Source organism: Myotis yumanensis, unplaced genomic scaffold (genome assembly GCF_028538775.1).
Source record: "Myotis yumanensis isolate MYYU_CA2020_CCGP unplaced genomic scaffold, mMyoYum1.0.hap1 SCAF_10, whole genome shotgun sequence".
In the NCBI taxonomy this organism is placed as follows: domain Eukaryota; kingdom Metazoa; phylum Chordata; class Mammalia; order Chiroptera; family Vespertilionidae; genus Myotis; species Myotis yumanensis.
The window spans coordinates 38,867,052-39,011,230 of NW_027223761.1; the positions used below are offsets into that span (position 1 = coordinate 38,867,052).

The 144,179-nt window shown below is 39.8% G+C and overlaps 8 protein-coding genes across 8 annotated transcripts; 2 read left to right on the forward strand and 6 right to left on the reverse strand.

The window, feature by feature from the left end:
- Positions 1-5,465: 5,465 nt before the first annotated feature.
- On the reverse strand, positions 5,466-6,698 carry RBMXL2 (RBMX like 2). The gene has a single exon (XM_070426692.1). It carries the CDS (start codon positions 6,690-6,692, stop codon positions 5,466-5,468), a length of 1,227 nt encoding a protein of 408 aa, XP_070282793.1. The 5' UTR covers positions 6,693-6,698.
- A 4,269-nt stretch (positions 6,699-10,967) lies between these two features.
- NLRP14 (NLR family pyrin domain containing 14) lies at positions 10,968-39,661 on the reverse strand. The gene is made up of 11 exons (XM_070426693.1): positions 39,370-39,661; positions 38,505-38,576; positions 33,289-34,879; positions 30,411-30,566; positions 27,630-27,797; positions 23,672-23,842; positions 22,697-22,867; positions 21,074-21,244; positions 18,591-18,761; positions 11,774-11,944; positions 10,968-11,103 (listed from the first exon to the last, which is right to left on the reverse strand). Exons 1-11 carry the CDS (start codon positions 39,659-39,661, stop codon positions 10,968-10,970), a joined length of 3,270 nt encoding a protein of 1,089 aa, XP_070282794.1.
- A 521-nt stretch (positions 39,662-40,182) lies between these two features.
- ZNF214 (zinc finger protein 214) lies at positions 40,183-80,761 on the forward strand. Its single transcript, XM_070426998.1, has 6 exons — positions 40,183-40,264; positions 42,104-42,174; positions 49,770-49,821; positions 50,420-50,512; positions 53,520-54,212; positions 80,055-80,761. Exons 1-6 carry the CDS (start codon positions 40,183-40,185, stop codon positions 80,759-80,761), a joined length of 1,698 nt encoding a protein of 565 aa, XP_070283099.1.
- Positions 64,374-73,266, reverse strand: ZNF215 (zinc finger protein 215). Its single transcript, XM_070426694.1, is given in 6 exon segments — positions 64,374-65,145; positions 65,148-65,291; positions 69,648-69,743; positions 70,308-70,440; positions 72,350-72,438; positions 72,876-73,266. Coding segments are annotated over 6 exon segments (1,587 nt in total). The 3' UTR covers positions 64,374-64,411.
- A 3,639-nt stretch (positions 80,762-84,400) lies between the features above and the next one.
- OR2D3 (olfactory receptor family 2 subfamily D member 3) lies at positions 84,401-85,369 on the reverse strand. The gene has a single exon (XM_070426695.1). The coding sequence runs from the start codon at positions 85,343-85,345 to the stop codon at positions 84,401-84,403; it is 945 nt and encodes a 314-aa protein (XP_070282796.1). The 5' UTR covers positions 85,346-85,369.
- An 18,073-nt stretch (positions 85,370-103,442) lies between these two features.
- OR2D2 (olfactory receptor family 2 subfamily D member 2) lies at positions 103,443-104,396 on the forward strand. The gene has a single exon (XM_070426999.1). The coding sequence runs from the start codon at positions 103,443-103,445 to the stop codon at positions 104,394-104,396; it is 954 nt and encodes a 317-aa protein (XP_070283100.1).
- Positions 104,397-108,504: 4,108 nt separating this feature from the next.
- On the reverse strand, positions 108,505-109,452 carry OR10A4 (olfactory receptor family 10 subfamily A member 4). The gene has a single exon (XM_070426696.1). The coding sequence runs from the start codon at positions 109,450-109,452 to the stop codon at positions 108,505-108,507; it is 948 nt and encodes a 315-aa protein (XP_070282797.1).
- A 10,435-nt stretch (positions 109,453-119,887) lies between these two features.
- Positions 119,888-120,841, reverse strand: LOC139018058 (olfactory receptor 10A5). Its single transcript, XM_070426697.1, has one exon. The coding sequence runs from the start codon at positions 120,839-120,841 to the stop codon at positions 119,888-119,890; it is 954 nt and encodes a 317-aa protein (XP_070282798.1).
- Positions 120,842-144,179: the final 23,338 nt, after the last annotated feature.

Genomic DNA, 144,179 nt, shown 5'->3' on the forward strand with positions numbered 1-144,179 from the left:
GGAATGCAGGCAGAGAAGTCTCCCCATATTACCTGGCCTGATGCAAAGGAAAAGGGGGAGTTAGAAAGGGGGAAAGAAGTCTACCTCCAGCTCTCAAGAGAGCGTAGGACCCACAGTAGGATTCATGTTGCAGTCAGAGATGGAAGATACTCAGGCCTCACCTGGTGAGAAAATATTCAGTAATGCTGTCAGTTGCTCCATGGACAGTTTGGATGCTCCTGGAACCGTGTTGGACAGAAGGAATGTGAAGATGGGGATCTCAGGCGTAAGTTGAGTAGGCAAGCTCAAGATAGAGAACATAAAGGTTTTGGTTATGAGATGTACATTTCTTAAATTATATTCAGTGGATAAATCCTGGAAACCACCTGACTTGTTCCCCACCCCTCTTGCTCATCGTTATGAAAGCAATTATAAACAAGAGTTCCCAATTGACTAAATCATATTTTCCTATAAAGATAGTTTTAATACATTAATATTCAGTAAAGAAATACTGGGATATATATGTATGTGTGTGTGTGTATACACACACACACACACACACACACACACACACATATATATGAAACAGCCTTTTATGCCATGATCTTTTGAACTCATCTAAGCTCTGGGCAAGTCTTTATTTCCAAATGTTTACACTTCAGTTAAGAAAATTAAGAATTTCACATCTACACAATGGAATACTATGCTACTGTAAAAAGGAAGGAACTCCTACCATTTGCAACAGCATGGATGGAGCTGGAGAGCATTATGCTAAGCAAAATAAGGCAGTCAAAGAAAGATAAATATCACATGATCTCACTCATTTGTGGATTATAATGAACAACATAAACTGATGAACAAAAACAGATCCAAAGACAGAGAAGCTTTGATCAGATGCTCAAACCCCAGAGGGAAGGTAGGGGGTGGGGGTAAGGGGGAGAGATCAACCAAAGGATTTGTATGCATGCATATAAGCCTAGCCAATGGACATACAGACACCAGAGGGGTGAGGGCATGAGTGTGGGGGGGGGGGGGGGGGCAATGGGGGAATGAGGACACACATGTAATACCTTAATCAATAAAGAAAAAAAAAACTAAGAGTTTCAATATTTAGGAGATTACTCTCCAGAAATAACTATTCTATTAAATGGAAAAAGTTTTTTGTCACTATTATGCTTCAAAAAGAATGTCAAAGAGAAAAAGTACATTTTTCTAAGATTTGTTTTTCAGATTTGCAATTTCTACCCTCGAAGTTATGCTGAGCTAGCTATGAGAACAGTCTGGGATAGAAAGGTTCTCTTTACTGAGTCAAATAGAATACAGCATCACCCATATTGATAAAAGAATAAAGCTGGGAGAATCACTGTCAAGAACAGATTTGCAACTGAGTCAATTTCTGAATAACATTTTTTAAGTAGTCATTATATGTTGGTGGTGTGTTAAGCTTTTTTTTATATTAAAACCTGTGTTATGAAGTATTTTAAAATTATAGAGTTAACAGTGAGATACCAATGTATACACCACAGATATTTAAGGTGGTATATTGTCATTTTTGCTAAAAATTAATCCCTTTAAAAAAAAGTATCTTTATTGTTGAGTGTATTATAGATGTCCTCCTTTTCCCCCCTTTTATCCCTCCATCTGGCTCTTACCCCACTCCAGGCCTTTGCCACACTATTTTCTGTGTCCAGGGGTGATACATTTATGCATACAAGTTATTTGGCTAACCTCTTCCCACCCACCCGCTTCCCTCTGAGATCTGTGAGTCTATTCCATGCTTCCATGTCTCTGGACTTATTTTGTTCATCAGTTTATTTTATTCATTAGATTCCACATATAAGTGAGATCATGTAATATTTATCTTTCTCTGACTGGTTTATTCTGCTTAGCATAATCCATGCTGTCTCAAAAGATAAGGTATCTTTTTTACAGCTGCATAGTATTCCATTGTGTAAATTGTACTCCAGCCTTTTTATCCATTCATATACCATCAATAAATCAACAAACAAATGCTGGTGAGGATGTGGAGGAAAGGGAACCCTAGTACACTGCTGGTAGGAATGCAGACTGGTACAGCCATTGTGGAACACAGTATGGAGATTTCTCGAAAAATTAAAATGGGCTGAAACCAGTTTGGCTCAGTGGATAGAGCATCGGCCTGCGGACTGGAGGGTCCCAGGTTCGATTCCGGTCAAGGGCATGTGCCTTGGTTGCGGGCGCATCCCCAGTGGGAGATGTGCAGGAGGCAGCTGATCGATGTTTCTCTCTCATCGATGTTTCTGACTCTCTGTCTCTCTCCCTTCCTCTCTGTAAAAAATCAATAAAATATATTTAAAAAAACAAACAAATAAATAAATAAATAAATAAATTAAAATGGAACTGCCATTTGACCCAGTGATCCCCCTTCTGGGAATATAAACTAAGATTCCCAAAGCACCAATCAGAAAGAATATATGCACCCCTATGTTCATAACAGCATTATTTACAAAGGCTAAGGTCTAAAAAAGCACCCCTTTTTAAGACATAAGGCATTATAGGATTCAGTTGAAACCAACTATTCATCCCATCTTCCTTTCCTTCTCAACATAATATCCTGACTTTTTGTGTATCACCCCAAACATATTTATGTTCTTTTATTAACTATACCTGTATTTATGCAACTTACCTTTCCCCCCAAATATTTTTTATACTTACCTGTGTTGATGCATGTAGGTGAAGTTGATTCACATGAGCTTCTACATTGAACTTCATTATAATAAACCTCAGTCGATCCTCTCCAGGTAGGCTGTTTCTACTTTTTAAACATTCAAAGAATGCTGTAAGACCCACTCTTGTGTATAGCTCCTTGTGTACATGTGAAAATCTCTCTAGATCCTCTCCTTGAAGTGAAATTTCTGGAACATAGGGTATGCACCCTCCAACATTACTAGGCATTGCCAAAATATTTTTTCTTGCTTTTTTTCTTAAATCATTTCTAAGCATTCCTTTAGAAGTTATTTCAATGCAAATAAATTCTTTCAATATATGGTTTTATATTTCTTTAACCATGTTTTTATCATAAAAATACCTTAATAATGTGGAAAATCACGCCAACATTTTTCTTCTAAGTTTGTGCTTTTTGTCTTAAAAAGGAATTCTCTAACCCAGTGTCACACATTTCTTCATTTTCTTCTAAGTATTTAAAAAATTTCCTCTTCACATTTACATCTTCAAACCATCTAGGATATATTTTTGTGTATGCTGTAAGTTGGGAAATCTCAATTTATCTTTTTGCAAAGAAATAAGCATAAAAAAATCCATCCTTTCTTTTAATGCTATCTCTGTCATGTTTTTATATACAAGTGGGCCTGTTTCTAGGCTATTTTGGTTCACTGGTTTATCTTTGTTGATAACACATGCTTAAATTACCAAAACTGTAATAAGTCATAGGGTATGCACACTCCAACATTACTAGGCATTGCTAAAATTATCTTTCCATTGTTTTTTTATTAAATTGATTTCTAATCATTTTTTGGAAGAATGAATAAGTAGAGTGAGTCCTTTCTAATTGTTTTTCAGTATTGCTTTGGCTCTTCTTGCTCCTTATTTCACCATAAAAGTTTTAGGATTACCTAAATTTCCCATAAGTGTCATTTTTTAAAAACCTGTTTCTTAATAATTTTTTGATAGTGAAATTAAGCTATTAATTTTTTTTCAGTTTTGTGTTTGGTTGGCCAAATCTTTTACTTAGTATTCCATCGTTGATCAATACAAATAAACTGGTATTATCAGGAAAGAGGGGAGGGGAGCTGTGTGGAAAAAAAATCATGTTGTAATTTCATTTGAAGTTGTATTGATTTTCCAATTTAATTTGGTGAGGCTGAGATAGTGTTACTGACCATTTCATGATATGACTCCATTTATTTAGTCTTCTGCTATGTCCTTTAATAAAGATTAATAATTTTTCCATAAAGGTCTTACCCATTTTTACTAGATTAATTCCTGGATTTTTTTATATTATTCTTTTTTAGCTATTTCTTACATTTGGTCTTCTGGGCCACTAACACAGCTTTTCCTGAAATTCATCTACTTTATTATTTTGTCAAAAAATCCTGTTTTTAAGAGTTGTATATGTCAATGTGTTGCATTCAGATCTCTTAAGTACTTTGTTGTTCAGGTGTTGGTCTGTTTCCTCCAGTAATTATTACGTTGAATATGATCCTAATATTTTAACCTAATCCTTTCTCGCTAGAATCCCTTGACTGTACAATTACTTTCTCTCAGATAAATAGGGAAATTCCACAGGTGTTGAGTGGAAAAGGTGTTTCTTGCCCTGAGTTTGAGGTAAAAAAGGAGACTGGGATGTCCCTCCTGAGTCACCTTGGAGGAAGCCTCTCTGAACTTTGCTGCATGGCCCCCCTTCCCCACCTTAAGATATGGTGCACTCACCCCATCCCCTCGCCTTTACCGACAGGAAGACCCACATCTCTTACACCAGGTTGAGATCCTCAGATGTTGAATTGCCAAGCTCACTCAGGGATTCTGAGTTTCTGATGCTGCTCACATGTAATTCCTCCACCCTTAGGGGCATAAACCCAGTTCTTTCCACAGGAGCCAAAGGCAAGTAGCTTGGAGATAGGAATGGAAGCCATTAAGATCCCCAAATCCACCACTGGTATATTTTCTACCTGTTTCTTAATAATTTGGTGGTAGTGAAAATGTTATTAACTGAAGTTTTCTGGTTTTAGTTTTGCAGCTTTATGGTTGGTTGGCCAAATCTTTAATTTAGCATTCCATCCTTGCCCAACACATATGAATGGTATTTTGGGGAGCAAGGGGACAAGAGATTCCGTAGATGCCCAAAGAAAAGGCAAAGAGCAAAATATGGCCAGCATTATCCACTTGCTTTTTCTGATTTATGAACAGAACTTGCTTTACATTAGCATCTGATTTAAGTGGTTTTTGTTGTTGCTGTTCGTTTGCTTTTCAATACTGGGAAGACTGAGATTCAGTTTCAAAGACCCCCTGAAATCTTAAGAGTGGCATACACCAAACCCTCCCCTCTCCCCCCAAAAACATCTAGTTGATATGGACCGAACGATCCATTTTTTTTCCATTTTAAGTGGGCAGATGTTTGTAAAATTAAAAAAAAAAAAAATCGTATGCCTCATTTACCAGGAAAAAAAAATGAGAAGGGAGCAAGCCTTTGACTGAATTTCTACTTGGAAATATATAAGAAGACCAGTACGCAGATTCAAGTCATGCTTTAAAACTGAGCTTGTTGCAAGAAACGTTAACAATTCCAAAACGAAATTAAACGAGTTTTAACTTTTTCCTCTCAAAAGAACCAAAATTACGGGCGAGGAAGTTAACAGGGGAATTCTCAAAAGGTGAACACAACTCTTGCTTGTACGAGTCCTCGGTAGTGACCAGAGAACAGCAGCATCTTCTCTTCGCTGGCTCCTTGGAAGGCGGACTTCGGGTTCTGGCCCCGAGTCTGTTCCAACTCAGTATCTGCTCCGGCCTCCCCCTCTCTCCGAGCGGCCTCCTGGGCGGCCTCCCCCTCGGGGAGCGCGGCGGCCCGACCGGCTGTAAGAATCGCGCGGCGGAGGGCACCCTCTTTCCAGGGACGCGGGAAGCCCGCGGTCGGCGCGGTCGACCCGGTCGCGGCCTCGGGAGTAGCGGTCGCTCCGGCCGCCGCCTCCGCCGCCTCCGCCGCCGCCGCCGTAACTGTCGCGGCCGCTGTAGGCGTCGGGCGAGCAGCCTCGATACTCGTCGTAGCGGCCCCGGCCGCCGTACGAGGGCGGGGGCCCCCGCGCGGGGTTGCCGCTGCGCGGGTCCCCGTAGCTCTCGAAGGGATCTCGGTAGGAGCCTCCGCTCGGGTGATCGGCGTAATCGCGGCTGCGGCCCCCGTAGCCGTCGCGGTCGCCGTAGCCTCTGGACGGGAAGTCGTCCCGGGCACTGGAGTGGCCGTAGTCGCGGTAGGTGTACTCGCGGGGCGACGGGGCGAAATCCCGGGAGTCGCGGGCGCTCGCGTAGTCTCGGCTCGAGTAGCTGTCACGGGGCGAGTAGCCCTCCTCCCAGGGGCCCAGGTAGGGATCCCGGCGCGGGGGCGGCTCTCGGCGCGGCGGCCCCGCGTAGCCATCTCGCCCGCGCGCGGCGGGGGCCCGCCCGCGCATCCCGCCACCGCCGCCGCCGCCGCCGCCGCCACTGCGGGGCAGGCCCGACGGCGCGGGCCTCTTTGGGGGCGGCCCGGCCCTGCGCGGCGGCGGCGGCGGGCCGCGCTTCATGGGCATCGGGGCCCTGGAAGAGCGCAGGTCGAAATCCCCCGAGTAGCCGCCGTCGTCGGCGGACCCGCCCCGGGACGGGGAGCGCCGCGGCCCGACACCGCCCCCGCGGGCCCCGCGCAGGCCCCTCGGGCGCCCGCGGCTGCGGGACGGCGGCAGCGGGCCCCGACGGCCGCTCTCGAACGCCGGCTTGGTGGCCTGGGCCACTTTGATGGCCTTACCATCCAGGGACTTGCCGTTCATGTCGCGGACGGCGGCCTTGGCGTCGGCGGGGCTTTCGAAGGTGACGAACGCGAAGCCCCGGGACTTGCTGGTTTCGCGGTCCTTCATCAGGAGCACCTCGATGACGCGGCCATACTTGCCGAACTCGGCCTCGAGGGTTTTCTCGTCGATGTCGGGGCTGAGCCCGCCGATGAAGAGCTTCCCGGGGCGGTCCGCTTCCACCATGGCTGCGGGGCGAGGAGCCGGGGACGGCGGGCGGCGAAGGGGCGGCAGCCCTCGGGGCCTCAGAGCCGGCTGGCGAGGGCGGCTCCTACCGGTCGGACGGCGCGTCGCGGGAAGCCCCGAACTGAGCCGACTCCCCCGCTGCGCAGGCCGAACGTGCGCCCGGATTGTGCCGCCGGCGCAGGTTCCGCAGCCTGTCAGGCGTCGGCCGCGCTGATTGGCTGGCTGGTTATCCGGGGCCCAGCCCAGGTCCCGCCTTCGGGGAAGCTTGGCAGTTCGGCCATTTTCTTTCCGCCATCACGCTGCTCCCCTCTATTAACCTGGCCCCGGTTTAAGATTTTAAGGTCTTCCCGTGAAGTTCCGCTGTGAAATTAAAACTATTCGATTAAAAATAATGTTTCCCTCATTATTCTTAATGAGAACTGTAATGCATTACAATCAAAGTTACCGAAACCATTTTTTTGAACAGAAATAAGTTCATTGAAAAACGAAATAATAGCACTTTAAAAGTTTAAGGATGTAGTTTATACGCAGAAGGTATGTGATTTTTTGCGAAAGGGGACGAGATGACTTGGTCGGTTGTTGGGACAGGAAGGAGAGGGCATCGCTCTTTGGGCGCAGTTTTCTTCGTTTTTCCACCTCCGAAGGGCTCGGATATGTAGCCTTGACGCTGCCCTTCCACACGCAGGGTATTGGACAGAAAGTCACATTCGGACAAAATAAAGGCGAAACAGGAGAACACGGCCACGCGTCCGAGTAGCCGTTGAGCGAACATAACAACTGAAGGTTTCACCTCTCCGTCCTCAGTGAGGAACTCCTCAGAAAAAAAAAATTATTTTGGGTTTACTCAAATAAGTTACACAATTCAAATTTATTCCTTACAGTGTTTTCCAAAGTGAATAGTAACTTGGTAGATGTATCTTTGAGGCTTTAACATTTAAAAAAACACTTTCAAAACTATATTCAGTTTTCTCGGGGCTGTTTTAAAACGTAGTGTAAGTTTTTCCAAGGTTGCTTTGGTGAAAAGTTAATAGCCGTGAGAAGTCTTTGTGTGTATGTGTGTACGTGTTACGTTCGTTTATTGCAGTAGCCATCCAGTGATGAGAGATAGGGAAAGTGGGCATTTTGGTGAGGTTTTTACTTCAGTGGGGATGATTTTAAGGTTTCAATGTTTTTTATCACGCATGAACGGCAATTAAAGCTAAGTGCGTCACATCAGTTCATGTGATGAATGGCAGTAACAGATTTTTATTATGAAATCATTGTATTTCTAGGCTATTTGCGATGTTATTGATTTTTAAATATGATTATTTTTGTTTGCTCATACTTAGAAATTTTACATTTCTGAGCATATAGCATATTGACCTATGTAGGATTTTCTCCCTCATATTGAGCTGGGGAGATTTTTGCCTAAATTTCTTTTAGTTTTAAGTCTTCCAGTCTTTAAAATTTTCTCCTTGGATTTGATTTTTGTAGGATATACTTTTCTAAGAGTTATCTATTTTTAATTTGAAATTTTATTTTAATAGCTGTTTTGCTTTTCTCTCTTTTTTATGATCATCTTGTCAGAAGTTTATTTTTTCAAAGAACCAGCTTTATTATTTGCTGATCCTCTGTTTTGACTTTATTTGCTGCTGTTGCCTTCCTTCTTTTTTTTTTTTTTTTTAATATATTTTATTGATTTTTTACAGAGAGGGAGGGAGAGAGACAGAGAATTAGAAACATCGATGAGAGAGAAACATCGATCCGCTGCCTCCTGCACATCTCCTACTGGGGATGTGCCCGCAACCCAGGTACATGCCCTTAACCAGAATTGAACCCGGGACCCTTCAGTCCACAGGCCGACGCTCTATCCACTGAGCCAAACCGGTTTTGGCTGCCTTCCTTCTTTCTACATCCTTTGGATGAACAATTTGTATATTTTGTTCTAAATTTTTAGGTAAGACACAGTGCAGAGTTTTTTTAAAGGTTTTTTTTCTAATTTTTGTATCTAAGTTTAAAATTTATTCTATATGGACTAGTTAACAGCATGGCCTGAGGTGGCAAACATAGGTTTTTATTTTCTTCAGTTTTAACTTTAACTTTATTTAGTAAATAGACAAGGCTTTATTTTGAATTGGTTCCATTTTAAATCACAGTTTAGCTATACACAAATCCAGAAACTAATATGTAGCTTAGAAGAGAAGCAACTTAGTGTGTTCTATTCTAATTTTTTTAAAATTAATATCTCAGTTTAAATTCCTAGTTGTAACAAGACTTTTCTTCAGTCCACCTAGTTCCAGGTGTACAGCACAGGGGTTAGACTTTTATATAATTTATGAAGTGATGCTCCTGATAAGTCTAGTACCCACCTGGCACCATACATCATTATAAAAATATTGTAAGCTAGGTTCCCTATGCTGTACTTTACATCCCCCTATTTTGTAACTGCCAATTTGTACTTCTAAATCCCTTCACCTTTTTCACCCACCTGCAACCCTCCGTCCCTCTAGCAACCATCAGTCTGTTCCCTGTATGGATAAGTCTATATCTGCTTTGTCTATATTATTCTTTAGAGTCCACATATAAGCGAATTCATAAGGTATTTGTCTTTCCCTAATTTATTTCACTTAGTATAATACCCTGTAGGCCCATCTACGCTGTTGCAAATGGTAAGATTTCATTCTTTTTTATGGCCAAGTAATATTCCATCGTGTACATGTACCACAGCTTTTTTATTTAATCATCTACTGATGGGCACTTGGGTTGCTTCCATATCTTGGCTATTATAAATAACACCGCAATGAACATAGGGGTGCATATATCTTTTTAAATTAGTGTTTTGGATTTCTTTGGATAAATACTCAAAAGTGAAATTGTGGGTCATAAGGCAGTACCATCCTCCCCAAGACACTAAACATGTGACTAAGGCAGTGATGGCGAACCTATGACACGCATGTCAGAGATGACACACGAACTCATTTTTTTGGTTGATTTTTCTTTGTTAAATGGCATTTAAATATATAAAATAAATATCAAAAATATAAATCTTTGTTTTACTATGGTTGAAAATATCAAAAAATTTCTATATGTGACACAGCACCAGAGTTAAGTTAGGGTTTTTCAAAATGCTGACACGCCGAGCTCAAAAGGTTTGCCATCACTGGACTAAGGTCATCTTGGGGCTTCCAGGGCAACCTGGCTGTCAGGTGAATATCACCAAGGGATGTTCATGCAGAGCATGAGAAATGCTTAGCTGAACCCTTTCTGAATTCTAGTCCATTAACTCATGACATAATGAAGCGGTTGCCATTGGAAGCCATTAAGTTTTCTGGTTGTTTGTTACACATAGCAATAAATTACCCAAACATTCTTTTACAGAAAATTTCACTGTGCTTCCTTTCTAGCAAATGGAGGAACCTGTTTTTCACTCTAACCCCAATATATTTTTGTCTCCTTTTATCTTCACAACAGGCTACAGACAATGTTCACTGCAGAGGTGGACACCCATTTCTATTGACTCTAGTAGCTTCTCAAATATTAACGTCCCAAAGATTTTCCTGGGAAATATTTCAAAGGCCAGTTCCTAGGACCCTCACCCAGATACTCTGATTCAGTAAACATAGTATGGGACTCAGGAATCTAAATTTTAAGAAACACCCAATTGATTCTGACACCAGTGGTCCCAAGAACATACACAGGAAAACATTCAATAAATCACACCAAAAACGGCGAGGCTTTGAACTGAGCCACTGCAGTGGGCACGGAGAGAAAGGAAGCCAAGGTGCTCTTCCCTGGCGCCACCCTCCAAGCTCATTTCTAGGCTTCTCACATCTGGATTCTTAGGTTCTGCATCCAATTAAAAACAGCATGGTGCCTGGCCAGCGTGGCTCAGTGGTTGAGCATCAACCTATGAACCCGGAGTTCGCGGTTCGATTCCCAGTCAGGGCACATGCCTGGGTTGCAGGCTTCATCTCCAGGAGGCAGCCGATCAATGATTCTTTCTTATCACTGATGTTTCTCTCTCTCCCTCTCTAAAAATCAATAAAAAGATATTTCTTTTAAAAAAAACCATCATGGTACACTTTTCACAGAGCATTTTATGTTTTTTCTTTTTATTTTAGCCTCTCAAACTCCTATGTGAAGTAGAACAACATTTGACAGAGAAGTGATTTAACTACATGTAACAAACATCGAATGCACTATGTCTGGGCATAGAGTACCTAAAGCTCGGAGCCCAAGGCTGTGTCACTCTGAGGTCTTTCTTTTACTTTTTCAAAGAATGTCAAGTTCTTCACATCAGAAACACTTCCACCAGGAACCATCTTCTTCGTTCTGATCACTGCAATCCTGCTTAATGACTAGGTTTGGATTGCTAACTTCCACAGCTTCCAGCAGCTCCTGGGCTTCCTCATCAAATGCCTCTGTGCACAACCTGAGAAAACAAGGGAACATCTCTTCTTGCACTCGATTTTCCCACAGCCCTTTACTTCCTCATGAAATTTTATTTCAATGGGATGGGGGACCATTAAAGTAGAGAGAGAATATTAACATGGCTGGGGAATAGAAAAAGAAACTGAGGGACATGCTGAAGGAGATATTGCAGCTGAAGGAAAATGGAATATAGGAGAGAATAGATGAAAATTTAAAAGAATCCTCCAAGAGCCCCCCTTTTTTTGTCGAGCAAAATAGTAATACTAATGATGATGATGAAAACAGCTAATATGTACATTGTTTATTGCATGTTAGGTACTGTTTTAAAGACCACCTATATTGACTCAGGTGAATAAGCCTATGTGTAGATATTATCATTTCATATTATCATCTTACAGATAAGGTAACTGAAACACAGAGAGACTGGGGACTAGCACAAGTTCAAATATCTATTAAGTGGCAATAAACTCAGGTAGTCTGGCTCTAGAGTTCGTGATTCTAACCACTATGTACATTGTCTCAAAACTCAGTGTTCTATGGGAGAACAATAAGGGCCTAGAAAATGCCCAGGGGTCCACAATCAGGTTGATCTCAGGGCCTGCAGTAATGAGTGGCTCCCCCAGTCCCTCATTCCAGAAAGCTTTCTTCCTAAGAAGCCAATGAAGACTTACCCTAGAACTTGTAGTTTACATTCAGGAGACCTCAAGACTTCACATAACTTCTTAATTCCTTCACAACCTAAGGTATTCTGTACCAGGTTCATTTTTATCAGTCTTTGGTTGCTGCTAAGAGTAGAGGAGAGATCCTGACAACAGAGAGAAGTCAAACCACAGTATTCCAGCCTGCAGGGAAGAGAGACTACAGATAAAATGAACTTTATCCCATGAAAGTCAGCAAGCACGAGAGATCTGGGAATGTAGGATAACTCTCAAAGCATAAAAAAATGAGTATGATTAGGGGAAATGCAAAGACTGTAAGTACTTATTCATTATTCTAAAGATTTGTGGGCTGAATATATCCCTTTCAATATCATGAATTGGAAATTCACAATTGTAATCCAGGGCATAAATAAAATATGGAAGCACACTAAGGAAAACTATAATGCAGTTGAATCCTTGAATGGCATTAAAACTATAACAACATAAGTAGGTTTTAGAAATAAGGTATTGTTTAAAAAGCAAGGTGTCTCTAGCACCATGCCATTTATGCAAATACAAATGCATGCACTGAAAAACAATATCATCTTTTACAAGGATACACACAATTCTATGGCAAATTTCAAACACATTAGGTCAGGTGCCTACAGGTGGAAAGGACAGTGCTTAGTGGAGATAAATTAACCAACTAACCAATCAATGACCAATGGGTCCTTGCACAAACCACTGATAATACAATACCATGAACTAAGGAAATATGTTAAACTCAATACCTGATGATTCCCCCCAACCAACTAATTTATATTTAATGTTCACTTTAATGTTTACTTACTCATTCAACAATTGAGTGCCTATATAGATACTGAGTATACAAAATGTTTTCTTAAGTTGATGCCCACATGGAACACACATTAGCATAGTGGAGCAATAGTCACACCACTAAATATGACACAAAGTACACAAATATCACACAAAATAAACCTTATGGTAAAAGGCATTATAAACATAAAAGATTATCAAGAATTCATCAGGCAACAATCATTCTAAATTTGTAGTCACTAATAACAGTCAAAAAAGCTGTGGTACATTACCCAGTGGAATACTATGCAGCCATAAAAAAGGAAATCTTATTTTTGCGACAGCATGAATGTAGCTGGAGATTATTATGCTAAGCAAAATAAGCCAGCCATGGAAAGACAAATACCATATGATCTCACTTATATGTGGAATCTAATGAACAAAATAAACTAATGAACAAAATAGAAATAGAGGCTTGGATACATGAAACACAGATTGACAGCTGTCAGAGGGGAAGGGGGTTGGAGGACTGGATGAAAGAAGATGAAGGGATTAGCCAAAAAATATAAATGCATACCACACAGACAACAATATGGTGATGGCCAGAGGGAAAGTGGGTGAGGCGCAGGTGGGCAAAGGCTGGGGGGAATGGGGACAGAAAGAGACTTTGCTTGGCAATGGGTGCACAATGCAGCGTGCAGATGACGTTTTGTTGAGTTGTACACTGGAAATCTGTATGGTTTTGAGAACCAATGTCACCCCAATAAATCCAATAAAAAATGCAGAAAACAAAACTAACAACTACAAAAATGAAAAACATGTCTATAATTATAAAGAAGATTTTTAACATTTTCATAGTAATTGAATTATTATGAAAAATCACTAAAAAAACATAGATTTGAACAACAGGATTAACGATCTTAACTGATATGAAATATTTCACCTAATCAACAACTCTTCATATTCTTTTCAAGTGCGCTATGGAGCACATATAAAAACTGATTATACACTAGTCCATGAAGCAAATGGCATCAAATTTCAAAGAACTGAAACCATGTATGTTCTCAGACTGCAATGCTAGAGAGTAAATATAAAAAAGATAACAAAAAAATTCTCCTATGTTTGAAAATCAAGGAATACACTTCAAAATAATTTGTGGGTTGAAGAAAAAAATCATAAGGGCATTTAAATATTTTAGACTACAAAATAGCAACACTTGTAGGATGAAATTAATGCAGTGATTTAAAGGAAAATCATAACTTTGAGTCTGGGGTGGAAAAGAAGAAACATTCATAAGCTAAGCATACAACTCAAGAATTTAGAAAAAGGAATGGTAAAATAAACTCAACCAAAGTAGAAGAAAAGAAATAATATAGAAACAATTAATGAAACATCATTAGATATCTAAATCACTAGCGATGACTCAGAAATTAAGCAAATAATAATATTAGACACTTGCCAGTAAGTTTTAAAATTTAGATGAACAGGTAAAAGCATAAGAATATTATTATCAAGATTATTTGATAAGAAAACCCTATATAAATGTATATATTTTAAATATTAGATAAGAATTTAAAGTCACACAGAGGAGGCTTCACATCATAAAGCTTCACCAGAAATTTCTACAAAGCTCAAAAAATAAATAATTCCAGTCTTGCACAACCATATGCCAAAATGCACACCTGACTGGCTAAAATTTTAAAGAATAAGTCTGACAAAAATGGCAAGAATAGAGAGCAATAGGAACTCTTCTTACAGACTGGAAATGGTAGAATAAATTGGTACAATCCTTTTGATAATGTTTGATAAATCTGAAGACATATATTCCCCCATGATATAACAAGTCCACTCCTAAATATTTACCCTAGATAAATACTTATACATGTGCCTCAGAATTTATGTATTAAAATATTTATAGCATCACTAAGTCATAAAAGAAAAGAAATACAAATAACCCCACCTACAATAGAATGGTTATTACAGTTTTTGGTGTGGTCATTCATTGAAATCTTTTACAGCAATAAAAATGAATTAACTACAGCTACATGAAGCAACTGAATGACTCTTACAATCATAACATTAAGCAAAAAAATTCATCGACGCCAAAGATTATGATTCCATGTATATAAAGTACAAAATCAGGCATAATTCAACCATATTAATGGTTTAAAATTACATATACTCATGGTTCACTTACAGGAAAACAAATAAATGACTGCCATAAAGTCAGGACAATGGCTGCTTACTGGGGAGAAGGGAAGAAGTTGTGATTTCAAAGGGAAGATTGAGGAGAATTTAGTTTGCTGGAGAAACTCAATTTCCTGACTTGGGTGTGGTTACATTTATTATTAATAATACATTTATTATTTTTTTAATATTAGTTTTATTCACTTTTCTGTATTTATCTTATATTTCATCATGAAAATGTTTAAAATATGATTTGGCAAAGCTTAAACATAACAGAAAATAAAAATAAAAATTATAAAATGAAAGTCACATTAGAAGTGGACAAGTGTATTTTCACAATTGCTGAATGACTTGAATGACTGCTTGGCTGTGTTCATAGTATTTTTGTCATCATTCGTCTGAGAGTTTCCAGAGAGTCCACTGCCTGCTGGCATTGAAACTAGTTGCAGAGAAGTCTGAAACCAGTGGATTCTTCATCTTCTGTTTCCTTATTTGTTAAAGATGCTTTGTCTTTAGACCTGTATGCCAATAACTTGTCCTGTGCGGACTTGTCTTTACTAGTATTTTTCTGGGGAAATGGTGTGCCTGTTTAATCTATAGACTGTGCTCCTTTGGGGGGTAAGGTTTCCTATCTTTAATTTTTTTATCTATTTGTCAAAAAATGTTTTTCAGGATCACTAATATGTTGGATTTCTTCTGTTGGTTTTCCTTATCTATAATTTTCCTTAATCTTTTGAAACTTATGCTAAAAATCATTTTTAACAAATAAGGACACTGAAGGGGAAGAATCTGCTGGTTTTACTAGTAGACTTTTCTACAACTAGTTTCAATGCTAGCAGGCAGTGGACTCTCTGGAAAACTCGCAGAGGAAGGATGATCAAAATACTATGAACACAGCCAACCAGTCAACCAAGCTCACAGAAATCGAAGACATTTTCAGATATGCAGACAAGGAGAATAGCACCCATGTCCTCTATTTCAAGGAAACAATGGGTCAATAGTCAAGGTATTCAATGAGCATTCCATAGTCTCTGTTGGCCACAAGCATCTGGTATTGCTGAGCTCTGGAATGGCCTCACAAAATTAAATAACAAGATTTTTTATTCTACCTCTCTTGCCAACCCCAGGGCAGTTTGATCACTAAATGCAGCTATCTCCTAAAATGGTTCACCTCTATTTGGCCCCTCCTGTGTAATGATTAGGTTGCAAGTGATACACTTGCATCCTAGGTTATCCAGAACAACTGTGGAATTTCAGGATTGCATCCTGACCATTCCTGGGCATGGTGCTTTTCTTTCCCTGACAGTAACTCCAGGCTAGCCTGGTTCGTACATCCTCCGGGTGGCAGGCCAGCAAGAAGGGACCTGTGATGTTCAAACTTATTCAGTTCAGACAGCTGGATTCTCATTTGGATTGACTAGGCCCCAGGTCATGAGGATAATGATCCTTTGGTTGAGTACAGTGCTAGACAAGAGCCAAGGTGTGGGGTAGAATGGCTTTCAGTAAATACTATAAAACTGCTTTTGTCCTTCCACCTGATCCCTCTGGACTGAAGGTACAAATGGGGGAATAGTGAAGGGATACACTGACTTCATTGCTGGGGGGAAGAGTAGCAACACCAATACCTGGGAAGGAACACCTTAGAACAGTGGTTCTCAACCTTCTGGCCCTTTAAATACAGTTCCTCATGTTGTGACCCAACCATAAAATTATTTTCGTTGCTACTTCATAACTGTAATGTTGCTACTATTATGAATCGTCATGTAAATATCTGATATGCAGGATGGTCTTAGGCGACCCCTGTGAAAGGGTCGTTCGATCGCCAAAGGGGTCACGACCCACAGGTTGAGAACCGCTGCCTTATAACTTGAGAGGTACAGGGACTGGGGAGAACAATGAAGACTCTCTTTTTCCAACAATGGAACCAACAATGACACCTGGCAAAATAGTTACATGGTCTGCTTTAGTCAAGCAACAACTGTGGCTGGCAAACTGACCCGTGACCCAGTTGTCATACTGGCCACACATGCTATGAGAAGAGAAAATCTCATGTAGACATGGCAGGACTTAACTATTCTGCTGTGCCTGAGACCATCAATGGCAGCCCCTGAATGTGGACCCCTCTCATATGTTTACAAATACAACCACAGGTAAACCTCTTTTCAGTCTGACTGATACAAATTCACAAACTTCCTGATGCCAGAAAAGCCTGGGTTAGGCCATATATGGCAAATGAAGGAACTGTAACTATTCAGTGACACTGCCCATATGACAAACCAAATCAATAAATGATGACCCAAGTCAAATACAACACAAATACCACACTGCAGTGGCTGGTGCTATATGTTATATGTTTGCAACTGGGCAAGTGTGGCCCAATGAATGTCTCTTTATTGGGGATGGGAATGCTGTGACCCATCTTTTTTCCCATTTATTTATTGCCAATGACACTAAGATTGGCAGGTCATTCTCAACTCCCTTTTATGAATTGTAATGGATAATAAGACCTATTGTTCCTCCCTGGGTCTAACTCAATTAGCTGAGTCCAGGACCCTAGGCACATAGTTGAAGTTGATACTGAAATTTGGCCTCTTCCTGTGCTTGGATACCTGTTGATAGTGGTGTTAATGAAGTGGTGTATAAGACAAATTGAACAAATTTGGTCCCAGCCTCTGTTGGTCAGATTAATTAGAATGCCCAATGGAGTGGCAATTCCTTGTGAAAATACACCAGAAGCCAAGGCTGTACTGTGTAGAAAAAAGAGTAGATATTGTTGGGAGACATTCTTCTATGTGTCTTTTGTCCTCCAACATTTTTGCTGATAACTCTTTACCCAGGTCATTTCCTAGGATGCATGTGTAATGAGCAACCTTGTTGGATGAGGTAATAATGTGTCGCTCTTCAGGACAAAGAGCAGGCTTACTCCCTGCATGTTATAAAATGGTTGAGTCCCCAAACTCAATGTCCCTCTCTTGGGATGTAACCTAATGCATGTGCAGGCATCCACTGGGCTCCTCCACAACAATCCTAGGGGACTTATGGCTCAAGGAAAACTGACACAAACATTCCTAATGCTTGTGTGGTTATGCATAAAGTCCTCTGTCTCTGGTAGGATTCTATGTCTCCTGTCAGCATCCATGAGACAGCAGTAGGCTATCTTATTAGGTAATAAAATTAAATTTCAGACCCAACAGTTACAACATCATCATTGCTGTGATAAAAACATATACACAGTCCATAGAATATGAAAAAGCAACACTGTCTTGTAAGATTCAGAGAGATATATCATAGTGCCTGGGCTTCCCACATAGAAAGCAAAATTTTTGTCCCAGAAGTCAATAATTCATGCTGCATGAGTGAAAATGTACTCTCCAATCTTAGTTCAAAATATTAAAAAGAAAATAAAAACCTAAACAATATCTAAACATAAGTATTCAGAACACAGGATAAGATTGTTAGGTTGCAAGGTCCTTGAGAGCATCAATAGCATTTTTCTAGATAGATGATGATTAGTAAAATCTACAACTTAAAAAAAAATAATTAATACAAGGCCAGATGGGATATCTGAAGGATGACAGAATGTGGAAGACCTAAATTAAATCCCATTTACTTAATGCATACTCTGTCCAAGGTGCTGAGAAGGATGTAAAGAAATGTGAAATATAGCTTCTATACTAATAACATACAATACACATTGACCCATCTATTTGAAATTCAGATTCTCACTTCTGAGAGTAACTTACCTTGTAACCCCATCCATTTTCCATCCTCTCTCCATATGCTAGTTTTCTCCTAGCTATACCAGCCACAAATAGCTTTCATTCTCCTAATGGAAAATTGAACTCACCCGAGCCTCTGAATATTACAGTTTGGATGTTTCAAAGCTTCACACAGAATTTTGACTCCATCATCCTGCAAGTCATTGTTCCCAAGGTCCAGGCTCCGCAGGTTTGGGTTGTTCAGAATAGCAGAAGCCAGGTCCAGACAACAGGCACTAGTGAGAACACAACCCATCAGCCTGTAAGAAATACAAAAGAAAAGGGAGACCTTTAGCTGTGAGACTTAATTAGTTTACTCCTGGAAGAGATTCCCAGATATTTGCACCTTTTTTTATCCTTTTCTATCTATAATCCAGGATGCACACAAGAAGGTCTAACATTACCAGTACAAACAGATGGATTTCTTACTATGCAGAAAATAAAACTGCTTTCTCCTACAAACAGGTCATCATCTATCAAGCTTGCCAAATAAAGGTGTAAACACTTATTCCTATCAATACTAAAAAAGATAAGCTTTCCCAAGAACCCACTGATGTCTATACTTTCTGTTTCTAATATCTTTTTTATATAAATGCTTTCTAGGAATCTATCTCAGAGTGTTATCTCCAAAGAAGCAAGAAGCTACGTATAAAAAGATATTTTCTGTCTTTGCAGGATATACAAGAGCATTTAAAATATGGCCTCAAATGTTCTCTTTCCCTCTTTGGTGCCCATCCTATTCCCCAACCATACAATCTATTGTTTTCCAAATATACCACATCTGTCCTCATTCCCTTTCTTGTCTCTCTTCTTTCCTTCTGCCTGGAATATCAACACATAACAAAATCCTCTTCATCTTTCAAGCCTAAAGTGACTCATGTCTCCTCTGTCCCATTCCTTGCTCCTTGGAAACTTCTGTCATATCTTTATAATAAAACATGAAATAGATTAGAGTCGGCATGAACTTTCTCTACGATCAGCATTTTGTGAGTTACTTGGGCATAAGAGCATCACCTTAATAATAACCTTTAGTCCCCTCATCATCTAGCTCATATCTGTTGTAAATATTGGTTAAGAGAACTGGCATGATCTACAGAGACTATAAAGGCAGCTGAGAAAACACCAGCAATGCAAAGGAGAGAAACTGGGCTAAGCAAATATCTTGTGGGTTTAGGTCACTTAGCAATTATATCTCCATAGCTGAAATGAAGGCATTGGGTTTAATGATAATTTCCATTGTGTAAAATTTTATTTTCCAATTGAATAATAATCGAGGAAATTTCAGAGAATCACATTGTAACCCATATCATATTGTATTTTCCTAAAGGAAGTACAGGCACTTATTAGACCCAAGAGTTCAGTCATTTTAGTGTTTACAGATGTGACGACCAACTTTTAAACTCATTTGGAAATTTGGTGGTCATGAGTCAGTCCAGTCAAGACAAACACCTCTGGGCATACCAACAATCTTGAATTTATAGTTCTAAAAAAACATTGTCTCATCCAGGCTATGGGTCAGTCCCATGGGAGTCCCTAGTGGGAAAGTGAGCTGAGACTGCTAAGTGACATCTATATCTTGCTTCACTCTAGCTACAACATTTATATAATGCAATGTTAAATATTGTGCAGTCATCAAAAAATCAGTAAGATAATCCTATATACTAAAAGGCTAATATGCAAATCGACCAAACAGCAGAATGACCGGTCGGTATGACGTGCACTGACCACCAGGGGGTAGATGCTCAAGACAGGAGCTGCCCCCTGGTGGTCAGTGTGCTCCCTCAGGGGGAGCACCACTCAGCCAGAAGCCTTGAGCCAGGCTCACGACTGGCAAGTGCAACAGCAGCGGCGGGAGCCTCTCCTACCTCTGAGGCAGCACTAAGGATGTCCAACTGACTGCTTAGACCCGCTCCCTGAGGGCTCCTGGACTATGAGAGGGCACAGGCCAGGCTGAGGGATGCCCCCCTCTGAGTGTGCAAATGTCATGCATCGGGCCTCTAGTTGTATATAAGTATTTTAAATGTGTTTATGAAATACTCTTGTGTGAAAAAGAAACTCAAAGTCACATCTATACAGTTATCACAATTACACATACATGTATCATGCAAAGATATGTATGCCTCTTCACAAAGTAAGAGAGAACATAAGAATAAACACAATTATTGTTAAAGAATGATCGGATTATTGGATAGTTTTAAAAATTCCTTCCCAGTTTCTTTAAAAGTGTTCCCAATTATAAGAAAGAAAAACCGGTAGAGCAAAATTTCAGCTTCATGGATTTAAGGTGAAGGACACAATAGAGTCACTGGGGCACAACCAAGGGAAAAATAAAGTGACTAACTACTGTTCAGCCTTATGGCCCTGGTCCTCCTTACCAGAGGAAAGTTGACTGTAATTACTGTATTAATTGGTTTAAAAAAAAAAAAGGCCAATGAACAGACTTTCTCAGGAAAAAAGAGAAAGAGGGAAATATTCTTTCCTCCAACAGATGCTCAGCTCTGTCTTTCTTTCCATACCTCCCCTGTGCTCACAGTAGTTAAAGCTACACAAAACCAATGTCAAAGAAACCTACTCCAGGTCCTGAAGATTGCAGCCTGGATGCCGAAAGACATCACACAGAAGCTTTACTCCATCGTCTTGTAGCTGGTTTGATGCCAGATCCAGATGTGTCAGACTCTTGTTGCTTCGGAGAGAAGATGACAGGTGCTCACAGCTACCTGAAGTGAAATGGCAACGTCGCAGCCTATGGAAGGACAATGTGAGGAAAATGGAATCATTGCTCCAGAGCCAGAGATTTTATCCTTGAAAAGATTTCATGTTACGATCTCTATCTACGTCTCATCAAACAGCCTCTTCCCTCATTCCCTCTTTGGCTGTCTCACTTGGGAAATATAGGTTTGCACCAAATTGGGCTACAAACTGGATTCATGTTCTTCAGAATTTTTATTATTATAAATAAAACTGGATAGAAATATAGTATCCTGTTGCAGAAATAGCTACATGGAGCCAAGAAGCAGTCCTATGGAGTAGAATGGGATTAATCACAATAAAATAAGTACTTTTTGTACATAATAAAGTGGCATTTCCAATCAGTAGGGAAAAGATATATTACACCATAAATCATTTCAGGACAACAGACCTGACATGGGGGAAAATAAGTTTAAGCCTTATAACAAATTTAATTTGGAGTACTTTAACATTTAAATGTTAAAAATTAATTCATAAAGAGTATGAAAAAGATGACATATGTGGATTTTTCTAAAGAAAGGTATTTCCCACTATGAAAAACCTTCTGGAAGTCATGAGGGGGAAGAAAACTAGACTTCAGAAAAAATTTTAAGCTTCTATATTCTAAAAATGACCAGGAAGAAAACTAGAAATACAGCAACATGATAGCTAAATTATTTGTAATACATAAAATATAATAGTAATAGAGTATTTTTTATATTAGTAAACATAATATATAACATAGATACAGAAAACGCCCAGAAGAAAACTGAGCCTATGAAGAGAGAATCCCTAGAATATTAAGGGCCAAAAAACATTAGAAAAGATGCTCAACATCAAACCCTTTTTAACATTATTTTCAATGAAGTAATTAACATTGATAAAAAAGATTGTAGATCCTCAGTGAGGATATCAAAATATAGGCCCCTAGACTGCTGAGGGAATAGAAACAATCTATATGGAGCCAATTTAACCATATCGTACAAAATTAAAATTTTGGCTCATCAATTCCATGTCTAGGAAATTACCTAATAACAGAATAAAGTGTGATCCAGCCACGCCAAAGAATGCTGTATTTCTGTTTAATGGCATTCCTACATATTTACCTATTCTGAGCCCAGACTATGGAACTGAACAAGTGGACTTTAGTCCTGAATCCATTTTGTTGTAAGCATTAGGCAAGTTGCATAATCTTTCTAAGCCTCAGATTCCTCATCTGTACAATGAGGCACTTAGAACAATTGGACACAAACAGGAACTTCTGTGCAGGTTAAAATTTAGCACAAAGGCCAGCACACAGTAAGGACACAATAAATGGCAATTATTAATATCATCATCTTCATCATCGTCACTAAGGCCAATAGTAGGGAGAAAGCAAGGGACAGAATGTGTTCATATTATTTTCTCATTTTAAACATATTTCAAAATGTTTATTATATTGGAAGGCTAAAAGCTAGCAGACACTTACACAAGGCTCTGTAGAGTGCACTGTGGATGCTTTAAGACATCACTCATAAGCTTTACTCCACCATCTCCCAAGAAGTTGTCTGCCAAGCACAAATGTGTCAGCCCTTTGTTGCTGATGAGAGCCAAAGAGAGATCCTCGCAACCAGCTACTGTGAGGCCACAGCTTTCTAAGCTGAAGGAGAACACAAATGGGAAGGGATCGGTCAAAGCCCAAAGTTCGTGCTTCTCTTCTTCACAGGGAAGTTAGCTGGTACTTACAACCCCTACACCTCAACTATAGACTCAACTTCATCAAAGCTACTTAAATTATGGGTTCCATTTCAGCTATGCACAGGGAGAATTGAAACAAAAAATAGGAGAGAAGAGGAGAAGCCTGGAAAAATGAAAAATAACAAGTCAAATCATGAAGAAAAGTGTGTAAAAGTAAAAGAGGAAGGGCAATTATCCTAAGTGAAATAAGCCAGTCAATGAAAGAAAAATACCACATGATCTCACTCATTTATGGATAATAAAGACCATTATAAACTGATGAACAAAAATAGATACAGAGGCAGAGCAGCATCGAAAAGACTGTCAAACTACAGCGGGAAGCCCGGGGAGGTATGGAGGTGGGGGTGGAGTTAAGAGATCAACTGAAGGACTTGTATGCATGCATATAAGCATAACCAATGGACACAAGCCACTGGGGGGTAGGGGAGGTTGAGGGAATGTCAAGGGGGGAAAAAAGGAGACATATGTAATACTCTTTGTAATACTTTAAGCAGTAAAACAAAATTTAATAAATAAATAAAATGCAGGATAGTAAAGAAAAAAAAAAAGAGGAAGGGCAGTAGAGGAGGGAAAGGAGGAGCTCATCCACAATTAACAAGTGAACCAACTGGTGTCAAGACCCAGGCAGATTGCCTGTTCAGTTCATAACTAATCTATCCAAGGCTGAACAAAATGACTCTACAGAAAACAAAGCAAAAAGACTCACGACAGTCTCTCTAGGTGACAGTTTGGATGTCTTAAGGCCTCACACAACAGCTCCACTCCGTCATCCAATATATTATTGGTTGACAGATTCAGAAATATCAGGCTGTGGCTTCTGATGAGAATCTTGGAGATATTCAGACAACAAAGTGTAGTTAGGCTGCAGGATTCCAGGCTGGAAAAAAAAATACAGAAACATTGAAATGACCCCTCCTCGGAGAAGAATTATAACCAACGCTCACCCAGCCAGAGCATTTGGTCACTGGACCTATCTGGGTCTTTGGGACCTTTTCTGAAAACCCAGCTTAACTCTAGAGTAAGAGTGATTTAATTCCATCAAAAGGCTCTGATAGAGAGTTAGAAGGGGAGGGTCTTTTCCATCTCCACAGCCCCAATTCCCTATGAAAATATGCTATGAAAACATTAAAAATATTTTTAAAAATATATTTTTATTGATTTCAGAGAGGAAGGGAGAGGGAGAGAGAGATAGAAACATCAGTGATGTGAGAGAATCATCGATCAGCTGCCTCCTGCATGCCCTTATCGAGCTGCAACCCTGGCATGTATCCTGACGGGGAATCAAACCGTGACCTCCTGGTTCATAGGTCAACACTCAACCACTGAGCTACAACAGTAGGGCTAAAAATATTTTTAAATGATCACATTTTAATCTGAGAGGAATGTCCTCTAACTACATGGATGGAGGTGGACTGGAGAAGAGCTGCATCCTTTCACTCCGATTTATGAAACAGATGGACAGGAAGTCAGGAGCAAAAGCTGCCACTCCTACTACTGCCTGCCAAGAGCTTACTTACAATTGGGAGTCAACCTACGCTTTCTGAGGAACCTAGTCCTTACCAGTGAAAACAAGAAGTAAATCAGAAGTAAAATGTTTCTAAAAATAAAGTTTGAAAAGGGCAGCAGCAGAAGAAAAGAAGTGTATGTAGAGCCCCTATTTTTAGACTCATATTTAGAGACCACCTGTGCTTTGGGCGTGGCTGGGCCTGATACCAGCAGCTATTTATAAAGAGAGTCCAGCGGCAGCAATGTTTTTGGAATGTGGAGTTGTTTTGATTATTTCTTTTAATCAAGGACTTATTAACTTGAGTCCCCAAGAATTGATTCTCTTCATCAAAATCAGGACATACAGAGGTAGGAACAGGATTGGACCCAATAGATGACCCAGAACATGGCCTAAGGTTGAAAACTCAACTTGCCCTGAAAAGGTGTTATGGACTGAATAGTGCTCCCCCAATTCATATGTTAAAGCCCTAATTCCCAATGTGACTGCATCTGGAAACAGGGCTTTTAAAGAGGTAATTAAATCAAATGAGGTCACAAGAGTGAACCCCTAACCCCGTGGTCAGCAAACTGCGGCTCTCGAGCCACATGCTGCTCTTTGGCCCCTTGAGTGTGGCTCTTCCTAAGCTTAGGAGTACCCTAATTAAGTTAATAACAATGTACCTACCTATATAGTTTACGTTTAAAAAATTTGGCTCTCAAAAGAAATTTCAATCATTGTACTGTTGATATTTGGCACTGTTGACTAATGAGTTTGCTGACCACTGCAACCCAATAGGACTGGACAAGATACCAGCAATGTACAAACACAAAAAAGGCCATGTGAGGGCACCATGAGAAGGCAGCTGTCTGCAAGCCAGGGGTCCTCAAACTTTTTAAACAGGGGGCCAGTTCACTGTCCCTCAGACCGTTGGAGGGCCGGACTATAGTTTTAAAAAAAACACCACTATGAACAAATTCCTATGCACACTGCACATATCTTATTTTGAAGTAAAAAAAACAAAAAACGGGAACAAATACAATATTTGTATTTGCATGTGGCCCGCAGGATGTAGTTTGAGGAGCCCTGCTGCAAGCCAAGGAAAGAAGCCTCATCAGAAACCAACCCTGCCAGCCCCCAGATTTAGAACTTCCAGCCTCCACAACTGAGAAATAAATCTCTGTTGTTTAAGCTACCTAGTCTGTGGTATTTTGTTATGGCAGCAGGAGTAGATTAATACTAAAGGGCATTATATCAGCAGCCAAGCAGGCAGTTAGGGAAATGAAGGAAATCTCATACATTATATTTGGAGAGAGGTCTTCTAGACAGAAAAAGAGTAGTATGGATTGATTCTTAAAGATTTAACAGAAAGAAAACATCTAAAGGGACAGGAAATAAGCACATGTATAACAGGGCCAGCCAACTGGCCATAGCTCTTATAACAGGAGGTCTAAAACAATAAGACTAGAAACTTTCCCACATGAAATGACAATAGGAGATCTACAGGACTCTTGATTACTCCTCAGTGGCCACCCACAATGGGACAACATCCAACCCGACATAATGTAGTATTTTATTATTACAAAGCTCTCATGACTTCTGCCACGAAACACTCCATTCACTGGTGTAAGGAGCCCTACTAGTTGACCCAGTGAAATGGTTCCCTGTCTAAAAGCCTAGTAACCAGGCCTACATCAAGGCTTGTCAAACCTCAACTGATGAAAGAGATCCAATCAAGTCCTGCTGCTCTGTTAGGTGCCAAGGCATTTTGTCTTGGATCCACAGCTCCCACCATAAGAAAATATCTTTCCCTCCACTTAACAGCTTTTTGCCACTAACATGTTTTACTTTTAGAAAGAGACTCCAATGACCTACTTCTCATTTGAGTTCCAGAACCAGAGGCTACAGGTTATATAAAATTCTTCAAAATGTACTAGAACTACTTCCTAGATGGTAAAACCAATACCCTAACCCCGTGGTCGGCAAACTGCGGCTCGCGAGCCACATGCGGCTCTTTGGCCCCTTGAGTGTGGCTCTTCCACAAAATACCACGTGCACGCACGCATGTACAGTTCGATTGAAACTTCGTGGCCCATGCGCAGACATCAGTATTTTGTGGAAGAGCCACACTCAAGGGGCCAAAGAGCCGCATGTGGCTCGCGAGCCGCAGTTTGCCGACCACTGCACCTGTCCTGCTGACAACTGAACTCAACACGTTCAATAATTATGCAACAACTTTTCAGACATGCTATGAGAGAATTTCATCCTGTAAAACCTTAGTGAAACCTAAAAATAAATTCCCAATGGTAACAGAATTCATATGCCTGTTGTCAAAAAGAAGGTCTTGTGGCAGATTTTACTTGTTTTCTACACACAAGTTATCATTTTTTCCCCACAAATACAGACCTACCTTGGCCTTTCATGTAACAAGGTTCATTCTTACCCCCCAACCCCAAATGAATCCAGGGATTACAAAAACCTCTAAGGTAAAACTTAATACAATGATTTTTTTATTTTGCTTCTGTTTGTTTTTTGTTTTGTCTTGTTTTGTTTGCCATAAACTGAATTAAATATCTTTCAGTGGAAAATGAGATCTTTCTTGAAACCTGCCACACAATGTGCAGACCAAGTATGACTGCTAGACCCCTCACTTTCATGGAGAAAGAAAATCGGGCCCACCACTAGGATCAATAGTGTGCGACAGTGAGAGAGCAGTTGCTACACTATTCTTCCTCAGTTTTCTATATTGATCACTGAGTTGCAATTATAAGGTGAGGGCAATTCACTATAAAAAATTAAGTAAAACTGAGCCTGCCCCAGCACTGTCCCCAGCTACCACTAGTGCATTTTTTTCTGAGCATTCGAAAATACAAGGAATAAACACATGCTTTCATTTAAATATGAAAAAAAAATTGAATCTTATATATTCTGGATCTGCTTTTTTTCCCCTTATTTTTTAGATTAAGGTGACTGAACAATGAGGGGTCTTCAGTAGAGGGTTGGGAGGAGTTAAAAGTCCTACCTGGAGGAAATCAGCCTACATCTACTGATTTCCCCCTTTCCATATTATGAAAGTAGATGTAACCTAGTCCCTAGTCCCTAGTTCCAGCAATTCCAGGCTGGAAGGCCCTATCTGGATGGGTAAAATTCTCAATTGTAATACCAAAAAATCACAACTTACCTCAGGTTCTGCAGTTTGCAGTCTGGGTGTCTCAAGGCTTCACATAATGACTTCACTCCACTGTCCCCTATATCGCTTCCTTTCAGGTCGAGATGCAGCAGATTCTGGTTGTGAATCAAAGAACTGGCGAAATTCTGACAACCATCAGCGAAAGTAAAAAATCTCAACCTTCCAAAGGAAAATATGCAGGAGGGATTACAAAATCGCCTCTTTTGTCTTTTCAAGCCCAAATCTTGAATATTATCTAAATATTCCTGCCACCTCTTATCCTACTCTGGGTTTCTCATGTTCCAGGTCAAGTCATAAATTCAAGTTTCAGTTGCAGCTTAGAAAAACAATTGGGTTACAACTTAGATGTCCATGATATCCTGACAACTGATACTCTCAACTTTGTTTGACCTTGAAGGAAAGGAAGGCAATATCAGGAAGAAGAAAGAGGAGTTTTTGAACACTTAACCCCAGGAATGGCTATCAAAAATTATTGGGACTATTCCAAATACTGCCATTACAGTATTGATTTATAATATTTAATCCTTTAAATAACCTGAGGTGAGTTCACTGTCAATATCAACTTTTTAATGTGTATCATTAGCAAAACATCATTCCAAAATATGCCCTACCATCTCATGGACAGCCCAAAGCAAAATATGAAGGAAGCTAAATCGCCTATTTTTCTTCCGATTTCCAATCTCCTAACTCAGTCACTGTAGCGGAATCTAATTCTTCGGTAGTGCCTCTGCGGGCCCCACATGCCCAGCAGGTTCACACTGCTGACTGTTCAGAACCTCTCTTCCTAATACCACCTGCCCTCCCTTCTGCCCTCTACTTACCCGTTACTTTCACATCCCTTCTAGCCAAGCACAAGAAAATAAAGCTCTTACCCATCTGGAGCACAACCATCATCACCTAATGAAAGTGCCTCATGCACTCACTAAACATAAATTGGAAAGTACAGCCTCACTTGTCAGGGAAATGGGACTTAAGCCACACCAGGGTGGGAAAGACTAAGAGCTGCCTTCATGGTGTCACTCCCCTCCACCCTCCACCCCAGGGACCTTAGAATTGTAAAAGAGGAAGCTATCTAACCCAAAAGATGGTATTAACAATTGTCATGATTTAGGTTAGTGACAGTCAGTGAAGGGACAAACTGGGAAGATATTTGGGGGTGAGGAAAAAGGACTTCTAAGAACCCCTTTATCATAACATATATGCAGTTTCCTGCCACATCTATATGCAAGTCCAGACCTAATCTAGTTATTTGAAATCTAAGGTCAGATCTCACTAAAACCCACCAAGGTTCTAAGGAAAATATTGAAGGGGAAGCCTGTCTCTCACCCCTCCCCCCACAAAATAATAATCATCGGTGCTAATGGAAACAAAATCTATCATTTCAACATACAGTACATATTACTGAGCACAAATTAGGCCTTGAGTGCACTGATGGGCACTGAACACAGAAGACAACAGGATCAGTTCCAGCTCCTAGAAGAGCCCATGGACAAGAGGGAGACATTAAACAAGCAAACATTAAAAAAAAAAAATGACTCTAGCTGGTTGGCTCAGTGGATAGAGCGTCGGCCTGCAGACTGAAGGGTCCCAGGTTCAATTCCAGTCAAGGGCACATGCCTGGGTCGCGAGCTCGATCCCCAGTGTAGGGTGTGCAGGAGGCAGCAATCAGTGATTCTCTCTCATCATTGATGTTTCTATCTCTCTCTCCCTCTCCCTTCCTCTCTGCAATCAATAAAATATATTTTAAAAAAATTATAGGGTATCTAGAATCAAATTATGAGATAAACTAAAAACTGAAATAGCAAATGTTGGCAAGGATGAGGAGCAGCTGAGACTTTCACATGTTGCTGGTGGGACTGTGAAATGGTACAATGACTCTGAAGAACTGGCTGGCAATTTCTTAAAAAGCCAAACATCCTCCAATGAACTAGCAATTCCATTCCTGGGTATCAGCCCAAGAGGTAAAAATATATGTCACAAAAATAAAAGGTGTACAAAGATATTCATAGCAGCAGCCTTATTCATAATGGCCAAAAAATTGGAAACAACCTCAAGTTCTATTCACAAAAGAATAAGCAAGTTGTATTCTACCATACAATGGAATGCTAATCATCGATAAAAAGAAACTACTGAAACATGCAACAACATGGAAACACATTTTGTTGAGCAAAAGACAAACACAAAACATATATACTCTGTAAATCTTCCTAAATGATTTCCAAGAACAGAAAAGCTAATCTATAATGATAGAGATTAGAAAGTGGGACTGAACGGGATGAGGAGACTGATAGAAAGTGGTACAAGAAATGTTTCTGAAGTGAGGGAATAATTTTATCTTGTTTTTGGTATTGGTTGCATAGGTGTATGCAATTATCCAAACTCAATGCACTGAATGGACACTTAATATATGCACACTATATTGAATGTAAATTATTCCTCAATAAAAAAAATTAAAAAGAAAAAATAGTATGTTCCAGAACATACTATTATCTTGGAAAATGCGTTGGTGACCTGCCTGGAATGCCTTACCTTTGTGTTCTTCCTCATCTAGAAAATCCTAATCAAATCCCCAAAACCCACGTCAACAGTTACCATGCTCTGTGCAATCGTTCCTAGAACAGGTTAGTTATGCCTCCATGTTCCCAGAGGTTTCCACTGTTGACGTTTTAAGAGTATTTTATACTGTTGGTCTCCCCTGATAAGTAGGAGTGGGAGGTGGGGCACAGAAAGAAACTAGAACAACTCTATTAAGTTTTCTCATGTCAGACTTACAATAGCTTTTGTAGTTTACATTGTGGGTGCCTTAGTTCTTTATAAAAAATCTTCTTTGCCAGTTCATTAAGGTTGCTATGACATAGCTCCAATTCTCTCAAGTGTTCATTTGTATGAAGCACAGAACAAAGATCTTGCCAGCAGTAATAGGTATCCCTATTAACAAGAGAAAAGCATGCAAATTTTATTTGCATAAAAGATACACAGGGGAGAAATTTAATTATAGGTAAGTCAAAGGGGCGGCTAGAATTTGGGGTCTACATACCTATGTTAGTAGGGGAAAGGCAAACGGAGAAAGGGTACTTATGGAAAAACAAATGACTTTTTGGAAAGATAAGTGGGCCCTTAGGACACTACATGGAGACATGATAGTTTATGACAAGTTATGTCTAGTTGTAGGGCCAACTTCTGTCTCCAGGAAGAGATAAATGTTGCTCCTGGGGGGAGTTTATGACACTTAAGTCCGTTTGGGAAGCTCTGCTTTTTGGCAGATAAGGGATTTCAGGGACTCAAACACCTTCAGCTCAAAACATTCTTATGCAAAAACTGCACCTGTTGCAGTGGCACCTCCTGATCCCCTTCACTGTTCAATAAACATTGGTTCCCCCAATACCTTAAACTGGAATGAGTGACACTGCAGAGTGGTGGCCTCTACCTCACCTGAAGTCTTAAATCTGCAAAAACTAGGCAATAAATTCATTCAAACATTCATGTGCTTACTATGTACAAATATTATGAATAAAATGGTGAGCAAGATAGGAATCCTGTTCTTAAGTTTACAATGTAGTTAGGTTGCAGCAGAGACTGAAGTCACCCATAATGTCCCTTTTAAAACACTGGGTTCTCAGACTCCTTTTTTATTTTAGTAACAATGCCAACTCTAGAATTCCATCACACTACAGCAGAAGGGAGGGGAGAGGAGTGGAGCAAGAAGACTGGCTATATAGTGCCAGAATGCCTTCCTAATATTTATTACTTGAGGCCCAGAGCACAAAATTCATGCATTATTGGGGAGGGGTGTTCCTCAGCCTGGCCTGTGCCCTCTCGCAGTCCAGGAGCCCTCAGGGGATGTCCAAGTGGGCCTAAGCCGTCAGTCAGACATCCTTAGTGCTGCTGCGGAGGTAGGAGAGGCTCCTGCCACCATCGCTGTGTTCGCCAGTCATGAGCCCAGTGCAGGGCTTCTGGCTGAGTGGTGCTCCCCTTGTGGGAGCACACTGACCACCAGGGGCAGCTCCTGCATTGAGCATCTGTCCCCTGATGGTCAGTGCATGTCATAGCAACCAGTTGTTCAGCTGTTCGGTCAATTTGCATATTAGCCTTTATTATATAGGATTAGGCCTAATATACATATTCTAATGCCCAATCATGTCTTTTGTAAATAGAACTATGAAATCAGAATCAAGAAAACTGACTGAAGGAGATTTACAACTTCCCAAGGAGAGTAAAGTGAGGGTCATAGCATTCCAGCCTTCAATTCCTACTCCCACCGTTCAGAGAGAAACGAAATGTATTCTAATAAGAGGGATGCTGCAATTGTATGTAACAGCAATGAGAGAGCTTGGGTAAAATTGGAAAACCAAGGATTTATTATCAACCTCTTTCAAGTTATACACCCACTTGGTGTTTTTTTAAATACATTTTTTAATAAGTAAAAAGGAAATTGGATTTTTAGGAGATACATGAGTTGGGACTTAGAAGACTATCAGGTATGTGTGAAGCAAATGTTAGCTATTATTTGATGGTTAAATCAATGATTATATACTTTTTAGGTGAACTTCCCTGAATTTCAGTTTTATAATCTTAAAAAATAAATTGCAATGTGGTTTTGACCAGCCTTCAATCGGATATGTTCAAAATCCTGTACACTCTATATACCACATAGTAAACCCTCAATTAGTTTTAGTTAAATCTAAAACTAATCCCATAGTTCAACTCTTCCCTCAGACTTAGATGGGTAGAGTCAGAGAAGGCAACTTGAGGAAGGAGAGAGGGTATAATAATAATAAGCATAAAATGCTGAAGGTTCATTTAGTCTTTCAAAACACTCATTCAGCACCTACTATTTCTTAACCTGCATCTGACTCCATCCAGTTAGGTGTTAAAGAGCTTAGACCTTTCATACAAAGGCCCATCTGTATCTAGGCAATGAGGAAGGTGAGCTAGGTCAGTAGAGTACAGTGGAGGATAGCCCAGAGAGATGACCTACGTACACCCGGTCCAGGCAGAAATCCCTGGTCCCTATTCTTCTGGAGGGCATTGCTTTTACAAGTTAATAGAGGTAGGATAGTGGGTGTAAGTTTGTGCTGTGCCACATCCTTCCTTCAGGACTGAGGCACTCATTCCCTAGTTGTTGGGAGTGTTCACAGTTGACAGCTCTCAGCCAAGTCCCTCTCTTGGGATTACCCTCAAGCGAAGAGAGCCACTTCCGGCAAGTTTCTGCCTATTCTTTACCAAGAGCCGTGGCTGGTCAGCTGAAACCGGTTTGGCTCAGTGGATAGAGCGTTGGCCTGCGGACTGAAAGGTCCCGGGTTCGATTCCGGTCAAGGGCATGTACCTGGGTTGCGGGCACATCCCCAGTGGGAGATGTGCAGGAGGCAGCTGATCGATGTTTCTCTCTCATCGATGTTTCTAACTCTCTATCTCTCTCCCTTCCTCTCTGTAAAAAATCAATAAAATATATTTAAAAAAAAAAAAAAAGAGCCGTGGCTGGTCAATAGGGGCTTCGGTGCCTGGCCTCCATTTCTCAAGGTGGGACAACTCTGGACATTTATCCAGGCTCTGCGACCCCAGCTAAACAACTCCTCCCCTCCCCCTGACAAAATCTACTTCCTTCACTCCCCCACAGGGCACTTCTAGGGAACTGACCTAAGACACTTACCAAGTTTCAACTGGGAAGCTTGATTTTAACATCTTCTCAAATACCACAGTTACAGACAGTTTAATGGTCCGTAAGCACTGGCAATGCTTAAGGCAGAATGAAGACACAAGCAAATGGAATTTCTCGCAAATATTAATGACAACCTTTTGGAAATATCTCATTGCCTGGATTATAAATGCTTCATCTTGCGTCTCATACAGACAGTGAAACAACTCCAGACATCCCAGCTGGATGAAAGAGTCACTCTTTCCTAATATCTCCATCCCCTGAAGTATCTTCCCTTTTAAATCCAACGATAGGTTACAGTTAAGAGTTTCTTCCAGTTGTTTTGCTCGGTCTTCATTCAAAAGGCCAAACAGAAAGCATTTCATCTGCGTCAAATGGGGGTGTTCGCAATTGGTGCTTTCAAGTAACAGCTTCAAGTCTGCAAAAGACTGAGAGGCATGGTCCTCGAGTTTCGAGCTGTCTTCCAACATATAGAACATAGCGGCAAAAAACTCCTGAATGTGTAGGTGGGTGAACTCATAGCAGTTTTCATAATCTGTGTCCTGCTGAAGAATATTCATGTCGAGGAAACTAGAGATATCAGACTTCATTAACTCATACTTTCGGAAATTTGCCCTGTAAAACACGTGTGTCATAGTCCATACTCCTTTGGCAGCCAATTGGCACAGATTCCTCAGCTGGGCTTGTTCGGGCAAACTAGGACTTCTTCCATCGACCTGTGTGAACAAGCTGGAGACATAGCAGGTAAACAGAGCCGTGGTGGATTTGCAGGTCAATGTGATGTCACCACCCTTCTCCATTTGCTGCTCCAGACAATTACAAATGACCCAGCACACTAGGGGGACATTGCACATGCTAAAAAGCATCTCATTGTTTCTCAGTAAACTCAATACTAGCAAGGCCCACTTCTTGTCTTCGAAAAACCCATACACATATTCCTCTCTTGCATCTTCTGACATACCGAGTAGCTCTACGGAACGCTGATTCTTCAGCAAGAGCTTTAGCTTCTCACAAGTTGTGAGCCTTGTCGTCACCAATAAGAAAGACTCAGGGAGCATCACTTTCCTCAGCAAACTACTCATGAGAAAGGACACGGGGTGTACCTGGGTCCAGTCCTCGCACAGCACAAACTCGGGTTCCTCGAAGGCAAAGTTCAGCTCATCAAAACTGTCAATAATAAAGAGGAGACTACTTGGCTGGGACATAATCTTCTCAATGGGGCCTTCAGTGCCGGGCCAGTCCGTTGATATCATTTCAACAAAGCTTCTTTCTTTCCACTGGTTAATTTCTCTCGCATTGAGATAAAAAATATAGGTAAATTTCTCCTGATAGAGAGTGCCCTGAGCCCAATCTAACATGGCCTTTCTCACCAGGGTGGTTTTCCCGACTCCAGCAGCCCCTTGCAGCACCACTGTCTGTGGCTGCTCGCCAGTGTTGACATCCACATCAAACAAATGTTCTAGCAGTTCTCTACCTTCCTCAGCAATCTCATGACGGAAATCTCTAGGTTCTCCAAGCCAACACTTCTCATCCGGCTCGAGGGAAAACTTTTCCTGTATTTGAATTCTATATTTTGTTCCATCACCTGAGTCAGAATGGAGCAAGAACAAAACAAAGATATACATGATCAAAATAAATTCTGTGATCTGTAACGTTAAGAATACTGGACCTGGACTTTAGAACAGGAAGAGATACAGGCTGAAATAAAAAAAGCAGCTGGTTTAGCTAAGAAAAAAAATATAAACAAAACAAAGAATATTCCTATAGATTTAAAACATACATTAGAAACTGAAAAAATAGAACTGGCAATGCATAAAAATAAATTTGTGATGGAAAATAAAAATTAAATTTGTTCTAGAAATATTTTCTCTTTTTACTTTTTCTCCATAGAGGAAAAAAAGATGATATATGTGTAGAACAGAGTTATATCCGGATTAAAGAGGAACGCAGATGCCTTGGCAGGTGTGGTTCAGTTGGCTAGGCATTGTCCCATGGACAGAAAGGTTGCTGATTCAATTCCTCGTCAGGGTACATGCCCAGGTTGCAGGCTGGATCCCCAGTAGGGGGCATGCAGAAGGCAACCCATTGATGTTTCACTCTCATATCTCTCTCTCTCCCCTTCCTCTTTCTCTGAGAAGTCAATTTTTTTTTTTTAAAAAAAAAAAGGAAAATAGGCAACAATTAATAATAGCCAGAGAGGAACTGAAACTACAGATCCACTATTATCAAAATAATCCACTTTATACAGGTAAAACATTAATAGAAATGAACACTGAAACATACCCTAAAGAATATTTTTTATTTCATTTAATTAATTAATTAATTAATTTATTTATTATTGAATTTATTGGGGTGACACTGGTTAACAAAATTATACAGACAAAAGAAAAAAATTCCCAAGTGTCCAAGTAGAATGAAAATAGTTTCATCTTTACCTAGTTTAGCCTGATTCCATCTTTAGATCTCAATTAAATGTCACTCTCCATCTGTCACCCCATTGATCGCCAGGGTTGATTCAGCTGATCTGGCTGGCTAGGCAGGTGTCCCCCTCCTCCCTTACCGATCCATGTGTATCCCTCCCAAAGCTGTGTGCTCGGTTGAAGAGGATGACCTTCCCCCCAGAGGAAGGGACTGGTCTTCGGTCAAGGGTATACGAGTAGCTGCGCTCCCCTGCTAGAACCTCCAAACAAGCTCTCAATTAAATGTCACTCTCTCAGGAGGAAAGCCTGCTCGAACTCTAATACTAGGATAGTTCTCTTTCATACATTTTCAAAACATAGTATATTTTTCATTCATAGCACATATCATAAGCTGGAATTATTTAATTTTTTAAAGTAAATACAGTTGACCATTGAACAACAGAGGTTTGAACTGCATGGGTCCACTTATACATGGATTTTTTTCAACAAATACAGATTTGGCCCTCCAAATCCCTGGGTTTTGTATCCAGAGAGTCAACCAACCACAGATTGAAAATACTATTTTGATCTGTGGTTGGAAATCTGTGGATGAGGTGATTTGACTGTTCTATGCTATTTTATTTTTTATAATATATATTTTTATTGATTTTTTATAGAGAGGAAGGGGAAGGGATAGAGAGTTAGAAACATCAATGAGAGAGAAACATCGATTAGCTGCCTCCTGCACACGCCCCACTGGGGATGTGCCCACAACCAAGGTACGTGCCCTTGACCGGAATCGAACCTGGGACCTTTCAGTCCGCAGGCCGACGCACTATCTACTGAGCCAAACCGGTTAGGGCTATGCTATTTTATATAAGTGACTTGAGCATCCATGGATTTTGGTGCCCACAGGGGGTCCTGGAACCAATTCTTCTTGGATACAGGACTGTAATTCTTTTCTCTGTTCTACTAGGCCCGTGGTCGGCAAACCACAGCTCTCGAGCCACATGCGGCTCTTTGGCCCCTTGAGTATGGCTCTTCCACAAAATACCACGTGCGGGCGCACATGTATAGTGCGATTGAAACTTCGTGGCCCATGCGCAGAAGTCGGTATTTTGTGGAAGAGCCACACTCAAGGGGCCAAAGAGCCGCATGTGGCTCGAGAGCCGCGGTTTGCCAAGCCACAGTTTGCCGACCACTGTACTAGGGCATTCAGTACAAATATCTAACATACTTGCCCTAGCTGGTTTGGCTCAGTGGAAAGAGCGTCAGCCTGTGGACTGAAAGGTCCCAGGTTTGATTCTGGTCAAGAGCACATGCCTGGGTTGCAGGCTCAATCCCTAGCAGGGGGCATGCAGAATGACTCTGTCACCACTGATGTTTCTCTCTCTCTCCCTCTTCCTTCCTCTTTGAAATCAATAAAAAAACACACACAAAAAAAACCACAAATATCTAACATACTTAATATCACACTAAATTATGCTTAATTCTCCTCCAAGTTATGGTATTAGAATATAGGTACAGTGGGGCCTTGACTTACGAGTGTCCAGACTAACAGGTTTTTTTGAGATACTGAGCCGTCTCTCGGCTGATTTTTTGCTTTGAGTTGCAAGCTCAAAAAAATTCGCGTTACGAGCCAGCTTCAGATACCCCACTGCTAGCTGGCGCAGTGAATGTCACAGTGATTTGACATACAAGTAATTTGAGTTATGAGCTCCGTCATGGAACGAATTAAACTCGTAAGTCAAGGCCCCACTGTATTCTTTCTGGTATAATATCTAGTACAGTGCAGTACTTAAAAAGGAAATTGAGATTATAAGGATGATTTTTTAATTTATTTGTTTACTTTTATCTGTCTTCCAAATTTTCTGACAGTAAATTTCTATGGAAATAAAAACTTGGTTTCTTAAACTTATACCATAAAAACAGATGTCCTTATATTGAATCAGAAATTAAGGTCAAAGCAGGAAGTCATCTCCAAGATCATTTAATGAAATAAGCAATTTTTATTTATTAGTTCTTGAAATGAAGTACGTTCTCAATTATTTCTCTTTTTTTTTTTTTTTTTAGGGAGGCAGAGGAAGGGAGAGAGAGAAAGAGAAACATTGATTTGTTATTCCACTTACTCATGCTTTCATTGGTTGCATCTTGTATGTGTCCCGACCAGGGATTGAACCCACAGCCTTGGCATATTGGGATGACACTAACCACTTATATACCTGACCAGGGCCTCAATTACTTCTTGAATGGAAGAGTGTGGCCTCTTAGAAACCAGCATGGCTGAGTTATAAATAAAAAGCTTTCTCACCTGCTCCAGTTTTCTTTGTGCCGTAATTCCGTTTACATAAACTGGAATTCAATGAAACAGAATTCAAAACAAAGTAGGGAAAATGGAAATGGGATTGAACTAGAAATTACACTTTATGTGGACTAGTCAACAATACCGTGGGAACTCAATTACAGCATCGCTTCTAAAGGAAGGGAATAGACATGACAGGCTAAATAGTCCCTGCCAACTCAGAGACTCTTAGTCCATAACACACAAACATGAACATACCTTTGTTTATTAGACTTTCAGCTTGGATTGGGCATTCCCAAATACCATTCTCTTGAGGCCCTGAATCAACATGGCCCTGACTCTGACTTTGGCCAGAGAGCCAGTTTTGTTGACTCTTTGAATGATAATCAGTGAACAGGTAGGAATTAGAAGTTAGCAAGAGTTGAACAAAAGTGCCCTCGCAGATAGACCCCATCAATGCTTTAAAAGCTCAACCTCCTCCCAAATCTAACAAAAACCTATCTACTTACCCAGAATTGCCTCCTGCTCACCTTGCGCCTCTCCAGCCGTGGTGTCCTCTGGTTCCATGGTCTGGGATGTCCCTGCAACAGGTTCCAACATGATCACAAGATTACCAAAAACAAGGAGAGCTTTGGTAATGGCCAGAACAGGGGCCAGAATTTTCCTCAGAGTTCCAATTCTGTGACCATCTGTGTTTAAGAAACTAGAGCCAACAGAGCCCCAGACTGCACCAGTTTACGGGAGGGAAGAGGGATGTGATGGAACCAACACTGAAGTAGGAGACCTCTTGCCATGCCTGTTACGGGCAAGTGGTCTAGCCTAAGCCTAAGTGTCCTTGTCTGCACTGACCTCACACAGATATGGTGGGGCTCAGAGGAAATCTGAGTAAGGAATTTCAGATGTCTACAATATATCATACCTGGGAATGACTAAAAATACTGACTTGGCTTATGTCCCTTAATATTTTTTTCTTGCCCATTCCTCATATTTCAGCAAAGATTTTAAGCCATATTTGAGATTCCTCAAAATTTAGTCTAATATATGAGCTTATCTGTAGTTTAGGCAAAGGTATACTAGATGGGATAAGTCTCATCACTTAGTTGCTTTAATCATGCTAACTGCTACCAAATGGATTAATTACCCCTAATTAATGGGCCAGGCTGTAACAGTTCTCAAAACTTTCCTGCCTCTTTGTTGTTTCTCAAATGAGCCAACAAGCTCCCAATGTATGTGGCCTCCAAGGAGTTTGTGAACCACTGAATGGCTTAATCTGTAAAACCCTTTCAAAGAATCGTCCCAGTAGCTTCCAAGAAGCACTTACTTCTCCCTCCCTCCCTCTCCCCCACCCCCAGATATGTCCCTAGCATCACTCACAACTCATCTCAGCTTTTGCTCTCTCACACAGATCCTTCAGGTTCATCTTGCCAAAGATTTTCAGAGCCACATCCCAGGCTTGCTCTCCTGGATAATGCTTGCGCATCAAGTTAGCCAGATCCTCCCGATTGGCCTTCTTCACTTCAGTCCAGGGTAACAGGCAGTTCCCGGGTCCCGGGGTCTCATTCTTTAGGAATGACTTGAATTTACTTAATTCATTTTTGTTTAACTCCTCCAAGTACAGTAGCAGCCCAAAATCAGAAAAGAAGGAAAACGACGAAGAATCTGTCATCTTGTCTGTGGGTCAATATTCAGTAGGGAAAAATAATTGAAATAAATGGGACCTATGGAAGAGATTAGAAAATAAAATACCTAAAAAAATATATTAATTCAACAAAAATGTGTTGGATTTTCTATCATGAAAACATTCCTCTAATACAGATCATTAGATATTTCTTTCACCTTCCTAAGAGTTACTCCCAACCCCACCACGTGTAAGCAGTAAAAAATAAAGACAATTCATCTCTCTGAGCCTCGGTTAACGACTCTGCAAAGTGTTGATATCAGAGGCAACCTCAGAGGTATGTGGTATAAATTAAATCAGGTAGAGTGCATGTATCACCTGGCACAGAACAGGATCCTACTAAGTATTTGCAACTTTCCTCATCCCTTCTCTCCCCCATCAACACCCAACGTGTATCTCAGCCTATAAAGCATTGTTACTGTACCCCAACCAAAGACATCATTACTACTGAAGCACATGCAACTGGAATATGCCACCATCTACCTCTTCTTGTCCTATCAAATCTGGTCATGAACCGATATGCAGTCAGAGGGTCTGTGTTCCTAGCTCACAAGCTCCTTTCCCTTCCACGCCCCTTCGCAATTATTCTGGGTGAGTTCAAAGTTAAAGCCCATCCAAACATTAGTATTTCATATCCTTAACCTTAACTCCCATGACCTTATTTCACTCCAGCATTTCACTCTGAGGCTATCACTCCAGACTTTATCAGCAAAAATTACTCAAACTATTAAACTCCAAAGTCCCATAGCCCATTCTCTACTAATATCTTCCAGTTTACTGAGCAGTTTCATGCCCTCACTCCCACTCTGACAGTTCCTCTAACAAACACTATCAAATTTTAGTATTTTAAGCCCTGTGTTTTCCTCTTACTTATCAGCCGTCTTAAGAACCTTATTCAATTTTGTATTCAGCATGGGTACTCCAGTTAATCACTTAAACCATTATCTTCAAGTTCCTCATCTCCTTTTCAGTGATTGCCTAAAGAGAGAGCTAGTAAGTGGTTCCGCCAGAACGGCACATAGATCTTTCTCTAAACCGCCTCCCTTGCCAGTCTTGATAATACCTCCCTCTATGCTAGCCAATGAGATTGGAAGAGTTGGGTGGGGAAATAAAATATGTAGCAAAGGGAGGCTTTACTTCTTAAACAGAAGGTGAATTACCTCAAAAGTATATAGTAAGTTAGGATTATATCCTACAGTGATTGTTGAATTATCTATCAGCTGGGGTTTTTTTGGGGTGGTGGTGGTGGTAGTGATGGTTTGGTTTGGTTTTTGTTTTAACTTCACTACAGAAATATTCTGGATTACAGACTAGGATCTAATCAAACCAGGTTTCATAGTAATTTTTTACAAAGAAGCAAAAGAAATAAATATGAGCACACTTCAAAAGAACACTGAAATTTCTCCAAGACATACCGACTATGGTGAGGGAAAATGAGGCATAGAACACAACACCCTCAACTTCCTGCCTAGAAATTTACAGATATCACTGTGTGGGGGCCTTTTTTCTTCCTCTTTCCTATAACAAAGGAAGGGGGCTCCCTCCCCTCTTATATAGCTGATCCCTCCACCTGTGATCTGAATCTCATTAGGATCCAATTTTTAAGTGACTTAATCCATTAATGATCTCTCTTCTCTGTCTTCAACTTCTCCCTGTCCTGTAAATCCTCGTTAACATTTACATTTCCCCGGTCTACTTTAGTCTTTTACAAGTGTTCCATTTACTCCACATCCCCTTCATCTTCACAAACTTCTTCAGAGTTTTCTATACTTTACCAATTACACCTCCTCAATCCACTGCAATCTAACTTTCAGGACCAAATTTTCCCTGAGATAACTCATACGGATTACAACCCTGTTGCAAAACACAATAGGCATTCTTGGATTCAATTTTCATATCTGTAAGAAGGAAAAAAATCCTCTATAAGGATTAGAAGCTAATGCATGCACCTAATTTACAAGGTTCCATAATACTATTTTAGCCTGAATTCTTGATATTCTCTCTCTCCTTGACTCTCAAAATCCCCTTCTTTTTTTATTTGCCTCCTGCCTTTCAGAGTGTCTCTGAGCCAATATCTCTATATGGTTCTGTTGTGTTAATTCTACATGATATCTACAATTCTGATAGTACAATAGACTCTGGCCTCCTTCTCAAAAGGTATTATGTTGTACTTGAGAGACTTGGGGGTTGTACTTGAGAGAACTGATCTGCTGCTCCATGTCACTAGAAAGTATCTCAAAAACATCAGTGAAAGAAATCAAGCCCAAAAGGAAGATATACCGTTTATAAAAAGACCAAAACTGAAAATCAGAAAACTAAACTATTCTGTTTATAGATGCATGTACAGTTGTTAAACCCATATATTTTTTTAACTGAGCTAAGGGTAAGGCAGTAACTACTGTGAGCGATGGTTTAATGTTACCTCTGCAGGGACGGAGGCACTGGACGCTGGCAATGTTCTGTTCCTTAACCTGGTGATGGTTTACGTGGATGATCAGTTGGTAATAGCACCTAAGCTGCACATTGGTGTTCAATGCACTCTTCTATGTGAATCATAATCACACTAAAATATGGTTTTAAAGTTTAATATCTCCAGAAAGACATAACACAGAGATAAGGAAAGCACTAAAAGCAAATCCTTGCAAATAACCTATTCTAGAAAAAAAAAGGGTAACAAGTATTTCAGAAAAAGTTCAAACTTGAGTAGATATTAAAAACTAATAAAACCAGGCGATACCACTTCACAAGAATCAAAATGACAAAAATAAGCTTTAAAAAATAATTCCATATGAGGATGAGAATATTATCAGCAGATACTGTTAGTATGAGGGTTAACTGCTACACCTTCGGAAAGCTGCATGTCCTCTGCTATGGAGAGTTCTAACACTATGCATGACTTGCAACCAGTAACCTCTTCTTTGGTAAATTATCCAATGGAATGTAATACAGAAAAAATACAGAAAATACAGAAAAAAAAGTTTTGTGCATTGGGGTGTTTATTTAGAATAGTAATTGCCAATGAATTAAAATTCAATTATGATTAATGAAATATATGCATAAAAATATAGCACACTTGAATTTTTCGTCATTAAAATGACCCCTCCATGCAACAATATGCAACACGTGCAGGGAAGAGCACATGGTAGGACAATGAGGATTACAACCACGGAATTAAAACCACACTTCTCCATAAAAAAACCGGCACAAAAAATATTTCAAAATATTAACCATGGCTGTGTTTGGGGTTTAGAACAATTTGCGACAACTTTCTTTAATGGCAATACGTTCCTTAAATAAGTGGAACAATATAAAGGTGAAAGGACGGCACTATCAATTCAAATTTGTCAAATCCCAAAGCGACCTAGAAATAAATGCCAGCCAACTGCACTCGAATTTGGCGGGTGGGAGCTCATTGGTAATCTCTGCAGAGAAAACCGTTTTTAGGCCACTGCTAGGGGAGAGAGAGGCAGAGGGTGATAAAGCCTCACTATTACGAGTAAAGGGTGACTCCATTCAGGGAGCAAGCAAGAGCTATTCTTTCTACAACTTGGCTAGGAAGAAGGAGAGAAACTGGTGACGTGGAGCACAACGCTGTCAAGTTTTAGGCTGTTTTGTTTTCAATGAGAGGAGCTTGGGGGAGGCCCAGCGCGGAGGAATCACCGGGGAGCACAGGTGGAGGGAATATTCTCGGACAGAAGGACCAGCACCTGCTTTGGGGCCCAGTGAGGCGTTCCTGAGTTTATCAGGACCGGTGAAAGCGGGAATAATCATAACACTGAACTCAGGCCACACTAGGTCCCACCCGAAGTGGACTCCTTACACTCGTCCTCACCCCAGTCCCGGGCTCCCCGCCTCAACAGGTGACCTCGGCATCGATCGCAGCGGAAAGCGGCCTCCCCCTCCGGTCTCCGCCCGCGCCCACACCCGCAAGCCGCCGGCGTTCTCCACTCTGGGGGTCCTGGCAGCTCCTCTTGGGCCTTGGGCCCCGGGTCCGCATCCCCTTTCTTGTCCCCCACACATGATGCGCGCGCTCAAAGACTCTCCCGGAATCTAACTTTTTACCTGGGAGCCTGCAAAACACACCCGGAGAAGAGGAGAGTCATTCCATACCTGGGCGTCGGCGACGGAGGTTAAATCCCAGCACTGAGCGCCAGGAACCAAAAAGGGAAAGAAAAAAGTGAAAGGAACGGCTCAGCTGGCCCCTGCGGGTGATGCCAAAGGAGTAACTCGCTCTTTGGCCCTTTCCACCCGGTCTCCCTCCTGCGCCGCGCGCTGATTAAAGGCGCACAGAGCTGTGCGTGGGCCGCGGGTGCGGTGGTCCCTCCTGGGCCCAGAGAGGCTGTCTTCCCATTGGCTGGCCGAGCCGGGGGCTGCTCCAGGCCCATGTCCGGCCTGCGGGGCGGACTGATCTACCAAGCGCTGCTTCTGGAAGAAGATACATTGTTCAATATAGGACCCTAGGAGTGCAAACAGCTGGGGGCGCACAGCCTTCTTCATTTCCAACAACACGTGGGGAAGAGGGGGTCTAGGAGTTGGACCCTAGCTTCGGAGGGCCTTTCTCAGACCGGCTGATTCGCAAAAAGCAGCATTCCTTTATTCATTCATCCAATAATCCCTATAATTATTGAACACCTACTTCGTGCCTGGCAGTTTTCTGGGCCCCCTCTTGCAATGACCAAAACATCCAAAGTTTCGCTTTCCGCCTCCCCCATCCACCTCCCATGGAGCTTACATTGTATTGAATGACCTCAGGTAATGAACAATGAGCGGTAGTATACCAGATGATCATCTCTGCGCAGAAAAACAGAGTGGGCTATTGTGCGGGACTGGGGGCCAGGAAGTAGACCCTACTTCTCTTTGGGTGGAAAGGGAACACAATAAGGCTTAAAGCTCTCTATGAAAACTCCAGCTCAAGAAATGCTAACTTTATAAGTAATAAAATGGAAAATGCGAGTCTTTTAAATTTAGAGTTACTAGCAAAAAGGTATCAGAAAAAAATTTAAAGAGGTCTCTTCATGAAACTAAACTAATAGGGTACAAAGTTAGTAGGGGCAATTAAAATCACATTCATCAGATGAGGATTGGGACCATGCTCAACCAACTGAGCAACACCGGCCAGGGCCAGAATTGAATTTTTTATCAAGTTCTCAAATTTATACATTTTTGCTCTATGTATTTAGCAGGTTTTATGCTATTATGCTTCTTCATAAATTGTCTTTTATCGATTTATAGTCCATCTCTTTCTTGACTCTTAAATGAACTTCTAATTTGTTTTCTGCAATATTGAAACTTCTGCTGTTTTTGTTTGCCTGGTAGCTTTTAGATCAGCCTCACAGGTATTTCTTGTAAACAGCATACGGCTGAGTTTTATTTCTTGGCCCTGTCTCTGCCTTTAAATAAGAAAATTCACACTATTCACCTTTAGCACAATGACTGATAATTTCTTTCATTCTTTATATGTTACTTCGTTTCTTATTTATTTTACATCATGGATTCCTCTGTTTCCTTTTCCATGATTTTCCTCAGTTATTTCTGTTTTTAGTTTATTTGCTGTTTGTTTAGAGTCCTTTCTTGAATTGTTTCTTCAGATGGGGGAGACCTAAATGATGCACACTGAATTCTTGCAAATCCTCAAATATTTATTTGCCCAGGACAGGTGACTACATTTTGGCTGATGGTTTAAGCCTCTTTATTTTACTAGTCTGTAGCTGTTATTTAACTGTTTTCTAGCTTCCAACATTACAAATGAAAAGTCTAATGTTATTTATTTTTTTAGTTTTCTTGTCCTTTCTGCTTGTAAGTTTGAGTTTTCTCTTCATCCTTAATATGCCCACTGTCTTTACTCCTAATCTAGACTGAAATGTTATGAATTATTTAGATCTTTAGATTCAAGCCTTTTAAAAAAAATTTCAACATTACCCTGGCTAGTGTGACTCAGATGGTTGAGTGTTGTTCTGTGCACTGAAGGGTTACCTGTTTGCTGGCTCAGTTCCCAGTGGGGTGCATGTAGGGGGTAGTCCATCAATGTGCAGGAGACAGGAGGCAGCAGATAATGTTTCAATGTTTCTTTCTCTCTTTCTCCCTTCCTCTTTCTCTAAAAATCAGTTTTAAATCTTTAAAAAATGTTTTTAAAACTAGAGAAATTTCTATCATTTTGTTTTTCATTTATTTCTTCACTCCTTTCTTTTTTTTCCTTCTGGAACTTTGTGTTTGTATATTGTAGTCTTATAGATCCATCCTTTAAGTCTATTATCTTTTTTTCTTTGTGATTTCTATCTCCATCTTTTTCCTTCTGTGCTTTGGGGTATTTCTTTAAGCCATCTAGTTCTTGAGTCTCAAAAGTGACCATCTTCAATTCACTTGCTAAGCTGATTAAATAGAAGATACATATAGATGTAAATATAGATAACTTTAATTTTATTTTTAATATATCTTTAAATTCCAAAAAGTCTGTATGCTATCCTAGATTATCTTTTTTGTCATTAATACTATAATCCGCTGTTCTAGCAGTTACATTTCCCTAGATGCACATTCTGTTTGTTTTTACTCATTGTTTTCCATCTGGCAACTGAATCCCTTAGTTGTCTTGTTTTTGTCAGTTCATTGAGGTTTAGGTCTGCTTAATAAGATATTTTAAGTAGCAGCAGTCCCACAGTTAGAGGAAGACAAAGAGGCAAAGGGTCTTTGCCGCTGATTGCTATTGGATAGAAGCATGAAGTCTGCCATTTTCCAAATGAGGCACCTGGATAAAACCTGCTTGCTCCCTAGTCTCATAACATCTGTCTCAGCTCACATGTGCATCATCTTCTTGGTCTCTTGAGAGTCAAAGAACCCCAGTAAATTATACAGGTCTCCTAAGGGGTCCACAGAGCAGAGATCCAGGGTCTTTTTAAGAAGGTATTTCTTGAAGTGGCAACTTTCAAGTCTTCACATCAAGGTTCTGATGCTGTTCTCTGCGTTCTTATCTAGCCCAAAAGGATGGAAAGAGGTCCAACATCAGGTCTCTAGACCAGTGCTCTAAGCTCAAGTTTTCTCTCCATAAGCCCCAGTTGTCTGCTTAGGAAAAGCAGACAGAGCAGGAAATAGAAGAGAGGTACTGTCCTGTTCTGTGAATAACCTTAGGAAATGGTAGGTAGACCCATTTACTTTCTTTTACATGCAAAAGCCCCAATTTTCCCCAGTATATCCCAACCGTGGCATGAAGACATTATCAGTGTGTCTGGGGTGAAAGTCCTTAAGGATTAGTGTTCTTAATTAATTAATTAATTAGAAAATAATCAGTTATTTGAAACAAAACCCTGGGTTCCACACCATCTCAAAATAAGTTCACAAGAACTCAAAGTCAAGGAGACTCAGTTATACTTCTGAGATCCTCTGATACACAATAGTTCAGTCTCAAAGCACACTTTAAAAAACGAGACTAATAAAAATGAGGTAAATAATAACATCAACAGCTAAGATTTGATGTTTTTATTTTCCAGGAAACTATAAAAGCAAATATATGAATTATCTCACTTTCTCTTTAACAATCAGAACTGATATTCTACAGGTTGGAACCAGCATGGCAGAGCAGTTGACCTCCAGTTCTTGTTCTTACCGGTCAATGCCTGTGTTTACAGAATTTTCTCTACTGTAACTATTTAACTACATTAACATCTTCATCTTACAGATGAGAAAACTGAGGGGAAAAGATTAAATAGCTTACCCAACATCACTAAATGGATAACAATGACGGGTTTAACGTGAATTCTGTTTGACAGCAAAGCCCAAGCTCTTAAATGCTTTGCTATGCTGCCTTGGAATATTTAAGGCAGGGACCAGTGGTGCTCACACAGTGATTATCAAATAAAAGTCTTGGGACTCTTAAGAAATTTAGGGGCTCATCTTGTGGTGAGATGAGAGGTGTAGGCCCAGGACTACCGACTCCTGCTAAACACTGAAATGTAAATACATAGTTAACATTTATAGGGTACTTCCTATATGCCAGGGAGTAGGTTAGCATTTTGACTACATTAAGTTAATTCTATCAGCAAGCCTTTGAAATGGCTACTGTTGTTATTCCCCTTTTAAAGGTGGGGTCACTGACACCAAAAGGCTGTCATTCAGCCAAAGTCACATCACCAGTAAGTGGCGAAGTCACACTAGAATCCAAGGAGTCCCTTGCTTTTAAAGACTCCCCTAATAAAGGTTCCGTGCCTACTAAATCTTGAATAGAACGAATCCTGCCCAAGTTTGAGGGAAAGTGCTCAAGGATATGAAAACATTTTCCTAAGATAACACACTCAACTAGATAACAGACGAGAAGATGCTTGGATCTCTTTCTCCTGTTCTCAGTGAAAGGAGTTTTTAAGGGTAAAATAGGTTTTAGGAAATTTTAGGAATTAAGGGGTCCATAGAAAAAGCACGGGGCTACAGAGCAGCAGAAGGTACATTTCCATGGAATAAGGGAGCTGGGAGCTGCAGAAGATATACATTTACAGAATAAAGGGGAGGAAGCCCCTCATTAAGAGAGGGAAGAGGAAAGCCCAACGGGAATAGGAAAATAATAAGGGAGAAGAAGAGGAGAACCTCAGGTACCTCAGGTGAGGTATGAGCCCTGAAGTTGCTATAGTGACCAAATCAAAGGAAATAGTGACCAGAGGGGATATCAAGGCACAAAGAACGCAGCCTTTATAAACCATGGAAAAAAGGGACCCAGTAGGACTCTCTCCCCCTCCCCACGTGGGAGTCTGTGTTTGTTTCTCAATAAATTTCCACCTTTTGTCCATGATTTCATTCTTCGACTCCACGGGACAAGGACCTGGGAACCGTCCTGCCCAGAGGAACACCACCCGTTCTAATTCAATTTTCTCGTTTCATCAGGACATGGAGAAGGGGCTCCTTCAGAAGACTCCACTTCGCTCCACCTTGCCTTTCCTGTCTCTGCCTACAGTCCCCTGGGGAGCCCAGGAATTGGCAGGAAGAGGGGAGGGAGGAAAGCCCCGTCCACCCTGGAGCGAAGCGGGTGTCCGGCAACCTGAACTGGAACCTGAAAGGTCCCCTCATGGCTGCTTGACTCCAACCCCGAGTTTAGGGATGATGCCCTGGCCCTGTTCATTTTGTGGTTACCTCAATAGAGCATCGTTAATTAAATAAGCCATCAAATTTGATATTACCTATATCATGTTTATAATTCACCGAGGGCGCGAGTCAGCGGGAGCTAGCGCTCCTCGCCCCCAAATGCAACCTGACAACGAGGGTTCCCCCAGGTTCCTGATGGGATTCCGCACTCGCGGGACATGAGGGTCTCCCTTTTCCCAGAACTCCTGGCCCTGTCCCCCTTCCCAGGGGCCCGGAAAGCGCCTAAAATATCCCCATGTTTTTAGTATCTGGGATGTTTGGCCGCATCCTCCTCTCAAAGCGCCCAACTGCATCCCGATCTTTCTGGCCAATCAGGAGCCACGTCCTCCGCGCTCGCCTTTCCCGCCCGCCCCCTCCCGTCTCCATGGAAACGCCGGGAGTCCACGCCCAGGCCTGCGGCTTCGGTCCCCTATAGCGGGGCTGCGGCCAAAGTGTGTGCAGCGGGAGTGACTTGGGCAGTCGCCGTCCTCCTCGGAGGCTTCGTGAGTGACTCTCGGGAGCTCCGAGCCAGAGGGACGAGGGCGGGGTGGGAGACTGTGGCTGGAGAGCCCGCGGCAGAAAAGGGAGGGTCGGGGCCGAGGGGCGGGGCGGGCTTAGAAATCCTGGAGACACCAGGTAGTTGGGCTCTTCGCAGCCGCCCTCCCCAGGTTCAAACGGAATGAGGGGAAGGGGAGCGGAGGGCACAGGCAGCTCGGGCCCTGGGCCCGGGGTGCTGGGGGTCGGGGGTCTAGACGCGGATCGGAGACCGCGCCTGCCTTCGCTGCGGGAGCAGAGGCCGCGCAGGTGGTGGCCCCGAGACGGGCAGAGCCTGCTCCTCTAGAACCATTCGTACCTCCGAATCCAGACACTCCGGGAGCCCGAGGTGCGTTGGGGAGCCCAAACCTGTCCGGCTCTTGGGACACCCATGAGTCGTTTTTCTCACCAAAGAAAGAGGGCTCTTAACTGTTGATCTTTTTCCTCTGGGACCTGTGATCAGATCAGCAAGGCAGGACTCCTGGCGAAGGCTCATTCATGCCTCCATTTTTCAGGTGAGGAAAGTGAGCCCCAGGTGGCCTACAAGTTTGGTCCTTTCCAAAATTCCACAAAGTGGTGGGTGACAAGAGTTGAGATTGTGATCAGGAGCTGGGGTCCCTTTCTAAGACTCTGGGTGCTCTGCTAGTAAAGTTGGTATTTCTGATGTAACAAGTAGGGCAGAGCAATGGAATTATATATTTAACTGATGAACAAAATAAGAAAAATAAAGAATATCAGCTATTTAACTACGCTGTTGTTGTATCTATTATTTTTTATTGTTCTTGTTAATAATAAACTAAGAAAGCCTTGAAGCTCAAGAGGTTAAATTACATGGAGAGCATATGCCTCCCTGGAGGGACTAAGCTATGAGATAAAATTCTGTGTTTTCATGTTCAAACTAGAATTGTACCTTTGAAGTTTTTAGAGGGTCAGAAACAAGGTCTTGGGTGCTAGCCCTGGTAACTCTCCTGGACCTTGAAAAGGAACAGAAACATTCCTGGGTTCTTTCTGACCTCTTTGTAGGAGATTTGGGGATAATACCCCATTAGTATGTGGGATTGTCGTGGGTTTGGGAATTTCATGCCTAGTCTTTTCATTTCTCCCTCTCCTCAGCTCAGCCTTCTCAACACTCCATCCACCCTTACCCAAAACAGGAGCAGAAAGTAGGAAGGAATGTTCGCTCTTTTCCTCATTGTCTGACCCCAGGTGAGTAGGATTGTCTTTTCTCCTTTATAAAATGTCCCTGAACAGTGAGAGTAGTGGTGATGGGAATGGATGGATAGACAAAATAGAATGCTCTGTGTTGCTTGCTTGCCTGGGAAGCCTCCTATGCAGTAAGCCCCTGCCTCCTTCCCAGTACTTTTCCCAACATTTACTTAGTCATTAAAGTCTACTGCATAATTCATATTGTTCCCGTGCTCTGAGATAGTGTCTTTCCTTAACATTGGGGAAATAAGCCATATGAAGTTAGTATTTCTAAAGTTGTTGCACATTAAACGGTGCTAGAATGAGTGGCACTTAAGTCAAGACCAGCAACTCAGACTTGGATAATCATTATGTATAGGAAGATATCATTCCAAACAGGAAGATCATCATCTAATCTCAGGTAGAATTTGAAGGGACAAATATGGAAAATGGGCAGTAGAGGGTAAGTATGAATGGATAAGGTGAGGCCATTTTGTTCACAAGCTATTAATATTTAATTGGTTACTTATTCTTGTACACCACTCAGAGAGTCCCCTGCATATCAGCTAGAGGCAGCCATTATTGACTTATAGTCCTTTATCTAATACTTAATATACATTATACTCACTAATCTGTACAAACACTTATATGTATGTATGTGTATACATACATATATTTACAAAATATACACACATTGGTTTATCTAAGATATAGGTATATAGAGAAATTAATATATATATAAGTTTTTGAAATTAAAATATTTGCATAAAGTGAAATCTTATTTCTTTTTATTTATATAGATTTGCTTTGAAATCTCTTCTTCATCCCCAGATCTAATATATAATCACTTTCATTTTTTAAAATTTTTTTATAGTTTCAAATATTATAAAACTTTAACTCTCAAACTTAGCATTCTTTTTTCTTCCCATGTATTTTTCTCATAACATTTCCTTTCTCCACTGATTGTGGTGCTATCTTTTCATATCCAAATTACTAAATTCTTTACACACACACATAACACAGATCACTTTTAGGACTGTCCTATTACATGGACCTATTTCTCAATTCTTATACTTGTTTCAGAATGTATTTAATTGTATTCCTGTATATTAGTGCATTAAATGGGGACAGACAGACCTTGGGTTACATCGGACTCGACGTACATTGTTTTGTGGTTACATCACCATCTCCCATTTATTTATTAAAAAAAAAAGTTCCGTCATTTCGACGTATGTACATATGTGCTTTATGTTTTTATTATTTATTTACCACAAGTAAAGGTCAGGAATTGTTACCTTTCTTTAAAATTTTTTTTACTGTTTCACTTCATTACTGCTGTGTGTGTGCTCCATGTGAGTGACGTAGGTGCTTATGTAGGTGGGTTCCGACTTACGGCGAAAACGCTTTACATTGCAACGTAGGATCAGATCTCCGACGTAACCTGAGGACCTACTGTAATGAGTAATTTAGCTTTTGTTTTTCACTCAGTGAAGATAAGGAAAAGGAAAGAAGATAGCTTACACATTGGAAATATTTCACAGAATAACATTCTCATAATTTTTATTTTGGTAAAAGGGAAGTAAAAGTTAATAACTTTTAGATATTGAATATATTAACCTTTCAGTATTTTTTATTAATATACCATATTAGTCAAAAGACAGGTACTAGACTCATTACCTAAACTTGTTTCATGCCCCTACATAACTTGGTTTATGCAAACTAGATTCGGTTACTTAAAGAGATTCTCATCTTAAATGGAAAAACAGAACCTATTATATAGAGTTGTTAAGAAGGTTAAATGAGATCATACATGTAAAAACTTAGTACAGTGCTTGACGAATAGAACCAACAGTTGCTATGTTATTATTTAAAATATAATGCATATTTTATATAACTTTCTGGTCACTAAAACATCAGAATTGAGGCAGCCTAATTCTTAATTAAGCTAATTAAGAACTTAGCTTAATTTTTTTTGCCAAATGACTAGTCAGTTCATTTTGTGGTTACCTCAATAGAGCATCATTAATTAAATAAGCCATCAAATTTGATATTACCTATATCATGTTTATAATTCATTGCTGGATTTATAGGTATTTGTAATTGTTCTTATTTATTGGACTGCACTTAGAAAGCACAGATCTTCACATACTATAATTAATTTTGTGTGGTCCTAAATTTGTTCTCATTTCATACTATTTGTATAAGTTAGCTTTTGCCTGTATAACAAACTACCCCAAACTTACTGACTTAAAAAGAGTATTTTTTATTATTCTAATTGATTAGATGAACCTCCCATCATGGAGTGACTTGGTTAAGGATGGATGGTGTAAGTTTAGGTTAGATATCCTGATTCACATATCTGGCAGTAGGTCAGCATCAGTGGGGATAATGGAATGGGTGGAATATATCTCTCTCTTCAAGCAGGCTAGCCCAGGCTCCTTTACACGGTGGTAGTCACAGTATTTTCAAAACCAGCAAGAGAGAGGTAAGAGGCAATGCACAAGCACTTTTCAAGTCTCTGCTTATATCACTTTTGTTATTGTCCTAGTGACCAAAGAGCCAAGCCTAAAGTCAGTGTGTAAAGGGAACACAAAGCTGTAGATAAAGTAGAGAGTTAATGCAGCCATTTTTTAAAACCTAATCTGTGATACTATTCGAGAACAGAAAATTAGAAACAATATTTTTTTCTTAAAATAATGCCCCAAATAGAGTAATCTAATTAAATCTCATCTTGAAGACTACTTCTATGAAGCAGTCAGCCTTACTCTTTTATTTCTAAGAGTACCTGGTTAGTAGTAGATGCTCAAGATAGATTTGTGGAATGAATAAGTGAGTGAATGAATACATATGTGAATGAACAAACAAATTAATTTCAAATCCAAATATGGAGCAACCTAAGCCATAATCATTCTTTCCCACTCCCACCCACACATATGTTCCTATAATTCTGAAGGTCATTGATTGAGATACTTAGAAATTTTTAACACAGCCTTCATCTCACCACTGGATTATTTGTTTATTCTTCTAGGAAACTGGAAAGAGAGCTACAAACCCCAAAAAGAAAGATTCAGATTTTTAGAGCATGAAAATCTTTCCCGCCAGCAAGGTTGGAGGAATGCTAGCCCTCAGTCATACGAGAGCCGAAACTATGTGGAAACCATTCAAGGGATAGATTCCAAAGACCTAAAGCAGCAAGATCTTTCCGAGCATCAAGAATGGTTAATAGTCTCTACACAAGTACCAGGTTATGGGAACTGTGAACTGACTTTTGAAGGCAAAAGTCCCAGAAACTTAAAATATACAAAGTTTATACTTTGGCAATCCTTAGAAACAAAACACACTCAAGACAGTGGTAGGGAAATCTATATGAGAGATTCACATGGTTTTCAAGGAAGCAGATATCACAGTAGCAAATGCAGGAAAAATCTCTCCATTGAAAAAAAAAAAAAACCCCAGAAGCTCATAGCTCAGCATTCTTATGTCTCAATGGAGGAAATTCTTCCAAAGTACATTGAGGAGTTATGCCTAAATGACCTACTGAAAGATTCTATGGAAGAGAAATACTGTGGATGTAATAAATGTAAGGAAACTTATTATTGGAACTCACAGTATATTCTCCACAAGAGAAACCAACTTGGAGAAAAGTTTTATCAGTGCTCCCTCAACACAGCATGTTTCTTTGAAGGATCAGACCTATACAGACATCCAAGAATCCACATAGGTAAGAAGTTATACAGATGTGATGAAGTTGACAGTAACTTTAGTCAGAGCATAGGTGTTCACTTTTGTCAGAGTCCACACAGAAGAGAAACTATAAACTTGACTGTGGTAAGGACCTCGGTAGAAATTAATTACTTCACACTCACCAGACACTTCACATAGGAGAGAAGCCTTTTAAGTGTGGTCAGTGTGGCAAGAGTTTTAGTCGGAGTTCAGTACTTCATGTGCATCAGAGAGTCCACACAGGAGAGAAACCATATGAATGTGATGAATGTGGTAAGGCCTTCAGCCAGAGCTCTAATCTTCCAATTCATCAGTTAGTTCACACAAGAGAGAAGTCCTATAAATGTGATGACTGTGGTAAGGGCTTTATCCAGCGCTCAAATCTTCAAATTCATCAGAGAGTGCATATAGGAGAGAAGTCTTATAAATGTGACAACTGTGGGAAGGACTTTAGTCACAGCTCAGATCTTCGTATTCATCAAAGGGTCCATATAGGGGAGAAACCCTGTACTTGTCATGAATATAGGAAGGGCTTCAGCAAGAGTGCAAAGCTTCACACTCATCAAGAGTACATACTGGAGAGAAACCCTATAAATGTGAACAATGTGGAAAGGGATTTAGTCAGCATTCACATCTCATTCATCAGAGAGAGTCCATATAGGAGAAAAACCTATAAATGTGATGCTTGTGGAAAGAGCTTTAGTCACAGATCTCATCTTCACATTCATCAGAGAGTCCACACAGGAGAGAAGCCTTATAATGTGCTAAGTGTGGTAAGGGTTTCAGTCATAGCTCAGCTCTTGGAATTCATCAAAAAGTCCACACAAGAGAGAAACCCCATAAATGCCATGAGTATTATAGGGGATTCGATCAGAATTCACATCTTCACAATAATCACAGTAAAGAAAATGTATAATTCTGTTCATTTAGTTAACATCTTTAATCAAAGCTTAACCTTAAGCCAAATAAATGCTACTAGGAAAGCAAATTCTATAAATAACCCAAACCCGAGCAACATTTAGTTTCGTCTAACACTCATTAAGAATAATTTGCTTCAAGAGGAGATTCTTAGGAGGATTTCTATATATTTAAAGTGTATTTTCTTTTTCCATTATAAATACACATAACTATGATATATATAAAAGCTTTAAAGTGAAAACTTTCTTGTTTCAAGCTAGTCACTTTTTTCTGTGCATTTTCATGTGCATGAAATCATACTGTATGTTCAACTTTGTGTTTTCACTGACTTCAAAACATTTACTTATATTTTGGTTTGAACTGAAATTGGCTAGCTAGCTATGAAACAGCATATTGACTCTCCTGTAAAGTCCCTGGGAGAGACACACACACACACACACACACACACACACACACACACACACACACGAAAACACAAAACTTTAGCCGAAACCGGTTTGGCTCAGTGGATAGAGCGTTGGCCTGCGGACTGAAAGGTCCCAGGTTCGATTCCGGTCAAGGGCATGTACCTGGGTTGCTGGCACATCCCCAGTAGGAGATGTGCAGGAGGCAGCTGATCGATGTTTCTCCCTCATCGATGTTTCTAACTCTCTATCTCTCTCCCTTCCTCTCTGTAAAAAATCAATAAAATATATTAAAAAAAAAAAAAAAAGAAAAGAAAACACAAAACTTTAAACTCAAACTGGTAGCCAATTGCTCAAATGTGGAAAAATTAATACAGGGTAAGAAAAATTCAATTGCTTATGACAACAGATAAGAAAAGCACTCTAACCCTTTATCTAGATGGGATATCTTAGATATGTTATATCTGTCAACCAGAACACTCAGGAACCATCCTTTCGTTGCAGGGGTGCCACACTTTGAACTCTACCACAATGCATTCTCATCCTTTCCTCTCCCCAGTTGTCCACACTTAACAAGTCCAGACACCAAAAAATAAGAAATATGAGATTTCTCTAAGAAAGGTGTAAATGATATGGACAAACGTTGATAGAAGTGAATGTTAAAAACTGAAGATAACTCCCTTTGGTTCAGAGTTAGAGATCTAAGAAGTAGAATTTGATTTAATCGCAGTAAAATAGAGTGGTAATAGAAAAATAACTGCTAGAAACAAATTGGAACTCAGAACTATGTGCAAGTATGAACTCAAGCTAATTATGTAAGGAGAGAATTTGGCCATTATAAAAATGGAATAGACTCAATAGGAATATACAAGTCCTAATTGTTAACATATAAATGTTTGGATATCACATCCCCCCAAAATAAATTAAGTAGACATGTTTAGGGAAATGAGAGGAAACTGTAGTACCAAAGAAAGGAATATAATTGTAAAGACTTAGAATCTCACTGCCCTAAGAATGAGCAATTTTGATCTAAAGAAATTTTAAAAAAATATTGATGGCATGACTGAAAACCTGAAATCAATAAAACTAGAGTAGAAATCTTTAAGTACAGAAGAACCTCTAAGATAAAAAATATATATATAAAATTGAAGGACTATAGGGAAATTTAAAATACTATACCAAAGTAAAAGGCAATAAGGAGAATTGACACTGCAAAATATCAAAAACTGTAGTGAATAAACTTGAGATCTTAAATGTATAAATAAATGATAATGAAATGGAAACAATGAGAGAAAAGATAAGCACAGAGAATGAAGATTCCAATGTAAAAAAGGTGTTTCTAAGGAAGATAAAAGAACATTTGGAATAGAATCAATGATCAAAGAAATTGTTCCTGAGCTAAAAGTATATATATGCTCACTAGATTTTTAGGGAGTATAAAAACCATGCTTAGAAATGGCTTAGGGAAAAAAAGCAATGCAAAAAGAAAAATTCTGGTTATCTACAAAATCAAAAAGGAAGGACAGATAAAGACCTCAGCAATAGTAAATGTCAAAAAGACAATGGAACACCACCTTTGGAACTGTAAGATTAAAAAAAATCTGTTATTCTCTACAGTTTTTTTTTAAATCAACTACATTGTCTTAATGTACACATAGCAAATTAGACAAAACATACAGGTGCCTTTTTTAAAGATCTCATGAATGTGAAGTAATGGTATAAAAGGTCTTGTGATGAGCACTAAAATTAGTTAAATAGGCATTAAGTCTGAATAACTTAATTTGTTTACAAAACTTCAAAAACTTTAGTTATGCAAGAAAATATACAAATGCTAAGTATAAAAGATTACATATAAAATTTGGATGGGAGAATAGAATTGTCAGATAAAATGCTGTTGTTTAAATTTCAGGTATGCATGAATAATTTTTTAGTATAAGTATGTTCCAAATATTGGGTGGGAGATATACTAAGAAATTTTTGTTTATATGAAATTCAAATTTGCCTAGGCATCCTGTGTTTCTATTGGCTAAATCCAGCACCAGTGGGGAAAGGGCTGCAAAAGGAAGTGTGCTACATTTCTGATTTTTTTTTTCCAAACCTTACCCAAGGAGTGAGGGGGGGAGGGGGAATCAATTTTTTTCCTTTTTTTTTTTTTTTTTTAGAGAGAGAGTTGGAGAGAGTGGGGAGGGGGAAGGAGAGAGAAACATTGATGTGAGAGAGAGACATCAATTGGTTGCCTCCCGTATGTGCCCCCACCAGGGTGGGGATTGAACCTGCAACCCAGTTACTGCCCTTGACCAGGAATCCATCTGTTCACCTGATCAATATTGATTTATTAATATAAAAAAGTCTAAAGTTCAGTAGGCAAACATAAAGGAGTGTCTACAATATGTCTTTATAAATTAAAATGAACTATAAACCCAATTGGTGTGGGTAAAAATACGAAAATCAATAGTTTTTTAAACTCTTGCAATAATCAGATGGACAGATCACGAAGGATTTCCTATGCCAAGCAAAAAAAATTCTGTTGGTCATGGAGAAACATTAACGAAACTTAAATGAAGGAGCAACACTATTATTCTAAAAAAATGACTTTAACAACCCTGTGGAGACTGAATATGTTGGTGAGGGGAAGAGAATGAACAAGAATGGACATTACCAGACCATTGGAGTAGACAACTGTGATACCAATGAGTTTTGATAGTAGGAGGCAGTTTCCTTTTTCTAATTGTTTGTTTTATTTTCCCCTTTATTAGGGTGCTCACCAGAGTAAATTCGGTAAATATATTCACTGAACCCGAGGTTAAAGGTGGTATGAAAAGCCATTGGAGGGTTTTAAGTGACACGATCTAACTTTAAATTTTAAAAGGCTCGATCTGAATGCTATGTTAATAATTGACTGAAGGTAGAGGCTAGGAATAAAGTAGGGATTCTAATGAGGAGGTACTATAGTGATGCCTAAGAGGTGTTTTACATAGCATTAACAGTGGAGATGAGAAAAATCAAATTTTGAGTATAGTTTTTGTGTATGCTGACTATATAAGAAGGTAGTTTTAAAACTGGATTTTAGATAGTATTTGATTTTATTATTTTTAATCATCCAAGGACATGCTTATTGATCTAGAGCAGTGGTTCTCAACCTTCTGGCCCTTTAAATACAGTTCCTCATGTTGTGACCCAACCATAAAATTATTTTCATTGCTACTTCATAACTGTAATGTTGCTACTGTTATGAATCCTAATGTAAATATCTGATATGCAGGATGGTCTTAGGCGACCCCTGTGAAAGGGTTGTTTGACCGCCAAAGGGGTCGTGACCCACAGGTTGAGAACCGCTGATCTAGAGAGAAGGGAAGGGAGGGAAAGAGGGAGAGAGCGACATCTATAGGCTGCCTTCCTGCACATGCCTTAACTGACCCGGGACCGAACCTACAACCTAGGTATGTGCCCTGACTAGAAATTGAACCCACCACCTTTCAATGCACGGGATGACACTCCAACCAACTGAGCCACACTGGCCAAGGCTTAGATAGTATTTTATATATAAAAAGAGGGCCAAAACAGTTTACAGGCCAGAGAAATTGCTTATAGCTGACAAAAGGAAAAAATTGGTAGAGCACAGTGTTTTAGGGACAGTGAAATCAGTCTGTCCAGATTAATGATTTAATGTTGGTGTTCGAGCTACTCTACAAGGTCTAGGGTTTTTTCATCTGGATAACATAAAGCTGAGATTATGCCATGGGATGGATCAAGCCCAACTTTGAGGAGGAGTCAGGGGAGACTTTTCCATAGGGAGTAGATCTAATCTTAATGCAGAATAAATTGAAATAAGGGGTTTGGGGGTAGAGATGGGTAAAAGTGAACAAAATATGCAGTTTTAGGAATAACTACAGCTTAGTGGTTAAGAGCTAGGCTTCCAGAGCTCAGATCAGTTTTTATGAAGACAGTTTATTTCCACCTAATGTTAAACTTTTATAATCATTGGGTCAATAAAAACTCAGAGTAATGCAGTGTCAGCAGCAATCCTGGTAGGCCAAGAATCAACGTCAGGCAGATCCTATCAGATATGCCTACCAAAGTAACTGATTAAATCCTAGGATATGCAGAAGCTGAATAATTATACAATCCACTCCAAAAGGTAACACAAGCATGTGTTTTTGTTCATCTTCACAGGCCCTAGAAGTTAGAATACATACAGGCCACCATGAGTCATGTGTGCAGATGTCTTCCACCAAACATTAAAATTAATTGGCAATGAATCAGAACGTTAGTCTGAGCAAGTTTCCTGGTGAGCAGTGAAAGGCACAGTGGCTAAAGTAGTTTAAGAACTTGTTGGCCTTTTATCTTTTACTGATGGTATAGAATTAGGATAATTATTTGACCTCTCTTAGCTGTAAATTAAAGGGATTTAAATAATAGGAGTCCTAACTAAAGTCCCTCTCTCCTTTATCTCTAAAAACCTGCCTGCCACACTTAATTTATTAAGTATTAATTTTCACAGCATAATGATTCTGGGAAATCTCAAAAGTCCAATGTCATTCGAATTTCAAAATCACTCCATATCCAGAGAAATTCTGTCTCCAAGACACCAAGCTTAGAGACCCAGCAGGAAAATCTCACCATGTCTTCAGCACCAACTGGCAAGCGTTTTTCACGGTGCTGGAAACTAGAGGCCATTGTGCACTCCCAACATCAATCGAAGAGAAGCCCCAAAGCTACAACAGTTACCCAGGTTTATTGGGAGAAAGACTGTGCATCACCTGCTACCCAGCTGGCGGAACCCTACTGCGCTGGCAATGGAGGCTGTCTCAGCCCTGACCTCTCCACCTACACTCCACTTCCTACCCCTAGGCCAGCCCCACCCCGCCCACGTGGGAGGTGCTTTCCAGCTGGCCTGAGCTCCTGAGGTTACCTGGTGTAGCAGTTCCCAAAGGGTGGGCTCTGGTTTTGTTGGCGCAATGGCTGGCTTTTGAGCTTTCCAGCCTGCCCTGCCCTCAGACTGAAGGGGCTGCAGAGGGCGAGAGAGGATTAGACTTGACTTATTTTGGATAATAGGCTGAAGCTACGAATTGTAGACGCACATCCTGGAGGTATCCCAGGTGAGCTCTTCAGACTGTGAGAGGGACTTCCAATAGACTCTCTTCCTCTCCAGCTTTCTCACCCATCTGCCCTTACCTGGGAGAGGAGCATGGAAAAGGAGTCTCGTGGACAGGGAGCCCCTCACAGCCAGGGCTTAGGTTAGTAGGCGGCTTTGCTCCATTCCCAAATGCAGATTCTTAATCATCTTGGGTATCTTGCCCAGATGCTGGAGGCTTAAAGTTTGCCAAATCTGGTCTCTGGAATCCTGTGCCTCCACATCATTTGTCTAGTACAGTGGTTCTCAACCTTGGCTGCACCAGGTGATTCTAATGTGCAGCCAAGGTTGAGAACCACTGGTCTAGTATCTGTCACCTTGTGTAATGTTTTCTGATAGATATTAGTTCCTTAAGTGTCTCCAGCTTCTAGCGCAGTGTTGACATACTATAAATGTTTAAGGGATGGATGTTGAAAAGACAGTATCACCATAACTTCACACATCTTCAAATGATTCCAAATACATTGAGAATATTTTTTTTTTTTTTTTTTTTTTAGAATTTTGGAGTTTACAGCAAAGAATCCATTAAAATGTTTACAGACGTCCCATTGAGAAATATATACAGTTGCTTTTATATGAAAACTGATTCATAGGAGAGAAACCGGACTGAAAAATTCCCTTCCTCTTTAAACTATAGAACTCCATTTTAATAATTACTATGTTCATAATGAATCTAATAAGAAATAAAACTTGAAAACAGCATCAAGCAAGTCATGTACATTCTGTAGGTAGTCCTCATGTCAGCTTATGTATTATCCACTAAATAGGGAGCATTATTTTGGAATCCAAAGAAATAGTAGCTGATGCAAACTATTTAAATTTCCATTGATTCCAAAAAGCTATATATTTTCACTCAGAAGTCAAACCACTGAGATGTTACCATTTTCCACCCATGATGTAAAGAAAATTCTTATGCTTGGAAGCTTAATATTCTGATAGCCTCTTCCCTCAACCATTCTATCTCCTTTCCTTTTCTTATTACATGGTTTCTTCCATGATGTGCTTATATTAGTATCAGAGACCAGATATCTTTGGTTTTTCCTTCCAGAGCGCAAAAGCTCCCTTTTGCTTTCCTGTTGTCTCCCAGTAAGGCACATACCAACCAGTACTCACTTTAGACTGTCAGGAAACTAGTGAATATACCTGTAGTTTTTGCTAGGTTGTGTTGTTTATGAAATAATTGGTTTGGTCAGGTTAGTATCTGCTATACTTAGTAAGATTGCATTCATATGCAAAAACACAGACACTCATACAGATCCAGATTTTTCAGAGTATTTACCACCACAGGATTTTTGAATAAAAATATCCATAGTTTGTATTTATCTTTGAATAGGTCTACAAGAGTTGTTACTTTTCTTTTCTAGTTAAAGGGTTGGAAAAGTAGAGATAAAACTCCCTTTGAAAAAAAATTTCAAGCAATTTCACAATTGAAAATATATTAACCTAAGTGGTGGGGGTAGGATGGAATCTATTCCCGTTTAAAAGTGTTTGCTATATTTATGATGAATTCTGGTGCTGAGATTTCTTTCACAGAATCATGTTTGACTCTTAGAAAACCTACTGAGTATGCACTGTTGGGGAATCCTTCATCCTTAAAACTATAATTTATTTCATTTGATGTTTTGGAAGGTTGTTAGTTGCTTAGCCAGCCTACTGCTTCTTTGGTAGATTGTAATAATTGATGGCTACGATTTTCGAGCATTTATTAGGAGCCAAACACAGTGTTAAATCATTAAGCTCCAATAATAATATTAAAACCATACATTTGCATTTAATTTGCAATTCCTATACTTAAGAAATAAGTGCTATATTATCACATTTGAACTGTACAATAAAAATGTAGGCCAGGTATCCCTATTCTCAGATGAAATATTAGAGTCTCAAGTTAAATAACTAGTTATAGGACAAATTATTGGCAAGTCCAGGATTAAAATCTAGAAGTCTGATTTGCCATATATCTTAAGACTCTTTAAGTAGATGTAGGTGTTTTATAAGAAGCATTTTCATAAAAAAATGAAAATAAAAATATTTTTCTTTTCTAAGTTTTGCTCTTTAGCCACCAAACTCATTGTCATATATACTTAGAGATATCTCTTACATTTTCCTCACTAGAGTGGTACTTACAAAATAAACTTTATAATCAATTTGTGAAATAATGTTCTCAATGAAATATTTGATTAGAATTTTTTTATAGTTTAATGTGGGAGGATTCAACATCTCCACAATAGCCTTTTTAGAAACTAGTGGCCCAGTGCATGAATTCATGCACATTGACAGAAAATTAATTAGAGGAAATATTTTAATATTGCTATGTGCCCTTTCTCTATAGAAGTGTCAGAGATGAAAGCAAATTAGTAAAATGTAGATGAAAATAATATAAAGATTAATAAAAAACAATAACATAATATAACGAATATTTTCCATGAAATTTTTACTATCAGAATCTTCATTTATCATTATTTTTTTTTAAATATGCCGAGTATTCTGGAAAATGTATATCATTTGGACAAAATTTGTCTTTGCTACAACATCGAGTAAATTTTCCATCAGATGGATTTTCATTGGAGAAATTTAGGGATAGGCAAAATTGTAACAGTCATTCCATCACAACTGTGTTTGATAATTGCATCCTCATTTACCTCATTTTCGCTGAAGGCAGTTCCTACCAGTATCGGTAGTACTTGTCAATGACTGTTCTTCAGACATGTTCTGTCAACATGTCGCTTTTTTTCAGCTTCAGAGGTACATTGTGCCAATAGTTGTTCTTCAGACATATTTTGTCGACAACATTGCTTTCTTTCAGCCTCAGAGGTACGCTGTGGCAATAGTTGGTCTTCAGACATATTCTGTTGACAATTTTGGCTTCAGAATGTCAACAAAAATATGATGTCATTACCTGGTGCCCACAGCCACTGTTTGTAGGCTGGGATGGGCTGTGGGCTGTATTTTGCGCCACGGCAGCGTCGGCTGCGATTTGGTGGGCTATTTCTCCGGGGTGGTGGCAGGCCTGTGTCCCACTTGAGGACACTTTATTGACCTTTAAATGTTTAGGATAAATGATAGACCTAGGGCTATGGATGTCCTACAGCCTAGATCCCAAAGAGTACTTTTTAAAAAATTCATATCTTAAAAAAATACATGTAGATTAACAACAATACATCCACCTCCTATTGCAGTTGATTACCCTTTTCCAATTGTAGTCCCCACTGAGCACCAGGGCAGCCAAAGATATTAATTGGGGTGGAGTAATTGGTTGTCACTGTGATCTTTGTCATTACTTCAGAGAGTTCAGTCCTTAGAAATGTCCTTCTATATTCTCATGATCTCCTGGTTACTTGTGACCTTCATATTAAGAACTGAAAGTTTGAGGTTTACTAAATTTATCAACTCCAAAGATATTGCTTGGCTTCTCCCTAATATGGACTTCCTTAATAGATTAGGTCCTATTTATGAACTAGAGAAAGATGATGGTAATGAACATCAGAATAATGATAGACAAAACACTTGTATGGTGATATATTTAATTCCAAACTCTGTGGTTTCATCTGGGAGCCAGGAAAATCTGCCTAAGATTTCTATCCAATAACAGATTTCCCTCCAATATTAATTCTGTCATTATCAATTAGAGAATAATCTCTGACAAAGTTTCTTTTTTCCATTTGCATTTTCATAGGATTCCTTCCAGCATAAGTTCATGGATGTTGAATGAGTTCTGCACTCTGACTAAAGGCAATATTACATTTACTTGTTATAGGACTTCTCTTGAGTATGAAGTTTTTGGTGTTTAATAAGGTTTGAATTCCTGTTGAAGGTTTTCTCACACTTGTTACATTTAAATGGTTTCTCTCCGGTATGAATCATTTGATGTCGAATAAGTGAGGAGCTCCGGCTGAAGGATTTTCCACAGTTAACACATTCATAAGTATTATCTCTAGGATGGAGACTTGGACTTTTATTACTGTCTTCACTGTTACTGAAGACTGTTTCACATTTATTTCCTTTGTAGGCCTTTACTTCTGGATGACCTCTTAGATGCTTACTAAGGTTTGTTCGTCGGTTGAAGGATCTCCCACATTTACTACATTTATAGGGTTTCTCTCCTGTGTGAATGATCTGATGTCGAACAAGGGATGAACTCCGGCTGAAGGCTTTCCCACACTGAAAACATTCATAGCAACTCCTTGTGGTATGACTTTTTGGGTGTTGAATATCTGTGCTCAGGCTCAAGGCATTCCCACATTCATTATATTCTGAATGTTGCTTTCCTAGTAAGTCAAAATTAAATTTGAAATTAGTTTTAAACTTATTGCACTTCAGGGACCCCTTGCTCATAGGAACTCCTTGTTGACTATCAAAAACTGAGTTAACTGACTTAACATCAAAGCTTTTCTTATTTTCACTATATTCAAAGTGTCCCTCCACAGTATTGATTGTCTTATGAATGAAAGCTTCTTGTGGCAAATTTATGTCCCAGTTCTATATAACCAATCATCACCTTTCCAGGCATCTAGAGAAGGAAGTCTACTTTGGGTCAGTGTTGTCATGATCTCTCCATGGGATGATTCTGCTCCAGAAATTCTCTTTGAAACTGAATCCTGATTTTCTGAAATTATTTGTGTGTCTGAAAAGAAATAAAAATTCCACAAACTAGAAGAAAAAAAATTGCTTAATTAGGAAAGAAGGCTAAACCATATAAGGGGATATGCATATTTTATGCATCTTAAACACAGAATACAATGAAGTGAGGCTAGAAAAGAAGAATTACAGAACAAATAAATGAGATAAAAATATTAAAAAGAAGGTTTAGAGATCAGCAAGGCAAAGAACGGAAGAAAGAGCATTTTAGAGAAATGGGATCCAAAAGATAACTGAGGGAGAAGATATAGAAAGGAAGAAACAGAGTAATTTGCCTATCAAATTAATAAAGATTTCAGGTAAAAAATAACTAGTGTTTGCCAGAGTGATAAAACAAAACAGAAACAGACTCAGAGAGACAAAGAACAAACTGATGGTTGCCAAATGGAAGGGGAGTTGGGGGGCTGGGTGAAAAAGTTAAAGGAAGTAAGTAGTACAATAAGTAGTTACAAAATAGTCACAAGGTTATAAAGTAAAGCATAGGGAATACAGTCAAATCATCCTATCTAATAAAAGACAAACAGGGTAATTGACCATACCTTCGCTATGCTTCCCATTGGCTAATCAGGGTGATATGCAAATTAACTGCCAAGAAAGATGCCAGTTAACCGCCATGATGGCGGTTAATTTGCATATGTAGGCGCAATGATGGGAGGTGAAAGGGGAAGGACAGAAGAACGGTGATCGGAAAACCAGGCAGCAGGCAAGAGCTGGGTGGCAGGGCAAAGGCGGCCTTGGGGGCCGCCTTTGCCCTGCCCCCTGGCCCTGGATTGGAGAACCGGGGTGCCTTTGCCCACCCCAGCCGGTGATCACGATCGGAAAGCCAGGACACAGGCAAGGCGGCACCCCCAGGACCCAGGAGCCGCCTTGCCTACGGCCTGTGATCCTGATCCCGATCCAAAAGCCGGGCCACAGGCAAGGCGGCATCCCCGGACCCAGGAGCCGCCTTGCCTGCGGCCCGTGATCCTGATCACGAAGGTTTGGAGGTGGCTCCGGCTGGAACAGACACGGACAGGGACAGGGGGCTGGCCTGCAGCCTCCGCAGCTGAGCGCAGGCCCAGAGAGGAGACGGCGGGCCTGCCTCCTGCAGAAGCAGCACAGGTCCCTCCCACCTCCCACGGAATCAGCGCGGCTCCCTCCTGCCTCTGGTGGAAGCAGCGCAGCTCTGGATGGTACACTGCGGTTCCTGTCAGCTCCTGCAGAAGCAGTGGGCAGCCTACTGCGCAATATTGCACAATGGGTTACTAGTCCTATATAATAAAACCCTAATATGCAAATCGACCAAATGGTGGAATGACTGGTTGCTATGAACTGACCACCAGGGGGCAGACGCTCAACATAGGAGCTGCCTGTTGGTGGTCAGTGCTCCCACAGGGGGAGCGTCGCTCAGCCAGAAGCCAGGCTCATGGCTGGCGAGTGCAGCAGTGGTGGTGGGAGCCTTCGCGGCAGCACTAAGGAGCAGTGAGCTGAGTGGTAGGAGCAGCAAGCAGGCAGGCAGTAAGGAGCAAGGGTTCTGGACTGCAAGAGGGCACAGGCCAGGCATGAATTTTATGCACCAGGCCTCTAGTATTGTAATAATTATGTATGGTGCCAGGTGGGTACTAGACATATTGGGGTATCGATTCTTAAATTATATAAATGTGTAATCACTATGCTGTACACGTGAAACTAATATAAAATAATATTGATGTGAATAAAATGCATCTTTGGACATCTCCCTAAATACACACACACACACACACACACACACACACACAAACACACACCACTTCTTTGGTGCTGAAGTTCCTCTTCTAATAAGGTATACTACAGAACTCAACACATAAGCCTGAAAAATTGGCAATAACCTAAATGTCCAATAGTTGTGGTGGCAGGGAGGAATGGTTGAATATACCGATACATGTATGTGATGGAATGTTATATGTGAATTAGAAACCAATTTTTGTATTTAGTGAAATAGGCAATTGTGCATGATATCATATTAGGTAAGAAGAGCAAAATATATATAATGACATATTCCTGATAACCCCAATTTTGGAAAAAAGAAACTGTCACAAGCCACAAAAATACATTAACATAAACAAAGAAAATGGCTTAAGAAAAAAAAACACCCCACAAATGTTAATACTACATATCTCTGGGTAGTGAGGTAATGAAGTGAGTTATATCCCTCATTATAGAAAAGTAGGAGAAACCAAGATGGCGGCATAGGTTAATGCTGGAGTTTGCTGCCTCGAACAACCACTTCAAAAATACAACTAAAAGACGGAACGGACATCATCCAGAACCACAGGAAGGCTGACTGAGTGGAAGTTCTACAACTAGGAGGAACCGAGAATCAGAGGAGGCACAGTGCTGAAGTAAAATACTAAGGTGCGGAGTGCGTGCAGCGCGGGCTGGTGGCTGAGGGCGCAGTTGTCTGTTTCAATCCGGAGGGAGTCTCAGACTCTGAGCTCCAGATCCGGGCGAGTCTCTAGGGAGCCAGACTCAAACGGGAGAAGCGGGACTGTCTGGCTTCAGTCCCTCCGAGGTTTGCAGCGGTTGCTGGGACAGAGAGGCAGAGCCCCTGGGGACGGACTGAGAGCAGCCATAACTGCTCCCTCCTCTGCCCTGTTGATCCCGTGGGACCCGCCCCGCCCAAGCCCTGCACAGAGCCATTTGCTGGATAGCCTCAGGCAAAGGCTAGATTAGCACCTCCCTAGAGGACAGAAGTTCTCCCACTGCAAACACAGCTGATTCTCACAGCCAGTTGGCCTGGAGGTCAAGTAGTAATTACCTACAACAATCAAGGCTTGACTTCAACAAGACTGCTCACAGAGACCACAAGGAAGATAGTGTAAGGAGCCTCTGGGACAGCTACAAGTGTACCAACATCAGAATTATAGGGGTGCCAGAAGATGAGAGAGAGCAAGATATTGAAAACCTATTTGAAGAAATAATGGCAGAAAACTTCCCCTACTTGGTGAAAGAAATAGATTTACAAGTCCAGGAAGCGCAGAGAACCCCAAACAAAAGGAATCCAAAGAGGACCACACCAAGACACATCATAATTAAAATGCCAAGAGCAAAAGACAAAGAGAGAATCTTAAAAGCAGCAAGAGAAAGAGACTCAGTTACCTACAAGGGAATACCCATACGACTGTCAGCTGATTTCTAAACAGAAACTTTGCAGGCCAGAAGCGAGTGGCAAGAAATATTCAAAGTGATGAATACCAAGAACCTACAGCCAAGATTACTTTATCCAGCAAAGCTATCATTCGGAATTGAAGGTCAGATAAAGAGCTTCACAGATAAGGAAAAGCTAAAGGAGTTCATCACCACCAAACCAGTATTATATGAAATGCTGAAAGGTATCCTTTAAGAAGAGGAAGAAGAAGAAAAAGGTAAAGATACAAATTATGAACAAATACGCATCTATCAACAAGTGAATCTAAGAATCAAGTGAATAAATAATCTGATGAACAGAATGAACTGGTGATTATAATAGAATCAGGGACATAGAAAGGGAATGGACTGACTATGCTTGGGGGGGAAAGGGGTGTGGGAGATGCGGGAAGAGACTGGACAAAAATCATGCACCTATGGATGAGGACAGTGGGTGGGGAGTGAGGGCGGAGAGTGGGGTGGGAACTGGGAGGAGGGGAGTTATGGGGGGGAAAAAGAGGAACAAATGTAATAATCTGAACAATAAAGATTTAATTATAAAAAAATAAATAAACGTAGATGGAGAAAAATGAATAAAAAAAAGTATATTCTATACTTACTAAAATATATATACTATAATTTATAACCTCTCAAAACCAAAATGTTAATAAGAATAAATTATGATGAGGGTAGGGACTTAAGGCACAAGTTAAGGATATATATAGTTAAAGAAAGGAAAAGAAATGGAAGAATACTGAAGCCACTCTAGGATAAAGCAGAGTTTTCTGTTTTCTTAAAAAAAAGAGAGAGAAAAAAGAATACCATTTAATGAGATGATGGTGAACATTCATTTATATAGCATTTACCAGGTGTCAGGCACTGCTCTAAGTATGTTACACATATGAATACATTTCATCCTCACAGTAAAGTGGAAGTAGACACTGTTATTCACTCTCTATTACAGATTAGGAAACTGGCAGATAGGCCACACAGTTTTAAGTTCTAACCCATAACATAATTTTGCCTGTCCACATAAGGAAAAGAATCTGTGAACAAAAAGCAATGATGACTTTTTTTCTTCAAAGTTTAGGTGGTTTTGTCATCACCTCCCCAACTATCAACCAAAGGCTGGGTTGTACAATGTTAAGTTAAAGAATAGAAGCTTTTTACAAATGCCTCATATCTGCCTGCTTCTTACCCAGTATGGCTGTTCTTGGGATTTCTTGCTCCATTATCCATCCTTTTATCTTACTCTCCAACTTGGGGACCTCAACTGGTTTGGAAAATTGAAGCTCTGTTATGGGAAAAATGAAAACAACACAATAAACAAACATACATGACACTCCAGACCGTTTTAGAGGAAAAAGAATTCCATCCCAACATAGTGTTCTAAGAGCTGTTGAAAGATTAGGCCAGAATCATCACACACCTGTGTATTTCTAAAACTCTACATCAGAAAGGAATTTCAGACACATACAGCAAGAAAATCTGCTGTTGTGCCAAAGAATATTAGGAAATCTGAACCTAATCCCAAATGCCCTTAATCACTTCAGCAGTCTTATAGTTTTATCAGTAGATGAAGAGATTATTTTTATTTTTTTTATATTTTATTGATTTCTTACAGAGAGGAAGGGAGAGAGATAGAGAGTCAGAAACATCGATGAGAGAGAAACACTGATCAGCTGCCTCTTGCACAAATCCCACTGGGGATGTGCCCGCAACCAAGGTACATGACCTTGACCGGAATCGAACCCGGGACCCCTCAGTCCGCAGGCCGACGCTCTATCCACTGAGCCAAACCGGTTTTGGCAATGAAGAGATTATTAATGAGCAGATTAGGTAAGTACATAGAAGCCACCTTTACGCAATGAACTGAGGTTCCTATAGTTCTCCAGCATCACATCCCTGTACAGGTTCTTTACAGCAGAGTCCAATTGCCCCCACTCTTCCGCGCTGAATTCCACAACCACATCTTTGAATGTCACTGGCTCCTAAAACATTAAGTTCCTTTTTAATCAAAGATCACTCCAAAAATATTACTAGAGGAGAAATTTGGAAAGAATACGAGAGGTAGCCAGAATATACAAAAATTGATAGGTCAATGTTTGGAGTTTTAAAGGATGAAGTCGTGTTATATTAGGGACCTATCAACTTGGAACTTTGTGAGGGCTGCAAAAGGAAAATTCGATTAGCTTACGTTTTGCTGGAGGAGAAAAAAACAGTTGGGATAACTGTGGAACAAAAATTATTATAGAGTATAAATAATTTACATAAAAGGAGTTCAGAGCACAAAGAGTTGAAGGTAGATTTGAGGGAAATTTGTAATGAAGATGTAGGCTTCAATAGCAGAAGAGGTAGGGCATTTTCTCCAATTGAGAAACCCAGCCTGCTAACCTCAGTTCTCACAGCCTACTGTTAGCTTGTCGGACAGGCCTTTCCTGATTACCCAAAGTACCCATTCTCTTAATCAGTCTCTACTGCATTATATTTCTTTCTTTTTTTTGTAATTATTATTTCTGTCTGCAATTATCCTTTTAAAAAATGTTTTTATTGAGTTTAGAGCAACGGTTCTCAACCTTTGGGTCGCAACCCCCTTGGTGGTCGCACAACCCTTTCACAGGGGTCATCTAAGACCATCCTGCATATCAGATATTTACATTACGATTCATAACAGTAGCAACATTACAGTTATGAAGTAGCAACGAAAATAATTTTATGGTTGGGGCACAACATGAGGAACTATATTTAAAGGGCAAGAAGGTTGAGAACCACTGGTTTAGAGAGAAGAAGGGAGGAGAGGGGGGAGAGAGAGAGAGAGACATCAAAATGAGAGAAACATGGGTCGGCCACTTCTTGTATGCACCCAGACAGGGGAACCAACGAGCAACTTGAGTATGTGCCCTGACCGATGCTCAACCAACTAAGCCACACCAGCCAGGACTGCAATTAGCTTATTTGCTTGTGTTTGCCTGTCTGCTTTGACTATAAATATAATCTCCACAAAGCCAGGGTTTTGTTTCATTTACTGTCATTAAAAAAGTATGGCATATTAAAGATTTTTTTAATTGACTTTTAAAGAGAGAGGAAGGGAGAGAGTGAAACATCAATTGGCTGCTGAGGATCTAGCCCACAACCCAGGCATGTCCCTGACTTGGAATCAAACTGGCAATCTTTTGGTGCATGGGATGACATCCAAGCAACTGAGCCACATTGGCCAGGGCTGCATTAAACCTTTCTTAAAAGGGCCCTCTTACCATCAACAGTTGTCGAATTTCTCTTGGCATTCTCAACCTTATCGTTGTTGGCACCTTCAGTCACATTGAAATATACAAATCCTTTCCCTTCCCCTACTTCAGGGCCTGTCTTTGTGAATAAGTTGTCTACATTCATTTTGCTTACTTCCTCATCTTCTCTGCAACCTGGCTTTTATGCTCATGCATCTTAGTATCTCCATGATGATAAATGAACAGACACTAAGACATTACTCAGGCTGGATTTTCCTAAACTTTAAAGAATTTCTTCTTGAAATATTCTCATCCTTTGCTTTCAGTGACAACATTGTCCTGGTTTTTCTCTACTACTTTGTTTCATTTCAGTATCCTTTGAGGCTTCTTCTCCTGACAACTCGTGACCTTGGCTCCCTTCACTTTTAATTCTGAACATTCTCAGGATGGGCTCTATTTTAATAGCTTCAATTATTGTTTACAGTTTTGAAGAAATAAATGCACAGAGAACAGACAAAGATCATATTTTTCAAAAAGTGTATCGCCAACTAAAATAGGTCCAATGTCCTGAGGAAGAACAAGTCTCGTGTCCTTAGATTAAACTATGTTTGACAAAAGTTCAAAGGTCAAGAAAAAAAATCAGCTCATTTCAGTAAAGAGTGGAATCCTAATTCACCTGGGATTTGCCTGTTAGTGAGTCTGCTTCCATTTTCTCCTTCTTGATACTCACCTTCTGGAGAAGGGCAGAATCCTTGCAGGGTATATCTGAAGAAGATGAAGAAAAACATTAGGGAGACAAGCTATGCTTTGGAGAAAAGTTTAATGATTACAGCAGTGATTATAACATGCTACCCATAGGAATCAGCTTTAAAGAAGTTAGAAAAAATAATGATGCAAAGCTCTACAAACAATCAGAATCTCCAAGGGTGGAGCCTAGATCTTATATTTTTAAAAAGCTCTTAATGTGATTCTGAAATTCCACCAGGGATTGAGAACTACTGGATCAGAGGAAAAGGAGCCAAAATAACATTTGAGGCCTCATAGTGTTAAAAGATAAAATAGTGCAAATTATATTCTTAAAATTACTTAAGAAAATAACTATAATGGATTCTCCTTCCAATTTTTTCTTCTTTATAACAGGAAAATATGCTGTCCCTTCCCTCCAGGGCAACTATTCCACATCCAGTTTTCTATATTCTCACCTTTGTCTTCAATTACATCTTCTATGAGGGTCACCACTTCTTTGCTGTTCTTTGGATGATGTAAATTCACCCAAGTCTTGACCTCTTCAGGGAGAATTGTCAGGAATTGCTCCAGCACCAACAGTTCTAGGATCTGCTTCTTAGTATGAACCTCTGGTCTCAGCCACTGAAGACAGAGCTCCCAGAGTTGGCTCAGGGCTTCATGAGGCCCAGACACTCCCAAGTACTGGAAATGTCTGAACTTCTGACGAGACGCTTCAGAGTCATAGTACTCCCTGACTGGGGTGGTTTCCTGCTGCCAAGACACATCTGCTCTCAGGTCCTCACTTTGTTCATCCAAAGTCAGGTTTTGAGGTTTTGAGATAGCCATCAACTTGTTCAGGGGCTGCATCTTCCTAGATGGAAGTCCCACTTTGTCTGAATTTATCTTATCAGAGGAGTCCAGTAATTCTTAGGCTTGGGCTAAGCACCTGTATACTATAGATATATGTGGTGTGATTTGAGCCAAGTTATAACTCAAATAAAATTTCCAGGAATTCCAGGAGTTTCAGATAGAAAGCCAACATTCAGGTACCTGAGAGACTGAAAAAATACACAAATATGACCCATAGATAGTGAACATATTAGCATAGTGTTAAAAGATAAAATAGTACAAATAATATTCTTAAAATTAAGCAAGTAAATATAACGGATTCTCCTTTCATTCTTGTTTTTCTTCTTTATAACAGGAAAATATGCTGTCCCCCCACCCCATTAACTCAAAAAAGACAAAGAAACAGAGATAGATATAACAAAAACAAGTGATACATGAAATATTCCTTTGATTAAAATAAATTTCATAATTTAACTCCAGTGAGATTTCTCCTGTACTAGTTAACAACTCTATTTTGCTTTATAACTAAGCAAAACAAATCTTCAGGCAGGATATTCAGGACATTAAGCTTTAATACTAGAGATGCCTAAAAAACTTCATAAGTTCCCATTAAAATACCAATAAAGTCATATTAAAATGAGTAAAATTGGCACTACCACTAGAAATTAAGGTAAGAAACCAATTATTTAAAAATACAAGAATAGGAGAAACCAAGATGGCGGCATAGGTAAACACCGGAGTTTGCTGCCTCAAACAACCACTTCAAAAATACAACTAAAAGACGGAACGGACATCACCCAGAACCACAGGAAAGCTGGCTGAGGAGAGACTCTTCAACTAGAAGGAAAAACAACAGCATTACGAGGCTTAGAGGAGGCGCAGTGTGGAAAATTTAAAGGTACGGTGGTGCGGCGGTGCGCGCGCAAAGCGGGCTGGTGGCTGAGGGCGCGGTTGTCGTTTTCAATCAGGAGTGAGTCTCAGACTCTGGGCTACAGATCCGGGCGAGTCTCTAGGGACCCTGACTCAAACGGGAGAAGCGGGACTGTCTGGCTACGGTCCCTCCGAGGTTTGCAGCGGTTGCGGGGACAGAGAGGCAGAGCCCCTGGAGACGGACTGAGAGCAGCCATAGCTGCTCCCTCCCCCCGCCCTGTTGAGCCCGCCCCGCCCAAACCCTGCGCAGAGCCATTTGCCGATCGCCTTAGGCAAAGGCTGGACTAGCGCCTCCCCAGAGGACTGAAGTTTTCCACACAGCTGATTCCTACAGCCAGTCAGCCTGGTGGCCAAATCCCTCTAGTGTTAACTACAATAATTAAGGCTTGGCTAGAACAAGACTGCGCACAAAGACCACAAGGGGGTGCACCAAGAAAGCATAAAAGATGCGGAGACAAAAAAACATGACAGAAATGGAGGATATGGAGCTAAAAATTGCAATTTTGAGGGCTTGCTATAAACTTGAGCAGAGCCTCGCGAAAACTAATGAGACCCTTGATGCTACGATAAAGAAATTAGAAAGTAAGCATACACGGACTGAAATAAAGAATATTATACCCAATAGCAGACCAGAGGAGCACAAGAATCAAACCGAAGAAGCAAAAAACACCCAACTGGAAAAGCAAAATGAAAAAAGAATCCGAAAGTGTGAAGATAGTGTAAGGAGCCTCTGGGACAGCTACAAGCGTACCAACATCAGAATAATAGGAGTGCCAGAAGATGAGAGACAGCAAGATATTGAAAACCTATTTCAAGAAATAATGGCAGAGAACTTCCCCCACCTGGTGAAAGAAATGGACTTACAGGTCCAAGAAGCGCAGAGAACCCCAAACAAAAGGAATCCAAAGAGGACCACACCAAGACATATCATAATTAAAATGCCAAGAGCAAAAGACAAAGAGAGAATCTTAAAAGCAGCAAGAGAAAGAGACTCAATTACCTACAAGGGAATACCCATACGACTGTCAGCTGATTTCTCAACAGAAACGTTGCAGGCCAGAAGGGAATGGCAAGAAATATTCAAAGTGCTGAATACCAAGAACCTACAACCAAGACTACTTTATCCAGCAAAGCTATCATTCAGAATTGAAGGTCAGATAAAGAGCTTCACAGACAAGGAAAGGCTAAAGGAGTTCATCACCACTAAACCAGTATTATACGAAATACTGAAAGGTATCCTTTAAGAAGAGGAAGAAGAAAAAGGTAAAGATACAAATTGTGAACAACAAACATGCATCTATCAACAAGTGAATCTAAGAATCAAGTGAATAAATAATCTGATGTACAGAATGAACTGGTGATTATAATGAATCAGGGACATAGAAAGGGAATGGACTGACTATTCTTGGGGGGGAAAGGGGAATGGGAGATTCGGGAAGAGACTGGACAAAAATCGTGCACCTATGGATGAGGACAGTGGGTGGGGAGTGAGGGCGGAGGGTGGGGCAGGAACTGGAAGGAGGGGAGTTATGGGGGGGGGGGGAAGAGGAACAAATGTAATCTGAACAATAAAAATTTAATAAAAAAAAATACAAGAATAAATACCCATGAGCTGTTTTATTGTTAGGGATTTTTAAAAAACGTGATTCCAAACTATAATAATTAAAAAATTTTATTTGTTAGGACTCATGAGGGGCCAGTCTGCAATGTCCACCAGTGAGGTCTTAGGCTCAACTAAACAGACCCATAAGACTACCATGGATCACATTGGGTACCAGCTTATTAATCAGGCTATTAGACAGAAAACACAGATGGTTAGCAGAGTGAGTGAGTGGCATTTTTCTTCAGTGGGAGTCCTTACAAAATACAGCTCAAGTCAAGAGACCCACCTGGGTTGTGCAGAAAGCATCTTGATTGAAAAGCCTATCCGCAGGAACCACTATTTCTTCTAAAATCTCAGAGCACAGCACCCAGGGTTCCCCAAAGAGCTTGGCCAACTACAACAGTCATTATGTCCAGGGAAGTTCAGATATAGTTTTCTGTCCAGTATAATGCTGCTAGTCTGGATGCAATTTACCATGCAAAGGTCTTTTTTTATTATACACCTCTAGGCCAGTGGTTTTCAGGGGTGATTTTGCCACCAGGGCAATGTCTAGAGACAGTCTGGTTGTTACGACTTGGAGTTATTATTACTGGCACCTAGTGGGAGTAGCTACTAAACACCCGACAATAGACAGCCCTCTAATATCAAAAAATTATCCAGCTCCAAATATCAATATTTTCAAGATTAAGAAACCCTGACATAGGCAATAGACAGTGACTAGGAGTACATACTTTGGAGTCTACCTGATTTGAGGTTAAATCTCAGTTGAAGTTACCATTTGTATGAAACTGAAGAAGTTATTTAACAAAAGCTTGCATTTTCTCAACCGCAATATGGCTATAACAATATCTATCTGATTAAATTATAAGGATTAAAAGAACAGTCATCTCACTTCTTGGCAGATAGTAAGCACTCAATATGCACTTCGTCAAGAATTTTTATCATAAATGGATGTTGAATTTTGTCAAATGCTTTTTCTGCATCTATTGATATGATATGATTTTTTCTTCACTTAGCTAATCACACTGATTTGTGACTATATTTGCAAATCACATATCTGATAACAGGTTAATATGCAATATATATAAAAGATTATATAACTCAATAGCAAAAATAAACAATCTAATGTTAAAGATGGGCAGAAGATCTGAATAGCCATTTTTCCAAAGAAGACATACAGATGGCCAACAGGTACATGAAAAGATGCTCAACATCACTAATCATCAGGGAAATGCAAATCTAAACCACCATGAAATACCACCTTACACCTGTGAGAATGGCTATTATAAAAAAGACAAGAGACAACTAGTGTTAGTGAGAATGTGAAGAAAAGAAAACCCTTGTGTACTTTTGGTGGGAATGTAATTTTGTGCAGCACTAGGGAAGAGAGTATGGAGGTTCCTCAAATTAATTAAAAATAGAACTACCATATGATTCAGCAATCCCACTTCTGGGTATTTATCTGAAAAAAATGAAAACATTAACTCAAAAAGATATATGCATCCCTATGTTCATTGCAGCACCATTTACAAGAGCCAAGATATGGACACAACCTAAGTGTCCATCAATAAGTGAATGGATAAAGAAAATGTGGTATATATATACAAAATGGAATATTATTCAGCCATAAAAAAGAATGAAATCTTTCCATTTGTGACAACATGGATGGACCGTGGGGGCATTAAGTAAAATAAGTCAGACAGAGAAGACAACATATGATCTCTTATATGATGAACCCAAAACAACAACAACAACAAATAAACAAACAAACAAAATAAGCCAATAAAAGCAAGCTCATAGATTCAGAGAGGAGATGGGTGGTTGCTGGAAGAAGTGGGTGGGCAATGGGAGAAATGAAAGAAGGGGTTCAAAAGTTTTTTAAAAAGAAGAGTTAGAAGCAAATGAGAAGAATTTATCAATGTTTTCCATTGTGTCTTGCTGAAACCATACAGTATCCATTTAAAACGCACTCAACAGATTATCATACATACATGTTTATGTCTGACTATTAGTATATTTTACAGATTGGTGAAAACTTTGTGCACAAAAGTTATTTCTCAACTCCTGAGATACAACCTCCAAAGGTTAGGAAAGTCCAGGTTCATAGAAAGAAAGAAAGAAATCAATAAAAACATTTTTTTAAAGAAAGAAAAATTTCAAAGTGACAAAGAGGTGTCACTGAGTCCCAGAAAAACAATGAACTATAGGCCAAAATACTTTTAAAATTAACAGAAAGGGAGAAAGAGGAGTGAAAAAGCTCACAGGCAATATGTTAAAAACAAAACAACACAAGAAAAGGAAGCTCAAAAATGAAAAATAGAAATAACAACAAGGACAGTTATTGGAAAAATACTGTGTACAGGATTAAAGTTTAAACCCAACTACATAAATACTCAAGAGACATCAAAAACAAAAGAACTCCAAAGTTGAAAATAAAGTGATGATTAAAAACATAACAAGCAAATGTAAACAATAAAATATACATGGATATATTGAATTAAAAGCACAAATGCATTAAAATAGACAAAGAGGAAACTTTACTCAGGGGTCCTCAAACTACGGCCCACGGGCCACGTGTGGCCCGCCGAAAACATTTATCCGGCCAGCCGGGTGTTTTTGCTGCCGCTGCCTGTCCTGCTTAGCAGCGACTCATCCCGGGCCCACAGTGCGCATGTGTGGAATGTCTGAGGGACAGTGAACTGGCCCCCTGTTTAAAAAGTTTGAGGACCTCTGCATGATTGAAGGTACAACTCATAGTGAAGTTTAACTTGTTAAATGTACCTAAAAATAAAATTGAAATATATTTATAGCAAAACCCTCTGAAAATGAGATGAAATCAACAATGACACATTAGAATGGGCGATTAAGACAACTTTCTGAGTCCTTAAAAAAACACACCCTAAAACTAATTACTAATGTAGTGCATAGAAATAACATGGTTAGTCTGATATTTAAACCAGATAGAATGCAAACACTGATGAGAATATTTACAAAAGCTGCTCTTAGGTTGCCAAAAAACCTCCTCAATAAATAAAAAGAATATAGAATGGTACTAACAACATTTATTACTAGAATGAAAACCAGAAAAAACACTCTCAAATGCTTTGAAAATTAAATGTTGCTTCTAAAAACCAACTCAAATCAAAAACATTGCACATCATAATCTATAGAGCACAGCTCAAGTTTCATGGTAAGGCATTGGCAAAGCCTTACATATACAGGATGTCCTCCAAAAATGATAGCTCAATTTTGAAAATGAAATGTATTTTCATAAATACTGCTTTTATAATTATTCAGTGTGTGAATATATTTTGGGGGGACATGCTATACAACTGAACAAGAATGAGATGAATTAAACATTAAACTCAGTGGAAAAAACAACAAAATACACTAGGGATTTATAGGTTAAAAAATGTAAGTTAATATATACTCAGTATAAACAATTATAGAGCGAGGAAGAGGTGAAGATGTTCAGGATGACATGCTTGCATTTAGGATACAGAAAAGTTTAGGTGATAGAAGGGCCATGACTTGGAGGAGCTTAAGTGGTCAGTAAGTGATGAATATTGGGATAAAGAAAGTCAAGAAGTGTTAAAGTTTAAACTGAATAGAGAGATGCCTTTGAGGTTGATGGTGGGATTCGGGATGAAGAGTTAAGACAGTGAGCCATTATCTCTGGGGAAGGAAGGACTCAGTAAGGCGCAGGTGAGAGGAATCTGGAGAGTTCAATTAAATGACCAGGTGACACAAGCGCAAAGAATTTTACAGCTTCAAGGAATTGAACAGGTGTGTATTGTAGGGAAAAGATAGTTTATCTGTCTATGAAGAGGTTGTTAACCGAATAGGTCATAAGTAGGGCAGCAGCTTGAGGAGAGCCTTTCAGATTAGCTCAGATAAAGAGGGGCAGAAAACAGTTTGGAAATGAATGTCTTAAATAAGAAAGATGCTGGAGGTTTTTTTCTTTTTCCCTTTATTGATTTCAGAGAAGAAGGAAGAGGGGGAGAGATAGAAACATCAATGATGAGAGAGAACCATTGATCGGCTGCCTTCCTGCACGCCCCCTACTGGGGATAGAGCTCGCAACCTAGGTATGTGCCCTTGGCCAGAATCGAACCTGGGACCCTTCACTCCGCAGGCCGACGCTCTATCCACTGAGCCAAACTGGCTAGGGCAAGAAAGATGCCTGGAGGGTTTAATGTTCTGCGGGAGTGGCTAGGAATGACTGGGAAAGCAAAACGAGTTGCAGTTAACTTTTCTCCATTTTCTTTTCCAGTTGACCGATCCAATCACAACTGGTATTTCCACGAGGAATCAATACCAGTCGTTCCAATACCAGCTGACCAACCTATACTTCCCAGGTTGAGCCCCTGGAGGTTGCCCCACCACAGAATGGAAGAAGGGGCAGCAGCCGAGCGAAATCTGGCTCCAGAGCCGGATCGAGAACCCAGCCGCCTGCTCCCCACCCCGACCCTCTTATCTGGGCCCTCGGACCCTCTTATCTGGGCCCTCGGACCCCGGCTCTCCCACGCACTAAACCCTTCCGCAGCCCTCGCCCCCACCCCGGTCAGCTCGCGCCATCCACCCGCTTCTCCCGCGGAGACCGCGGAGCGCCGTAGTGGAACCTGGTCACTGGGAACAAACCGCGTAGACGTTCGCAAGCTGGGCTCCCAATTCCATGCGCCCGCGTCCTCGCCGCCCGCTGACCCGGTGATACCTACGAGCAAGGCTCCCAGCGCGCACTCCGTTCAGTCACCCGCGGGCGTCCGTTCCCAGGAGAGCGCGGGAGTGGCGTCCTGGCCGGCGAAGGCAGCGGGAGTTGGCAGTCACACCACCATCAGGAAGCCCTGGCCACTCCAGATCTTTAAACACCGCAGCCCCATCAGTGTCATAAATTCCAAAGCTCACCCGCCACGCAGTCCTGCGCACGCGCACCAGCCAAGAAAGGAGACCCAGAACCCCCCGCGGCCCAGGGGTCTGTGAGGGCTCGGGTGGGGCGGGGTTTTCCTAGCCACGCCCATTCCCCTAGGCCACGCCCACTCTGTAAAATTGTGTCCAACCATAGGGTCAGGAAGGGATGGGTGCAATCCTTGGAGGGTGGGTGGGAGAAGGGAGTGTCAGATTTCAATCGCTAACCCATCCCTTACAAGAAAATCAGCTAAAATCTTTCTTACCTTCTCCTAGCAACCCCATGCTCCTAATTTGCTTGGAACCAAAAGAACAGTGACATAATTTCGACATAATACCGTCTTGCATAAACGTGGTTTAGCATGGTTTTTATTGATTCAGTTTTGTATCAAGGTAAAAGATCTTGCAGAAGATCACGAGTTCAGGTTTGGCTTATTGTGGATGAGATATGTTGTGACATCCAAGAAGCAATGTCAAATAGACAATTGGCACCTGGATCTTAGGGCTAGACGTGTAAAATTAGTGTCATTTCTGGGTAGATGGTAATTGATGGCATGAGTGGGGGTGAGACTACAGACAGATAAATAAGAATAGAGAAAATAGTTAAAGGAGAGGGTATTGAGCCTCAGAGGAAAAACTTAAACTAGTCAGTCAGGGAAAGCCTTTTAGGGAGGGAGCTATAAATCTTGGCCATGAGTTGACCAAGGTAAAACAGGATGCAAAACTAGGATTTTTTGTTTTGTTGCAACTTCTTCTGTAATCATTACTATCATAAGTGAATTATAAGTATCATGTCAATCCTCGCCACAATACTATATGATAGACTTTATTATATCCTAATTTATTGAAACTGAAAGATGACACAGCTAAGCTTCAAGCTCAGGTCACTTCATATTTGTTCCACAGCTACTTACTCAATGCCACAAGATTTAGAGGATTATTGGTAAGATATGACAGAATGGTGGAATGATGTGTGCCATGAATAGTTTGTGAGGGGTTGGCATTTTGAAAATCCTATATAATAAAAGGCTAATATGCAAATTGTCCCTTTGGGAGTTCAACCGCCTGCTATGATGTGTGCTGACCACCAGGGGGCGGTATGGAACGAAGGAAGGCCCTGGCCAGCCCTGATCGTTGGCCAGGGCTAGAGACCCTACCCGTGCATAAATTTTGTGCACCGGGCCTCTAGTCATATATAACTAGCTAGGTATAATAAAAAATTTAAGTTGGAAGTACTGTCATTAAATATGCTCAAACATGGTCTTCAGCCAATTAAGAGTGCATGGAAATGAAAAATGCAATAAAGAGGAGTGCGAATACCAGCTTTCCTTTCATACCTCTGATAGATATGAAGTTTCTGACCATGTTTTCAAAGGTTCAAGGAAACCCATACATTGCTCTCTAACTGAACAATAGTCATTTTCAGGTTTCAGTCAACTCACTGAAGGTCCAGCTATTTTTATGGCACAACTTTACAAGTTTTCTCTTTTTAAAAAAAGATAATAATTTATTAAGATTTTAATGTCTGTGGCTTTTCTCATCAGAAAAAAATAGAGGCCAGAAGACAGTGAAATATCATCTTTAACATGCTGAAGGAAATAAACTCTTATCAAGCCAGAACTGGTATAACGTTAACTCTAAGTAGGTTGAAAATGTTAAAGCTGTTTATTGCAATCTCTAGAGAACCACTAAAAAAGATATGGTTGTCACTGTGAAGATAAAGGACTCCAAACCCTTCTGGAACTAGATCCTTACGATGCACAGACTTGTTTGTTACAAACTCCATTCCCTTCTATCATCATGAAAGTCAGCTTCTCTGATTTATTGATTCACTTATTATTAACTAACCTGTCTGTATTTTTTAATTACTTAAGCCAACACTTTTTCTAGACCATTTCTATATTCATTCAGCAAACTTACATAGAGAATCTAATATGCGGCAGATACTGTACCAGCAATTGGGAATATACTAGTAAACATAATCAGATGAGGACTACCTTAATATCCTCTCCTTCTCCCTCACCCTCTGCCTCTCCCTCTCCTGCTCCCTGGTCCTGCACTGATGGTCTTGGCGGTGTAAAGTGCGCCATCTAGTGCTGAGTAGCCGTTCTGTGAGATGGATTGTGTTTACGCTTGTGGCTGCAGGACCAGAATTACCGTCATTTCAATATTAGTTCTTTTAGTTCTTATCATGTATAATTAGTTTTTGTTACTTGCAATTAAGGACCTTGACAGACACATCATATTAATTATTATTTTGGGGGGAGTTTACTGAATATTTTTTTCTTTAGGAGCTTTCTGGCCTTTTATTGCCCTTCTCCCTCCATAGACTGAGAGGTAGTAGTTTCAAGCAAACAGTTTTTCATTGGTAGTGAAAAAGGCCCACTGGCATCTGTTTTGATGGAATGAATGGGAGCATGATTCTCTCAGGGTTTCAGTTATCCATTGCTGCATAACAAACCATCTTAAAACGTAGTGCCTTAAAACAGTAAGCATTTCATTTTGTTCAGGATTCTGTGGGTTCAGAATTTGGACAAGGGGATGGCAGTTATGTTAGATAAAGAAATCTTAAAAAGTGGGTGGTTGTATGATAACTAATTTGGGGTCAATATACTAGTAGAAACTAGTTTATTTAGTGAGTTGTGGTATGGAAGGATAATAAAAATGTTTAGGAGTAAAACTAGAAAAAGTGGGTTGAAGATTCAAGAAAGTTGGTTTTAACCTACCATGAAGAATGTATTTATAATAGAAAAACTATCTATATATAAGGAGAATAATCCAAGAGAGTAAGGAACTATATCATTCTTGTTTAGGCAAATGCTAGACAGTTGATTCAATAAAGATATTATGGGGTGGTTTAAGCCTCAGACATATGGTTTGATTAGATGACTGTTGAATTTTTTTACTTTGATACCCATGATTATATGAAATGTGGATTGATGATATAAAAATCTTTTTTTTGAGCTTTCAGAGAGAACATTATGAATTAGAAAATATTATTGCTGCTAGTACCTTTCTACAAGCTGAAATCCTCTTGTCCATCATCCTGGTATTAAAGACTTCCAGATATTTTTAATGTTTTAATTAGAGCCTATTCCTAGGTTTGCATTCTTGGGACATCCAAATTTGATATTAGAATATTCTTTGATATTAAAATCATGCATGTAATTCATATTACAGATTATTTCAGGATAATCCACTTTAAACCTCCTAAATTTAATTTGAGTCATGCTTAAAACATCTTTGTGTTAGATGAATTAACCACAAGCAGCCTTTAAATAACACAATGCAATGCCCTGCTGATGTAGCTCAGCGGCTGAGCCTTGACCCAGGAACCAAGAAGGAGCCAGTTTGATTCCAGTCAGGACACATGGCAGGGTTGCAGGCTCCACACCCTCCCCCCAGTACAGGCCATGCAGGAGGCAGCCGATCCATGAATGTTTCTATCTATCCCTCTCCCTTCCTCTCTCTCTCAAAACTCAATAAATAAACATATTAAAATAACACAAGGGTTCTCATACTCAGGATGCAACCTAACTTTTCATCCTTTTACTTCTTCCCTATGTCCTAGCTTAGGGTGCAGTATTCACAGTTCCTAGAACATGTCCTTTACGTTCATGCTTCTTCCTGAAATGACCCAATTCATAGCGGCCTATTGAAGTCCTGCTCCTTCTGTAAGGATGTTACCAGAGCTCTAAAAGTCACACCCCGAGGTCACTGCCTCTGAGAAAGAGACTTTCTTCCAATTAGTTTCCCGAGAGCCCCTTTGACATCCTTGTTTCTCAGGCTATAAATTATGGGGTTCAACATTGGTGTGACCACGGTATAGAACACAGATATCATCTTATCCCGCTCTTTTATGGTCTTGGAGTTTGGCCGCATGTAGGTGAATATTCCGGATCCATAGAAGAGAACAACGACAATGAGATGGGAGCCACAGGTGGAGAAAGCCTTGAGCCTCCCCTCCCCAGACTGCATCTGGACCACAGTGGAGATAATGTGCCAGTAGGAGACAAGGATCAGGGAGACAGGAGCTAGGAGGATGACCACGCCCATTGCAAAGATGGCCATTTCCGTGCTGTAGGTATCTGCTGACGCCAGCTTCAGGAGGGCAGGAGGCTCACAAAAGTAGTGATTGATAATGTTCTGTCCTCGATAGGGAAGTTGGAAAGTAAAGGTGGTGTCCACCAGAGACACTAATGCCCCACTGGCCCAGGATGCTACCGCCAGCTGGAGACACACCTGTTGTGTCATGATGGTGGAGTAGTGCAGGGGCTTGCAGACAGCCACATACCGGTCATAGGACATCACTGCCAGCAGAGCACACTCTGTACACCCAACCAGAAGGAAGACAATTACCTGTGTCATACACCCCAGGAAAGAAATCGTTTTCCTATTTACCAGGAAGTGGACCAACACCTGGGGGACAATGCTAGTAGAAAAACAAAGATCTGCGAAAGAGAGGTTCCTAAGAAAAAAGTACATGGGGGTGTGCAGTCGAGAATCCATGAAGATGAGAATGATAATCAGCAAATTGCCAAGCACAGTCAACAGATAAATGATGAGAAAAAGAATAAACAGCAGGATCTGGGTCTGCACATCCCTTGAAAGGCCGAGGAGGATGAACTCAGTCACAAAGGTTTGGTTTTCTTCTCCCATCGGGAGTTATGCCTGTTAACCTGTTCGGCACCAACAAAAAGAAAAACTTTGGGTTTGTGATTTCAAGTCCTGTAGAAGAGGCTCATTTAAAACTGACACCTAATTGGATAGCATTACCTTTTTTCTTACCCAATTTATTCTAATTAATACTAAATATAATATTTTTATTTTTATTTGGTGATAATTTAAATCCAATTTCCCCCCAAAATCTTCTTCCCAGCGTCCCCTTTAAAAAATACGAAGAACCTTTATTAAAGCCTTCCTGACTAGTTTTGATGTGAGGGTATTAGAGTTCGTGTGGCTTTTACTAAATGGTTATACCCATATTGTTAGGAAATGACTCTGTATTTTGTTAGGACTATTGCCATGCATAAGACTATATACTAACTGTTCAAAAATACTACATATTTACTTATAACATAACCTCAAAAAACATGAAATAGTTTTCAGGCATCAAATTTAATTTGACCTCTTAAAAAACAGCAAACTCTACTTGTATTTAAAAATAACCTTTAGCATATCACACACTAAGGGCCATTCTATTTTGATTAAAGCGTAAAATATTAAAACTAGAACAATAAAAAAGAAAAAATAAGCCTAACCCTAACCCTAACCCAAACTGTAATATCTGGATAGGACCAGGTTGAAAAACACAAAAGCTTTCTAAGAAAACATGCCGAGTTTACAACATAAATCAAGGACTACAATGAGAAAATATCAAAGACAAAATTAAAAGATAACTACGAGCTGAGGAAAGTATTCAAGGGAGATGACAGACAAAAGTTAAAATACTTCATTACATTAAGATTCCATATTTTTAAAACACTATGAAAATTGTTGAGTCCAAGGACATAGATTATTTAAAAAGAAGTGCAATGTCTACTAATAAGAAAAATATTGCATATTATTATAAGTCAATAAGTATAATAACAACAATGAGAGATAAATATTTTTCACTTGGACAATTAGCTAAGATTTTAATAGCAATGACCACCACAAAAATAATAACTAGTATTTTATTGAGCATTTAACCTATGACAGGCATTAATTTAAGAACCTCAACTTTTTTCATCATATTACCTTCCAGCTGGCAACATGAGTAATATAATTACATTATGAGGTAGACACTATTATCTTATTTTGCAGATGAGGAAACAGGCATAGAGAGGTTAAGCTACTTTCCCCAAATCACATAATTCATAAGTGGCAGAATTCATTAGCTGTAAAATGAAGGTTTAGACATTTTTGTACATTGCAAGTGGTTAAAAAATTAGTGCAATCTCTCTGGAAAATCTTTTTGTCAAATACATTAAAAAGTTAAATATTCACATGCTTTGAACAGTTCTCAATGGTGTCAGGAAGGGAAAAATAAGCTTTTTATTAGTCTTTGCTTCCGCCATGAGAAGTGAAAATCTAATTTGTAATATTCTAGGGTATTGGTTGGCCCATGTTTACTACTATGTAAGGTTACTATGCCCATTTTTATTCCTGTCTTCTTCCTGGTACTAAACTTATAAGTTGAATGAGGTCCCTCTTCAGAACTTTACTTGCTCTATTCTCTTGTTTTTGATTGGTGCCTAGGTATACCCTTTGTTCTTTGGTATCATGCATGTTTCCTGCTAGAGATAATATGATGACATAATATGGATTTAATTTGTAAGAGAAGTTGAGGTCCTTGAAGGACTTTAGACTAGATCGGGTACCTGAACCCAAGCCGACCAGAACTCCGAACTTGATGACATTAGGGACTAGTCCAATTAATACAAGAGCAGTGCCTTATTTTTTTGTTATTATTATTTCTTGTTTCTTTTGTAGAACTCTAAGGGGGAAATCACCAGGACTAAAGTAGTATTAGGAGTTCCTGAGTCCCCTAGACTGAATATCATCTAATACTCTGAAACATTATCCCAATGTCTAAATCCTATTCTATGAGTCTATTCTAAAGAAATACTATAAGTTGCAGAAAATATTCACAAGAAAATATGTTTATCACATCATATAATAAAATAATGGTTTAAAACAGGCATATAGACCAATGAAACATAAGAGAGAGCCCCCAAATAAGCCACACAGATATGGTAAGCTGATCATCGACCAGGGTGCCAACAATACACAATAGGGAAATAATAGTCTTTTCAATAAATGGTGTTGGGAAAACTGGATATCCACATGCAAAACAATGAAATTGGACTCTTATCTCACATTGTATACAAAAATGAACTCAAAATGGATTAAAGACTCAAACATAAAACCTGAAACCATAGAACGCCTAGAAGAAAGGACGGGGGAAAGCTTCTGGGCATTAGTCTTAGCAATGATTCCTTGGCTGTAACACCAAAAACACAAGCAACAACATCAAAAAATAGACAAGTGAGACTACATCAAACTAAAGAGTTTCTGCACAGCAAAGGGAATAATCAACAAAATGAAAAAGCAACCCATGAAATGGGAAAAATATTTGCAAACCATATATATTATAAGGAGTTAATATCTGAAATATACAAGGAACTCATAAAACTCAATGGCAAATAATCTAATTTTAAAATGAACAAAGGAACTAATTAGACATTTCTTCAGAGAAGATATACAAATGGCCAACAGGTACATGGAAAGGGACCCAACATTACTAACATCATAGAAATGTAAATCAAGACCACAATGAGGTACTCCTCCCCCTGGCAGGATGGCTGTTATTAAACAAACAAACACTCCAGAAGAGAGCAAGTGTTGACAAGAATGTAGAGAAAAGGAAACACTTGATAGAAATGTAAATTGGTGGAGCCCCTATGGAAAATAGTTCTGGAAATTTCTAAAAAAATTATAAATAGAACTACCATATGACCCAACAATCCTACTTCTGAGTACATATACAAAGGAACTGAAATCAAGATCTCGAATAGCTTTGCTCTCACACTTCTTGCAGCATTATTCACAATAGTCAAGACTACTATGAATGGATAAAAACAATGTTGAGCATACACTCAATAGAATATTACTTACCTTTTAAAAAGAAGGAATTCCTCCTATTTGTGACAATATGTATGATTCTGGAGAACATTATGCTAAGTGAAATAAACAAGATACAGAAGGACTATATGATGTCACTTATATGAGGAATCCAATATGGTCAAAGTCATAGAAGCAGAGTGATATGGTGGTTTCCAGGGTCAGGGGGGAGGAAGAAACAGGGTGCTAAGTTTTAGTTATGCAAGATGAATAAATCTTAGAGATGTACTGTTCAGCATGGTGCCCTTCATTATTCAAAGAATCACTTCCTCTCCCACAATTATTTCTGAAATTCCACAGGGAAGAACTTACCTGTTCTCAGCAGTGTCAGCCCCAAAGTAATGGCTGTCATTTTCTTTCCCTCCCGCTTCTTGTTGTCTAGGTGTTATCTGAGCACTGCTGTTTCCTCTGTACCCTACAGATAATGATTATTGATATCATTAATAATGACAATCATCTTCCATTTATATTTACCAAATAAGTGTTTGCTAATGCCTTAGGGACCAAAGCTAATAATACAGTATATTTTCAAAATGCACAGAAAACATTGAAAGAAAAAAAACTTTCCAAAATGTTGAGAGTGGTTGACTGAATACTGAATTTATGGGTGAGTTATTTTTCTTCTTTTCTAATGTTTTTGTATTTTAAAGTTGTTTTTTTAAAAGGCCATCTATTGCTAATAAAGAAAAAATATAAATATAGGAAAATCTCAACAGCACTTAATTGAGGATGCCCTAAAGTATTACCTTATTGCTTCTACTTTGAGCCTTGATCAAGTAACTGGGAAGCAAATAAAAAGCAAAATCTGGAACAATCATTTTCAGATACTGGACAATAGCCAGCTCAAAAATCAGCAACTCAATGGAATAAAACAGAATTTAGAATCAAACTATAATATATAAAAGAATTAATGATAAACATATCTAATTCAATAGGGGAAAGGTATAATATTTTAAAATGGTGTTAGGTATCTAGTGGTCTGTTTAGAAATAAAGCAATCACATTCTTCTCGTAAATCCAGATGGATTAAATATCTCAATGTAAAACAAAACAAAATGGAAAAACACACCATAATATTACTAGAAGAAAATGTAGGTGAGTATTTTCTGCAATCTTAGCGTTGGAAAGGACCTCCTAAGAATACTATTGAAACCACAACCATTAACTTAAGTTGACATATCTTATTATAAAAAATTTAAATGGATGATTAAATGAAGAACACATACATTTAAAATATAAACAAGAAATAGGAAAACTACTTTTAACGTCAAAGAGCTTTTAAAAATAAAAAATAAAATGGAAATGATGGAGACAGTACGATAAACAGGTAATTCACAGGAGAGACAGGATGTTAAATAGGCAATTTACAAAGGAAAAACAAATGCCTAAAATCTACCCATGTAAAGAATGTTCATCCTCAGTTGGAATCAAAGAAATGAAAATGAAATAATCGTTATTAATATTTTTTCTCACATTAAATTAGCAAAATATTGAAATCATTCACTGTATTTTTGAGAGTGGGGAAAAAGAGATATGAAAAATGTAGACATGTACATTTATAAAATCTCAAAGGCAATCTGAAAATATTTTAAAAATTACAAATTAATTTAATCATTTTTTCCTGAACCATGTTATTTTTAGGCCTTTATATTTTGAAAAGAATTATAGGTGTGCAGAAAGCTTTGTTTCAAAGGATATTTATATATAGAATTGTTTCCAGAAAAAAGAAATATACAGTCTAACAGCTGATATGTTAAATAAATTATAGTTTTTCTACACAATATAATTATATAGTATAGATACTTGGGTAAAAGTGAAGAGGTCTGAGTCACATGAACATGGGTTAGATCCTTGTTCCCCCATTTCTTAGCTCTGTGATCATGAAAATTTGTTTAGCTCCCTTATGCCTCAATTTTTGACATAAAATGGATATAACATCATGACTTTATAAGACAGAATTAAGAACTTAATGAAAAATAATTTAAACAATGTCTGGCAACTACATTAAGAAATGGCTGCTTGGGGTGGTGAACACACAATACAATATACAGATGATATATTACAGAATTGTACACCTGAAACCTACATAATTTTGTTAACCATTGTCACCCCAATAAATTTTTAAAAATCACTGTTATGATGAAGCAATTACCTTACATCATTAAAAGGTAAGTAGATCTACATTTTACAGCATATAGAAAGATGTCTGACACACCATTGGGTTACAAAAATGTGAAATAACATGGATGGTATGATTCATATAAATGATGTGTGTGTGCATCTTTTTCGTTCTCTTTCAATGATTCCATTAAATAATACTTTTATCACAGTGACAAACTCTTAACACACAACACAAATTAGAATCCAGGTAGAGACTGTACGGTATATTTATAAAGAATAGTTGTCTATCTCTCAAAGGTAGGATTTGTACGTTTATGTACATATGTGTGTATATGTGGAATGGGGAAGAATGCAGTTTAATCTCCAAAAGGAAAGGAGAATACTAAATGAGTGAAAAAGGAGGTAAAAGGATGAACTATTGTGTCATTTATATTCCAAGAAAGACTAGGAATAATTGTTCTTTAACACTCTAAAGATTTGATATAATTATCAGCTTACTAATTAATTCAACAGTGATGTCTCTTTATCATTGTTGGAAGAAAAATCAAGAGTGGTTAAAATAGAATAAAGGGGATAGAAGTGAGAAGAAAGCAGGGAGGGGAAGCTGAACATAGAGAACAGGATCCAGAGATGTGGACAAAAGCAGAAGGAAGAAGGGATAGAGGAAGAGCTCAGAAAGCCTGGCTGTTTCCCCCAAACTGAAGGGATGGGTAATGAATATTTTATCCTCCTGAGGCCCTAAAACATCATAACTAATATGGCCTTTCCAGAAATCTCATTATGATGCTGATACACAAAAATGAATACATGTGGATTATTGCACACACACCACACAACGTGCTACATAGACCTATTCAGTCAGCTTCACAAACAATATCTCACACAAAGTCATAGACATCCACATGTCACAGATATACTCGCATAAGTATTTCATATTATTTTTTGTTTGTTTCTTAATTCTCACCAGAGGATATTGTCCTCCATTACTTTGTAGAGAGTGTGGAAGGGAGGGAGGGAGGGAGGAAGGGAAGGAGGGAGGGAGACAGAGACAGAGACAGAGAGAGATGAGAGAGAGACAGAGAGAGATGAGAGAGACACTTCGATTGGTTGCCTCCCACATGCATCCTTACCAGGGCTGGGGAATGAACCTGAAACCAAGTTACATTCCCTTGACCAGGAATTGAACCTGAGACCCTTTGGTGTGTGGGCCGACGCTCTACCACTGAACCACACTAGCCAGGGCAATATTTCATATTCTTATGTATAGACCCTCATGGTCACCAAATCTTTCAGCATAACAAAAGGAGTAATTGTATACTGAGCCAATTGGATACTGACCAAGGCTGGGCTAGGTATAGGGGGACTCACCATGCCTGGCTTGTCTGGGGAGGATGTTGGCGTGTTGGAGTATAGGTGGGGTGGCACCAGCAGTGGGAGTCAGTGCCCTCCTCTGGACTAGATGGACAGCGCTGAGTGTAATTCCACCCACTCTCCCCCATCCGCTGTTACTCAGCAAGGGGATCAGAAGCGGCAACGCCAGCATTCCTAGAACAGTGTCCCATAGGATCCTGGTTCCTTCACATCCCCTAGACTCAGTGTGCTCCAGATCAAGAGGCTTTTGATGGGATTTTTCAAAGCAAGATTCCTGTTTCCTTCAGTTTTCTACCTGTTCAGTGGGAGATGGTGGAACAAATGTAAGCTGAGGGAAGCAATGAAAACTGAAGGGCTGACATCAGAGGGCAGGGGAGGGAGGACCAGGCAGTAGTAGCTTTTCAACAGCAAGAGGAAAGTAATGCAGGAGGGTGCAGCCTCCGTGGTCTCTCTAGAAACAGCCTCATCCCTGAAGGAGAAAGTCTGGAAGAGGATTGGGGGGTTAAGTTTCTAAAGAAGAAGAGTGGGAATAGAACTGTGGTCTCTGCGAGCCTAGCAGGGAAAAAGATGCATAAGAGAATAAATGACAAAGTTAATCTTTCCCAACACCATGCGCACCTCCCCACCCCCTCAACCAGGTCTTCAGAATCCCACAAACGGAGCTCAGCAGCAGTTTCCCACGCTCACCTGAGGGCAGAGACCAGGCAGAACCAGGGCTGAGGAGTCATTAAGGATCCAGGATCAAGTGCGGAGGGACTGATTCCTGCAGCCTGCAGATCCACTCTTGAAGAATAGCACCAGCTGTGGGTTGGTGCCTGAGCAATGCCTCCCAAGGCCCGCACTAGAGTCATCCTATCAGTGTGACGTCATCCCAAGCCTTTTTGCCTTATTTGATTCAAGGTACAAACTCCAATTCTCCTAGGTCCCAGTTCTGAACAAAGAAATTTCCTTCACAGAAATATTTAAAGCTGAGGTCCTGAGAGTGATGTAAATAAGCATTCCCTGGAGCTTTAAGAGCCCTCAACTTTATTATCTTTCCACCCTCTGAGACACCCTAAGGCACTTAGTGTTACATTTGAAATCACAGACTAAAGCCTTCAGATCATGCTCACCCCTCTTTCAAACTCCACACTAGTGTCATTCAAATAGCATCCATTGATCTATTTCTAAGAGGTCTACAAGTTACCAAACTTGTGTTTTAATTTTTTTTTTTTTTTTTTTTTTTTAAATTAAATCTTTATTGTTCAGATTATTACATTTGTTCCTCTTTTTTCCCCCCATAACTCCCCTCCTTCCAGCTCCCACCCCACCCTCCACCCTCACTCCCCACCCACTGTGTTCATCCATAGGTGCATGATTTTTGTCCAGTCACTTCCCGCATCTCCCACACCCCTTTTTCCCCCAAGAATAGTCAGTCTATTCCCTTTCTATGTCCCTGATTCTATTATAATCACCAGTTCATTCTGTACATCAGGTTATTTATTCACTTGATTCTTAGATTCATTTGTTGATAGATGCATGTTTGTTGTTCATAATTTGTATCTTTACCTTTTTCTTCTTCTTCCTCTTCTTAAAGGATACCTTTCAGCATTTCATATAATACTGGTTTGGCGGTGATGAACTCCTTTAGCTTTTCCTTATCTGTGAAGCTCTTTATCTGACCTTCAATTCTGAATGATAGCTTTGCTGGATAAAGTAATCTTGGTTGTAGGTTCTTGGTATTCAGCACTTTGAATATTTCTTGCCATTCCCTTCTGGCCTGCAAAGTTTCTGTTGAGAAATCAGCTGACAGTCGTATGGGTATTCCCTTATAGGTAATTAAGCCTCTTTCTCTTGCTGCTTTTAAGATTTTCTCTTTGTCTTTTGCTCTTGGCATTTTAATGATGATGTGTCTTGGTGTGGTCCTCTTTGGATTCCTTTTGTTTGGGGTTCTCTGCGCTTCTTGGACCTGTAAGTCCATTTCTTTCTCCAGGTGGGGGAAGTTTTCTGCCATTATTTCTTGAAATAGGTTTTCAATATCTTGCTGTCTCTCATCTTCTGGCACTCCAATGACTCTGATATTAGACCGCTTAAAGCTGTCCCAGAGGCTTCTTACACTATCTTCACACTTTCGGATTCTTTTTTCATTTTGCTTTTCCAATTGGGTGTTTTTTGTCGAATCTTTGGTTTGATTATTGTACTCCTCTGGTCTGCTATTGGGTATAATATTCTTTATTTCAGTCCGTGTATGCTTACTTTCTAATTTCTTTATCGTAGCATCGAGGGTCTCATTAGTTTTCGTGAGGCTCTGCACAAATTTATGGCAAGCCCTCAAAATTGCGATTCTTAGCTCCATATCCTCCATTTCTGTCATGTTTCTTTGTCTCCGCATCTTTTATGCTTTCTTGGTGCACCCCCTTGTGGTCTCTGTGCGCAGTCTTGTTCTAGCCAAGCCTTAATTGTTGTAGTTAACACTAGGGGGATTTGACCCTCAGGCCGACTGGCTATAGGAATCAGCTGTGCGGAAAACGTCTGTCTTCTGGGGAGGCGCTAATCCAGCCTTTGCCTGAGGCGATCGGCAAATGGCTGTGCGCAGGCTTTGGGCGGGGCGGGATCAACAGGGCGGGCGGAGGGAGCAGTTATGGCCACGCTCAGTCCCGTTCCCAGAGGCTCTGCTTCTCAGAACCCCGGCAGCCGCTGCAAACCTCGGAGAGAAAGCTGCCCTCAGGTTCCAACTGATGCCGGGTAATCCCGCTTCTCCCGTTTGAGTCTGGGTCCCTAGAGACTCGCCCGGATCTGGAGCCCAGAGTCTGAGACTCACTCCCGACAGAAAACGACAACCGCGCCCTCAGCCACCAGCCCGCTTTCGCGCGCACCTCGGTACCTTTGTATTTTCCACACTGCGCCGCCTCTGAGCCTCGATTTGCTGTTCTCTTTCCTTCTAGTTGTAGAGTCTCTCTTCAGCCAGCCTTCCTGTGGTTCTGGGTGATGTCCGTTCAGTCTTTTAGTTGTATTTTTGAAATGGTTGTTTGCGGCAGCGGTCTCCGGTGTTTACCTACGCCGCCATCTTGGTCGACCTCTTGTGTTTTAATTTATATGGTGATTACATAGAAAGGACAATGAGCAGATATTGGATTATCTGGATGCCAACTTTCTATTTGAGTAATGCAACTTGATTGAAGAGTTGCACTCCCATTTCTGTTTATGGTTGTTTTGGTGCCCTGTGATCACCATAAGGGATAGAGTTTAACTTGGTTAATACTGTCCTAATATCAACATGACAAGAGGAGTCTTGAAAGTGCTGTTATATTAAAGTTACTAGAGGCCTGGTGCATGAAACTTGTGCACTCGTGGTGGGGCGGGGGGTCCCTCAGCCTGGCCTGCACCCTCTTTTTTTAAAAAAAATATATTTTATTGATTTTTTACAGAGAGGAAGGGAGAGAGATAGTTAGAAACATCAATGAGAGAGAAATATCCATCAGCTGCACATCTCCCACTGGTGATGTGCCCACAACCCAGGTACATGCCCTTGACCGGAATCGAACCTGGGACCTTTCAGTCTGTAGGCCGATGCTCTATCCACTGAGCCAAACCGGTTTCGGCTGGCCTGCACCCTTTTGCAGTCTGGGAGCCCTCGGAGGATGTCTGACTCACCGCTTAGGCCCGCTCTCTATGGGGACATTCTTAGTGCTGCTGTGAGGCGGGAGAGGCTCCTGCCACCACCCATGAGCCTGGCTTCTGGCTGAGCAGAGCTCCCCCTGTGGGAGTGCACTGACCACCAGGGGGCAGCTCCTGCATTGAGTGGTCAGTGCACATCATAGTGATCAGTTGTTCCATCAGTTGTTCCATCATTAGGGCTGAAACTGGCTCTCCGACATCCCCCGAGGGGTCCCAGATTGTGTGAGGGCACAGGCCATGCCAAGGGACCAGGGAGGGATGCACGATTGGGGGCCGGGTAGGGATGCGGGAGGTTGTCCAGCCGGGGAGGGCCCGAGGGAGGGCTCCAGGGTGTGTCCGGCCTGTCTCGCTCAGTCCCGGTAGGCCAGACCCCAAGAGCAAGCTAACCTACCAGTTGGAGCATCTGCCCCCTGGTGGTCAGTGCACATCACAGCAACTTGTTGACCGCTCGACTATCTGCCCCCTGGTGTTCAGGACACCATGTCATAGTGAGCAGTTGAGCGGCCTTAGCATATCATTAGCATATTACACTTTGATTGGTTGAACAGCCTACTGGACGACCGGACACTTAGCATATTAGGCTTTTATTATATAGGATACTCTTTTAGTGGACATAAAGTCAAAGCATTTCTTTTGTGAGGATAATTACCAGTTAAAAGATCATTTTGTATACAACTGTTTCTTAAACTACTTGCTTCCTTTTTTAATATATATTTTTATTGATTTTTTAGAGAGGAAGGGAGAGGGATAGAGAGTTAGAAACATCGATGAGAGAGAAACATTGATCAGCTGCCTCTTGCACACCCCCTACTGGGGACGTGCCTGCAACCAAGGTACATGCCCTTGACCAGAATCAAACCCAGGACCCTGCAGTCCTCAGGCTGATGCTCTATCCACTGAGCCAAACCAGACTGGGCAAACTACTTGTTTCTTAAACTATTAATTACAATAGCCACGACATGGAAACAACCTAAATGTCCTTCCACCAATGATTGGATAAAGAAGATCTAGAACACATACACACAATGGAATACTACTTAGTCATTAAAAAGATGAAATATTGGCATTTGCAACAACATGGATGGATTTTGAGAATATCATGTGAAGTGAAATAAGTTAGAAAAAGACAAGAACCATATGATTTCACTCATATGTGGGATATAAAATAAAAAGCAACAAAGGAACAAAACAAAATCATAGACACAGACAACCCTATGGTGGTGACCAAAGGGGAAGGGGTTAGGGAGAGGATGAAGAGGGTAAAGGGGTCTAATATATGGTGACAAGAGGAGACCACACTTTGGGTGGTGGGCACACAATGGAATACACAGATGATGTATTATACAATTGTAAACCTGAAACTTATATAATGTTATCAACCCAATACATTTAATTTCAAAACATAAACTCCTATGAGATTTGGTCCATTTTTATAGTCTCTAGTCTAGTCTGTTCTTTTTCTGACTTTCTATTTCTGTACAAGTATCCTGCAATCTTAATTCCTCCTATTGCTAGTTTGTGTATTTGTTTGAGTCTTAGGTGTGGGGAATTTAATTAATTACAATCCTCAGTGACATATTACAGTGATTAGTGATTTTAAAGCCCCTCTCTTGTTTATTTATCTATACATTTATTTTATTTGCTTAATATATGTAAATATCCATGCATCATTCCCATTGACCTCATAACCTTCTATTGTATGCAGTGCTTTTCATCTGGTCTCACAAAATGATTATTTTCTGTATATGTATTTATGATTTATATAAATGATATTGTGTTATATGCCCCTTTGTTTCTTACTTTTCTCACTCAGTTCTAAGTCTTTAAGATTATTCATGTTGGTACATATACATCCAAACTCTTCTGACTGTGGAATATCCTTGGTGTTCATCCATCGCATTTTCATTTATATCCTCTCCCAGGGAGGGATATCCCAATTACACACCATATCACCAACACAAACAACAGAACCACACATATCCCAAGACTGAGTCTGTGTGAGAATGTTTTGGCTCAATAATTGCTATATCATAGAATATGCATAAGCATAAGATGACCAAGTAATACTGGATTTCCCCCCAGAATGACTGTACTTCATCCCAATGCAAGTGTGCTCCCCTATTTTCCACTGTTTTGCCAGCACATTATTACTAACACAGGGAAATAAATATCTCTGTTGTTTTACTTTGTAGATATTTCTTTACTAATGAATTTGAGCATTGCTTTATATTCATGTAGCCCTTTGAAGTTACTTTTTTTGGTAAATTCCCTTTTTATATTCTCTGCTATTTTTTGGGGGTGGGAGGTTCTTTATTTTTCTTGTCGATTTGTATAATTCATTGTGAATCCCTGGTAGTAAGTTCTTATTTCTTAGATTTTAGATAAAGCAAAAAATTCATCCATTTTTATTTATCTTTTAACTTTGTTCTTAATGTTCTTTATTAAACACAAATTTCAGATTTTATAAAATCAAATTCATCAAATTTTTCTTTATTGCTTGTGCTTCGGAATTTTTTTACTCTAAGTCAGTGAGGTGTACTGCTATGTTTTCTTCTATAATGTCATTGTTCTACTTTAACTTTTAGGTATTTAATCCTGTTGGAGACTACCTCCTTATGTCATGTTAGGTAGAAATTCAGTTTTATTTTTCTCACGGTAGTCAACTAATTTTACCAACAACATTTACTGAACTATTTGTCCTTTCCCTAATGATTTTTGGAATTAACTTTGTTTTACATGAAATTTACATATGGGTCTATCTATGAGCTCTCAGTTCGGCTCCATTTGTTTATTAGTTCTTTTTTGCACCAGTACCACCTGGATTTTATTTTTGTGGCTTGCCAATATGTCTTAATATCTGGTAGGGCATTCCTACATGACCTCTTTCAATATTCTGACTAAGTATGGATTGTTATCTCTCCACATAAATGTAAGAGTAAATCTTTTGGGTTACTAAAAATATCCAACTGGAATGGTAATTGGCATTACCCTAAACTTATAGATCAATTTAGGTAGAAATTATATCTTTATAATATTAAAGTCATCTGATCCAAGAGATGAAATATTTCTCCATTTATTCAAATGATCTACTTCACGAGAGCTAATTTTTTACCACCATGGAGATCTTGTGTATTCTTGATTTGTTTCCATATACTTCATAATTTTTGCTGCTATTGTGAAATTGTACCATTTTAAAAAGTGTATTTCAATTGGTTATTGCTGGTAGAGAGGTAAAGAAAACTGTTTGTTTGTTGTTGTTTTTTTAGGTTGAACTCTGATACAGGAAACTTGCACATCTTTATTACTTCTAGCAGTTTGTTCATTGAATTTTTTTAGGCTGGTAATCATATGATCAGCAAATAGTAAATTTTTTTCTCTCTTCCATTTCTTATGCCTTATATATTTTCCTTTTATCTTTTTTCTTTCTTCATTGTGTTCTTCATGACTCCCAGTACTTTGCTAACAGTAATGATGTGGGCAGCATTTTTTGTCTATCTTAGAGAATGCACCAATAATTTCTCTATTAAATATGAGATGTGTTGTTGGGTTTTGGTGCATAACCAACCAGGTTAAAAAAAACCCTTTATCTTATTCATGATTTACAAAGATTAAGACATAATAAATAGGTGTTTTTTTCTTAACACATGTGTTTTCTACATCACTGAGATTTTTATCTGATTTTATTTTTCAGTGTAATAATTTGTGAATTTCTTTGTTGGGTTTCTGTTGTTGAAATATTAGCATCCCAGAGATAAGTCATATTTGATCATGCTGTATTATTTTAAAATACACCTGTGGATTGAATTAACTCTACATTGTTTGCATCTACATTCTCCCCCAAATGGAGATGTGAGTGCTGACATCTGTCCTCACAACCATTTGGGAACCTTCTGAGAGGAAATGCAGCTCAGGATCCACCCTAATGATTCAGAATTCTCCTGAGCACGTTAGCTGCTCCAGAGACTGCTCATGTACTCCTCTGCTCACTTAAATAGAACTATTGTTGCCCTGAAGTCAATGCTAAGACCTCTGGACATGGGGGATGTGGGGATTCCCCTCCTGCCTTGCCCTTGATGTTACTGAGCCCTTTGACTTCATAACAAGATGCTCCCAGTCTCCGCTCTGCCCCTTCTGCAGCCAATGCACGTGCTGCACCTGCAGCAGTTTCCCCCTCAACTGTGAGATGTCTTTGCTGGTTTGAACGTTTTTCTCCACTGCATGAGAAAATGTTGGTAAGTGTATTGGAGGGAGGGAAAGACAAGGCACGAGTTGAACAAAGGGGATAACTTGGCATATATTGGGAGTGAATTGGTTTCAATCCCTTCATAGATTTGATTTTTTTAATTCAACTAATTTGTCCAAACAATGTGATTCTTAGGGCTAAATCTTCTGTAATAAATCTAGCCAAGGTTTTTTTTTTCCACAACAGATCTATCTTATCAAACCATGGTCTTCACCTGATGGAGACATAAGCAGAGCTTCCATGGAGTCATTATTGGTCCTCTGGGTGTGAATTCTTATCTGTGTGTGGGGCTGTGGAGACAGTAAAGTACATGGATATGGAAGGTAGGGGGTAGGTGATTTTGAGGATGAAAGATTTTGGAATCTGAAGAGAAATTTCATATGTTCTCTTGGTTCCTATGGATTTCCTCAGTATCCTCTTTCTAAAGAAATGCCAATTAGACAATGCTTGGCTCTGTGACCTTACCATCCCATTCCACATCAAGTAATACGTGCCATTTTTAGAGAAATGCACTTAAAATTTAATGTTAAATCTGGAAGACAGAGAATAACACGAAATACTGACAGCAGACATGGTTCTCTTAGAGAAGCTTCCTGACCCTGAGGTTGCCCAGGGAGCATTTTATCCTTCACATTCGCATGGGAGAATAACATGCTTTAAAAAACAAATTGGGAGCAGTCAGGGGTGTAGTCCTCTAATATTGTACTCCCAGGGTCAGTGAGCATTCCTGCCATCTGACAGGTCACAAGTCACACTTATCTCTGACTCATTCACTGTCTTCTGCTATTTTGGTTCAGGTCAAATCAGCTCAAAAACATGTGCTAGACACATTCCATGCCAGGATTTATCATATTTGCTGTGCATAAAGATGAGTGAGGTATGGTTGCTGCTCTTGAATATCTTATAGTGACAGAGAAAGAAAATAATTTCAACATAATTTGTTAAGAGCTATGATGGAGGTAAGCACATCCTGCTGTAAATACATTTATGTGTCTAGGATATATTTGCTTTTTGTGAATGTGTGTACTTGTGTGTGTCTATTTCTACGTGTGTTGGAGATAGGTAGGATTGGGGAATGGGTAAGAAGGCTTAGAAATCAGCAATATCCTGTAGTTGCCCTTCCACTAAGGTAACCACCGACTTGGGCATCACTTAGAACTTTGGGACAAGTGTTTAATGTTATCCTCTGTATCTTTTCATCAAAAGCGAGGGCCATTATTTGCTTACCATTTAATTTTCTCTGAGATATAGACACAGAATTGATACTATTGCACTAAATTCTACTCTGGGAAGGGTATGAACTGTGGCAGGAGAAGTAAGTCTAAGGCACCTGAGCTGAACCATAACCTGGAAACTTGACGAACTAACCAGACAGTACCTTCCACTAGGTGTATGATAATTCCAAAAGTACCTATCTTAAAATAATTTGTGTTCTCAAAATTTATTTTTATATCAGCTGTTTAAAAATAGACTATATTGCCCACTAGTAACAATTCTATATTACTGTTATTTGTAATTGTTAGATCATACAGACTCACTTGTTCCAGTACATTCATTCATTAAACTAATATTTGCTGGGAATCTATGATGTTCCAGAGAACATACTGGCACTGGGGATAAACTGTGACTATAGTTTGGTCCTTCCTATCTGAGAGTCTTTGGCCTCAGAAGCTAGGTCTTCTGTTTGTATCTTAAGGAAATGCTTGGCCGAATACATTTACTCAGCAGATAAGGTGACTAAATATTCAAAGTGTGATGTATGTTCAATGAAAATGATGCTAACACTATGCAGAGATGTGATTGTTCATATTAACATTTTATTTATTCATTTATTATTTCAATGATAAATTGAAATCTTTCATCAGTTTGACTCACAGACCCATCCAAATGCCTAAGACTCCACATCAGATTATATAGAGTGTAACTGTGTCTTTTTTTGAGAAAATTCCTGGCAATTCCATGAGCCTAATAGTTCGTAACTTGAAATTCAGAGACTTCTTTAATTTAGCTGTGAATGCTATTTACATTAAAGTAAATCTAAAATTTCTTTCTTGTTTTATAGTATCCAGCATTGTAGTATCTATGGCTTTATCACAAATGGAAACCAGAGGTATATTTATGTCACATTGCAGTTGTTGAAGATATCTCAAAATATCATTTAAGTTCATATTTTTTAAATTAAGGTGGTTATTAGATCCATCACAACATTTAAAAAATTTAATGATTTGAAGAAGCACATGTATTATTATATCACATATTTGTTTTCTAAAATTATTTTGACTATATTTTGATATAATGGTTTCCTTGACAATCCTATACATTCTATTTTTATATGTATATGCATGTGTATGTATGTGTGTATGTATGTATGCATTTGATGTATTTAAAACATAATTTGAATTATTTTATCAGAAAGATAAAGAGTTGATAGCCCTCATGTAGAGCCTTAAAATTTAGACTTTAAATTAAATTTACTTTTACTTTTGTTGGAGAAGCCCTATGATATTTTATTATTATTCCCGAATTCTTAATTTTTAGGCAGGCTTTTTAAACAACTTTTTATTTGATTTATTTAATTAATGATAATTTATTGAACAAAGCTCTATGTTATGTCTAATAAAGTACACAAAAATGAAAGACATAGAAACAACTTTCAAAGGAGTTTGTCATTTCTGGGAGGAGTAGACAGATAACATCAGGCAGGGAGAGATGATGGGCTGGAGGTTGCAGATCAGTGCCATGTAGTCTGAAAAATAGCCATGCTGGTGGCTTAGCATGGAAATTATGTCATGATGGTGTGTCTGTTATTTTGGAAGTTCACTGATATGTGGGAGCTCTAGCTGAAGGTGAGGAAAGAATTTCCAAAGAGATTATGGCACACTATCCAGAATTACCTCTTGGTTTCCCAGCTCCTTCAGAACGGGTCATCTTCTCTAAGACAAAAGTCAGTTCTGCAGGGTACTTTGGCTCTGTTTGATTTCTTATGCCTTCGTGACCACCCATTCGAGAAGGAAACAACAGAAACAGTTGTATATCCAAAGACTTAAAAATATTTGCACCAACATGAGATGGGATAAGTGTGGCAAGAGCAACACAAGACTCAAAGGCTTTAGTTCAGGGGTCCTCAAACTATGGCCTGCGGGTCACATGCAAATACAAATATTGTATTTGTTCCCGTTTTGTTTTTTTACTTCAAAATAAGATATGTGCAGTGTGCATAGGAATTTGTTCATAGTTTTTTTTAAACTATAGTCCGGCCCTCCAACGGTCTGAGGGACAGTGAACTGGCCCCCTGTTTAAAAAGTTTGAGGACCCCTGCTTTAGTTAATAACAAAGTGAAATTAAATTGCATGACTTTACACATGAATTTAATCTGTCTTTTTATTATTAGATATCTGATATTCAGAATAAAGAAGATTATTTTGGATCTAGTCTACACTTGCCAGATGACACTAAAAATGAACGCACCAACTTATAAAGCATTAAGTCTTGCAAAATTGAAATGTTCCAAGTAAAGCAGCATGACCATCTTCTAAAAACCTTATAAAGGGGATTCTTGAAATGGTTGGTAGTGATTGGAGGCAACATTTAATTATATATTTTATAGGTTACACACACCAACTCTGACTTACATAATTTTATAGGTGACGCACACCTGTTTAGCGTGTAGTGACTTGGTACTGAAAAAGGAGACAAACCATGAGACAGACAAATCAGACACAGGTGACAGAATTCTTCCTCCTGGGACTCTCTGACAACCCGCACACCCAGCAGCTGCTCTTCATCTTATTCCTGGGTGTCTATCTGGTCACTGTGCTTGGAAATGTGCTTCTCCTGACCCTTGTTCAGGTTGACTCCCGGCTTCACACACCCATGTATTTTTTTCTCTGCAATTTATCTCTGGCTGACCTCTGTTTCTCTACCAACATCGTTCCTCAGGCCCTAGTCCACCTGCTATCCAGGAAAAAAGTCATTTCATTCACACGTTGTGCAGCTCAGCTTCTATTCTTCTTGATTTTGGGGGGTACACAGTGTGCCCTTCTGGCAGTGATGTCCTATGACCGGTATGTGGCCATCTGTAAGCCTATGCATTACCCCACCATCATGACTTGGAAGGTGTGTGTCCAGCTAGCTGCGGGATCATGGGCCAGTGGCATTCTGGTATCTGTGGTGGATGCCACCTTCACCCTAAGGCTACCCTACAGAGGCAGCAATAGTATTGCTCATTTCTTTTGTGAGGCACCTGCACTGTTGATCCTAGCAACCACAGATGCTCGGATTTCAGAGATGGCCATTTTCCTCGTGGGGGTTGTGATTCTCCTCATGCCTGTTTCCCTAATTCTGGTATCCTATGGCCACATCATAGTGACCGTGGTCAGGATGAAGTCAGCAGCAGGGCGGCTCAAGGCATTCTCTACCTGTGGCTCCCACCTCATCGTGGTCATCCTTTTTTATGGGTCAGCAATTGTCACCTACATGACACCAAAGTCTTCCAAAGAACTGAAAACACTGGTGTCTGTGTTCTACACAATGGTCACCCCCATGCTTAATCCCCTCATCTACAGCCTGAGGAACAAGGACGTGAAGGGAGCTCTGAGGAAAGTGACCACAAGGAATCTCCCCTGCAGGCTTGGAGTTTGCCACTGGCAGTGAGACCCTGCTGGCTCCCTATTTGGAAGACTTGCTGAGCAGTTTCCTTAGCAAGACTAGAATATGGTATGAGTCTCATCCTTGGGCCTTATCCAGGGACCCACCTTCTATCCTTCACCCAGCACTTCCTCTGTAGAAGAAGGACAGTAATTCATGGAGCAATAAGAAGGAGGGCCTTCCTTCTGGTTAGTTTTTTAGCATCTAAGAGTTAGGAACGCCTCTGAGAAATATCCACATTTTTATAAACCATGGAAATGAAAGGGGCAGCAATAGAATTTGGGGAACCAGCTAGTATTGTAAGAAATATTAATCATGCTCTGTTAACCATGACTGTTTTATTTTGATTAAAGAAGGCACATTCTACCCTGGCTGGAGCTGACCTGGAGATGCAGCCCTTCCTCCCCATTTGGAGCTGCCTATTATCATGGAAAGATTAACAATTATGCTGCAGAAACCAGAATTACCAGCCCTTTGAAGAACCCTAGCCCTTTTTGCATACCTGCAGGCCTTTGCAAACCTCCAGCCTGCTTACCTGTTAATTGCCCATCTGGCACTTCCTTTGGCTAATTCCACATGTAACCCAAGCCCTTGCATATCACTAAACCCTCTGAAGACCCCTAGTCCTTTTTGCATATTTGTAAACTTCCCTTTTGCCTACTCTTCCTTTGTAGTTCTACCTATATAAACAGTTGGCTTATGGGGAGCTGCAGAGCAGATTTTTGTGGCTCATCTGCTGCTCTCCCATACTGCTGGCAGTATTGGAATAAATGCTCATATATGATTCAACCCTGTCTCTGTTTATTTGGCTCAAGTAGTGACAGGCAGCACAGACCCATTGTTTGTCTGGGCACAGAACCTGTAAAATCTAAAATTATGCTACATATTAATATTTATCTTATCCCAGAACCTACTCAAATACTTTTACATTTTGATATTTCTGTGCCTCATCAAATAATCAATAAATTAACAAACATTACTTAATCATTTACTATGAGCTAGGTGCTACATGTATGTGTCCATGCACTTGTGCACTTGTACCTGTGAAAGAATGTAGGGGGGCTAGCAGCCTGACTCTGTACCTAGCTAATTAGTATCCTAATGCACATTTTTGTTAGCCTATAATCAAGTCACTGCCCCTTCCTTAATTACCTAGGTCTTGCAAGACTTATTTACTTAAATACTCCCAATTTACAAGGGCCATAAACCAAGGATGTAACAGCTTAGCTAGAGGGAGGTCATTGGTGCCATCCAGGTTAGGCATTCAGATACAATCTAAATTCCCCATTCTAACTGACTCAGGAGGGGCTGTGAAAGTCCACCACAGAAGCCCAGTAGTTAGAAAACAAAGAAACTCAGGAATATACTAATATATAAGGAGAAATCTCATTGTATAAGTTGTGCAGGCTTTGGATCTTTGAATCCCCCGAACCAGCAGCACTGCTTTGAATAAAGGTTCTTTCCTGATACCTCCGAGTGTTCAGCTGTCCCTTCTTCTGCACCAATTCCACAACATATCTACATGTGCATGTACATATGGGGGAGGGCAAAAGTAGGTTTACAGATGTGAATACAAGAAATGGAGTTTATTCATTATTATTTATTTATTGTTGTATTATTTATTTGTAGTACTTATAAACCTACTTTTTACTTTTCCCCATCTTTGTATATGTTTGAGGTGGGTAGAGCATGGGCACAATGAAGCAGAATTTATGAGCTCTGCTATACTTCTCATATTCTCATTAGAGAGATGAGTACTGTAATCTATTAGGACACACCTTTATAAGGTAAAGATGGGGTTTTGAAAAACAAAAAGAAATTGTGACATCTGAGGGAAGCAAGAGTGAGAAGCTATTACCAATCCTGGGCCTGAAGGACCAGGAAAAGGCAACTAGAACTTGGAGAGGGTAGCTGTGTATAGAAGGCGACCAGACAGGACCCGTGGACTTCGGTACATGGAGTTGAGGAAGGGATGGGAATAAATGTTTCAAGGTCATTCTCAACCCACCTTCTGATTTCCTGTTACTTTATTAAAAAAAAATACAGGCTAACCTCTTCATGGGAATACCCTTAATGTAATCACATCTACAAAGTCAACGTAAGGTAACGTATAGGGGTCTAGGACATGCACATCTTTGTGGGCCCTTTAGTCTACCTACCATATAAAGTTCAAGTAAAATGAATGTGAGGCAGTGATAAAAGCTTGGCTAAACTTGGAGATGACAAATTTATAATGGTACCAATCTGCTTATTGTGTGATTGCCATCATGCAAATAGAACCCTGTAATCTGCCTTTTTATTTGCAAATTCCTATGATGATATTCAGAATGTGCTGCCCTCCTGGAGCCCTTGATACATGCGAGCTAAAGGACACCTTGTGTGGGAGATTAAACTGGTCCTGGTACTTACATGGCACACAAAGTTAGAGTTGTTTGTGAAGAGATCTTGCCTATGCAGTAAGTGCTATTTTACTTGGTTAATTATCAATACATTCTTATGAATAGATTACACAAAGCTATGGTGTCCACATCTCAAGTCTGTTATTTGCCAAGGATATAGAGTCGGGCAATGTTCACTGGACAAAATCATAGAGTGGCTGCTACATTGGTTGAGTGATATACAAGCTTAAAAGGGACAGTTGACTTTATCCAATCACAATAAGATTACCCCAAACATAGAAAACAAAGAAACTCTGGGTTATTCCCAACAGTTTCCTAGAATTTGTCCACTTATACTTGACTGGTGAGTCCTTTAATCCAGTGGTTCTCAACCTGTGGGTCAAGACCCCTTTGGCAGTTGAACGACCCTTTCACAGGGGTCGCCTAAGACCATCCTGCATATCAGATATTTACATTGCGATTCATAACAGTAGCAACATTACAGTTATGAAGTAGCAATGAAAATAATTTTATGGTTGGGTCACAACATGAGGAACTGTATTTAAAGGGCCAGAAGGTTGAGAACCACTGCACCCTTTGTGTCAAGCAACTCTCATATCCAAGGTGGATAATTTGAGATTGAGGCAGTTGTCAGAAGTGTGGAATTGTCTTTCTCCAGATGAAGCACAGACCAATTATAGAAGCAAAGGGAGAATTACTCAATTGCTAGCCCTCTAAACATGTGTACTTTATAAACCAACAGAGTTTTAGAGTATCTTTTTTGTTCTCTCCCTCACTATAAGTTTCATGAGGCAAGACATTTAATCTGTTTTGTTCACCAACGTGTCTTTTAGGCCTAAACAGGGTCGAATGCATGTTGAGTACTGCATAAAAATTTGCTGGGAAAAAAAAGAAGAATGAAAGAATGAAACAGAACTCTACTATTTATTATTATTACTCTTCCTTATAAACAAAAATGTCCTTACAAGTTGCAGGTAGAGTTTTTGGACAAACAGAAGAAAGTAAAGCAGAAAATTATTAAATGACATGGATGAAGAAGTTCAAGAAAAAGTTAAAACACAACCAAAAAGTTTAAAAAAATGAAAAATAGCAAATTGTAGTGAAGTTGTCAACCTTCAGATGGGCGCCTAATCTGTGTAAACTAGTGGCATCTTCAGAGACACTGATATCACAGTCCTATAGAACCCCGAGTGTACTGCAGTTTGTTCTTCCACCACTCATGTTCTTTTCAGAAATGGATCCCAGTAGAAAGTCTAAGATCCCAGTGGGTATACTGTGGCTCCTGGAAAGAGTGGAGTCCAAAAAACTATTTGAGAACTTTGTTTTCCTCCCTCCCTTCCTTCCTTCCTTCCTTCCTTCCTTCCTTCCTTCCTTCCTTCCTTCCTTCCTTCCTTCCTTCCTTTTTTTCTTTCCTTCTTTCTTTTTCTTTTTCTTTTTTTTCTATCCTCACCTGAGGATATTTTTTCCATTGATTTTTGGAAAGAGTGGAAGGGAGAGGGAGAAACAGAGAGGGAAACATCGATGTGAGAAAGACACATTGATTGGTTGCCTTCCGCATGTGCCCCTGGGATTGAGCCTGCAACCAAGGTACATGCTTTTGACCAGAATTGAATCTGGGGCCCTTCAGTCAATGGGCTGATGCTCTATCCAATGAGCCAAACTCTTTTCTTTCTTTTGTCCTTGCGTTCAACCCCTTCAGTTTCCATCTAAACTAATCACAGTTTCTTTGGGACCAGGGTCCTGTGAGTGACCCGCTTCAGTGCAGCCTTCACTTCACTATTTCTTAAGCTGTAGATGATGGGGTTCAACATGGGAGTCACCACTGTGTAGGAGAGGGACAGCAGCTTCTTGTTCTCAGGAGAGGTGCTGGACCGAGGTCGGAAATATGTGAGGATGGCAGTGCTGTAGAAAAGGGAGACAACCAGGAGGTGGGAGGAACAGGTGGAGAAGGCCTTGCGTTTCCCCTCAGCTGAAGGCATCCTGAAGATAGTGGAGAGGATGCGAACATAGGACCCCAGGATCAGCAAGAAAGGGAAGAGGATGAACAGGACCGTGGCTGTCAGAGCCTCCAGTTCAAACAGAGAGGTATCAGCACAGACCAGTGCAATGACAGGGGGACTGTCGCAGAAGAAGTGGTTCACCCTGTTGGGGCCACAGAAAGGGAAGCTGAAAATCCATGTGGTTTGCACAGTGGCCACTGGAAACCCTGAGAACCAAGAAGCAGCTGCCAGATGGGCACAGGCCCTACGGCCCATGATGACTGGGTAGCGCAAAGGGTCACAGATGGCCACATAGCGGTCATATGCCATTGTGGCCAGGAGGCAGCACTCAGCAGCCCCAAAGAAGAAGAAGAAATACATCTGAGTAGCACAGCCAAGGAAGGAGATGGTTGTGTCTTGGATGATCAGGGTCCCCAGCATCTTGGGCACAATGACCAAGTTGAAACCTATCTCCAGGAAGGACAAGTTCCTGAGGAAGAAGTACATAGGACTTTGTAGGGCAGAGTCAACTGTAGTGACCAGGATGATGAGGACATTGCCCATTAGGGTAACCAGGTAAATGATCAAAAAAAGGAGAAACAGTAGAGCTTGTAGCTCAGAAGACAAGGCTGAGAAGCTCACAAGAACAAACTCACTGACAATGGTCCAGTTTCCCCACATCATTCTTCTGCCCAGGATCTCATTGGGCAGTCACACTCTGGGAAGAAGACTCTGTCTGTTATACAGACCTCTGTTATACTCTTGGAAAAGGAACCTCCTGTGGCTTCATTTTCTACCTCTTTTGTTATAGTTGTCAAAGATAAAACAGATATACTTTCAAAAATGTAAAAACCAAGTCTTGAACCTATAGGTTTCACAATTTTTTTTTGAAGAATACTAACCTTTTTCAGACTGAACTGAGGAACACCATATATATTTATACATCTCCTGAGTTGTCTCTACTTTTCCGTTTTGGGGTTTTTTTTGGTTGTTGTTGTTGTTGTTTGTTTTTGTTTTTAGCACCAGTCAGTGATGCTGACAAGAAGCCAGGCCAAGCATTTCTGAAGCGAAGGGTCTTGAGACACAATGAAAGATGGTAACAGGAGTCTGGATATGTTTTCTACAAAATAAAAATGTGGGAAGGAGAAAAGCAAAGGAAGTGAGCCAACATTTACCAAATATCCCTGAGGAGGGGACCTGCATGTGTTCTAGTCTTCAACAGCCGTGCTCAGAAAGATTTCAGCATATTGGAGGAATCTTCATTTCAAACTCAGACAATTTCAGTTTAAACAAGAAGGCACACAATATAAAAACTGTGGTTTATTTTGATCCCTGGGCTAAATATTCTCCATGTGGCTATATGTGATCAGACAAAGGAAAGACAGACTCAAGATAGTATCCGACTGCAGTGTTATGTATAAACCTGTTCATCATTTTCTGTTGGTCCATTTATGTCTTCATTCTCAAGAAATATGAAACTCAAGTGTCATGTTAGTAAAGACCAACTTAAAATATGCAGGTGTGGCTAATAACATTAACCCCTGTGGAAAAAGGAAACAAGTTTTCATCATTGTATCAATAACTAAGCTTCAAAATTGGGACTCTGAAATTCTTTCTGATAAGTATACACTTATAGGAATAAATCTAAAGCACATAGCATGGTAACTGGTGCATAAAATATATGCAATAAATACTAATCGTTATAATTATTATGATATGTTATATCTACCTTTAAAAATCCAGTTCTTATCTAACCCATTGCTGAAACTCATTGTAGCCCTTGCTTTTATTTTCTTTAAAAAATATTTACTAATTTAAATTGATTGGAGTGACACTGGTCAACATGAACATATAGGGTTTAGGTGTGGGTTTCTATGTTACAAGATCTGTATATTACAATGTGTGCCCTTGCTTTTTATCTCTGATAAAATAATAATTTATTCAATAGATATTGTCTTCTAAACACTGTTCTAGATACTGAAAATAATATATCAGTAAGTAAAACAAATAAAAATACCTGACCTCATAGAACTCACCTTCCAGTAGGGAAGACAGATTATAAGCAAATTATGTAAGTAGAAGGTATAGTGTGTTAGATAGCAACAAGAATAATGGAGAACAACACAGTGGGGAAGCAAATGGGCATCTGGGGGTGTGGGGAGTGTCAAACAAAGAAGGCGCCACTGAGAAGATCATACCTGAGTAAAGTCCTGAGCAGTACAAGATGTGAAGTCAGGGTGGTGAAGGAAGGAGGGAGGTAAAGAGCAAAAAACAATAAAAAAATGTTGTCTAAAAATTTTTGCTGAACCCTATTCATTTTTTAAAAAACTTCAAGCTAGGCATCACTTCTTCTATGAAAACTTTTTTTGATACCTTATCTATTTTCACAGTAAGAAGTAACATTTATTGAGCACCAAGTAAGTGCCAGGCACTAATCCAAATGTTTTGCATGTGTTATGTTTGTCTCAGAACAACCTAAAGATATAGAAACTATTATTCATCCCACTTTACAGCCAAGGAATATGAGGAGCAGAGAAGTTGCGTGGTTTTTTTAAGGTTAGGCAGCCAGCAAGTGTTGGGTTCAGCATATGCATCCTCGGCAGCCTGACTCCAAATCATGGATGTAACCATCAGGCAACACTTTCACCCACTCTCTGAAAACCTGAAGGAATCTTAATTCACAGGTGAGGGCAAGTCGGGGTGCTTGGTATTGGGTGGCAGTAGGAGAGCAAGGAGTAACACAGTTTCTAGAGAGGACCAGGAAGTTTCAAGATATTAACAACACTAGACTACCACTTGCATAGTCTTTATCTTAGAGTAATTTCTGTCTTTAACTCATATTCTAGATGGCATACTCCTTGAGAGCAAAAATTATACTATTTTACTTTTTATTCCAGTTCCTAGCAAGGTTGATGTTCAGTAAAATATTGTTGAATGAATGGATAAATAATGAAGAAAATGTGAAAAAAATCAAGGAAATATCTACATAAACAGAATGTAGGCACAGTGAGCTTCAAGCATAAGGAATTTAAACACAAAAGACTATATACATCAGCACTCATACAATATACACAGATTTAAACAGTGATGAGTTATAAATTATATTCATTATCTCCCTCCACCCCAAGCCTTCTCCTTATATCTACCCCATTGCAGAAAATGACAACACCCACTTTGTAACACAGGAACTGGGTTAAAAATCCTTCATCCCGCAAACTTTATTATTTTTCCTTCTAAACACCGGTTTAGTGTCACCTTCTCCATGCCTTCCACACTGCCTTTAGTTTCTGGCTCTTATTTTCTCTGGCCTGGAATATTATAGGAACCTGGTTCCAGTTTGTTCTCTTCAAACCATCCTTGACTTGTGTGTGATCCGGCAGCAACTCTGATTAAGTTACTTACCTGCTTAACGTCGTTCAGTCACTCCCTATTGTCCTTGGGATATGGACAAACCCTTTAACAAGGATTTTTTCTCTGATACCTGCTTAATTTCCCAGTTTGTAGTTACAGTTCTGGTTATTATTATTTTTAGCTGTGAGACACAGAGCTACTGACATCATGATTTCTAAGTTTTGGCTTTCTCAACTATAAAAGGATTATTATTATAAATGCCTTACCCACTAGACAGGATAGTTGTAGGTGTGAAATGAGAACATTTGTGCAAAAACTTTGAGCATTTCAAAGCACAATACATATATTACCATTGTTTTCTATCCTTTTCCAGGTCCCCTAAGTTGTCAATCTTATGAAATTCTAAGTTTTGTTACTTGAGAGCACTGACCTTTCTTGTCTCTCAGTAACATGTCAAAGAAGACACATTGTTTTGGTGGTGAACCATTATCCTCTTTACAGGAGATTTCAAGCCTGGGCCCTGTCCTCTCACCCTTTACTTACCTCCTGTCAGTGAGACTTGTCTGTATCACAATTCCAGAGAAGCCCTGGTTTCTGTCAGTGGCTCTGGATCAGCCTTAGACTATGTCTGAATGACTGAGTCCGAGAGAGTTCCTAAATTATGCTGTGTCTGTGCAAGTCATCTCAGAAAAGCCCAGGAATGTGTCTATGCCAGTCATCCCAAAGACACTCTTGGTTGTGCTTGTCTTGGTCCACACTGCTGGTGAACCTTGAGGTCTGTCTTGTCACATCCTCAAAGAAGTGTTGTCCCCGGGCTGTGTCAGACATCCCAGGTAAATGCTGGGCTGTGGCTGGGCCAATCCTTGTAGTAAAGACACTCTGAGCTGCGCAGCATAAAAGTCACACCAGGGAAGCTCTGGGCAGAGCCTGTGTCAATCACTCTAGAGAATTCCAGGCGGGGTCTCAGGACTATTTTGGTCCCTGCTGTTTACTGTAAGGAAGTGATTTCTCCCAAAGAAGCTTCTTCTTTCTCAGGTGAAGTCAGGTGAAGTCACAGGTTCACTTTCTGACAGGTGAGAGTTTTGGGGAGCTCCCAGGAGTGCAGAAATTCATGGAGATTCTGCAACCCCATAATTGGAGGAAGTTATACAGCAGCTCTGATGTTTCCTGCACTTGTGAGGCTGCAGAGCAAAGGGAAAAAACTCAGTGGTCCATCCTCCAAGGTTTCCACCTGAAAAAGATCAGAGGAGAATGCCAGTATTCTCTTTAAACTTAACTTTTCATTTTTTCCAGTTTTATTAAGATATAATTGACATAACATTGTGTACATTTAAGTTGTATGAAGTAATGATTTGATTCATGTATATCTGCAAAATGATGACCACAGTAGGGTTATTTAACACCTCCATCATCTCACATAATTACTTTTTAGTCTTGGAAACAATTAAGAGATTTTTTTTGTTAACTATAGTTACCATGCTATACATTAGATCCTCAGAACTTATTCATATTATAACTGAGTTTGTACCCTTTGGCTAATGTCTTCCAATTTCCCCCACCCTACCCAGCAACCATCATTCAACTCTGTTTCTGAAAATTTGTGGTGTTTATTTATTTTTTTCAGATTCCACATATAAGTGAGATTATACAGTATTTGTCTTTTTCTGCCTTCAAGGTCCATCCATGTTGTAGCAAATAGCAGGATTATTTCAAATGGCTGATAACTTTTCACAGTTTCTTTATTTTTTAAATATACTTTTATTGATTTCAGAGAGGAAAGAAGATGGAGAGAGATATAGAAACACCAATGATGAAAGAGAATCATTGATCAGCTGCTTCCTGCAGGCCTCACACTGGGGACTGAGCCTGCAACCTAGGCATGTACCCCGACCGGGATTTGAACCATGACCTCCTGGTTCATAGGTCGATGTTCAACCACTGGCTGGGCTCTCACAGTTACTTTTGTTTTTTTCTCACAGTTTCTTTATTCATTAATCTGTTGTTTCCATGTCTTGCCTATTATAAATGATTAAAAAAATATGGCAGTAAAGAGATCTCTTCGAGATAGTGATTTCATTTCCTTTGTGCCAGTATTCTTTTACATTTCCCCTCACTTTTGATTCTCATTGGGCTGGTTCCCAGGAGTGTTTCTGACCTGAACTCAAGAGAAGTTTTCAGGCATAGAAAGGAAACCTATTAATCATTATCTAAGCCAAGTGGAGAATAATAATGAAAACTGTAAGCACTTGGTTGGCAATGTTGTTGGTTGAAGCGGCTATTAGCTCCTGTTTAAGAGAAGGAGAAGAAAGTCCAACTGGCAGTTTCAAAATCCTAATCCTTCTGGAATAGGAATTGAGGTTGAGAGAGTAAAATAGAGTCCATGCTTTGAGATAAAATTTCCCCCAGCTGATTAGGGCTTCATCCAAAGGCTAATGCATATCTATCTGAACATTTCTTACAGTGCCTCTGAGACAGACATTTGCCTGCACACTTCTTACTGAAAGCTGTCACCATAACTGACTTGTTCACTATCCTTTGTTTAGTATCCAGCATGATGTCTGCACATATGTCCCAGCAATCCCAAAGGGACCCCTTGCAAAAGTGGAAGATGAAGAAAAAGAACTGTCACTGATCTATATAATGATGTGTTGTTCTGAGTCTATTATGAAAAACAAAGATACCTTAAAAATTATGAATTAAATAATAAAATATTTATTTCATAGTTATGTGTTTGTCTCTATTGTTTCTGATAATGAATAAATATCCTTGGGATATGAATTTGAATATTTGTGCATTTAAATTATAGCAGCCCTCCCTTGTCCATCAGGGATATTTACCAAGCCCTCCAGTGGATGCTGGAGACCTCAGATAGTAACAAACCTTACATATACTATGTTTTTTCCTATACATACATACATACATTTTATGGCTTCTGTTTGGCATACCTAAAATACCAGCATCACCACTCTTGGGCTATGAGGCCATTATTAAGTAAAAAATGATTATCTATAATAATAAAAGTATAATATGCTAATTAGACAAGGCAGCCAAACGACCTTCTGGACAACCTTCCGGACAAAGCCATGAGGGCTGAGGCAGAGGTGGTTAGGGGCGATCAGGCAGGCAGGCGAGTGGTTAGGGACGATCAGGCAGGCAGGTGACTGGTTAAGGGCGATCGGGCAGGCAGGCAGCGGCAGTTAAGGGTGATCAGGCAGGCAGGTGAGTGGTTAGGGGCTATTAGGCAGGCAGGCAGAGGCAATTAGGGGTGATCAGGAGGTGGGTGAGTGTTTAGGGGCAATCAGGCAGGCAGGCAGGCAGGCGAGCGGTTAGGAGCCAGCGGTCCCTGATTGTGAGAGGGTGCCGGCCAGGCTGAGGGACCCCTCTCCCCCCTTCCCCCCTGCAGGAATTTTGTGCACTGGGCCTCTAGTTTGAACATAAGAACTGTGGTACCATGATAACCAACACGGCCACTAAGTGACTAATGGTGGGTAGTGTATACAGTGTGGATCCACTGGACAAAGGGATGATTCACATTCCAGGTGGGATGTAGCAGGATGGTGCAAGATTTCATCATACTGCTCAGAATGGCGTGTAATTTAAAACTTATGAATTGTTGATATTTGGAATTTCCCATTTAATATTTTTAAACTGCAGTTGATTATGGGTAACTGAAACTGTGGAAAGCAAAAACCATGGATAGAAGGGGACTAGTGTACTCATCTGGAAAAAAGTAGATGTAATAGCAACTCACACTAGTGGGTAGATGTTGAACTTGGAAAGGACACCATACATTGAATTGAGTTCTAGGTTTAGGATTTTAGTGATCACTTAAAAAAAATAAATTAAATATTTATTGTTGAAAGTGTTACATATGTCCCCTTTTTCTCCCCATTGACCCCTTCTAGCTCCCCTTACCCCCTGCCTTCACTACCCTATTGTCTGTGTCCATAGGTTATACCTATATGCATACAAGTTCTTTGGTTGATCTCCTAACCACCCACCCTCCCACACCTTCCCTCTGAGATTCTGCAGTCTGTTCTATGCTTTTGTGTCTCTGCATTGGTGATCACTTTTTAATGGTCATTTTTTAATGTTCTTACACTGGGCACGGGGGAGCCTCTCCAGGAGACAGAAGTGCCTGGGAGTTTTAATTCTCCCTTTTCCCCACCCCATATTTCACCAGCAGGCAATGGATAACTGAAGTGGGAGTACAAAAGCCTACTTCCTGTGACCTGAAGCAGAACAAACTCTGAGTTTTATTTACGTTCTGCAGTTTCCTGCTGAATCAGGCTGAGTCTGGGATTTCACCTGAAATTACTTTTTTTTTCTTGCTTAGTTTCTTTTCCTAGTCTGCTTTCCCTACTCATTTAATGCTTCCTTTTAATAACTCCCTTGCACTTGAATCCTTAGCTCCTCCATACCTGATTCTGGGAGGACATGGCCTATGATAAAAGCCTTTGGCCCTAAGGAATGACCAGTTACTGCAGGTTTTGGGTAAATGTTTCTAAAAGGTGACAGGGGATTCATAACAGGGATATGAAAGAAAAAGAAAGTCCTCTAGACTTTCAGAACACCTATTCTCTACCACAGGAATTGGTCTTGTTGTAGACTCAGCCCGCCTTTCACCAGCAGTGCTTTTTCCCACATGCAATCCACCACCAAGTAAAATAAATTATTCCTCCAAAAAGTGTTTAGAATCACTTGCTACTGAAAGCACTCTACTCCAAGGCACCACCACTTCTCAGCTGGATTACCCATTCATTTGTTCATCTTTCTCGTACTGTAGAAAAATTGGAGAATGATTTCATTGTAAGATGAAAGGTTTTATTGGGCAAAGCAAACCAGAATAGGTGGGATAAAGTGATAACCTTCAACACTGAAATGAATATCCTTGGGCCTTAGCCAGGATCCCTCTTAACTGTTGTTGTTGTTTTTTTTTTTTTTTTTTAAATCTATATATTTTTATTGATTTCAGAAAGGGAGAGGGAGAGAGAGATAGAAACATCAATGATGAAAGGGAATCATTGATTGGCTGCCTCCTGCATGCCCCCTACTAGGGATTGAGCCCGAAACCTGGGCATGTGACCTCCTGGTTCATAAGTTGATTCTCAACCACACCAGCTGGGCTCCTTTGAATGGTTTTTAAGAAAATGTTGAAAGTGTGCCCGAGGCTCCATCCTTGGAGAGAGGCACTTCTTGCTTTTTGTAGCTTTTGGCTCCTGGAAAGTGGCAGTGACTCCATTACCACCTAAGGACTGCTCCACTGGTTCAGAACATCACACTCATTTGCTTTGTCTCAGCACCATATGTCTTAAGTTAAGTCATTGTCACAATTTTCATTCTACTGTTATTTTGCTTGTTAAGTATGTTCCGTGGCAACCTCCGGCCTCGCTGAGCTGCATGCTGAGCAAGCTGTGTTGTCTCTCCAAATACCAACTCTTGTTTCTGTTAATGCTCTGGCTTCAAAGTTGCATATATTTTGAGTGGACTTCCCTAACCCCATTTACATATAATCTTCTTAGTACAGAGTTCTGCAGAACATATAGCTTTTAGGAATGCCTATGTCATATTAATATGGAAACAAGTGTGCCACTCACATTTTCAAAGAGTTACAGGTACATTGGGGAGAAAACAAACATGTGAAAAGTATAGTGCATACAGAATTTAACTTATCTACAGATAAACTTGAAATGAATACATATAGGAGAGCATAATTTATGCTGCTAGAGCAGGGGTGGGCAAACTTTTTGACTCGAGGGCCACAATGGGTTCTTAAACTGGACCGGAGGGCCGGAACAAAAGCATGGATGGAGTGTTTGTGGGAACTAATATAAATTCAAAGTAAACATCATTACATAAAAGGGTATGGTCTTTTTTTTTTTTTTTTTTAGTTTTATTCATTTCAAATGGGCCGGATCCGGCCCTCGGGCTGTAGTTTGCCCACGGCTGTGCTAGAGTGATCACTGTAGGACCTTGAAGAATGAGGTGTATTTGGCTAAAATAAAGATAAAGAAGATTTCAAGTAGAGAAAATAGAGTACCAAGATATCACCAACTCCTAATCATCTAAACCCGTGGTCCGCAAACTGCAGCTCGCGAGCCACCTGCAGCTCTTTGGCTCCTTGAGTGAGGGTCTTCCACAAAATACCACGTGCGGGCACGCACGTACAGTGTGATTGAAACTTCGTGGCCCATGCGCAGAAGTCGGTATTTTGAGGAAGAGCCAGCATTTTGTGGAAGAGCCACACTCCAGGGGCCAAAGAGCCGAATGTGGCTGGTGAGCCGCGGTTTGCAGAGCCAAAGTTTGCCAACCACTGATCTAAACTATTAACTCAGAAGTCTGAATGAAAAGCATGTCTTTTCTCTAATTTACTCATCTATTTGTTCCATATTCCTTAAAATTTATTTTTTCCAATTAAAATGTAATTGATCGTTTTTACTTATTATATAAGAAAAATTCAAATGTGTGGTGACAAATATTGTTGACAGGACTGTGTGGAAAATAAGTTGTAGGGAGTGTAAAATGATAAAATCACTTTGAAAGGGAATTTGCCAATATATAGCAATATTTCATATGTATTTGCCCAAGAAATCTGATTTCTAGATTTCCATCTGTAAGATATACTGGCAAAAATATTAAAAGGCATAGTCATAAAGCTATTCTTTACAGTATGATTTGTAATAATAAAAGACTCAAATGATGGCAAATCTACAAAATAGAGACTATCCTATATAATAAAAGCCTAATATGCAAATTGTCCCCTTGACCGGGAGTTCAGCTGGGAGTTCAACCACTCGCTATGATATACGCTGACCACCTGGGGGCAGTGTGGAACATGGTGGGCGTAGGCGCTGCCAGCCCCGATGGACCCCTACGAGAGCAGGACCACAGCGGGTGGTGGAGCAGGTGAGCGGGCAGTGCCAGGCCAAGGCCGGTGGGACCCGCCAAAGGACAGCTGGGACCCTCCTTTCCACGCCTCGCACTTGCACTTTGATTGCTGGCCAGGCCTAGGGACCACACCTGTGCATGAATTTCGTGCACTGGGCCTCTAGTGAAGTTATAAAAAGAATGAGAAATCAATTTGTGGTTAAAGAAGAGCTATGTTGTAATCAAGCTGGATCCATTTTAAACTTTGACGAAAGCAGTGTCGTGACTGATATTTATGATATCACTTCACCAAGGCATCTGAATATAAATATGGGATAGAGAGGGATATAAGTTCAAATCCTTCTTCCTGAGAAAACTAGAATAAGAAAGAAAATGATTATTGGGTTTATAAAGGTGTGTGTATGAGGACTATTCATCCACTTTCCAATATCTATACTATATACCAGTGAGTTTAATGGGCCTGAGAACTGAAACAACACAGTGAGGTGAGTTATGCATTGGGAGAAATCATGGGTTTTATATTTTGTAAATGGGGTCATATTTACCCTCATAAATGAAGAGAAAGTAACAAGATAAATTTTTATTGGTTTTCTCTCTTTATGTATGTCCCTAAATTAAGATTACAAGCAGGACACAGGAATGTAAATATCTGGAATTACTTGATACAGAAGTGTTGAAGTACCAATAAGAAAAAGAATATAAGTCTACAGTGAGCAGGCAGAGGAGTTTTCCAGGTGGTAGTGCTGTTTTCTGTCTACTGAGCTTCCCAGCAGTCATTTCAACAGCTGGGTTTCATCCCAACGGAGATATAAAGAGAGTAATCCCAAATATAAAAATGATTGTTTGCCATTCAATAAACTTTAGTCTTATCTCTTAATGCCTACAGGATGTAGTTTCTAAGTCCCAGGGTTTTACGGAAGGTCCGGCTGAGGGCATTCTTCACCTCATTATTTCTCAGGCTGTAGATGATGGGGTTCAACATGGGAGTCACAACAGTGTAGAACAATGATAGCAGCTTCTTGCTCTCAGGAGAATTATTGGACTTAGGCCGGAAGTAGGTGAGGCTTGAAGATACATAGAAAAGAGAGACAACAAGGAGGTGGGAGGAGCATGTAGAAAAAGCTTTATGCTTCCCTTTAGCTGATGGAATCTTGAAGATGGCAGCAGCGATTCGAGAATAGGAACATAAGACCAGCAAGCAGGGTATCATGATGACCAGAATGGTTCCAACAATCGCATAGACCTCAAACCGTGCTGTGTCTGCACAGACCAGCCTCAGCACAGGTGGGCTGTCACAGAAGAAGTGGTTCACCTTATTGGTGCCACAGAATGGGAAGCTGAAAAGCCATGTGGTCTGCACAGTAGCTACGGGAAAGCCTGGAAACCAGGAGGCAACAGCCAGTTTGGCACGTGTCCTTTGGTTCATGATGACTGGGTAAAGCAAGGGATTGCAGATGGCTACATAGCGATCGTATGCCATGATGGCCAGAAGGAAGCATTCAGCAACCCCAAAGAAGAAGAAGAAATACATCTGTATGGCACACCCAGGGAAAGAGATGGTTGTGTTCTGAGCAAGTAGAGTTCCCAGCATCTTGGGCACAATGACTAGGTTGAAGCCAATCTCCAAGAAGGACAAGTTCCTGAGGAAGAAGTACATGGGACTGTGTAGCATGGGGTCTGCCAAGGTAACCAGAATGATGAGGCTGTTTCCCATCAGGGTGACCAGGTAGATAATTAGAAATGTCAGGAAGAGTAACAACTGCAATTCAGTAGGTAGGGAAGAGAAGCTCACGAGAATAAACTCAGTTACTCTTGTCCAATTTCCTCCAGCCATAATTACAGAAATGAATTCCCAGCTGGAGTCAGGGAGAGAGAGAGTCTTGATTAGAAAATTCAGATTCTAGATTTGTTCTCAAGATTCGTTCTTAGTATCAGGGACAGAGGCAAAGTCAGGTTTTCAGTTGGATGAGGAAGGGTCTTGCATTGTCTAAGAATAAAGACACAAAGGAAAATGGCTAGAGCTTAAGCTCTGAGACAGGCCTGCTTTATTTCTTGGAGCTGATATTTCCTCATTTGTACATCAACATATACATAAAGGTCACGCCCTTTTAGAACCATGAGTCCCTGAAGGGGCCACAGAAGGGGCCATTTTAGGAGATAATGATATTCCTGCAAACACCTAAACTTTGGAGAATATAAACCAACATTCATGATTTCATTAAGCACATACAATTTATCAAGATTTTAGAAATATATTTATAATTATAATATAGAACAATGCATTTAATAAGTTTCTACTCTTCATTAATCTTTCTTGCTTGGCTAGAATTTGAGAGATAAAGATGAGCTAGCATATATTGAAGACAGTAACATTTGCATGTGTTTTGCCATCCTATATGTGCATTTAATAGGTGTGGAAACTGATAATAGAGAAGTTAAGGAATAGCAATTAAAATGATAAATCTGAAATTCAAACCACATCTATTGGATTCTAAAGTCCTCTGATTTCTACTGAGCCATTCTTCATCGACTATTCTGCTGTGATCTGAGGACTAACTCATTAATGCTTAAGAGAATTAGAATTGGGATTTCTGTCACATCACAGTGAATACAGTGAAAAAGAGAACCAAGAGAATCAACAGCATTAACATCAAGATGCTCAGGAGGTGGAAACAATCTAAGTATTGATTATAGATGAATGGATACAGAAGTCAGATAGACAATAAAATACTATTCAGCCATAAAAATAAGGAAATTCTACCATTTTAAACAACATAAATGAACCATGAGGACATTATGCTAAGTAAAATAAGTCAGACAGAGAAAGACAAATACTGTATAATCTCACTTATATGTGGGATCTGAACAAAACAAAACAAAACAAAAACAGAAAAACATAACTCAAAGAAAGAGATCAGAGTTGTGGTTACCAGAAGTGGGAGCTAAGGGGTGGGAGAATTGGAGGAAGGTGGTCAAAATGCATAAAGTTCGAGATATAGGATAAATAAGTACTAGGAATGCAATGCATTACATAATGACTGTAGTGTATACTGCTATAAGATATATATAAGAAAATGGTTAGGAGAGTAGATACTAAGAGGTCTCATCACAAGGAGAATTTTTTTTTCATTTTATTGTATCTATATGAGATGATAGATGTTAACTACCCCAATTATGGTAATCATTTCCCAATATATGTAAGTCAAACCATTATGCTATACACCTTAAATATATATATATCAATAAAACTGTAAAAATGTTCAGGAGGCTCCCAAGAATGAACTGGATCACCATTCTGTATGATTTTTTCTAATATTCAAATGATTATCAAGAATCTCTTCTTTTTTTGTTATTTTGGTAATTTAAAATGTTGAGTTCTAATGAAGAAATTATGAGATAAAGTTGGAAAATTATATTGGCTGAGAAGCTGAACTAAATTAAAAAGGAATTAGATATGGTTAGGAACTATTGTAAGAAAATTAAAAGTTTAATAACAGAAAAACATTATTAGGAATAGATAAAATGATTATTGACACAAAGTAGAAGAGAAACAAGTATGCTGTATGTGTTTTGGGTATGTTATATCAATAGAATTTTATTTTTTGTGAGGGAATTTGGATCTTATTCTATAGATAGAGAGAGCAATCTGACTATTTGAAGCGGGGGAGTGGCATTGTCATATATGTCATACAGAAAGATCACTCTGATACCGTTGTGAGAACGGATGGAATAGGGAGGAGTTAGGGAGGGATTAAAGATGAATGCCTGGGTCAAGAAGACCAGTGGTATGCTTATTCTCCAGTTCTGTTTTCACGTATAATCCATTTTCAAAAAGAGGATAGAAAATGAAGAGAAGGTACATATTTATCAGGTTGTGGTGAATAATTTAAATTTCAACGTCATATTTAAAACTCCAAAATATTCACATAGGAAAATAGAATCCTACCCAACAATAATAGTCAAACTGATCTAAGATGTCTTTGAAGCACTAAAAGTTAAATGAAGCATATCTAAGTTTTGAGCCCAACTTCAGAAAAACCAATTACAAGTTTAAAAAAAGAATAATAAAAGGATCAATAATAAAAGGCTCAGAAAAGACCACCTAAGATGGCGGTGTGGGATCATGATTATTGAATTAAAGGCTGTAAAACATATTGATGGAAATGTAAAACACTGAATCAGTAAATTAGAAAAGAAGTTTGAGAAACTATACCCAAATTACTGAGAAAAATTATAAAAAGATAAAAATAATGAGGAGAATAATGAAGTAAAATACAGGAAATACTATTAATCTTATAGGTATTCCAGAATGACATAACAAAGGAGAGAGAAGAAAGACAATATTTAAAGAAGTACCAGGGGAAGAATAAACATCTCTGAGCTACAGGAACACGTGACTTTTTGAACTGAAGGAATTCCTAAAGACAAAACAAATTTCTTTTTAAAGATTCACACAGACATATGTCTTTACATTAATGAAAGATTTTGCTTTTCATTTTTAGGATAGTGAAAATTTCTATTTAGTAACAAGCCTAGAAAATGATAAAAGCAAAACAAAACAAAATTGAAAACCTCTCTCTAAACTACAACCAAACAAAAACTCTAGCCCAACTACAAAGGAAAAAAATAAACCAGGAAACCTCTGTTTCTAGGAAAATGGGGTAGATTTCCTTATTTTTCCCAGGACTTCTCTAATACCACCCCAGCAGATGTGTTGGGGCATCTATACAGCTGCTGAGGGTAGAAGTCTCAGTTTCTCACTCAAACTTTTTTGTTGTAAATCAGAATGGGGTCACAGTTATTGTTCTCTGTGTGTGTGTGCGTATATATATATATACACATACACACATATATATGTTTATATAGTGTTTAGCTGGAGTAAATGAGTTATTGTTTAAAAATATTTTCCTTATTTTTCCCACTAGTATAACTAAAAACTCTAGACATTATATGTGAAAGAAACATAAGATTCTGAAAGGTGGAGAGAAGTAGGTAGACCAGCTAGGCACTTCAGAACCCAAGGAAAGTCATGGTGATTAGTTTCCTGGTGTGTGGGTTTTTTTTTGTTTGTTTTGTTTTTCCTCATTATGTCCCAGACTTGGGGCTGAACATATGAGCAACATTAAAATGCCAAGAGGGACAGAAAAAAAATACTTGAACAAAAGTCTGCTCTCATTATCCTAAGGACCAAAAAATAACCAGTATAGCAAGATTTTTAAACAATAACCCACCTACTCCAGCTAAACGCTATATAAACATATATATGTGTGTATATGTGTGTATATGTGTGTATATACATATATACATACATATATATATATATATATATATATATATATATATATATATATAACTGTGGCCCCATTCTGATTTACAACAAAAAAGTTTGAGTGAGAAACTGAGACTTCTACCCTCAGCAGCTGTATAGATGCCCCAACACATCTGCTGGGGTGGTATTAGAGAAGTCCTGGGAAGCCAGGACTTTCATCCCCTCTAAGCAAAAACAAAGCCCACTATCTAGGTGACAGTGAAGACAATGTGGGACTTCCCCCTCCCCACCCCCATCCTGGCAGCAATGCAGTGGCACTCCCACCTCCTTTCTCTGCAAGGGCGATGTTAAAGGAAGCCAGCTAAAACAGAAGGCTTAAATAAAATTCAGAGTCTTATAATGCTACATACTCAAAACGTCCTGGTAACGTGGTACCCAAACCGAAAATATGGATAGATATAATAGACTTTTCTTCTCTTGAGTTTTCAAAATGATGATTGGTGGTTGAAGCAAATGTGTAATACTATCTGATATGGTTCTAAATGTATTTAGGAGAAATATTTATGAGAATTGTATCATAAACAGGATGGTCAAAGGGAGGTAAAGGAAGGTTAGGTTTCTGCAATTCACTTAAACTGATAAAATGACCACATTGGTAGTCTGTGATAAATTATGTACATATAATGCAATGTCTACAGCAGTCACTGAAGAACTGATACAAAGAGATCTATTGAAAACACTACAGATAAATCAAAATGGAATAAAAATGTCCAAGTAACTTAAAGAAAAGAAAAGAAAAAGAAAGCAGGGAAATCAGAAAACAAACAGAAAACAAAAAATAAAAATGGCAGATTAAGCTCTAACATATCTATAATCATATTAAGTGCAAATATTCCAAATATACAACTAAAGGACAGAGATTGGCAAAGTGGATTGAAAAACATGACCCAACTATATGTTGCTTACAAGGAACCCACAGTCAATGTAATTAGATATGTAGTTTGAAAGTAATATTTGAAAACAGACATTAGCATGCAAATATCAATTTTAAAATGGTCATTTAATTATTTATACTTTGTAATTGTGACAATAACATTTTTTCCAGAATTTAAAAATATAATACATATAAAAATCCCCATAGATTAATCTCACTTCTGAGTATAGATGCAAAAAGTCCATGTAAAAATTCCAAATGGAGACAATTTTTATAAGATAAATGTTAAGAGAGTGTTACAGATTAACCAAGAGAAAATTAGGTAAATCTATAATTGTTGAATTCACATAATCAGAAATCAAATTTCAAAGAAGAGAAAAAAGTTCAAAGTTATAAGAAATCAAACAATTTTAAAAGGAGATTAATTTTTCTTTAAAATTTTAAAATAGGATATTTATTTTGTGTAAAAGTGAAAGGATATAAACATTTAAACAGTGTAGTTTCAAATGATAAGTGGATTGCACAGTATATATCAAGAGATTTTGAACTAGCAATTCTATGTATTCCATTTAGATTATGTGCAGGTTTTATCTATCAGAATGTGCCTCTTTATTTATAATAGATCATTGAAAGAAATAAATAATTAAGGATAACATAAACACATAAAAATAGCAGATTGGTGAAATAAGCTGTGTTATATTTATACTATGAAATGCTGTGAAGTAATTTAAAAGTATAAAAAAATCAAATGGCATGAGAAACTATTCACTAAGTTCTGCTATGTTGATAAAGTAGGCTACTACCTAGTATGTTTAATATGAGATTTACATATACATATCTATATATATAGTTCTATTTCAGTTATATTTCTTTGTAATATCTTAGTGGTACAGTTGCAAGTGTTTAAAATTTTCATTGCATTTTATATTTTTTATATTAGCCACAGCGAAAATGTATTGCTTTTTATTTGAAGAACAATTACTTGAATATTAGTAAGAATAAAATACATCATAAAACAATTCATAACAAAAGGGAAATGTGAATGGCAAACTGGAGAAGATATTTGCAATAATGACAACAAATAATAAAACATATCTTTCTAATGTATAGTGAACCATATAAACACCTTTCACAAAGACATGATCACCCCAAAAGAAAAATAGAAGACACAAAGATTTATTCCATCAAAAGGTGCCAATGGCTCGTAAGCATATGAAAATTACTCTATTTTGCTAGTAATAAAATAAAAAATTGTCAACATTGAAATTCAATTTCTTTATCAAATTTGAAATATTGAATAATATTCAGTGCTAGTAAAGGATGGTGTACTAAGCAATATCTTATTTGCTTAAGGCTGTGTAAATTATATAATTTTTTTTCCTCTGAAAATCAATTTGGTACCATTGTGTGAGGATCCTTTAATGTTCACACATTTTGATGCAAGAACTCCTTCTGGTGGAAAAGATGGAGGCCATGATTCTGCATATAACTTTGTTCAGTGCTGTTATAGTCATAACTTGATAATGATCATTAATAGATAGATAAGTTAATGATTCAATGATAGATAATGCAAAATACTCACAGACAGACAACAGTATGGGGATTACCAGAGGGAAAGGGGAAGATAAAAGGGGTTAAAGGGAGGATAAATGGTGATGGAAGGAGACTTGCCTGGGTGGTGAACACACAATTCAATATACAGATGATGTATTATAGAATTGTATACAGTAGGTCCTTGGGTTACGTCGGAGATTCATTCCTACCACACAACGTAACATGATTTTCGCCGTAAGTCGGAACCCACCTAAATAAACCCTTCGTCACTCACATGGAGCACATACACAGCAGTAATGAAGTGAAACAGTAAAAAAAAATTTAAAAGAAAGATAACAATTCCTGACCTTTACTTGTGGTAAATAAATAATAAAACACATAAAGCACATATGTACATAAGTTGAAATGACAGATTTTTAAAAAAAAATAAATGGGAGATGGCAACGTAACCACGAAACGACGTACGTCAAGTCTGACGTAACCTGAGGACTGCCTGTACTTGAAACCTATATAATTTTATTAACTAATGTCATCCCAATAAATTTAATAAAAATATATAAAAAGTATGTATTTAAGAAACTATGTAATCATTTAAGTGATTTTGAAGAACATTTAATAGTATAGTATAATGATTATTTTATAATATTAAATAAAACATAAAAACCAACACTGCACACATATAAATTTCCAATTTTGTAAATGTATGCTTGTTTAAAATGACTGAAAAGGTATATGCAAAATTTAAATGTGATCTACTTCAGGTGGTAAAAGGAGAGGACTTATTTTCTTATTTTTACTTTCCTGGATTTCCAAATATTCTACAGTGAGCTACATTTGTTATAGAAGCAATAAAAACATTAAAATGAGAATGATGATGATCACAATGAAGCTGGCAATATGAGCCTAGTATATAATACATTTATGCTTTGTGCTTTCTTCATTCTCACTTTCTTCCCACACCATCATTATCCTCCTTGTATTAGAGACGAATAAATGGAAATTTAAGGCAGATATATAAATTTTTAGTTAAGAAACTTTGTAATTATATAGAGAGTAAATGACGGAGCCCGATCTTAAAACCATAATCAGAAATATAATTTAAAAAACACTAAGGTTTTTAACTAGGCATATAAAATGAACAGAATCTACACCAGTAGTCGGCAAACTGCGGCCCCTTGAGTGTGGCTCTTCCACAAAATACCACGTGCGGGCGGGATTGAAACTTTGTGGCCACACTCAAGGGGCCAAAGAGCTGCATGTGGCTCTCGAGCCCCAGTTTGCCGACCACTGACCTACACCATAAGTGTCATCTTTGGTTCCCCACATCCCTCTCTTCCTCCTCTGCTCCAGTGTTGAGCTTCTTACCATTTATTGGGCTCAATACTTTTGTGTGTCTATACTTTTGCATGTAGCATTGTCTCTATCTATACACATGCTCTCTTCCATCTGGCTGACTTCTTTCTGATCCTCAAAACTCAGAAAGCTCTGTCTCTCATGTGATGTTTCCAGATACAATTAATTATCTTCTCTGTCTTCCTATTGTTAAAATTTTTTTATCAATCTGATATTATAATTACCTATTTACATCTCAATCTATAAACTCCTTCAGAGCATGACCTGTCTTAGTTATATTTATAGAGGAAGCTCAGTGTCCTTCCCGATAAGCTGTGAATATGTGCTTTGGGATAACTAATTGAATGAGTGAATACATAAATTTGACAAAGTTCATTCTTCCCAGTGCTTCCATTCATCATTAAAGTTCTTTCTTTTCCCATACTGCTCTTCCTTTCATCAGAATTCCACTTTCATTAGAATTTTCATGTCAGGACAAATAGTAGTGTTTGGTGTTGGTGGAGAAGGATTGAGAAGGAGGAGGGAGGAGAAATGAAAGAGCCTGTTGGGATTTCCCATAGAACTGCTGGAAACTACTAGGGAAGAAGAAATGGCACCTGGCTCGAGGGTGGAAGACATCACAGAACCTGCTGGCTCATGGCAGGCCCACAGGCTTCTTACCAGTTCCTCCAGAACTTTCACCGGAACATCCCTCTGATAATTATTTGACTGACTGTCCCAGGAGCAGAGGCCCATTCTTCTAGGCCTTTTACACACACAGAATTGTCCTAAAGAAATAGTGTATTCTGATATCCTTTGCCTCACAAATGTTCCACTGAGGCAGGTCTTCCCTAAGTTAATTAGAGGGAAGTAAAAAATGGAGGAAATTTATATCCTCTTGAGGCTGCAGGATCTAGAAACTTCCTAACCAGAAAACTTTAGAGGACAGAGTTGGAAAATAACCTTGGTAATCTCAATCTTTCTGTGGTCTCAGCTCTCACTTATCTTATGACACAGAAAGAAGAAAATGAAGCCCAGGGGAGAAAGAAACTGAGGAGATCTTTCCAGTGTGGACACAGGAATAGAATTAGGTGTCCCACCAAACCCTGCTCAAACTTTGTTCAGTCTAGCAACTGAACCCAGAGAGGGACCCTTGGCTGATCTGGCCCACGGTAAGGAGCCTTACCTATGCCCAGTAGGGAGATCTTCTTTGTTCAGCTCTGCCTAACACCCATGTTGCATGCATGTCCTTGAGTATTTGAAGAGCTCCAGCTCTGTTAGCAGAAGAACCAGAAGAGGAACCAAGGGAGTCTTACTCTCTGTCCTGGATGGGCCATTAGTGGCTGGACCTGAAACCAGGCCCCTGCTTCCTTCTCTCAGGTTTGAGTAGACTACATAGGTTGGCCATACTCCCAGTCTGATTAAGAGAGTTATTTCCAGCAGTGCTTCTTTTGTCCTGGGGCCAGCTGAAGAGCTGGCACTTGTATTTTCCCCCAGGTGTTATTGGGCTCACCTTAGCTCCTCTTCCTTCCTTTCCTCATGGGGACCTGACCTTTCTTGAATCTATTGTCCTTTGAGAGAGCATGATAAACTTCAGATGCCAACATTAAAGTTCAAGAAAAGAGAAGCAAATTCAAGGCTAGAGGAAGCAGTATTGTGCAGAATAAAGCATTAAATTTGAAGTCAGAGTTATGTAAATTTAATACCAGCACTAGATCGCTCAGGTTTATGATGCTTAACAATTTTAAAGCTTACTTAAAAATCAGGATGAACACCATATACACATCACACCACATTAGCTGCATCTATTTTATAAAGATAAAATTTCAAATATATATGTAAGGTTTACTATTAAAATATTTCTGTAAGGATACATAAGAAATTGATAATAGTTGCTTCTGGGCAAGGATAGTTGCTTCAGAGCAAGGAAATGGGGTGGAGAGGTCACCCTTGAGAGGGAAATTTACTTTTGATTGTATATAATTCTTAACTGATTGGAGTTTTTACTTAAAACATTTTTCAGCTTGGCTAGTGTGGCTCCCTGGATGAGTGTCAGGTGCTCACGGCTAGATTTCTGGTTGGGGCACATGCCTGGATTGCAGGCTCGATCCCCAGCAAGAGGCCAGCAGGAGGCAGCCAATCGATGATTCTCTCATCATTTATGCTTCCATCTCTCTCTCCATCTCCCTTCCACTCTGAAATCAATAAAAGTATATTTATAACATTGTTCATTTTGAAATTATTTTAGATGTATAAAAGTGTTACAAAGATGGTGAGAATTCATTTTAACACTCCATCCAAATTCCATTGATATTAACATCTTACATAAACATTGTTCATTTGTCAGAACTAAAGTATTAACATTGGTACAACACTATTAACTAAACAATAGGCCTTATTTAAATTTGATCAGTTTTCCCACACTTATCTGTTTTCTGTACCAGGAGTCAATCCAAGATAACATATTGCATTTAGCTGTTATATACCCTTACTTTTCTCTAATTTGTGATATTTTCACAGTGTGACACTAAGTGGCACTCTGGAAGACTGGTCAAGTATTTTGTAGATTGTTACTCAGTTATGGTTTATATGTTGTTTTTTCATGATTCTGCTTTTTTTAAGATTGGGAATAATACCATTAGGGTGCATTGCGCTTCTCATCACATCACATTAGGGTGTGCATGATATTAACATGACATTACTATTCCCTTTACATACACTATTCCTTAGGAGCAAGTTACTAAGTCTAACCTATGTGCAAGGGAGAGGAATTAATCTCTGCCTCCAGGAGAAGGAGTGGAGTCTGGTTGAATTTTTATCATGTGCAAGTATTTGAATTTTTAATTTTAAAAAATAGACATTTCAGACAAAACAAAAATAATCTTCTGGTTTCCTCTGTTGATTTCTAACCTCATGACCCAGAGAAAATTATTCAATGACCCAGTTTCTCATGTATAAAATGCCCAATACCTGTTGTGAGAAGGAAATGAAATATAAAGTGTAGAAAAATGTCATTTATGATAAGATTCCACCAAGATACTACTAGTATTTGGCCTGGAACTTGAAGGTTGCCATCAAGGAGGGGAAGGGGCATTCTATTGATTATAGAATGATCAACATCATTACTATTACTGCCACCAACACCATTTCTACAATAACTGACTTAGAATCTTTGTATATACTAATCCTTTTGCTTTGTATATTATTCCTCTTTGATTTTACCTGGTTAACTCCTATACACTCTTCTGATACCACTTTAAATTCCACTTCCTCAGTGAAGTCTTTTATGATCTGAATGCAAATTAAGACTTTCTCCTTCTATTCTTTCTCAGTGTATTATGTTTTTTCCTTCATAGTGATGATATAAATTTGTAATTTTATATTTATTTGTGTATTTGTTTAATATCTTGTATCTTCTTTGAACTATAATGTCCCTGAGGGCAGGGACTCTGTTTTGCTCATGCCTGTAAATATAGTACGTGGTAGTAAGTGTAAAGAAGAATTGGGAAGCAAGTATGGAAGCAACGAGAACAGTGAGAAAGCACTTATAATAGTAACTAGAAGCCTGGTGCATGAAATTTGTGCACTTGGTGGTGGTGGTGGGGTTCCCCTCAGTCTGGCCTGCACCCTCTTGCAGTCTGGGAGCCCTCAGGGGATGTCCAACTGACGGGTTATGGAGAACAGGCTTAAGCCGTCAGTCGGATATCCTTAGTACTGCTGCAGAGATGGGAGAGGCTCCCACCACCACCACTGTGCTTATCAGCCATGAGCCCAGCTTCTGGTTGAGCAGTGCTCCCCCTGTGGGAGTGCACTGACCACCAGGGGGCAGCTCCTGCATTGAGCATCTGCCCCTTGGTGGTCAGTGCACGTCATACTGACTGATTGTTCCACCATTCAGTTGATTTGCATATTAGCCTTTTATTATATAGGATTTAGAAATAAAGGCTTGGGCAGTGTCATATAATGGTGTATAATGGCAGTGGCAATGGAAATTGGAATTGAGACAAGGTTAGAGTAACAAGAATATTGCCAAGGAAGAATGAGCAGGATTAGAAGATTGGGTGAACATGTCTATAATAGCATTTATCAAAGTGTAGAATTATAAATAATACTAGTGGCCCAGTGCAAGAATTCATGCACATCGAAAGTGAATTAATTAGAAGAAATATTTTAATATTGCTATTTGCCGCACGCACCCCTCCCCCCCCCATCGCCATTCCCTCCCTCTGCCTGGCCTGCTGGCACCTGCATAGCTGGCCTGACGCTGCCCGCTCTCTAGCCCCGCCCCCCAACAACTGGTTGTTTCTTCGTTTGGTCAATTTGCATATTACCCTTTTATTATATAGGATAGCACTTTACATGGCACTGTCTTTTTGTTCTATAGCCATTTGTGTTCTTATCTGTCTCACTCACAGAAACAGAAGCTTCTTGACATTTATGCAGAAATATCTTGGTGGCAGTTGTAAATATGAAATACACATTTCAGTGAGAAGTCAGGCCTAGGGAAATAGTTTGGGGATTATGCATCCATTTATTGCACACTTACTCTACACCAGGCACTGGACTAGGCCTCAGAAATATAAACATGAATGATAAACTCTCCTTACTGCGTCCTTTATGTATATAAAAATACAAGTATAATGTCTTTAATGCTTAATGGTGATACATACATGATACCATATGTGTGCAAGGAGAGTGTACTTGGAACTAGAGGAATCAGTGAGAGATTAATAGAAGGAAAATATTAGCGTTTAACTTTAATGAGTAGAAGTTAATTTGGTATGTATGGAGAGTATGGGGTGAGAGGCAGGAATTCTAGACAGAGGAAATGAATAAAGATATAAATATTTAATAATAATGTCTACCTTTTTTTGAAGACATTCTGTTTCATGTTGCTTTATTTAGAAAATTAAATTAACTTTATTAGTCCTTTCAATTATCCCAAAGAAATAGTATGTATGTATGTATGTGTGTGTGTATATATATATATATATATATATATATATATATATACACTAGAGGCTCATTGCAGGAAGATTCCTGCAAGAATTGGGCTTCCTGAGACCAGAGCAAAGCAGAGAAGGGAGTAAAGCCCACCGAGGCAGGCTTTGCTCCCTTCTCCGCTGCCTTGCTCACTTCCTTCGCCGCTTCACCCTCGGCTCCCTCCCTTTCCTGCCGCCTCGGCTCCCTCCCATGTCCTCTGCTTCACCTCCCTCCCGTGTCCGCCCCCTCGCTCCCTCCCTTCTTTGCCACTTCGCTCCCTCCTGTGTCTGCTGCCTCAGCTTCTCTCCCGTCTCTGCTACCTCCGATCCATTCCCTTCTCTGCTGCTTGGCTCTCTTCGGTAGTGCTTGGCTTCCTTCTACACCAGTGATGGTGAACCTATGACACGCGAACTCATTTTTTTGGTTGATTTTTCTTTGTTAAATGGCATTTAAATATATAAAATAAATATCAAAAATATAAGTCTTTGTTTTACTATGGTTGCAAATAGCAAAAAATTTCTATATGTGACACGGCACCAGAGTTAAGTTAGGGTTTTTCAAAATGCTGACACGCCAAGCTCAAAAGGTTCACCATCACTGTTCTACACTGTCTTCAGTCTTCGCTGGGTGCCTGTGTATGCAAATTAATCACCATCTTTATTGGGTTAATTTGCATACTCTTCTGATTGGCTGGTGGGCGTAGCGAAGGTATGGTCAATTAGCATCTTTGTCTTTTGTTAGTGTAGATATAAACATATATATAAACATCTAAACTAATAAAAGAGAAACATGGTAATTAGCATACGACCGCTACCCTTCCCATTGGCTAATCACCATATCCTTATGCAAATTAACTGTCAGCCAAGATGGCGGCTGGCAGCCATGTACTGAAGCGAAAAGGGAGGCTTGCTTGCTCCAGTGACTGTGGACTCCAATGTTCCCCGCCTGACTTGCCGGCCTCTCAGCTGCAAATCTAAGCAACTATGTTGCAAATATAGAAGCAAAACAAAACCCCAGAAAACAGCTTTTAGTCAGCCGGGCTTCAGCCAGCCGGACCGCAACATTGTATCAATGTTTTCAGCAGCGAGGCCTCAGAGCTAAAGCCGGCCCAGAATAACAAAAAAAAAAAGAAAAAAAGGAGAGGTTGGGAGCTTCAGTCACCCGCCAGCCGGAAAATGGCCCTCAGCCCCTCATCCAGCCTGGCCAGGCACCTCAGTGGGGACCCCAACCCTGATCCAGGACACCCTTCAGGGCAAACCAGCCAGCCCCCACCCATGCACCAGGCCTCTATCCTATATAGTAAAAGGGTAATATGCCTCCTGGCATCGGGATCAGCATGACAGGGGACAGCACCCAAACCCCCTGATTGCCCTGCGGCTCTATGTGTGACAGGGGGCAGGGCACAACCTCACTATCCGCCCTGCTCTGTTGGTGACAGGGGAAGGCGCCCCAACCCCCTGATCAGCCCTGCTCTGTGCCTGATAGGGGGGAGCTCCCCAATCCCGATCGCCCTGCGGCTCTGTGTGTGACAGGGTGCGGTGCCCCAACCCCCTGATCGGCCCTGCTCTGTGTGTGACAGGGTGCAGTGCCCCAAGCCCACCCCATGGGCCCTGCTCTGTGTGTGACGGGGTAGAGCCATAATCTCTCCATCGGCCCTGCCCTGAGAGTGACAGTGGCGGTGCCTCAACCCCCTGATCGGCCCTGCTCTGTGGGTGATAGAGGGTGGCGCCCCAACCCCCCTCCACGGGCCTTGCTCTGTGTGTGACGGGGGAGAGCCATAACCTCCACATTGGCCCTGCCCTGAGTGTGACAGGGTGCAGTGCCCCAACCCCCTGATCCGCCCTGCTCTGTGTGTGACAGGGGGCGGTGCCCCAGCTCCCCTATCGGCCTTACTCTGTGAGTGACGGGGGGAGCTCCCCAACCCCTGGATCGACCTGCTCTGTGTATGACAGGCTACGGAGCCCCAACCCCCCTGATGGGCCCTGCTCTGTGAGTGACAGGGGGCAGCACCCCAACCCCCTGATCGGCCCTGCTCTGTGAGTGCCAAGGGGGTGGCGCCGCAACTTCCCCATCGACCCTGCCTTGAGTGTGACAGGGGGCGGTGCCCCAACCCCCCAATCTGCCCTACCCTGAGCATGACTAAGGGTGGCATCGCAACCTCCCGATCAGCCCTGCTCTGTGCACGACGGGGCGGCGCCCCAACTGCCCAATCGGCCCTGCTCTGAGCCTGACCAGGGGCTGCACCTAGGGATTGGGCGTGCCCTCTGCCACCCGGGAGCAGGCCTAATCCAGCAGGTTGTTATCTCCCGAGGGGTCCCAGACTGCGAGAGGGCACAGGCCGGGCTGGGGGACCCCCCCCCCCCACCCCCCACCACCCCTAGTGCACAAATTTTTGTGCACCGGGCCTCTAGTATATATATAAACATATATATATATAAACATATATATAGGTAAACTATATATAACTATATATATATGGCCACGTACTATATAGATCCTCTCTCTACATATTGGTCTCAAAGTTCTTTTTCTCCTACGATCCCCTTGAGACTTCTTGGTCTTCCATGTTACAAAGCATTCATTTCCTACTAACTTTTATAGTTCCTGTTTTCATATTTAAAAGTTATTTTTATTGATTCCAGAGAAGAAGGGAGGTTGAGAGAGAGTTAGAAACACCAATGATGAGAAAGAATCATTGATTGGCTGCCTCTTGCAAGCCCCCTCTTGGGATTGTACCTTCAACCCAGGCATGTGCCTTGACTGGGAATTGAACCACAACCTCCTGGTTCATAAGTCAATGCTCAACAACTGAGCCAGGCCAGCCAGACTCCTGCCTTCATATTTTAGAGATGGCATAAACTATACTGAAAGGACATATTTTGGAGTCAAATAGACCTGGATTCAAATGTAAGCTCTGACACTGATTGTTCCGTTGTCCTGTTCTATACATCCTGATAATACCTGTGATGAGTAAATGATACTTTATTTATAAACTAGAGGCCCCCATGCACCGGTAGGGTCCCTTGGCCTGGCCTGCAGGGATTGGGCTGAAACTGGCTCTCTGACATCCCCCAAGGGGTCCTGGATTGCTAGAGGGCACAGGCCAGGCCGAGGGACCTCACTGGTGCATGATCAGGCCTGGGGAGGGACCGAGGAAGGGCACCAGGACGTGTCTGGCCCGTCTCGCCCAGTCCTGATTGGTGAGACCCCAGCAGCAAGCTAACCTACTAGTCAGAGTGTCTGCCCTCTGGTGGTCAGTGCATGTCATAGCAACTGGTTGAATGGTCAAATGAACAGTTGGACACTTAGCATATTAGGCTTTTATTACATACAATAGATAACTCTATTTGACAATAAATATATGTGAATTCCTTTCTTTACTTTGACCTCTGGGAAAAGGAGGGAACCTAATAATTTACCTATGTTATAATTAATAGCAAACTAATTGAGAATTTTGCATAATTGATATCCTATTTTAAATTGCAATAAATACTAAAGAATAGAAAGAATCATAAAGTAATAAACCCATGAGGTAGATATTACCGACTCATTCACAGATAAGGAAATGGAGGAGTAGAAATTTAGAGTCATTTGTGTAAACATCCATAGCTGATAAATAGAAGACACAAGATTTGAACACTGGTTTTTCAGACTCCAAATTGTTGAGGCTAATTATAAAAAAGATTATAATTAGAGAAACTAGGACTGCATGGTATAGGGGGAAAATGGTTCCTATGACAGTAGTTGAATATTCCTATACCATTGGGGTATGGTAAGAACTGAAATGGGAAAGATAAACTAGAGCTTAATTATAAGGAGGCTTGTATGACATGCTAACATAATAGTTTAATTCTGAAGATAAGGGTGATTGTAAGGATTTTAAGCATGACAATTATAGATGATCAGATGTGTATTTAGAAAGGAATTTAGAGAGGCTAAGGAGATTGCATTGGAATGAGGAGTATATGAAAGTCTACAGCATGACTGAAGGATGGGAGAGGAATTAGGAGACTTTAACAATAATCCTGGTGGGGTACAAGTCAATACCCACATCTCCACAGAAATAATTTGTTGAAACCCTGACAATGGATGAGAGCTCTAAGAGATAGTACACCAGGAGGAGAGAAGAGTGCCCACCATTGAACCCCCAGGACAAATAGAGTTTTAAAAGACTTGAAAAAAAATACCAAAAAAATCTGCACTTGGACATGTATGGAGAACAGCAAGGGAATTCATGGTTACAAATGGCAAGATGACAGAAATCTTCAAAAGTAATATTCCATTTACACAAGCATCAACAAATAAAATAAAATAAATAAAATAAAAGCCTGAAGAACATTTGATTTCCTCAGGAATATCTTGAGACCAAGAGCTGGTCCAAGCCTGAGATTGTTCGACCATTGTAATTCTTCCTACCCACGGCTCTGGCCCCTCTAGACCTCCATCTGCAGAATCAAAGTCTCAGATCTGGCGGGCGGGGGGGTTGGAGTGGGGTGGGGGCTCTGGAGACCTCAGAGTAAAGCCTAGGAGTCTACTAAGGGAAGTTAGTTCTTCTCGCCTCTGAGGCAGCTATATGCAGGCTGAGCTCTGTTCTCACTGGCTTCGATTCTCAGTTTCCTCTATCCCTGGGGTTGCAGGCTAACCAGCTTATTAGTGAGCAGTCACTGACTATGACCTCATTAAAAAGTTGTTAATGAGCCACACTGCTGTTCAGGGAGCACAGATGACTGAGGCTCCCAGTGGCCTCGCCTGAGGCCTTGAGGGAGAGCTTAGGTGAATAGACAGAATCAGATCTAGGGAGAGGGCTAATGAACTCAGGCTGCAGAGCCATAACTCTGAATGAACTCATCTTGGCAAGCAGGCCAGCTTTGAAACCCAAGTCCCTGCTGGCCTGCAGGCTCACAGGAGTGGGCGCAGTCCAGAGCAGCTTCAGTGTTCCTCTGAGCTTTTGACTCAGGCTAATGTCATTTGTTCTGACCCATTTTGATGGAGGACTTCAAATCCTGTGATGAAAGAGTAATTCTGTGTTGCACTGAGTTGTGGCTCATGAACAATTGCATAAATCTTTTAAAAAATTTAAAATATGTTTTTATTTATTTTAGAGAGAGAGAGAGAGATAGAGAGAGAGAGAGAGAGATTATGCTCCTACAAATTATGAAGATTTAGGCTTCTGCACATTTTGCATTTACTACTTATTTGTCTTGGGATGCCTATCTCATATCCAGTCTTAAACTTTGGCTCCCATTCCTTCTTATACTTACTGCTTTGCAACTACTGCCAATCATTATGGAAGGGAAAGGGAGAGAGGGATAGAAACATCAATGATGAGATGGAATCATTGATTGGCTGCTGCCTGCATGCCCCCTACTGGGAATCAAGCCCCCAACCTGGGCATGTGCCCTGACCAGGAATCCGTCTGTGACCTCCTGGCTCATGGGTCGACGCTCAACCACTCAGCAACACTGGCTGGGCCATATAAGCCTTTTGACTGGTTTCTATCCCACAGGTTTTGTCCCATCGCCACTCAGTCTCTACGCCCATAGCAGGTTGTTACTGCATGCTGGGGGAACAGAGTTTGACACCCCACAATATGCCCTTTGGGATATTGATTATTTTAAGATGATTATTTTTAAGAAATAAGAGACTCAGAACCTTTGACATTCCCCCTAACTGCCTAAGACAATTTAGATAGAGGACCTGCTCCAGGAAGGAAGTGATCATCATAGACAACTATAGTTTAATATGAACTAAGTGATAGGGAAGAACCTAGTAAGGCCTATCTGATCCAATCCTCTCTGTGTTCCATTGTTAAAGATGGCCAGCAAACATTTATTTAGCAAACATTTGTTTCTCTATCTCCATGTGAATTGCCTTTTTGCTCTTTGAAGTTCCAAACCACGAATCCCTTTTCCTTAGCTCAAGATAGCCTATAAACCTTACCTGCCCTATCTGTCCTAGGGTCTCATATTCTTATGGAATCTCTGTATGCTCATATGTAATAAATTTGATCATTCTCCCCTGTTAATCTGTGTCATGTTAATTTATTAGTCCAGCCAGATTTCTCTCCCAAGTTACCATTTTCATCATTATTACCATTACTGTCAACATCATCATTATCATCATCATCAACATTTCTATAGTGCTTCTTATGCATCTGGTAGTATCTTACATATATTGATTATTTAAACCTCACATCAGCATGATGTAATAGATGCTCTAATTATCTCCATTTTATAGATGACACTGAGTCAAGACATGGTAAAACTTGTCCGATATCTTATAGAAAGACAGAGCCAGAATTACAACATAGGCATTTTGGCTTCAGAGTTTATGCTCCTACAAATTATGAAGATTTAGGCTTCTGCATTTTTTGCATTTACTACTTATTTGTCTTGGAATACCTATCTCATTCTTCAGTCTTAAACTTTGGCTTCCATTCCTTCTTATACATACTGCTTTGCAACTACTGCCAATCATTATGCATATATTATTGCCTAGGGTCCTAAAATTTTTATGTCATAGATATCTCCCCACTGGACTGAGACTTCTTGTCCATCACAGATTGAGTTGGGTTCAGTACTGTTATTATGGATTTACTGAATTTTTCCGTATTTATTATATTAGTTTAAACATACAAAACAGTATATTCTTTTTGAGAAAATAGAAACTAAATTCTGAAGTTTTTTCTTGCTGCCTTTGCTGTCATAGATGCTCATCCTCCTTACTTTCCCATCTCAATAAAAGGAATCTCTATCAACATGGTTGTTTATGCCAGAAATGATTGTAGTTGTTGATGCCTTTCCAAAACTAAAAAGTCAGCTTTCTTCAGGCCTACTACCATTACTACACTAGTCTTTCTCTTTATAGTCTTGCCATCTGCAATACATTATCTATCCAGAAGGCATAATTATCTTTTTTTTTGTTAATACAGTTTGCTCAAAATGCTTCAATCATTGTCCATTACATTTATATTAATACCTAAAATCTATAACATGGCCCAAAAGAAATTCTGAGTGGTCTTCTTCTTTTATATACAATGTTTACCTCTCATCCTTATTCACAACATTTTAATAAAAATAATCCCTGGTTTTGGTGTAATACTGTCCTCACAGAGTGAACTGGTAAGTGTTCCCTCCCTTCAATTTTTCTGAACATTTTTGATAGAAAAATATGGTAAATTTGGTAAATATGGGAAATAAATAATATGGTAGAATTGACCAGTGAAGCCATCTAGTACAGGACTTTTGTTTGTGGAAAGGTTTTTTATTATTCCAGTTTTTTATTGTTATAGGTTTATTGACATTTTCTATTTCTCTTTCACCAGTTTTGGTTTGTGTCTTTTTACAGATTTTTCCATCTTACCTAGGTTATCTAGTTTGTTGGCATGCAGTTATTCATAGCATCCCTTAAAATCCTTTTTACTTTGGTAAGGTCGGTTGTAATGAGAACTCTTTCATTTCTGATTTTAGTAATTTGAGTCTTCTCTTTTTTTGACCAATCTAGCTAAATGTCTGTCAATTTTGTGAATGTTTTCCAAGAACCAACTTCTGATTAAATTGGGTTTTCTCTTATTATTCTATATTTAATTAATTTTGCTATAAAATTTTAATTATTTTACAATAAAAATTTTTATTATTTCTTTCCTTCTGCTCACTTTGTGTTGCTTTTGCTCTTTTATTTCTGATTTCTTAAGGTGGAATATTAGGACACTTGAGATATTTCTTTCTTTTTTTTTTAACTGTACAATCAAATTTTACCTCTCTTGTCCTTATTCACAATATTTCAACCAAATAGATCTTTGTTTTTGATATCAGGGTAATACTGACCTCACAAAGTAAGTTGTGAAATGTTTCTCTTTATATTTCTTTGGAATGGCTTGAGAAGAATTTGCACTAATTATTCTTTAAATGTTTGGTAGAATTGACCAGTGAAGCCATTTGGTTCTGGACTTTGGTCAGTTAAGAGGTTTTTGATTGCTGGCTCAATCCCCTTACTACTAATTGATCTGTTCAGATTTTCTAGTTCTTATGATTCAGTCTTGGTAGACTCAAAGTGATAGGAAGGCAGATCTTTGGGTAGTAGCTTTTAAGTAAACAAATATAGCTCTTTCAGGGGAAGACTGGGAGATGAGTATTTCATTCTGCTCCCTCTGCATTGAGCCCAGGCGTGGCCAGTCAAGAACCATTTCTTTGTTTGCCACCACCCTGTTGAAATCACAAACACAAATCCCCCCAGCCACCAGAGTCAGGCTATTGGGAGATGCGTCCTCTGGTGGCAGACACAAAAGTAGGTGCACTGAACATGTACTCAAGTTTCTTCATCAAAGGCAATGGTGACCTGAGGTGGAGCAGGGAGAGGACTCAGACAACACCCACTGACCTCCCCGATCTCTGGAGAGGACGATAGTCAGCCCTTATTTGTGTGTTTAATTAGAAACCTGCCTCTCAATCCATAGCTGTGAAAATAAACTAATAGGCTTGTCTTTTTATTTACAAAAAGACTGTTGCCTTTCTGCTGAGCCCTGGGGTATAGGCAACCAAGAACTGTTTCTCCGTTTTTTCTAGTCCTGTGAGACCTGCCAGCATAAGCCTCACTGGCTACCAGGCCTGGTGATCAAGAGGTGTCTCCTGGTGTCAGCCACACAAATTGCAGTGCCCGCTGAGTATACAAGCTCCTTGAGCTCCTTTCTGGGAGATGATACCTGTGACCTTGAGCCAGGAAGAGGAAAAGCAAAATGATGGTGCCTTCTGGCTTCTGTCTTTGGAGAGTATTTCTGCAGGTTCCTAGATGTGTGTAAAAATGGATGCCTGCCTCTCGGCTGATGCTTTAAGCTAAGCAAATTAGTCTGTTTTACAAAAGTCTGATCCCTTTACAGTTGCCTGCCTCTGTGCTGGGCCTTGGGGTTGGTGAGTCTTGGAGAACTTTAAGAACTGTTTCTCCGATAGCTATACTCTTGTGGGTCTTGTGAACACAAGTCCCACTGGCTTTCAAAGCTAGATTGTGTGTGTGTGTGTGTGTGAGTGTGTGTGTGGTGGTGGGGAGGCATATCTCTCAGGTACAGATCTTAAAATTGGGATGCCAGATGTGGGGTTCAAACCTTTCACTCCCCCAGGAAGAAGCTTAGGGTTGTGAGATTCCTCCCAATTGTGGGTTGTCATGTGGGGGATTATGGTAAGATTGTGTGTCAGCTTCTCCCACCCATTTTAATTTAGTGTTTCCCCCTCCCATTCCCCCAATGTATAGGAGTTGCTCATCTAGCTTTTGGGTTTCTTTCAGAGGAAATTTTTTCATATGTAATTATAGATTTGGTGTCTCTGTGGGAGGTGAGTTCAGGATCTTCCCATGTCGTCATCTTGAACTGGACCACCCCTGCTTCTCTTTCTTTAGTTTTAGCTGGAGGTATTCCTCATGGTCATCTATTAAAGAGCAGCATCTTTGTTATGTTCTCTCTGAGCCATTTTGTTCAAATGAAAGGACTCTTGGAGTATTCATTACAGAAGTATCCCACATCTAACTGTCAGTCAGGAGAGTATAGATTATAATGAAGTTAAAAGGAGCACTAAAATCTCAGTTACTTTCATCAGCAATAGTTTATATTTTACTTATGGTACATTTTCAGTATAGATTTATTGAAATGTTTTCTTCATGGGAGGGACATAAGCAATTGGAGCAGCTGCTATGTGGAACATTCTCTCATGGCTGAGAAAGAAACAGTTGTTGACTGAAAATTAATATTGACTAGGTGTTTTGTCACCAGAAAGGATTTATTGGGTGGTAGAGGAGGAAAGAAAGCGTTGCAACCCAGTGCATGCAGACATGGCAAGCCACGCACACACTCTGTCCAGCCAGTCAAGATGGAAAGGCATTTAACCAAGAGGAGAGGAAGTTAAGGGAAGGGGAAGTAGAGGGAAGGGGAAGTTACAACTATAAAGTTTTATTATGAGTTTAGAGGTCTTCTTGTAGAGTTCTCAAATACTCTTCCTGTTCCATAAGCCCTACCTCCTCCCATAGACCCTCCATACTGATTGTGTTTTCTTAAAGTTTCAGTTGGTATTTATCATGGTGAACCACAAGACAGCTCTTAAAGCTTCAGCTCAGAGAGGACACACACTTCCATGCACATTTCACGGACCAAAGGAAGTTACATGGCCAAATCCGAATTTATCACGAAGAGGTAAAATTATTGCAGGGATGAGAGGTGAGCCACATGGTCAGGTTGGACCTCAGCAGGGATATATTATTATTCCAGAGAGAAAAGAACTATAATAGTAATGTAATATGTCCCACTCTTCGTATTGTCTTCTAGAAAGTTAAAATTTCTTAATTGAAATGGATATTTTTCAACAACTGTCCTATTGTTTAATATTCAAATAATATAGCCACATAGATAGACTGGCAGAAAGTATATTCATTTGTAAAATATTCTTGAAGTCGTTTCATTTGCCATATTTTTTTTATTGAAATTTATCGCTTACTGTTTTACAGAGAAGTAGAAAATATTATTACATCAATGATATCCTTGTGCTACATTCTGTTGAAACTAGGATGTCTTTTTCTAATTGAAATTATTGGGGTTACATTGGTTAATAAGTTTCAAGTGTACAATTCTATAATACATCATCTGTATATGGTACTTTGTGTTCACGACCCATAGTCTAGTCTCTTTTTGTCATCATTTAGTTTCCCTTTACCCTCTTCTGTCTGCTACCATTCCTTTTTCCCTTTAGTAATCACCATACTGATGTCTGTGTCTATGAGTATTTTTTTCTTAATCCCTTCACCTATTTAACCCAGCCCCCAGCCCTTCCACCAACAACAGTTGTTAGGTGTTCTCTGTATCCATGAGTCTGTCTCTATTCCATTTTTTTTGTTTGTTTATTTTGTTCATTTGATTCCACATATAAGCAAAACCATATGGTATTTGTCTTTCTCTGACTGGCTTATTTCACTTAGCACAATACCTTCTAGGTCAGTGATGGCGAACCTATGACAGGTGTGTCAGAGGTGACACATGAACTCACTTTTTTTGGTTGATTTTTCTTTGTTAAATGGCATTGAAATATATAAAATAAATATCAAAAATATAAATCTTTGTTTTAC

Bases quoted from the DNA above. Each gene is read 5' to 3' on its own strand.
- RBMXL2 (XM_070426692.1), bottom strand. From the start codon at position 6,692: ATGGTGGAAGCGGACCGCCCCGGGAAGCTCTTCATCGGCGGGCTCAGC.
- NLRP14 (XM_070426693.1), bottom strand. From the start codon at position 39,661: ATGACAGATTCTTCGTCGTTTTCCTTCTTTTCTGATTTTGGGCTGCTA. The intron at 21,245-22,696 runs GTAAGTGTCTGC...GTCCTTCCATAG, and splicing joins TGCACTCTACAGAGCCTTGT to GCTGCGACGTTGCCATTTCA. The intron at 11,104-11,773 runs GTAAGTCTTCAT...TTGTTTTCTCAG, and splicing joins TGTAAACTACAAGTTCTAGG to GTTGTGCACAGAGGCATTTG.
- ZNF214 (XM_070426998.1), top strand. From the start codon at position 40,183: ATGAACCGATATGCAGTCAGAGGGTCTGTGTTCCTAGCTCACAAGCTC. The intron at 42,175-49,769 runs GTAATAGCACCT...ACCTGTGATCAG, and splicing joins TTTACGTGGATGATCAGTTG to ATCAGCAAGGCAGGACTCCT. The intron at 54,213-80,054 runs GTAAGAAGTTAT...TTTCTTTTCCAG, and splicing joins ACATCCAAGAATCCACATAG to TTGACCGATCCAATCACAAC.
- OR2D3 (XM_070426695.1), bottom strand. From the start codon at position 85,345: ATGGGAGAAGAAAACCAAACCTTTGTGACTGAGTTCATCCTCCTCGGC.
- OR2D2 (XM_070426999.1), top strand. From the start codon at position 103,443: ATGAGACAGACAAATCAGACACAGGTGACAGAATTCTTCCTCCTGGGA.
- OR10A4 (XM_070426696.1), bottom strand. From the start codon at position 109,452: ATGATGTGGGGAAACTGGACCATTGTCAGTGAGTTTGTTCTTGTGAGC.
- LOC139018058 (XM_070426697.1), bottom strand. From the start codon at position 120,841: ATGGCTGGAGGAAATTGGACAAGAGTAACTGAGTTTATTCTCGTGAGC.